Source organism: Liolophura sinensis, chromosome 13 (assembly GCF_032854445.1).
Source record: "Liolophura sinensis isolate JHLJ2023 chromosome 13, CUHK_Ljap_v2, whole genome shotgun sequence".
Lineage (NCBI taxonomy): Eukaryota > Metazoa > Mollusca > Polyplacophora > Chitonida > Chitonidae > Liolophura > Liolophura sinensis.
In genome coordinates, this window is record NC_088307.1 from 29,710,774 (window position 1) to 29,842,492 (window position 131,719).

The 131,719-nt window shown below is 42.1% G+C and overlaps 3 protein-coding genes across 7 annotated transcripts in view; all 3 read right to left on the reverse strand.

Moving 5' to 3' along the window:
• Positions 1-15,692: 15,692 nt before the first annotated feature.
• Positions 15,693-91,819, reverse strand: LOC135480294 (cadherin-23-like). Of its 5 annotated transcripts, none has more exons than XM_064760096.1 (26): positions 91,632-91,819; positions 79,325-79,372; positions 70,898-72,649; positions 67,945-68,076; positions 64,239-64,330; positions 60,950-61,498; positions 58,595-58,690; positions 57,851-57,964; positions 54,649-55,830; positions 53,073-53,225; positions 50,224-50,322; positions 49,693-49,864; positions 49,371-49,459; positions 45,988-46,122; positions 43,935-44,034; positions 43,529-43,646; positions 39,510-39,670; positions 38,885-39,030; positions 37,592-37,760; positions 36,088-36,152; positions 34,920-35,153; positions 26,227-26,424; positions 24,612-24,729; positions 23,635-23,716; positions 20,230-20,316; positions 15,693-17,498 (listed from the first exon to the last, which is right to left on the reverse strand). In XM_064760096.1, the coding sequence occupies exons 1-26, from the start codon at positions 91,678-91,680 to the stop codon at positions 17,192-17,194; spliced, it is 6,447 nt and encodes a 2,148-aa protein (XP_064616166.1). In that variant the 5' UTR covers positions 91,681-91,819; the 3' UTR covers positions 15,693-17,191. The 5 variants fall into 5 exon arrangements, with proteins under 5 accessions (XP_064616166.1, XP_064616165.1, XP_064616167.1 ...); XM_064760095.1 differs by having other exon boundaries at positions 58,571-58,690; XM_064760097.1 differs by lacking the exon at positions 91,632-91,819 and adding an exon at positions 89,724-90,142 and having other exon boundaries at positions 58,571-58,690.
• A 5,747-nt stretch (positions 91,820-97,566) lies between these two features.
• On the reverse strand, positions 97,567-105,207 carry LOC135481063 (mannan endo-1,4-beta-mannosidase-like). The gene is made up of 7 exons (XM_064760995.1): positions 105,171-105,207; positions 103,520-103,546; positions 101,382-101,573; positions 100,215-100,626; positions 99,551-99,704; positions 99,021-99,095; positions 97,567-97,904 (listed from the first exon to the last, which is right to left on the reverse strand). Exons 1-7 carry the CDS (start codon positions 105,196-105,198, stop codon positions 97,644-97,646), a joined length of 1,149 nt encoding a protein of 382 aa, XP_064617065.1. The 5' UTR covers positions 105,199-105,207; the 3' UTR covers positions 97,567-97,643.
• An 18,139-nt stretch (positions 105,208-123,346) lies between these two features.
• The window catches only part of LOC135480511 (6-phosphogluconolactonase-like), a 13,675-nt gene continuing 5,302 nt past the window's right edge, over positions 123,347-131,719 (reverse strand). The window contains 4 exon segments of the mRNA XM_064760358.1: positions 123,347-123,871; positions 125,346-125,486; positions 127,349-127,491; positions 128,684-128,887. Of these exon segments, the coding sequence (XP_064616428.1) occupies positions 123,752-123,871; positions 125,346-125,486; positions 127,349-127,491; positions 128,684-128,887 (608 nt within the window). The 3' untranslated portion in view covers positions 123,347-123,751.

The window sequence follows — 131,719 nt, forward strand, 5'->3', positions numbered from 1 at the left end:
CAGGCAGTTGTACGTCAGGAGGTGTGTTATGTACTCAGGCACTTGTTAGTCAGGAGGTGTGTCATGTACTCGGGTAGTTGTTAGTCAGCAGGCTTTGTCAGTTACGTGTACCTGAAGATTTGTAAGTCGGGAGGATTATAAGGACGTTGGTCACAATTCCGTTTTTATTGAGGTGTGCAACATCCTTACAGCTATAACGTGCTTTAAACATTTTTTCACATCGGGTGTTTTTTTTTTTTTGATGAATTCAAAGTGTTCTCAGATCGGATGTGTTTCTGATGACTTCAATTCTTTTTTTTTGGGGAGTGTTTGTGATGGATTCAAAGCCTTTTCACATCGGGTATATTTCTGATGAGTTTAACGCATTTTCTCATCGGGTGTGTTTCTGATGAGTTCAACGCATTCTCTCATCGGGCGTGTTTCTGATGAGTTTAACGCAATCTCTCATCGTGTGTGATTCTGACCAGTGCTAAACAGGCTTTTGTGGGGAGTGTTTGTGATGGATGATCTCAACGGGTATGTTTCGGATGAGTTCAAAGCATGTCCTCATCGACTGTGTTTCTAATAAGTGCAGCACATTCTCTCAATGATATGTTTCGGGAGAGTTCAAAGCACTCTTTCGTGGTTAAAATCTCATTGGATATGTATCTGATGGATGCAGAGCAGTATTTCATAAATTGTGTTTCTGATAAGTTCAATGTAATCTCTTATTGGGTGTGTTTCTGATGGGCACAAAGCACTCTCTAAACGGTTGTGTGTTTAATGAGTTTAAAGCACTCTGTCAACAGGTGTGTTTCAATTGAGGTAAAATCACTCTTGAGTTCCTGATGGGCTCAACGCACTCTCTCAACCGAAGTGTTTCTAATGGGTTCAAAGCAGTCTCTCACCGGGACTGTTTCTGGTTGGTTCAAAGCATTTTCTCACCGGGACTGTTTCTGGTCGGTTCAAAGCATTCTCTCACAGGGACTGTTTCTGGTTGGTTCAAAGCATTCGCTTATCGAGTGTGTTTTTGACAGGCACAAATCATTTTCTCATGGGGATTCTAATGGGTTCAAAGCATTCACTAAACTGGTGTGATTCTCATGGCTTCAATGCACTCTGCCAACGGGTTTGTTTCTGATGGCTTTAAAGCTTTCTCTCATCGGAAGTTTTTCTGATGGGTTCAACGCATCCTCTCTGTGTCGGTGCTTCTGATAAACTCAAAGCAATCTCTCATCAAGTATGCTTCTGATGAGTTTAAACCACTCTTTCACCCGGAGTGTTTCTAAGAATTTCACTGCATTCTCTTATCGGGTGTGTTGGGCAAAGCACATCCTCTCAACGGATGTGTTATAATCAACTGAAAAAATTTGCTAATCGGGTGTGTTTCTGACAGGTACAAAACTTGCTCTTATCAGGTGTGTTTCTGACAGGTACAAAGCATGCTATTATACGGTGTGTTTCTGACAAATACAAAGCATGCTCTTATACGGTGTGCTTCTGAGAGGCATTAAGCGTGCTCTTATCGGGTGTATTTGTGACAGGTACAAAGCATGCTCTTATCGGGTGTGTTTCTGACAGGCACAAAGCATGCTCTGATCAGGTGTGTTTCTAACAGGTACAAAGCATGCTCTGATCAGGTGTGTTTCTAACAGGTAGAAAGCATGCACTTATCAGGTGTGTTTTTGAAAGGTACAAAGCATGCTCTTATCCGGTGTGTTTCTGACAGGCACAAAGCGTGCTCTTATCAGGTGTGTTTCTGACAGGTACAAAGCATGCTCTTATCCGGTGTGTGTCTGACTGGTACAAAGCATGCTACTATCAGGTGTGTTTCTGACAGGTACAAAGCATGCTCTTATCGGGTGTGTTTCTGACTGGTACAAGGCATGCTCTTATCGAGTGTGTTTTTGACAGACACAAAGCATTTTCTCATGGGGATTCTCATGGGTTCAAAGCATTTACTAAACGGGTGTGATTCTCATGGCTTTAATGCACTCTTCCAACGGGTTTGTTTCTGATGGATTTAAAGCATTCCTATATTGGCAGTGTTTCTGACGGGTTTAAAGCATTCTCTCAACGGGTGTGTTTTTGATGAATTTAGCGCGTTCTATCCACGGGAGTTTTTTTGATGGGCTCAGCGCATTCTCTCATTGGATGTGATTCTCATGGTTGCAACGCATTCTCTCATCGGGTGTGTTTCTTTTGGGTACATAGCACTCTCTCAACGGTTATGTTTCTGATGGGTTCAACGCAACCTCAAAACGGGAGTGTGATGGGTACAAAACACTCCCTGAACAGGTGTGTTTGTGATGGGCACAAAGCACTTTCTGAACGGGGGTGTTTCAGATGGGTGTAAGGCACTATCTAATCTCTTTTCTACATTCTTGTCAGCAATCCCAAGGTGTTCCGATTTATGGCACGTGTGTCGCCTAAAGTCAGATTTCTTTATTGTCATGTCATAGCTGAGTAGGTCAGCCCCTCATAGCGTTGGAATTGTTGTCATTCATAAATACATCAAACAATTTGTGAGGAAGGCTAAGGTTGTTGGAGATCAACTGTGTTGGTTGTCATCATGGATGTGGCGTACAAGCTCCGATTAGTTTTTTGGGTAGAAGAAGTGGTAGAGCTAAAGCATACATGTTACACATTATGTATAAAACAGAGATAAACATATGTTCCACACAAGCACAAATACAACAAAGATGTATTACATGTGTGGTTCCATACAAGCACACACACAACAGCGATGTAATACATGTGTGGTTCCGTAAAAGCACACATACAGCAAAGATGTATTACATGTGTGGTTCCATACAAGCACACATAGAGCAAAGATTATTACATGCGTGGTTCCATACAAGCCCACATACAACAGCAATGTATTACATGTGTGGTTCCATACAAACACGCATACAGCAAAGATGTATTACAGTTGTGGTTCATTACAAGCATACATACAGCAAAGATGTATTACATGTGTGGTTCCATACAAGCACACATAGAGCAAAGATGTATTACATGTGTGGTTCCATACAAGCACACACAAAACAGCGAAGTATTACATGTGTGGTTCCATACAACCGCACTTTTGGCAAAGATGTAGTACATGTGTGGTTCCATACAAGCCCACACACAACAGCGATGTATTACTTGTGTGGTTTCATACAACCACACATGCCGCAAAGATGTATTACATTTTTGGTTCCATACAAACACACAAAAAACAGCGATGTAATACATGAGTGGTTCCATACATGCACACATACAGCAAAGATGTATTACATGTGTGGTTCCATACAAGCACACATACAGCAAAGATGTATTACATGTGTGGTTCCATACAAACACACACACAACAGCGATGTAATACATAAGTGGTTCCATACAAGCCCACACACAACAGCAATGTATTACATGTGTGGTTCCATACAAGCACGCATACAGCAAAGATGTATTACAGTTGTGGTTATTTACAAGCATACATACAGCAAAGATGTATTACATGTGTGGTTCCATACAAGCACACATAGAGCAAAGATGTATTACATGTGTGGTTCCATACAAGCACACACAAAACAGCGAAGTATTACATGTGTGGTTCCATACAACCGCACATATAGCAAAGATGTATTACATGTGTGGTTCCATACAAGCCCACACACAACAGCGATGTATTACTTGTGTGGTTTCATACAAGCACACATACCGCAAAGATGTATTACATGTGTGGTTCCATACAAACACACAAACAACAGCGATGTAATACATGAGTGGTTCCATAAAAGCACACATACAGCAGCGATGTATTACATGTGTGGTTCCATACAAGCACACATGCAGCAAAGATGTATTACATGTGTGGTTCCATACAAGCCCAAACACAACAGCGATGTATTACATGTGTGCTTCCATACAATTCCACACACAACAGCAAAGATGTATTACATGCGTGGTTCCATACAAGCCCACACACAACAGCGATGTATTACATGTGTGGTTTCTTACAAGCACACATACAGCAAAGATGTATTACATGTGTGGTTCCATACAAGAACACACAAAAGCGATGTATTACATGTGTGGTTCCATACAAGCACGCATACAGCAAAGAAGTATTACATGTGTAGTTCCTTACAACCACACATACAGCAAAGATGTATTACATGTGTGGTTCCATACAAGCCCACACACAATATCCATGTATTACATGTGTGGCTCAATACAAGCACACATACAGCAAATATGTATTACATGTGTGTTTCCATACAAGCCAACACACAACAGCCATGTATTACATGTATGCTTTTATACAACCTCACGCACAACAGCGATGTATTACATGTGTGCTTCAATAAAACCTCACGCACAACAGCGATGTATTACATGTGTGCTTCAATAAAACCTCACGCACAACAGCGATGTATTACATGTGTGCTTCCATACAACCTCACGCACAACAGCCATGTATTACATCTGTGGTTCCATACAACCCCACACACAACAGAGATGTATTACATGTGTGTTTATATACAAGCCCACACACAATAGAGATGTATTACATGTGTGGTTCCATACAACCCCACACACAAAGGCGATGTATTACATGTGTGGTTCCATACAAGCTCACACAAAACAGCCATGTAGTACATGTGTGGTTCCATGCAAGCCAACACACAAGAGCGATGAATTACATATGTGGTTCCATACAAGCCCAAACACAACAGGAATGTATTACATTAAAAGTTCCCTACAAGTCCACACACAACAGCAATGTAATACATGTGTGGTTCATTACAAGCACAAATACAGCAAAAATGTATTACATGTGTGGTTCCTTACAAGCACACATACAGCAAAGATGTATTACATGTGTGGTTCCATACAAGAACACACACAACAGCGATGTATTACATGTGTGGTTCCATACAAGTCCACACAAAAAAGCGATGTATTACATGTTTGGTTCCATACAAGCACACATACAGCAAAGATGTAATACATGTGTGGTTTCTTACAAAAAAACATACAGCAAAGATGTATTACATGTGTGGTTCCATACAAGCACACACAAAACTGCGATGTTTTACATGTGTGGTTCCATACAAGCACACTTACAGCAAAGATGTTTTACAGGTGTTGTTCCTTACAACCACATATACAGCAAAGATGTATTACATGTGTGGTTCCATACAAACCCACGCACAACATCGATGTATTACATGTGTGCTTCCATACAAGAACACATACAGCAAAGATGTATTACATGTGTGGTTCCATACAAGCACACATGCAGCAAAGATGTATTACATGTGTGGTTCCTTACAAGCACACATACAGCAAAGATGCATTAAATGTGTGTTTCCATACAAGCCCACACACAACAGCGATGCATTTCATAGGTTGTTCCATACAAGCACATATACAGCAAAGATGTATTACATGTGTGGTTCCATACAAGCACACATACAGCAAAGTTGTATCACATGTGTGGTTCCATACATGCACACATACAGCAAAGATGTATTACACAGGTGGTTCCATACAAGCCCACACACAACAGCGGTGAATTACATTTGTTGTTCCATACAAGCCCACACACAACAGCGATGTATTACATGTGGGATTCAATACAATCCCACGCAGAACAGTTATGTATTACGTGTGGTTCCATACAAGCCCACACACAACAGCGATGTATTACATGTGTGGTTCCATGCAAGCCCACGCAAAACAGCGATGTATTACTTGTGTGGTTCCATGGAAGCCCACACACAACAGCCATGTATTACATGTGTGCTTCCGTACAACCTCACGCACAACAGCAATGTATTACATGTGTGGCTCTAATCAATACCACGCACAACAGCCAGGTATTACATGTGTGGTTCCATACAAACCCACACACAACAGAGATGTATTACATGTGTGGTTCCATACAACCCCATGCACAACAGAGATGTATTACATCTGTGGTTATATACAAGCCCACACAAAACAGCGGTGCATTACATGTGTGGTTCCATACAAGCCCACGCACAACAGAGATGTATTACATGTGTGCTTCCATACAAGCACACACACAACAGCCATGTATTACATGTGTGCTTCCATGCAAGCACACACACAACAGCGATGTATTACATGTGTGCTTCCATACAAACTTATACACAACAGCGATGCATTACATGTGTGGTTCCATACAAGCCCACACACAACAGCGATGTATTACATGTGTGGTTCCATGCAAGCCCACACACAACATCGATATATTACATGTGTGGTTCCATACAAGCACACATACAGCAAAGATGCATTTCATGTGTGTTTCCATACAACCCCACACACAACAGCGATGTATTACATGTGTAGTTCCTTACAACCACACATACAGCAAAGATGTATTACATGTGTGGTTCCATACAAGCCCACACACAATATCCATGTATTACATGTGTGGCTCAATACAAGCACACATACAGCAAAGATGTATTACATGTGTGTTTCCATACAAGCCCACACACAACAGCCATGTTTTACATGTATGCTTTCATACAACCTCACGCACAACAGCGATGTATTACATGTGTGCTTCAATAAAACCTCACGCACAACAGCGATGTATTACATGTGTGCTTCAATAAAACCTCACGCACAACAGCGATGTATTACATGTGTGCTTCCATACAACCTCACGCACAACAGCGATGTATTACATCTGTGGTTCCATACAACCCCACACACAACAGAGATGTATTACATGTGTGTTTATATACAAGCCCACACACAATAGAGATGTATTACATGTGTGGTTCCATACAACCCCACACACAAAGGCGTTGTATTACATGTGTGGTTCCATAGAAGCCCACACAAAACAGCCATGTAGTACATGTGTGGTTCCATGCAAGCCAACACACAACAGCGATGAATTACATATGTGGTTCCATACAAGCCCAAACACAACAGGAATGTATTACATGAAAGGTTCCCTACAAGTCCACACACAACAGCTATGTATTACATGTGTGGTTCATTACAAGCACAAATACAGCAAAAATGTATTACATGTGGGGTTCCTTACAAGCACACATACAGCAAAGATGTATTGCATGTGTGGTTCCATACAAGAACACACTCAACAGCGATGTATTACATGTGTGGTTCCATACAAGTCCACACACAACAGCGATGTATTACATGTTTGGTTCCATACAAGCACACATACAGCAAAGATGTAATGCATGTGTGGTTTCTTACAAAAAAACATACAGCAAAGATGTATTACATGTGTGGTTCCATACAAGCACACTTACAGCAAAGATGTTTTACAGGTGTTGTTCCTTACAACCACATATACAGCAAAGATGTATTACATGTGTGGTTCCATACAAACCCACGCACAACATCGATGTATTACATGTGTGCTTCCATACAAGAACACATACAGCAAAGATGTATTACATGTGTGGTTCCATACAAGCACACATGCAGCAAAGATGTATTACATGTGTGGTTCCTTACAAGCACACATACAGCAAAGATGCATTACATGTGTGTTTCCATACAAGCCCACACACAACAGCGATGCATTTCATAGGTTGTTCCATACAAGCACATATACAGCAAAGATGTATTACATGTGTGGTTCCATACAAGCACACATACAGCAAAGTTGTATCACATGTGTGGTTCCATACAAGCACACATACAGCAAAGATGTATTACACAGGTGGTTCCATACAAGCCCACACACAACAGCGGTGAATTACATTTGTTGTTCCATACAAGCCCACACACAACAGCGATGTATTACATGTGGGATTCAGTACAATCCCACGCAGAACAGTTATGTATTACGTGTGGTTCCATACAAGCCCACACACAACAGCGATGTATTACATGTGTGGTTCCATGCAAGCCCACGCACAACAGCGATGTATTACTTGTGTGGTTCCATGGAAGCCCACACACAACAGCCATGTATTACATGTGTGCTTCCGTACAACCTCACGCACAACAGCGATGTATTACATGTGTGGCTCTAATCAACACCACGCACAACAGCCAGGTATTACATGTGTGGTTCCATACAAACCCACACACAGCAGAGATGTATTACATGTGTGGTTCCATACAACCCCATGCACAACAGAGATGTATTACACCTGTGGTTATATACAAGCCCACACAAAACAGCGGTGAATTACATGTGTGGTTCCATACAAGCCCACGCACAACAGAAATGTATTACATGTGTGCTTCCATACAAGCACACACACAACAGCCATGTATTACATGTGTGCTTCCATGCAAGCACACACACAACAGCGATGAATTACATGTGTGCTTCCATACAAACTCACACACAACAGCGATGCATTACATGTGTGGTTCCATACAAGCCCACACACAACAGCGATGTATTACATGTGTGGTTCCATGCAAGCCCACACACAACATCGATATATTACATGTGTGGTTCCATACAAGCACACATACAGCAAAGATGCATTTCATGTGTGTTTCCATACAACCCCACACACAACAGCGATGTATTACATGTGTGGTTCCATACAACCACACATACAGCAAAGTTGTATTATATGTGTGGTTCCATACAAGCAGACATACAGCAAAGAGGTATTACATGAGTGGTTCCATACATGCCCACACACAACAGCGATGTATTACATTTGTGGTTCCATACAATCCCACGCAGAACAGTTATGCATTACATGTGTATTTCCATACAAGCCCACACAAAACAGAGATGTATTACATGTGTGGTTCCATACAAACTCACACACAACAGAGATGTATTACATGTGTATTTCCAAACAAACTCACACACAACAGCGATGTATTACATGTGTGCTTCCATACAAGCCCACACACAACATCGATATATTACATGTGTGGTTCCATACAATCCCACACACAACAGCCATTTATTACATGTGTGCTTCCATACAACCTCACGCACAACAGCGATGTATTACATGTGTCCTTCCATACAACCTCACGCACAACAGCGATGAATTACATGTGTGCATCTATACAACCTCACACACAACAGTGATGTATTACATGTGTGGTTCCATACAAACCCACACACAACAGAGATGTATTACATGTGTGGTTCCATGCAAGCCCACACACAACATCGATATATTACATGTGTGGTTCCATACAAGCACACATACAGCAAAGATGCATTTCATGTGTGTTTCCATACAACCCCACACACAACAGTGATGTATTACATGTGTAGTTCCTTGCAACCACACATACAGCAAAGATGTATTACATGTGTGGTTCCATACAAGCCCACACACAATATCGATGTATTACATGTGTGGCTCAATACAAGCACACATACAGCAAAGATGTATTACATGTGTGTTTCCATACAAGCCCACACACAACAGCCATGTTTTACATGTATGCTTTCATACAACCTCACGCACAACAGCGATGTATTACATGTGTGCTTCAATAAAACCTAACGCACAACAGCGATGTATTACATGTGTGCTTCATAAAAACCTCACGCACAACAGCAATGTATTACATGTGTGCTTCCATACAACCTCACGCACAACAGCGATGTATTACATCTGTGGTTCCATACAAGCCCACACACAACAGAGATGTATTACATGTGTGTTTATATACAAGCCCACACACAACAGCGATGTATTACATGTGTGGTTCCATACAACCCCACACACAAAGGCGATGTATTACATGTGTGGTTCCATAGAAGCCCACACAAAACAGCCATGTAGTACATGTGTGGTTCCATGCAAGCCAACACACAACAGCGATGAATTACATATGTGGTTCCATACAAGCCCAAACACAACAGGAATGTATACATGAAAGGTTCCCTACAAGTCCACACACAACAGCGATGTATTACATGTGTGGTTCATTACAAGCACAAATACAGCAAAAATGTATTACATGTGGGGTTCCTTACAAGCACACATACAGCAAAGATGTATTACATGTGTGGTTCCATACAAGAACACACACAACAGCGATGTATTACATGTGTGGTTCCATACAAGTCCACACAAAAAAGCGATGTATTACATGTTTGGTTCCATACAAGCACACATACAGCAAAGATGTAATACATGTGTGGTTTCTTACAAAAAAACATACAGCAAAGATGTATTACATGTGTGGTTCCATACAAGCACACACAAAACTGCGATGTATTACATGTGTGGTTCCATACAAGCACACTTACAGCAAAGATGTTTTACAGGTGTTGTTCCTTACAACCACATATACAGCAAAGATGTATTACATGTGTGGTTCCATACAAACCCACGCACAACATCGATGTATTACATGTGTGCTTCCATACAAGAACACATACAGCAAAGATGTATTACATGTTTGGTTCCATACAAGCACACATGCAGCAAAGATGTATTACATGTGTGGTTCCTTAAAAGCACACATACAGCAAAGATGCGTTACATGTGTGTTTCCATACAAGCCCACACACAACAGCGATGCATTTCATAGGTTGTTCCATACAAGCACATATACAGCAAAGATGTATTACATGTGTGGTTCCATACAAGCACACATACAGCAAAGTTGTATCACATGTGTGGTTCCATACAAGCACACATACAGCAGAGATGTATTACACAGGTGGTTCCATACAAGCCCACACACAACAGCGGTGAATTACATTTGTTGTTCCATACAAGCCCACACACAACAGCGATGTATTACATGTGGGATTCAATACAATCCCACGCAGAACAGTTATGTATTACGTGTGGTTCCATACAAGCCCACACACAACAGCGATGTATTACATGTGTGGTTCCATGCAAGCCCACGCACAACAGCGATGTATTACTTGTGTGGTTCCATGGAAGCCCACACACAACAGCCATATATTACATGTGTGCTTCCGTACAACCTCACGCACAACAGCGATGTATTACATGTGTGGCTCTAATCAACACCACGCACAACAGCCAGGTATTACATGTGTGGTTCCATACAAACCCACACACAACAGAGATGTATTACATGTGTGGTTCCATACAACCCCATGCACAACAGAGATGTATTACATCTGTGGTTATATACAAGCCCACACAAAACAGCGGTGCATTACATGTGTGGTTCCATACAAGCCCACGCACAACAGAGATGTATTACATGTGTGCTTCCATACAAGCACACACACAACAGCCATGTATTACATGTGTGCTTCCATGCAAGCACACACACAACAGCGATGTATTACATTTGTGCTTCCATACAAACTCACACACAACAGCGATGTATTACATGTGTGGTTCCATACAAGCCCACACAAAACAGCGATGTATTACATGTGTGGTTCCATGCAAGCCCACACACAACATCGATATATTACATGTGTGGTTCCATACAAGCACACATACAGCAAAGATGCATTTCATGTGTGTTTCCATACAACCGCACACACAACAGCGATGTATTACATGTGTGGTTTCATACAACCACACATACAGCAAAGTTGTATTATATGTGTGGTTCCATACAAGCAGACATACAGCAAAGATGTATTACATGAGTGGTTCCATACATGCCCACACACAACAGCGATGTATTACATTTGTGGTTCCATACAATCCCACGCAGAACAGTTATGCATTACATGTGTATTTCCATACAAGCCCACACAAAACAGAGATGTATTACATGTGTGGTTCCATACAAACTCACACACAACAGAGATGTATTACATGTGTATTTCCAAACAAACTCACACACAACAGCGATGTATTACATGTGTGCTTCCATACAAGCCCACACACAACATCGATATATTACATGTGTGGTTCCATACAATCCCACACACAACAGCCATTTATTACATGTGTGCTTCCATACAACCTCACGCACAACAGCGATGTATTACATGTGTCCTTCCATACAACCTCACGCACAACAGCGATGAATTACATGTGTGCATCTATACAACCTCACACACAACAGTGATGTATTACATGTGTGGTTCCATACAAACCCACACACAACAGAGATGTATTACATGTGTGGTTCCATGCAAGCCCACACACAACATCGATATATTACATGTGTGGTTCCATACAAGCACACATACAGCAAAGATGCATTTCATGTGTGTTTCCATACATCCCCACACACAACAGCGATGTATTACATGTGTAGTTCCTTACAACCACACATACAGCAAAGATGTATTACATGTGTGGTTCCATACAAGCCCACACACAATATCGATGTATTACATGTGTGGCTCAATACAAGCACACATACAGCAAAGATGTATTACATGTGTGTTTCCATACAAGCCCACACACAACAGCCATGTTTTACATGTATGCTTTCATACAACCTCACGCACAACAGCGATGTATTACATGTGTGCTTCAATAAAACCTCACGCACAACAGCGATGTATTACATGTGTGCTTCATAAAAACCTCACGCACAACAGCAATGTATTACATGTGTGCTTCCATACAACCTCACGCACAACAGCGATGTATTACATCTGTGGTTCCATACAACCCCACACACAACAGAGATGTATTACATGTGTGTTTATATACAAGCCCACACACAACAGCGATGTATTACATGTGTGGTTCCATACAACCCCACACACAAAGGCGATGTATTACATGTGTGGTTCCATAGAAGCCCACACAAAACAGCCATGTAGTACATGTGTGGTTCCATGCAAGCCAACACACAACAGCGATGAATTACATATGTGGTTCCATACAAGCCCAAACACAACAGGAATGTATACATGAAAGGTTCCCTACAAGTCCACACACAACAGCGATGTATTACATGTGTGGTTCATTACAAGCACAAATACAGCAAAAATGTATTACATGTGGGGTTCCTTACAAGCACACATACAGCAAAGATGTATTACATGTGTGGTTCCATACAAGAACACACACAACAGCGATGTATTACATGTGTGGTTCCATACAAGTCCACACAAAAAAGCGATGTATTACATGTTTGGTTCCATACAAGCACACATACAGCAAAGATGTAATGCATGTGTGGTTTCTTACAAAAAAACATACAGCAAAGATGTATTACATGTGTGGTTCCATACAAGCACACACAAAACTGCGATGTATTACATGTGTGGTTCCATACAAGCACACTTACAGCAAAGATGTTTTACAGGTGTTGTTCCTTACAACCACATATACAGCAAAGATGTATTACATGTGTGGTTCCATACAAACCCACGCACAACATCGATGTATTACATGTGTGCTTCCATACAAGAACACATACAGCAAAGATGTATTACATGTTTGGTTCCATACAAGCACACATGCAGCAAAGATGTATTACATGTGTGGTTCCTTACAAGCACACATACAGCAAAGATGCATTACATGTGTGTTTCCATACAAGCCCACACACAACAGCGATGCATTTCATAGGTTGTTCCATACAAGCACATATACAGCAAAGATGTATTACATGTGTGGTTCCATACAAGCACACATACAGCAAAGTTGTATCACATGTGTGGTTCCATACAAGCACACATACAGCAAAGATGTATTACACAGGTGGTTCCATACAAGCCCACACACAACAGCGGTGAATTACATTTGTTGTTCCATACAAGCCCACACACAACAGCGATGTATTACATGTGGGATTCAATACAATCCCACGCAGAACAGTTATGTATTACGTGTGGTTCCATACAAGCCCACACACAACAGCGATGTATTACATGTGTGGTTCCATGCAAGCCCACGCACAACAGCGATGTATTACTTGTGTGGTTCCATGGAAGCCCACACACAACAGCCATATATTACATGTGTGCTTCCGTACAACCTCACGCACAACAGCGATGTATTACATGTGTGGCTCTAATCAACACCACGCACAACAGCCAGGTATTACATGTGTGGTTCCATACAAACCCACACACAACAGAGATGTATTACATGTGTGGTTCCATACAACCCCATGCACAACAGAGATGTATTACATCTGTGGTTATATACAAGCCCACACAAAACAGCGGTGCATTACATGTGTGGTTCCATACAAGCCCACGCACAACAGAGATGTATTACATGTGTGCTTCCATACAAGCACACACACAACAGCCATGTATTACATGTGTGCTTCCATGCAAGCACACACACAACAGCGATGTATTACATGTGTGCTTCCATACAAACTCACACACAACAGCGATGTATTACATGTGTGGTTCCATACAAGCCCACACAAAACAGCGATGTATTACATGTGTGGTTCCATGCAAGCCCACACACAACATCGATATATTACATGTGTGGTTCCATACAAGCACACATACAGCAAAGATGCATTTCATGTGTGTTTCCATACAACCGCACACACAACAGCGATGTATTACATGTGTGGTTTCATACAACCACACATACAGCAAAGTTGTATTATATGTGTGGTTCCATACAAGCAGACATACAGCAAAGATGTATTACATGAGTGGTTCCATACATGCCCACACACAACAGCGATGTATTACATTTGTGGTTCCATACAATCCCACGCAGAACAGTTATGCATTACATGTGTATTTCCATACAAGCCCACACAAAACAGAGATGTATTACATGTGTGGTTCCATACAAACTCACACACAACAGAGATGTATTACATGTGTGGTTCCAAACAAACTCACACACAACAGCGATGTATTACATGTGTGCTTCCATACAAGCCCACACACAACATCGATATATTACATGTGTGGTTCCATACAATCCCACACACAACAGCCATTTATTACATGTGTGCTTCCATACAACCTCACGCACAACAGCGATGTATTACATGTGTCCTTCCATACAACCTCACGGACAACAGCGTTGAATTACATGTGTGCATCTATACAACCTCACACACAACAGTGATGTATTACATGTGTGGTTCCATACAAACCCACACACAACGGAGATGTATTACATGTGTGGTGCCATATAACCCCACACACAACAGAGATGCATTACATGTGTGGTTATATACAAGCCCACACACAATAGAGATGTATTACATGTGTGGTTCCATAGAACCGCATACACAACAGCCATGTATTACATGTTTGGTTCCATACAAGCCCAGACACAACAGCGATGTATCACATGTGTGGTTCCATACAAGCACACGCAGAACAGCGATGTATTACATGTGTGGTTCCATACAAGCCCACACACAACAGCCATGTAATACATGTGTGGTTCCATGCAAGCCCATATACAACAGCGATGTATTACATGTGTGGTTCGATAAAAGCACACACACAACAGAGATGTATTACATCTAAATGTGTGGTTTTATACAAGACCACACACAACAGCGATGTATTACATGTGTGCTTCCATCCAAGCCCATACCCAACAGCGACGTAATACATGAGTGGTTCCATAGAAGCCCACACACAACAGCGATGTATTACATGTGTGGTTCCATACAAGCCCACACCCAACAGCGAAGTATTACATTTGTGGTTCCATACAAGACTTCACATTATGTATACAGCCATTGCTGGCAATGAAAGTACTAACGTAGACGTAACTGACACGGGATAATGGCATGAAAAGCAATTAGCATAGAATTGAGTACATACATTAGATGCCATAGATATACATCTAGTACTGAGACACCCATATTTACAAACAAACAAATAACATAAAGCAAAAGACATAAAGGAATGACAACAAACAGGAATGCATCCATACAAACGTTCAACAAGGAGACAGAACATAGCATAAATTCAGGCTTATCGTACTTTTATTTATCAGACAGGAATGCACCCATACAAACGTTCAACAAGGGGACAGAACATAGCATAAATTGAGGCTTATCCTACTTTTATTTATTAGACACCTTCGACAAAGTCTTCATTTCATTCCATTTGTCTTCAAAATATGTTACTCTGTTAAAGACTTTTAAACAGTTAAACGACTATATATATTGTTTTGCAAGCAGCATTACTGTTTCTCTATATCTGCTCCCTCTCCTCCCCCCCCCCCCCATTCTGTTATGATATTGACATTACTGTTTCTATACATTTGCTTCCCTCCCCTTCCTCATCCTGTTATGATACTGGCATTACTGTTTCTATACATTTGCTTCCCTCGCCCCCCCTCCCCTCCCCATTCTGTTATGATTAATGTTTGACCTTCCTATGTAATTGTCCCATTTGGCGCATGACTTTTCTACATGTATATTCCATTATTTAGGAAGGCTTAGAAACCACGGCAAGCTTTTCTTTGGTGCAGCAGAAGTTTAATGTACCGAGAAAGCTTCGGTTGATCTGGCAATAACTCCTGCTGTTGGGCAAGTCTGATTTTCCAGCAACGTAATCGTTTGTAGTCTAAAACCGTTCCGTATACTTTATATTTTTGCTCTATGTATGACAATGGGAGACAATCCCCATTTGTATCTGTTATATCCCTTATATATCTAATTTGGTGATCATACCAGTGTTTTGTAAAAGGTTAACACTTTGTTAAAAACGGATTATACCACAGAGATTCATTATACATGTATATTTCAATTGCATATTTGGGTTTAATTTTTGATTTCTGGAATACTACTTAATTAACTAATGAACATGTAACAGAATTAAACATGTTTTATTTTGTAATCCAAAATAGTATTAAAACAAAATCATTTATACTTCACGTGCATTTGATTTATAAGTGCTCATATAGGCATCTAACCCGCAATAAATTTTTACGATACTAATATTTTTATCAATATGAGTGTCCTGCAAGCATATAATGGAAAATTTCTTTTTTCCGAAAGTAATGTAATACGTCTCGCCTTTTCACTGTGTCCGCCAAACCCTGACAGTTCACTGAAACTGCTTTAACAGTACTTTCCACTTAAAAAAGAGTTATGCAGAGCGATTTTAAACATGCCCTGTTTTCCGAGTTCTGAGGTTCTCATGATCTTTTGATAGATTGTATTACAGTTGATGTGAAATTGGGGATACGATTAATGAGTTAACTTTATATTTGCTAAAATGTTTCCTAAGTACATTTTTTTTCAAGTCGATTTCACGCCTCTTTCGTTCTTGCTATGGACGGTGCCATCTTTTAGCAGACCCTTCTCTCTACCCACATAGTTTAACTGCTGTATCACAGCAACACTAGTCGCCATTCTTCAACGCCACCCTGTTACTGTACCCTGACGACGACAGAGGTGAAAAGTATTCACGCATGTCTCCACTGATTGAATTGAAGTTCTCCATCCGGGGAACTCCATGGCTTGCCTCTGGTTGGAAGAAATAGTCCCTATCACTCTCCTGGGATCGGTATCCTTCGTCAGAGCGCAAACCGTCCACGTACAACCTGTTGGTTTGGCCCGAGTCCCCTATTCTTGGAGTCAAGTAGCCGTCACGTGAAACCCGGGTAATCGGAAACCCGCTCTCTTCTACATCAGGCTGATTATAAGTTCTGAAAATACAGAAATTGTTTCATTTGTTAGGTAAAACAAATATACAACAGCCCGGTAAGGTAAACAGAGAAACAGGTCGTGTCCATATTGCAAAACATAAAATTATTAAACTAAAAACAAAGTTGCCTAAGTTATAAAACAAACATATTCTGTTAACCTTTCACAGCGCTTGCTTTTTTCAAACTAATCTTTAATTCTCATCTTTATTAGACTTCGGATCTCAAGTCTCAGGTCAAAAATAAATACAATCATCTGTTTGCATACACCGTATTTTGCTCACTGGCGTCAAACGCCGTAATTGCTGTTTAAATCCACACCATGCTGGCTTCCTCTCGATCCAGTTGTACCTGGAGGGTTTTCCAGTGGATGATCGTGGGTTTTCCCCAGGTTCCGGCTGCTTTCCTCCTACAATATTACTGGGCCTTCGTCGTATGAATAAAATATTCTCAACGTCGGAGTAACAAGGCCGATGGCTATTGTACCTACCTGCTGGGTATGTGACCTCACCAAGCAAAGAAACAGACATATACTGACTTTCACCAGTCAGCTCATGGATACATCAGAGACCCTATCCCACAATATATACAAACATGTTTCTTCCCACAGGTACTAAAAATCAGTCATTGTTAACGTCAGCACCTGTGTGCATCAGCGCCGGTACATGCCATAGACCCTATCCCACAATACACATAAACATAGGACATGTTCCTTCTCCCCCAGCAATAAAAGTCAGCTTCCGTGTACGTCAGCTCGGGTGTACTTCAGCACCCGTGTACCTCAGCACCCGTGTACGTCAGCGCCGGCATACACCATATACTCTATCCCGCAATATACACAAACAGGTGGCATGGTCCTTCCCATAGGCACTCAAAGTCAGCACCTATATACGTCATGACCCATAGATGTCATAGACCCTATCCCACAATATATACAAACATGTTCCTTCCCACAGGCACTAAAAGTCCCACAGCAAAAGTCAGCACCCGCACATGCCATAGACGCAATCCCACAATACACACACTCATGTAACGTGTTCCTGCCTACAGGCACTCATGATCAGCACCGGTGCACATGTACGTCAGCGCCCGTATACGACATATACCATATGTCACAATATTCAAAATCATGTCACACGTTCCTTCCCTCTTGCACTCAGGCAGCACCTGGATATATCATATACCTGTCCAACAAAATATACAATCATGTCACATATTCCTTCATTTTTGTATTCAGTCAAACCCGAATACGTCATATACTGTGTCCCACAATATATACAATCGCGTCACATATTCCTTCCCTCTTGCATTCAGTCAGCACCCCAATACATCCTTTACCTGTCCCACAATATATACAATCATGTCACATATTCCTTCCCTCTTGCACTCAGTCAGCACTCGAATACACCATATACCCTGTCCCACAGTGTATACATTCACGTTACATATTCCTTTCCTCAGCACCCGAATACATCATATACCATGCCTCTGAGTGTATGCAATCATGTCAGGTTTTCCTTCCCACAGACACTACAAATTCACACGTCATACACTCTATCCCACATATACGCCCACATGTACAAACAATGGTGTGAAACGCACTTTGCTTATCACAATATTTCTGAAATTCAAACATTACACTATACACACACATGTCGGAATGGAATTCCAAGCTGTGCTAGTCAATGCATGCAGCTAATCGAGCTCAGACTCCTAATATCTGTTTTGTGCGGTCACCCGCTATATCATAGGCCTACGTTTGCCATATTTACACTTCCTGCCGCAGTCTCTGTCACAAAGGTGTTAAGTTGTATATAAGAAATGAATGGGATCAAACATGGTGAGTGGACACCACCAATGGATTAAAGAGGTTCCAAGCCAGCATGATTGCTCTGGCTAAAACTTCCTCATCAATGAGATATTGTAAAGGGACATGTGTGTAGAGTACAGGCTAAGATACAGACCACGGCTCGATTGCATGAAGAGATCGTAGCTACAATCGATTGTACACCTCACAGTTGAGTTTACAACTGACTGTAAAAACAAGTTGCACCGCTAGTACATAGGAATTGTAAGGCGACTGTAGATTGTTGAAGTTACAATTGCGATAAGCTTAATTTGACGCGTAAATAAAGATGGCTTAAAGATATAAATTGCCGATGTACCGGTCAATAGCTTTCTTTACCTCTATTTTCAAAAGAGTTCTATCTCATAATGATGAAAAACAGCATGTGAAAAAATGCTCGTAACATCTTTTTGAGACAATTAAATTGCACATGCTTTCAACCCGAGTCGAAAGATGCTAACAAACAGTATACCTAACGTAAGTACTTATACGTAACGTTAATTTTTATTATTTTTTTTTTTGGCGGGGGGGGGGGGGCGATTGTAAAAAAATTGTAACAGGGTCAATTGTAATGTCTGATTTTAAGTTACAACTGTCATAGCTTAAAATCCCTTCGTGCAAGAGGGTGTCGGTTGCAAGCTATGGTTGCGATCGAGATCTTGGTGATTTATAATAAATTTACGATTACGATCCCTTTGTGCAAGCGGCTCAGAGCAGTTAAATAGCAGTTAAATGCTTTATCTCCCGAATTTCCGAGATATTGTCCTAGTGCATCTGATATCTTTAACTCTTTATATGTATAGTGGAGTATATAGTGCACGCAGATAAGACAATCTTTATGCCGCTCGACAAGTGATGGCGATGTTTCTCACACTATTGGCAACTTACTCATCACGGGGTTGGAAATGGGTCCGTTGTGCATCACGTAACTTCTCCAAGTTTCTCCGATCGGTACCTTCCGTGTACAGTTTATGCCTGAAACAATCATACAAAACGATTAGCTCTCTCCACGAATTTGTCATCCACAAATGTCCACAAGTGCTTACATCGTGAACACCCACGTTGCAAACATTGACTACGCTTATTTTTAACATAGTCGTAGCTTTTATAGCACAGTTACAAACAGGGTTTAGAGTGAGCTGGACAGTAACTGAAGTTGTTCTCCATCAAAACATATACTGAACTCCGCCCCATATCTTGCATGGCACTGTTTTCTTAATAACTATGACGTCATCCGAGGCAGTGAGTTCTTGGTGTCGAAACGAGGCTTATGGAGGTTTACATTATGAGCTAGAAAAAACCACATGTACTAAAACTGCGTTTTATATGCAATATTATGGAAGTCCAACACACCAAGAGCTTAAAGTTTGATGGTGAACGAGTCTAAATTTTCGGGCAGGCGGATATATACGATACGTTAACAGTTGGATTTTTTTTACCACATCAAGTAATTTTTGAAAAGAACTAACTTCAAAACAAATTCTTATTTACATTTCAGTTTCAGATTGATCAAGATTAAACTGTGATTTTATCATTAGGACAAATTCCCTGCCCTTCCCCTGATTTTCAACTCTCCTGGTTGTTCATTTAGGAAGGCACATCATCTCTCACTAATACATGAAGAATCATGATGCCTGAAAACTTGTAGGCCATTTTACATACCTGTATTAGTAACTAGGAATATACCGTCGTCTAAAAGTTATTAACCATTGTACACTTTATATTTGTTTTGACGGATTGAAAAAGGATGCAAATTGAACAAGGCAATCAAAACAAGAAGAGCTACAAATATTTCTAGGGGTTTCAGAGACCGTTTAAAGACAGAGATTATATATTATTTATATTATTATATTATTATATTATTTAGTTTCCATACATGGTAATGAAATCCTGAGGAAACTAAGCACTTCCAAAGTAGGGCTTCACAGATATGTTCAGCACTAAAAGGCGACTTAACCAACCCAGCAACAGGGAACGGCTACCTGTTGTTACTTGGTGACCAAATACCATGCTTTGTCCAAACAAAATGCCAGCTTACAGCAAAGAGCAACAGGCATGTCAAAAGTGGTGACCAAACAACATGCCTTGTCCAAACAAAATGTCAGCTTACAGCAAAGAGCAACGGACATGTCAAAGCTTCTGCCCAAATCACATGCCTTGTCCAAACAAATGTTAACTTACAGCAGACACCAACAGGCATGTCATATCTGGTGTCTAAATACCATGCCTTTGTCCAAACAAAATGTTAGCTTACAGCAAAGAGCAACGGGCCTGTCAAAGCTGGTGACAAAATCACATGCTTTGTCCAAACAAAATATCAATTCACGGCAGACACCAACAGGCATGTCATATCTGGTGAGTAAATACCATGCTTTGTCCAAACAAAATGTTAACTTACAGTAGACACCAACAGGCATGTCATATCTGGTGCCTAATTACCATGCTTTCTCCAAACAAAATGTTAACTTACAGCAAAGAGCAACGGGCATACTATACCCGATGACCAAATCACATGCTTTTTCCAAACAAAATCTCAGCTTACAGCAAGGAGCAACGGGCATGTCATATCTGGTGCCTACATACCGTGCTTTGCCCAAACAAAATGTTAACTTACAGTAGACACCAACAGGCATGTCATAGCTGGTGACCAAATCACACATTTTGTCCAAACAAAATGTTACCTTACAGTAGACACCAACAAGCATGTCATAGCTGGTGTCTAAATACCACGATTTGTCCAAACAAAATGTTAACTTACAGCAAAGATCAACGGGCATGTCATAGCTGGTGACTATGTTTCATGCTTTGTCCAAGCAAAATGTTAATTTACAGTAAAGAGCAATGGGCATGTCAAATCTGCTGCCTAAATACCATGCTTTGTCCAAACAAAATGTTAAGTTACAGTAGGCACCAACAGGCATGTCATAGCTGGTGACCAAATCACACGTTTTGTCCAAACAAAATGTAAACTTACAGCACACACCAACAGGCATGTCATATCTGGTGCCTAAATACCTTGGTTTGTCCAAACAAAATGTGAACTTAGAGCAAAGAGCAACGGGTCTGTCATAGCTGGTGACCAAATCACATGCTTTGTCCAAACAAAATGTAAACTTACAGCACACACCAACAGGCATGTCATATCTGGTGCCTAAATACCTTGTTTTGTCCAAACAAAATGTTAACTTACAGCAAAGAGCAACGGGTCTGTCATAGCTGGTGACCAAATCACATGCTTTGTCCAAACAAAATGTAAACTTACAGCACACACCAACAGGCATGTCATATCTGGTGCCTAAATACCTTGTTTTGTCCAAACAAAATGTTAACTTAGAGCAAAGAGCAACGGGCCTGTCATAGCTGGTGACCAAATCACATGCTTTGTCCAAACAAAATGTCAGCTTACAGCAAAGAGCAACGGACATGTCCTGGCTGGTGCCTAAATACTATGCTTTCTCCAAACAAAATGTTAGCTTACCGCAAAGACCAACGGGCATGTCAGCTAGTGACCAGATTACATGCTTTGTCCAAACAAAATGTTAACTTACAGAATGGGCAACGGGCATGTCATCGCTTGTGCCTAAATCAAATGATTTGTCCAAACAAAATGTCAACTTACAGCACACAGCAACAGGCATGTCATATCTGGTGAGTAAATACCTTGTTTTGTCCAAACAAAACGTTAACTTACAGCAAAGAGCAACGGGCCTGTCATAGCTGGTGACAAAATCACATGCAAACAAAATGTTACCTTACAGTAGACACCAACAAGCATGTCATAGCTGGTGTCTAAATACCATGATTTGTCCAAACAAAATGTTAACTTACAGCAAAGATCAACGGGCATGTCATAGCTGGTGACTATGTTTCATGCTTTGTCCAAGCAAAATGTTAATTTACAGTAAAGAGCAATGGGCATGTCATATCTGCTGCCTAAATACCATGCTTTGTCCAAAAAAAAATGTTAAGTTACAGTAGGCACCAACAGGCATGCCATAGCTGGTGACCAAATCACATGCTTTGTCCAAACAAAATGTAAACTTACAGCACACACCAACAGGGATGTCATATCTGGTGCCTAAATACCTTGGTTTGTCCAAACAAAATGTTAACTTAGAGCAACGACACACACGCTGGAGTCTACGTGACGAGGTGGAAAATAGTTACCCTAAAAGTTCAAATAACAGTAAAAGGAATAGTGAGGAAATGGGAAAATGAGTTATCAGATCTTACTTCTTTTCACAAGATACATAAGGTTGCAGTGTTTACAAAAAAACATCATGAATGTCTTACCGCTTGTACTGACGCACAAACAGAACGATGAGAAGTATCACCGCTAAGGCCAGCAGGGAACACAATGGTATAAGAATTATTTCTGAAAATACAGAAAAGCAGACAAAAAAAAATCAAATCATTTCACTAATAGTTTTCTTGTTTTCTTGACCAGTTGTTCATACTATAAGAGCACAGCCGCATACCACCATAGCTACCGCCTAATCAACATTAGACACCAGGAAGGATAATTTAGCCATAACAGTATAAACATTCCCGGTCATTGCCTTCTGGAGCATTCACCCGTGACCTACGTTGTCTTGCGACGTCTGGTATAGTACATGTTGATGACCAATAGTTGAAGGTTCCACGGTGGGATCTAAAGATGATGCACCTTTTTTAGAGCACATACGTGCGGTGATACGTTAGTCCACAATAATCGTTACTCATGAAGACAAGAAACTGTAACACATTTTTGAGAGCACATACGTACGGTGATGAGTCCACAATAATCGTTACTCATTAAGACCAGAAACTGTAACACATTTTTGAGAGTACATACGTATCGTGATGAGTCCACAATAATAGTTACTAATTTAGACCAGAAACTGTAACACATTTTTGAGAGCACATACGTTTGGTGATGAGTCCATAATAATCGTTACTCATTAAGACCAGAAACTGTAACACATTTGTGAGTGCACATACCTATGATAAGAAGTCCACACTGGTTCTCACACGTAAGGGGGAGACACTGACGGACATGTTAGTGCGCTTACCTATGGTACTGAGTCCACACTGGTCGTTACACGATAGAACCAAAAAGTGACCGACATTTGTAAGTGCACAAACCTACGGTACCCAGTTCTCACTGGTCGTCACACGTTAAGACCAAAAATGGACGGACATTTGTGAGTGGACATACCTATGGTACTGAGACCACATTGGTCGTCACACGTTACGATCAGAAACTAACCGACATTTGTGAGTGCACATACCTACGGTACTGAGTCCGCAACGGTCGCCGCAGCTGAGGCGTATGTTGACTGTTAGTAACTGGTCCTCAAATCCCGACTCCTCGATCACGTCGCCTTTGTTATAGGCATAAACGGTAACCTGTGTGGAATAATGGCTACAGACTCATTATCAAAAGAGCGGAGTGTGTTCGGGTTGATTGCTGCAGGACACCGGAGTGTGTTCTGGTTGATCGGTGGAGGACCAGGAGTGTGTTCGGGTTGATGCGTGGAGGACACCGGAGTGTGTTCCGGTTGATCGGTGGAGGACCAGGAGTGTGTTCGGGTTGATGGGTGGAGGACACCGGAGTGTGTTCCGGTTGATCAGTGGAGGAACGGGACTCTGTTCGGGTTGATGGGTGGAGGACACCGGAGTGTGTTTAGGTTGATTGGTTGCTTATTTATTTATTTTATTTAGTTGACTAGCGTTTTATGCCGTACTCAAGAATATTTCACTTATACGATGGCGGCCAGCATTATGGTGGGAGAAAACCGAGCAGAGCCCGAGGGAAACCCACGACTATCCCCAGGTTGCTGGAAGAGCTTCCCACGTACGACCAGAGAGGTTGAATGGTGAAGTAGATGTGTTGGGGCTGATTGGTGCATGACACCGGAGTGTGTTCGGATTGATTGGTGAAGGACACCGGAGTGTGTTCATGCTGATTGGTGCAGGGCACCGTAGTGTGTTTTGGGAGGTGGTGGAGGACACCGGACTTAGTTCAAGTTGATTGGTGTAGGACACTGGAGTGTGTTCTGGCTGATCGGTGCAGGACACTGAAGATTGTTCAGCTTGATCGGTGCAGGACACTGAGGATTGTTCAGCTTGATCGGTGCAGGACACTGAAGATTGTTCAGCTTGATCGGTGCAGGACACTGAAGATTGTTCAGCTTGATCGGTGCAGGACACTGAAGATTGTTCAGCTTGATCGGTGCAGGACACTGAAGATTGTTCAGCTTGATGGGTGCAGGGCACTGGAGTATGTTTGGGTTGATTCGTGAGGGACACCAATTTGTGCTCCCGTTGATCGGTGCAGGACACAGGAGTGCGTTCAGGTTAATTAGTGCATGACGCCGTAGTGTGTTCTGGATGATCGGTGGAGGACACCGGAGAGTGTTTGGGTTAATTGGTGGAGGACACCAGAGTGCGTTCAGGTTGATTTGTGCAGGACAACAGAGTTATTCGATTTGATCACCGATTTGAGTGCGTTGTTGCTTATTGATGCAGAACACCTGAGTGTGTTCGGGCTGACGGGTGTAGAGCACCGGAGTGTTCGGGCTGACGGGTGTAGAGCACCGGAGTCTCCATAGATTTTCCCGCTGTTATGAAGATTTTGTTTGTGTCTGTACATCTACAGACACAAGCAAACTCTCCATAACAGCGGGAAGAACCAAGCTTTACACGACTGAACTACTGGCGACACTCTGTGGATCTCATAAATCAGTCATGGCTTAATTTTGCAAGATATATACAGCTTTGACGACAGACGACCTCCTGATATGAAATCATTGGCCATTGCTTGTGGATTGTAAGAAGTTTTCTTTAGTCGACAAAAACCACAGGGCATCAACCCAGACTACGTTATTACAGAAATGAGATTACCTGCTGAAATTGGTAGTCCCTAGTTTGCTTGCAATCCTCACAATCGCGTAGAGCCACGATGGTTGGGCCATCTTCTCGCTTTTCAATTTTAAAATAGCTTGTCCTAGAAGTAATGGCGTAGAAAACCTCCCCAAAATCACCCTTGTCCTCATCAACGGCTGTCAGTGGAAGCGTCCTCCCTACGTCCTTCTCAAATGTCTGAGAACGGAGAGAAGCAAAAAGTGCTGCATCAATGAGCTACATTGCTACATCAGTGACCTACATTGTTACATCATTGACCTATATTGCTACATCATTGGCCTACATTGCTACACCAATGACGTACATTGCCACATCAGTGACCCATATTGTTACATCGGTGACATACATTGCTAATTCAATGACATACATTGCCACATTTTTATGACCAAATGAAATATACATTACATGTATAGTGCCATCTCACTAGAACGTGATACCGACCATTTGAGTCACAATAGCGTGATACCGACCATTTGTCACGATAGCGTGATACCGACCATTTTAGTCACAATAGCGTGATACTGACCATTTGAGTCACAATAACTCCATATCGACCGCCGTCTCAGCCACAATAACATCATACCGGCCATCTCAGTCACAATAACATCATACCGGCTATCTCAGTCACAATATTTATTTTCTTATTTGACTGGGGCTTTACGCCGTACTCAAAAATATCTCATTTATACCACGGCGGCCATCAGTATGGTGGGAGGAAACCGAGCAACCCACGAACGTCCGTAGGTTGCTGGAAGACATTCCGCACATACAGCCGGAGAAGAAGCTAGCATGAGCTGGACTTGAACTCACAGAGATCACATTGGTGAAAGGTTCCTTGGTCATTATGCTGCGCTAGCACGCTAACCAACTATGCCACGGAGGCTCCTAAATCAGAATAACGTCACACCGACCGTCTCCGTCACAATAACGTGGTACTGACTATCTCAGGCACAGTAACACCATACCGGCCATCTCAGTCACAATACCGTCACAGCGACCGTCTCAGTCACAATAACGTCATATTGACCATCTCAATCAAAAAGCGCCATACCTACTATCTTAGTCAGAGTGACCTCATACTCACCACTTCAACTACAACAACGTCATAGAGATCATCTGTCACAATAACGTCACACCGACCATCTCAGTCACATTAACGTCATTCTGACAATATCAGTCACAATAGCGTGATACTGATCATCTGTCACAATAACGTCAAACTGACTTAGTCACAATAACGTCATTCTGAAATTGTCAGTCACAGTAACGTCATAACGACCATCTTTGTTAGAATAACGTTATATTGACCATACCTCTCAATAACAATATCTGTTTGCATACAGGGGAGATACCCTTTTCCTTTCTATACATTTTGATACAATTTCGTAACAATGTATAACCTGAAGACCCTATCAGTGCTCAACGTACAATCACAGATTACAAACAGTTCATTTCCAGTCGGTAGCAGATGGCCTCCGAATTTAACAAAGAACTCTTTTCTGTTCAAAGAAAGATCTTAATCAAATCATTATTTATTTTAGTGGCGCTTATCCTATATCCCAGAAGGCTTTACAGGCAAAGTAGCCTTCAGGTTAAAGGATAGATGGTAAATGGCAGTGCATGGGCAACCAACTGTCGTCTTGGTGGATTTAGCTCGTCCAGAGAATCCTTGTGGTACGTGATAAACATCTTTATGGATTTAGCCCATCCAGTGACAGAACCTGGATAGCTCCTTGTGGTACGTGATAAACATCTTTGCAGACGTAGCCCATTCCACGTCAGAGTTTGGATAACCCCCGGTGGTAAGTTATTTAGTGGATTTCCCACATCCAATAAAACAGACAGGAGAACCACCTGTAGTACGTGATAAACATCTTAGTGGATTTAGCCCATCCAGTGACACAGGCTGGGGTACATGATAAACACCTTAGTGGATTTAGCCCATCCAGTGACACAGGCTGGGGTACATGATAAACACCTTAGTGGATTTAGCCCATCCAGTGACACAGGCTGGGGTACATGATAAACACCTTAGTGGATTTAGCCCATCCAGTGACACAGGCTGGGGTACATGATAAACACCTTAGTGGATTTAGCCCATCCAGTGACACAGGCTGGGGTACATGATAAACACCTTAGTGGATTTAGCCGATATAGTATAAGAAGCTGGAGAACCCCCTCTGATACGTAAAAAACATCTTCGTGGATTTACCCCGTCCAGTAACACAACCTGGGGAGCCACCTGTGGTATGTGATAAACATCTTGATGGACAGCCCATCCAGTAACACAGACAGGAGAACCCCTGTGGTATGTGATAAACATCTTGGTAGATTTAGCCCACCCTGTGACAGAGCCTGGAGAATCCTCTGTGGTATGTGACAAACATCTTAGTGGATTTAGCCCGTCCTTTGACACAGCCTAGAAAAACCCCAGTGATCTATGATAAACATCTTGGTGGATATAGCCTATCCGATAACAGAGCCTGGAGAATCCTCTGTGGTATGTGATTAACATTTTGGTGAATATAGCCCGTTTGACCGAGCCTAGAGAGCGCCGTGTGGTATGTGATAAACATCATGATCGATTTAGCCAATCCTTTGACATAGCCAAGAGAAACCCCAATGAAAGGTGACAAACATCTCGGTGGATATAGCCCGTTTTACGGAGCCTGGAGAGCGACGTGTGGTATGTGATAAACATCATGATCGATTTAGCCAATCCTTTGACATAGCCTAGAGAAACCCCAATGAAAGGTGACAAACATCTCGGTGGATATAGCCCGTTTTACGGAGCCTAGAGAACCACTGTGGTATGTGATGAACATCTCGGTGGATTTAGCCCATCCTGTGACTGAGTATGCAGAGTCCCCTGTGGAACGTGACAAACATCTCGGTGGATATAGCTGTCCAGTAACACAACCTGGAAAACCCTCTGATAAACATCTTAATTATTTTAGCCCATCATATGATAGAACCTGGGGAACTCCTGTGGTAACCGATAAACATCTGCCTGTATTTAACTCACCTACAGACGGAGCCCAGAGAACCCCATGTGGTACGTAGTAAACATCTTGATGGATTTTGCTCCATCCCGTGACAGAGCCTGGAGTACCAATTGTGCTACATGATAAACACCTTAGTGGATTTAGCCCATATAGTATAAGAAGGTGGAGAACCCCCTCTGATACAGAATGAACAACTTGATGGATTTAGCCCATCCAGTAACACAACCTGGAGAACCACTTGTGGTATGTAAAAATATCCTCGTGAATTTAGCCCATCCTGGAGAACCCTCTGTGTTATGTGATAAATATCTTGGTGGATTTAGCCCATTCTGTGACAAAGCCTAGAGAACCCTTTTGTACTATTTGACAAACATCTTGGTGGATATAGCCCGTCTGACAGAACTTAGAGAACTTCCTATGGTGTGTGATAAACATCTTGATACATTTAACCCGTGCTGTGACAGAGCCTGGAGAGCGTAGTGTGTTATGTAAAAAAATTCCTAATACATTTAGCCCGTCCAGTGACAGTACCTAGAGAATCCCTTGGGGAGCTTGATAAATATCTCGGTAGATTAAGTCCATACAGTGAAAGAAGCTGGCAAACCCCCTCTGATACGTGATTAACATCTTGGTGAATATAGCCCGTCCAGTAACACAATCTGCAGAACCACCTGTGGTATGTGATAAATATCTTGGTGGATTTAGCCCATTTTGTGACAGAGCCTACAGAACCCTCTGTAGTATGTGATAAATATAGCCCGTGTGACAGAACCTAGAGAACGCTGTGTGGTGTGTAATGAACATCTCTGTGAATTTAGACCGTCCTGCAACAGAACCTGGAAAACGCGGTGTGGTGTGTGATAAACATCCTAGTGAATTTAGCCCGTCCTGCAACAGAACCTGGAAAACGCGGTGTGGTGTGTGATAAACATCCTAGTGAATTTAGCCCGTCCTGCAACAGAACCTGGAAAACGCGGTGTGGTATGGGATAAACATCATGGTGGATTTATCCCCTCTTACAGAGCCTAGAGAACCTCCTATGGTATGTAAGAAATATCTTGGTGGACTTAGCTCATCCGGTGAAAGAGGCTGGAGAACCCCCTCTGATACGTAATAAACATCTTTGTGCATTTAGCCCATCCTATGACAAAGCCTACTGAACCCTTTGTATTATATGATAAATATCTTGGTGGATTAAGCCCATCCTGTCGCAGAGAATGGAGAAGCCCCTGTGGTATGTGATAAACATGTTGGAGGATTTAGCCCTTGAAACCTTATAATATATAATAAACATCTTCATGGATTTAACCCGTCTGACAGAGCCTGGAGAACTCCCTGTGGTACGTGATAAACATCTTGGTAGATTGAGCTCGTCCTGTGACAGAGCCTGGAGAAACCCCTGTGGTACGTGATAAACATCTTGGTAGATTGAGCTCGTCCTGTGACAGAGCCTGGAGAAACCCCTGTGGTAAGTGATAAACATCTTGGTAGATTGAGCTCGTCCTGTGACAGAGCCTGGAGAAACCCCTGTGGTACGTGATAAACATCTTGGTAGATTGAGCTCGTCCTGTGACAGAGCCTGGAGAAACCCCTGTGGTACGTGATAAACATCTTGGTAGATTGAGCTCGTCCTGTGACAGAGCCTGGAGAAACCCCTGTGGTACGTGATAAACATCTTGGTAGATTGAGCTCGTCCTGTGACAGAGCCTGGAGAAACCCCTGTGGTACGTGATAAACATCTTGGTAGATTGAGCTCGTCCTGTGACAGAGCCTGGAGAGCTCCCTGTGGTACGTGATAAACATCTTGGTAGATTGAGCTCGTCCTGTGACAGAGCCTGGAGAAACCCCCTGTGGTAAGTGATAAAACTTTTGGTGGATTTAACCCGTCCTGTGACAGAGCCTGGAGAACTCCCTGTGGTACGTGATAAACATCTTGGTAGATTGAGCTCGTCCTGTGACAGAGCCTAGAGAAACCCCCTGTGGTAAGTGATAAAACTTTTGGTGGATTTAGCCCATCCTGTGACAGAACCTGGAGAGCTCCCTGTGGTACGTGATAAACATCTTGGTAGATTGAGCTCGTCCTGTGACAGAGCCTGGAGAAACCCCCTGTGGTAAGTGATAAAACTTTTGGTGGATTTAGCCCATCCTGTGACAGAACCTGGAGAGCTCCCTGTGGTACGTGATAAACATCTTGGTAGATTGAGCTCGTCCTGTGACAGAGCCTGCAGAAACCCCCTGTGGTAAGTGATAAAACTTTTGGTGGATTTAACCCGTCCTGTGACAGAGCCTGGAGAACTCCCTGTGGTACGTGATAAACATCTTGGTAGATTGAGCTCGTCCTGTGACAGAGCCTGGAGAAACCCCCTGTGGTAAGTGATAAAACTTTTGGTGGATTTAGCCCGTCCTGTGACAGAGCCTGGAGAGCTCCCTGTGGTACGTGATAAACATCTTGGTAGATTGAGCTCGTCCTGTGACAGAGCCTGGAGAAACCCCCTGTGGTAAGTGATAAAACTTTTGGTGGATTTAGCCCATCCTGTGACAGAGCCTGGAGAACTCCCTGTGGTACGTGATAAACATCTTGGTAGATTGAGCTCGTCCTGTGACAGAGCCTGGAGAAACCCCCTGTGGTAAGTGATAAAACTTTTGGTGGATTTAGCCCATCCTGTGACAGAACCTGGAGAGCTCCCTGTGGTACGTGATAAACATCTTGGTAGATTGAGCTCGTCCTGTGACAGAGCCTGGAGAACTCCCTGTGGTACGTGATAAACATCTTGGTAGATTGAGCTCGTCCTGTGACAGAGCCTGGAGAAACCCCTGTGGTACGTGATAAACATCTTGGTAGATTGAGCTCGTCCTGTGACAGAGCCTGGAGAAACCCCCTGTGGTAAGTGATAAAACTTTTGGTGGATTTAGCCCATCCTGTGACAGAGCCTGGAGAGCTCCCTGTGGTACGTGATAAACATCTTGGTAGATTGAGCTCGTCCTGTGACAGAGCCTGGAGAAACCCCCTGTGGTAAGTGATAAAACTTTTGGTGGATTTAGCCCATCCTGTGACAGAGCCTGGAGAACTCCCTGTGGTACGTGATAAACATCTTGGTAGATTGAGCTCGTCCTGTGACAGAGCCTGGAGAAACCCCCTGTGGTAAGTGATAAAACTTTTGGTGGATTTAACCCGTCCTGTGACAGAGCCTGGAGAACTCCCTGTGGTACGTGATAAACATCTTGGTAGATTGAGCTCGTCCTGTGACAGAGCCTGGAGAAACCCCCTGTGGTAAGTGATAAAACTTTTGGTGGATTTAGCCCATCCTGTGACAGAACCTGGAGAGCTCCCTGTGGTACGTGATAAACATCTTGGTAGATTGAGCTCGTCCTGTGACAGAGCCTGGAGAAACCCCTGTGGTAAGTGATAAAACTTTTGGTGGATTTAGCCCATCCTGTGACAGAACCTGGAGAGCTCCCTGTGGTACGTGATAAACATCTTGGTAGATTGAGCTCGTCCTGTGACAGAGCCTGGAGAAACCCCCTGTGGTAAGTGATAAAACTTTTGGTGGATTTAGCCCATCCTGTGACAGAACCTGGAGAGCTCCCTGTGGTACGTGATAAACATCTTGGTAGATTGAGCTCGTCCTGTGACAGAGCCTGGAGAAACCCCTGTGGTAAGTGATAAAAGTTTTGGTGGATTTAGCCCATCCTGTGACAGAACCTGGAGAGCTCCCTGTGGAACATGATAAACGTATTCGTGTATTTACATGTAGGACATCGAATGACGGAGCCTTGAAAACCCCTGTGGTACTTGATAAACATCTTGGTGAATTCAGTTCATCCAGTAATAGAACCTGGAGAGTCCACTGTGATACGTGATAAACATTTTTGTGGAATTGTGTTGTCCAGAGACAGAGCCTGGAGAATTCCCTGTGGTATGTGCTAAACTTCTTGGTGGATTTAGCCTGTCTTTGGACAGAGACTACGGAAACACATGTGGTTTGTAAAAAACATCTTGGTGGATGTGGCCCGTCCTGTAACAGAGCCCCGGGAACCCCCTGTGGGATGTGATAATCATCTTGCTGGATTTAGTCCATCCAGTGACAAAGCCTGGAGCACTACCTGTGGTACGTGATTGACATCTTAGTGGATTAAGACCATCCAATGACAGAGCCTGGAGCATTATCTTGATACATTATAAATATCTTGGTGGATTTAGTCCGTCCTGTGACAGAGCCTGGAGAATCCTTGTGGTACTTGATAAACATCTTGGTGAACAGCCTATCCTATGGCAGAGCATAAAGAACCCCTGTGGAATGTAATGAACATCTTGGTGGATTTAGTCCGTCCTGTGACAGAGCCTGGAGAATCCTTGTGGTACTTGATAAACATCTTGGTGAACAGCCTATCCTATGGCAGAGCATAAAGAACCCCTGTGGAATGTAATGAACATCTTGGTGGATTTAGTCCGTCCTGTGACAGAGCCTGGAGAGTCCTTGTGGTACTTGATAAACATCTTGGTGAACAGCCTATCCTATGGCAGAGCATAAAGAACCCCTGTGGAATGTAATGAACATCTTGGTAGATTTAGTCCGTCCTGTGACAGAGCCTGGAGTATTTTCTGTAGTATATGATAAACTTCTAGGTGGATTTAGCCCGTCTTTTGACAGAAACTAGGGAAACCCCTGTGGTTTGCCATAAACATCTTGGTGGATTTAGCCCGTCCTGTGAAAGAGCCGGGAGAATTCTTGTGGTATGTGATAAACATGTTGGTGGATTTAGCCCGTCATGTGAAAGAGCTTGGAAAACATCTTGGCGGGATTAGCCCGTCATGTGACAGAGTGTGGATAACCCCTGTGGAACGTGGTAGGCAGCTTGGTGGATTTAGCATGTCCTGTGACAGAGTCTAGAGAACCCCTGTGGTGATAAATATCTTGGTAGATTTAGCCCGTCCGGCGACAGAGCCTGGAGATAACCCTGTTGTATGTGATAAACATCTTGCTGGATTGAGCCCATCCTATGACAGAGGAGTGGGAGGGGGACCACTGTGGTACGTGGTAACATCTTGGTGGATTTAGCCCATCCAGTGACAGAGGGTGGAGAACCCCCTGTGGTACGTGATAACATCTTGGATGGATTTAGCCGGTCCTGTGACAAAGCCTGGAGAACCCCCTGTGATACATGATGACATCTTGGATGGATTTATTCCATCCAGTGACAGAGCCTGGAGAACCACCTGTGGTACGTGATGAAATCTTGGATGGATTTAGCCCACCCAGTGACAGAGGAGTGGGGGGGACCCCCGGTGGTATGTGGTGAACATCTTGGTGGATTTAGTCCATCCAGTGACAGAGCCTGGAGAACCCCTGTGGTATGTGATAACATCTTGGATGGATTTAGCTCATCCAGTGACAGGAGGGGTGGAGCCCCCTGTGGTACGTGTTAAACATCTTGGTGGATTTAGCCCATCCAGTGACAGAGCCTGTTGTACGTCATAACATCTTGGATGGATTTAACCCGCCCTGTAACAAAACTACTCAGGACTGACACTGGAGGAAAGTTTGGATTGAAGTTGAATTTGAAGTTTTAAGTTAAATGTCAAAAATCATCATTGAAATAAACCCCAGTTTAGTTCATAGAAATGATGGAAGACATCAGTTGGCATGAAAGTCCAATGGGAAATACCTCCTTGAAGACTATGGTGACCTCTGTCTTGTTGAACACAGGTTTGTGATCGTTTGAATCGAGGATAATAATGCGGAGACAGATTCTCGCACTCCTCTGCGGGATACCGTGGTCAAAGACCTTAACAATCAGAGGTATCACCTCCGCCTCCTCCTGGCGGCAAAACCTAATGACTTCCGTCTGTCTGCGCCCACGTGAAGCTGGCGATCGGCTTTGATAAAAGTCTCTCGCGATCTGTAAGTACAATGACACCATCAAAACGATGCAAACAAAAACTAAAATAGGTAATAAGAACCTTTTATGGACACGTTGGACGTATTAGAACATTTTGACAGAAGTAAATATCCTTCAGTTACGTCCGATAAACGAGTGTGCAGAAGTAAATTTATTGTTGAAGTCTACAGCAGCCTTAAGTGATGAGGTCAGCACTAGTCTAAGGTCACGGAATCAGCAGAAGCCTGGCGTCATGAGGTTAACAGTAACCAAAGATCATGAGGTTAGCAGTTCTCTGAGGTTATGAGGTCAGCTGTTGTCTGATGCCATCAGGTCAGCAGTATTCTGAGGTCATCAGGTCAGTAGTAGTCTAAGGTCATGATGTAAAGATTATTGTGAGGTCACGTAAGCAGTATTTTGAGTTGGTGAGGTCAGTAGTAGTCTGAATGCATCAGGTCAGCAGTATTGTGAGGTCATGATGTCGGCAGTATTTTGAGTTGGTGAGGTCAGCAGTAGCCTGAACTCATCAGGTTAACAGCAGTCTGAAGTCATCAGGTCAGCGGTAGTCTGAAGTCATCAGATCGGCAGTGGTCTGAAGTTATCGGGTCAGCAGTAGTCAGCAGTATTGTAAGGTGGTGAGGTCAGCAATAATCTGAGCTCATGACTTCATGAAGTCCGCGAGTTCAGCAGTAGCATAACGCCAAAAAGTAAAAAAAGCTGATTGAAGTCATGAGGTCAGCAATAGCATGAGGTCAGTATACTGTCGATTTGTAAAGTGTATAGACCCTAATTTTGTATTGATAAAAAATCTACTTTCCACATTTTACAATTGAAATTGAAATAGAAAATCTAATTGGTCTCTAACTGACCAATAGCAAGATATTCTCAAACATCAGAAACCATCAATTTGGTTATTTTGGCTGTTTTTTAGAGAAGGTAAAGCTGTCATACATACCTGTTCACGGTCCAGTGGCTTCTTTACTCTGATCTCGCCATTCAACTCACCGATGTCAAAATATTCTGTGAAAATATATACATGAAAATTTACGATTCGGTACAATGGACTGCAGGAAAGACTGTTTTTCTTTGTAGGGAACCGCTGAAGGGACATAGTTTTATAATTCTTATCTTTTTTAGCTATCGAAAAAAGGAGAATAAAGACCTATTCTGCTAACGCGGGAGAAAATACTTTCCCCCGACTTGACCAACTAAATGCTGATATCTGAAATAATAGCTTCTCATTGTACAGTAAATAGAGGAAACTACTTTGCCCAGTGTTAGATGAATTAATTTCTTTATTCTCTTTTCTTCGACAACCAAAAAAGAAAAAGATAGTTTATTAACTTTTCTTTACGATGGAAACTATTACTTTCGACCGTGCTAGTGAACGAATCAGAAATGCCGTTATTTATATTGTAGCATGACGATTCGCTAAGTCGCAGGAAATTACTTTTCGCCGAGTAAGAAGGCTTATTCCCGTGTTAGTCAGCCAATCACATATGTCCTTTAAACACCGTTTGCCGCTACAAGTCTGTAATATCCGTGTATCGATTTCCTTTAACTTGGAAACTCGCCACCTGTTGGGTGTATGCCTCATGTAATCAAACTAAAGCTTCTGATCAACTCCCAAAATCTTGTTATTTATATTTATTCAGTAATGGCAACCCACTAATATTAAAAGTCGTTTTGAATATACTGCATGGGGGTGTATTTCCTTAATTATAACTTTTACCGCTCATTTTTCACAAGTCGAGCGTATCTACCTCCTTACTATATATGTACCTTCCCGTGTCATTTTATTTGTGTAAGACCTAAGTCAAAATGCATACAAGTAAGTTCATTTCTATTAGTAAAATCCATCTTACAAAGACGCATAGGCCTAACAACAATATAACAGTATAAGTTCAAGATAATGAATGCTGCTGTCGGTTCTAAAGCAAGCAGTGGAAAGTTCAGGAATAAGTTTGCTGACTCGGGGTAATTTCCCTTGACTTATTAAACAAATCGGTTTGCTGCATTCCAAATAACGGTATTTTTGATTGCATCACTAATCCGAGGGAAAGAAATGCTTTCCCCATGAAAAAGAAATCGCTAAAAAAATTCTCTCTTTTCTTAGACGGCGAAAAACTAAAACTATAATACTACGTCCCTTCCAGTGTTCCGTTTCTTTGTGAAATAATTGATTATATTTGTTTGTGATGTTTTATATCTCTTCTCGAGTCACGCTGTACATAGCTACACAAACGTTGCATAACGGTACTTTCCCAATTGTAATTTGGTACAAAGCTTTTTCATGTCAACACTGCCTGGAATTGCCTCCCTTTAATATTATGCAAATGTATAGAAAGCAATAATAAAATAAATAGTTCACAACAATGACCAAAGTGTGGTCAATTTCTTTCCCATCAAGTGATTTTAAGCAACTCTATTTGCCCAAATTTTAAAAGTGGATTTCTTACCACTATACGGAGACTCAGGCAGGTCGAACAGGAGATTGTTGTCTTCAGCATCGAAGGCTCTAACGGTAAATATTACCCCGGTCTGGACCTCTTCTCTCACTGAGATATTTGGGTAGAAGTCGATAAACTTCGGCGCAGTTGGGTTAAAGCTGGGAACAGTGAACAGCACCTGGGAAAATAAATTGTAAACAACGGTAGGTAACCTGTATTTGTACAGCGCTAAAATAGTAAGAAATGGATTACCTCAATTACTTCTGACAAGGGGTAGTAACAGACCTAAGCAACCACGGTTATTTCTTTCTCACGTATTTTAAAACTTTTTAAATTAATTTTTAATTTGTATTTCTTTTGAGACCATAGAATACGCTATATTAGTGAATACTGGAAACACGATGCCGTGCCATTTGCACCTGTACGTGCTATACTGACAACGGCAAGCAGGGATATGGTGAGGTCGGAAGCAAGATAGAGGAAAAAGACTCAAAGAGAATAACTGGTTAAAATTGATAAGATGGCGGCACTTCCGATTTCCTCGACGTGTTTGATTTCGCATACTTTGATGTATCCGTTATACATCATCACAGAAAAAAGAAATGTGAGGTTTCTAAGCTGCCGATGGGATAGTTACTCGTCAATATATACACAATGCATTTTATGTCTTCATTTGAACGTCGCTGCGTGTGTGTAGCTGTTAACGTGGTTTCCATAGTTCCAAGATTAAATATGTACTCTGCAATAAGAAGTGAAATGATTGCTGTTTTGAGATTATTGACAAACTAGTCCAGGCACCATTCTGTCAGTCAGAATACATTGCAGATTATAAACAGTAAAGTTTATAATGTAAGAAGACGTTGTCACACACTCGTAATATCGGTACTACTTTTCACACAGAAATAATGTGTCTTGAGTTAGCCGACATCACGTTCATGGTGTAATGTCAGGTTTTTTTTGAGTCTGCAGAACATATTTAAATTGCCACAACTTAAATAACGCGTGCATCTTCTTCATTCTACGCCTGGACCCTTCCGTCTGAGGTCTGCGCTGATGATGCGTCCGCACTTGAATCCGTATATTTTGGAGATGCCTGGATATGGTACAGAAATCCATAGCCCCGACATTTGTCGTACGATATTTTGTACATCACTAATACCGTACCATTGTCGACTATGTACGCGTACAACGTCTTCGTGAAACTGGGCCCTGCAGTGTGAATCCGTCAGAACTGGAAACAGCTTTGTGCGAAAGGTGGCAGTTGTCGCGACATTTAGGGCAGTAAAAATCATGTATTCTTACCAGAGCTCGCGAGACCCTGCGGTACTTGCCACCATCCGTAGCCGTGACAACAAGGCTTATGTTGGGGTAGTACACCAGCTCAAAAGGCTTGGCCAGAGTTATGTCCCCTGTACGGTTATTGATTGCGAAAAACGCCTCGCCACATCCTAAATCAAGGAGAATATTTTAGCACTTAGGTTTTATTTCATAACAGCATAATTGGTAACAAACTTGGCAACTAAAACTGCCCCGCTCCGCATTTCAACACATTGTAGAGATGATGGATTTACTTTAGTTCAGAAGTACCTCAATCAGTATTAATTCAGTATACGTGTCGAATATCCTACAAGATTAAAACTTAAGAGGATGGGATCTTATGTCTCATAAAATAACCAATTAATCACACAAACACAGTTTATGGGTTAGACTATTTACTTATTCCAGGAATTTTTGGACATAGAAACATATATGGATCTCTTTAGATGAAGCAGCCTTTATATGTCTTACCAGTCTGACATTTTGCAGTCAAATTTAGCAGCAAGTCAATACAATTTTGTATTAAAGAGTTATTATTACGTAATTTAAATTCAAAAGCTATACCATATGGAAAACCTTGATATTGCCCATTCTTCTGTCTTACACTGACCTTCTATGGCGTAAGTGACGTCACCTGCTGGTCCTTCGTCATCATCAGTGGCTGTGACAGTAATCATGACGTCACCCAATTTGGGGTTATTAGTAATCTCCTTGTAGTATTCGGTCTGGTCAAAAACCGGCATGTTGTCGTTATAGTCCTCCACCAGAACACTGAAACCCAGAAAGAAAAAATGTACGGAGAGTTTAAAGAAAGACAGTGTGATTATAAATGGCATGTGTTACTCATTACAACTTAAACACGGCGATGTGACACTGTATTCATATCTGATCACACATTACCGCTGAAACTCTGCGATTTGACACTTTATTCATATCTGATCACACATTACAACTGAAACATGGCGATGTGACACTCTATTCATATATGATCACGCATTACAACTGAAACATGGCGATGTGACACTCCATTCATATATGATCACGCATTACCGCTGAAACTCTGCGATTTGACACTTTATTCATATCTGATCACACATTACAACTGAAACATGGCGATGTGACACTCTATTCATATATGATCACGCATTACCACTGAAACTCTGCGATTTGATACTTAATTCATATCTGATCACACATTACAACTGAAACATGGCGATTTGACACTTTATTCATATCTGATCACACATTACAGCTGAAACATGGTGATGTGACACTCTATTCATATATGATCACGCATTACCGCTGAAACTCTGCGATTTGACACTTTATTCATAACTGATCACACATTACAACTGAAACATGGCGATGTGATACTCTATTCATATCTGATCACACATTACCGCTGAAACTCTGCGATTTGACACTTTATTCATATCTGATCACACATTACAGCTGAAACATGGCGATGTGACACTCCATTCATATCTGATCACACATTACCACTGAAACTCTGCCATTTGACACTTTATTCATATCTGATCACACATTACAGCTGAAACATGGCGATGTGACACTCTATTCATATCTGATCACACATTACCGCTGAAACTCTGCCATTTGGCACTTTATTCATATCTGATCACGCATTACAGCTGAAACATGGCGATGTGACACTCTATTCATATCTGATCACACATTACCGCTGAAACTCTGCGATTTGACACTTTATTCATATCTGATCACACATTACAGCTGAAACATGGTGATGTGACACTCTATTCATATATGATCACGCATTACCGCTGAAACTCTGCGATTTGACACTTTATTCATAACTGATCACACATTACAACTGAAACATGGCGATGTGACACTCTATTCATATCTGATCACACATTACCCCTGAAACTCTGCGATTTGACACTTTATTCATATCTGATCACACATTACAGCTGAAACATGGCGATTTGACACTCTATTCATATCTGATCACGCATTACCGCTGAAACTCTGCGATTTGACTTTTTATTCATAACTGATCACACATTACCGCTAAAACTCTGCGATGTGACACTGTATTCATATCTGATCACACATTACAACTGAGACACGAGGATCTGTCACAGTATTGATATATGATCACGCATTACCGCTAAAATACGGCGATTTGACACAGTGTTGATTTCTGATCACACATTACAACTCAAATACGGCGATTTGACACACATTACAAATGAAATACGGTGATTTGACACTGTGTTGATATCTGGTCACACAGTACCACCCAAACACGAGGATCTGTCACAGTATTGAAATCTGATCACCCATTACAGCTAAAACACAGCGTTTTAAAACTGTGTTGATATCCGGTAGCACACTACCACTGAGACACGAGGATCTGTCACAGTATTGATATTTGATCACACATCACTACTAAAACACAGCGTTTTAACAGTGTGTTTATCTCTGATCACACATTACAACTGAAACACGGCGATTTAACATTCTAATGATATTTCATTACATCTGAAACACGGCAATTTGGAGCTGTATTGAAATCTCTGATCACACATTACAACTGAAACACGGCGATTTGACACTGTATTGATATCTCATGACACATTAGTAAGGTAACGCGATTATTTCACACTGCATTGATATCGGATCACACATTACAATTGAAATACAGTGATTTGACACTGTGTTGATATCTGGCCACACATTACCACTCAAACACGAGGATCTGTCACAGTATTGATATCTGATCACACATTACCGCTAAAACACAGCGTTTTAACAGTGTGTTTATCTCTGATCACACATTACAACTGAAACACGGCGATTTAACATTCTAATGATATTTCATTACACATTACATCTGAAACACGAGGATTTCACACTGTATTTATTCCTGCTCACACATTACAACTGAAACACGAGGATTTCACACTGTATTTATACCTGTTCACACATTAACGCTGAAACACGGTGATTTAACACTGTTCTGATAACTCATATCTGTTCAAACAATACCGCTGAAACACGGCCATTAGAAACTGTACTGATAACTAATATCTGTTCCCACATTACCGCTGAAACACAGCGATTTGACACTGTACTGATATCTCATATCTGTTCAAAAATTACCGCTGAAACACGGCCATTTGACACTGTACTGATAACTGAAATCTGTTCACTTATTACCGCTGAAACACGGCGATTTGACACTGTTCTGATAACTGATATCTGTTTACACATTACCGCTGAAACACGGCCATTTGACACTGTACTGATAACTGAGATCTGTTCACTTATTACCGCTGAAACACGGACATTTGACACTGTTCTGATAACTGATATCTGTTTACACATTACTGCTGAAACACGGACATTTGACACTGTACTGATAACTGATATTTGTTTACACATTACCGCTGAAACACGGCCATTTGACACTGTACTGATAACTGATATTTGTTCACACATTACCGCTGAAACACGGACATTTGACACTGTACTGATAACTGATATTTGTTTACACATTACCGCTGAAACACGGCGATTTGACACTGTACTGATAACTGATATTTGTTCACACATTACCGCTGAAACACGGCCATTTGACACTGTACTGATAACTGATATTTGTTCACACATTACCGCTGAAGCACGGCGATGTGACACTGTTCTGATAACTGACATCTGTTCACACTTTACAGATGAAACACGGTGATTTGACACTGTTTTGATAACTGACATCTGTTCACACTTTACAGATGAAACACGGTGATTTGACACTGTACTGATAACTGACATCTGTTCACACTTTACAGATGAAACACGGCCATTTGACACTGTTCTGATAACTGACATCTGTTCACACTTTACAGATGAAACACGGCCATTTGACACTGTTCTGATAACTGACATCTGTTCACACATTACCGCTGAAGCACGGCGATGTGACACTGTTCTGATAACTGACATCTGTTCACACATTACCGCTGAAACACGGCCATTTGACACTGTACTGATAACTGACATCTGTTCACACATTACCGCTGAAACACGGATATTTGACACTGTACTGATAACTGACATCTGTTCACACATTACCGCTGAAGCACGGCCATTTGACACTGTACTGATAACTGACATCTGTTCACACTTTACAGATGAAACACGGCCATTTGACACTGTTCTGATAACTGACATCTGTTCACACTTTACAGATGAAACTCGGCCATTTGACACTGTTCTGATAACTGACATCTGTTCACACATTACCGCTAAAACACGGTGATTTGACACTGTACTGATAACTGACATCTGTTCACACATTACCGCTGAAGCACGGCCATTTGACACTGTACTGATAACTGACATCTGTTCACACATTACCGCTGAAACACGGACATTTGACACTGTTCTTATAACTGACATCTGTTCACACTTTACAGATGAAACACGGTGATTTGACACTGTATTCATGCTTTTTTACACATTACCGCTGAAACACGGCGATTTGTTAGGCTGGGTTCCGTCCCATTTGTTTGTGGAAATTCTGAGAGCATACACTGAAGCGCCTGGTACAGCTAAAACATCTCAATAAGATTTAGACTTACTTACCTTATGGTGGCAGATGCGGTTAACGCCAACTCGAACTGAAACGCCTGCACTATGATGACAAAGTCTCTGTCCATCTCGTAATCCAAAGTCTTGTTTACCATCACTTCTCCTGAAATTTCTGCAACCCATAGGGAAAAGGAAAAATGTATGGTCGATGCGTCCTTCACACGCAGGACGTTGCAGAAAAGACGGTTTAAGACTTACTTTATTGGTCCAATATCACAGAGCTTTTGCATTTTATCCTACGTGAAAAGTAATTTTTGCGCATAAAAACAATTCTAAAAAGTATATCAGAACAGTAATGAATCACAATAAATTGAAATAGTAATGTACTTATTCAAATAACGATCAATCAGTTAGTTTCAAAATCAAGATAAATTTGGTTATCTGATTAGTGGAATCTTACCATCTACAGAAAGGTACGCGTCCGCTGTTCTGCTGGAGAGCCTGTACGAAAATTGTCCGCTAGTCTTGCCGTCTCGCAACTCAGCCTTTACTGTCAGTACCTGCTCCCCAAGAACCAAAATGAGGGTCATACATGATTCAGTAAAGCAAATTTGGTAATGAATAATCTATTTTCTGGAAAACCTAACGACTTTAACTGAAAAAATACATTCTGTGTGTTTCATTCAAGGGACTTTTGTGTAGTTACGTGTACCCACTCTCATTGACAAGGGACGTTTGTGTAGTTACGTGTACCCACTCTCACTGACAAGGAACGTTTGTGTAGTTACGAGTACCCACTCTCGCTGACAAGGGACGTTTGTGTAGCTACGTGTACCCACTCTCACTAACAAGGGACGATTGTGTAGTTACGTGTACCCACTCTCACTAACAAGGGACGTTTGTGTAGTTACGTGTACCCACTCTCACTGACAAGGAACGTTTGTGTAGTTACGAGTGCCCACTCTCCCTGACAAGGGACGTTTGTGTAGTTACGTGTACCCACTCTCACCAACAAGGGACGTTTGTGTAGTTACGTGTACCCACTCTCACTGACAAGGAACGTTTGTGTAGTTACGAGTACCCACTCTCGCTGACAAGGGACGTTTGTGTAGTTACGTGTACCCATTCTCACTGACAAGGGACGTTTGTGTAGTTACGTGTACCCACTCTCACTGACAAGGAACGTTTGTGTAGTTACGAGTACCCACTCGCTAACAAGGAACGTTTGTGTAGTTACGTGTCCCACTCTTGCTGACAAGGAACGTGTATGTATTTACATGTATGGCATGGAATGATTTTTTTGTAGTTCCAAATAAGCAAGTCAGCGAATTAGCATTTGCGATGGTAATGCTCACTCCCACAGAGGCTTGATGGCCACATTGGACTTTAATGAAAGCTCTTTGAAGTGAAACTCCTCCACGACGAATCTACTAAAATTAACCTTTTCCAAAATTTGTATACTTTTGATTTTTCATTTTTATGCAATTTAATCTTTGGCAAAGACTTGGAAAGTTAGGCAAAAGTAGATTAATTTTAATAACCAGAATAAAGTGTTGTGTATTATAGTTTGATGTCAGGTTCAGGAATCTGCAATTATGTTTTTTTAGGCTTTAAGGTGTAGTTTTCATGGAAATAACAACAGAAACTGTTCAAAGGCCTCTATCTACATAAGATAGGGTTTTGTGCAAGACTGCCTGAATCTATATACGGCAGTTCAAGATGGGGGAAGGGAGTGAACCTTGCAACAATGTATTGTTTCTGCCATGTTTTTGGCTATGAGCATAGGATATGCTGGCCTTTGGTACTAGACCTATCGTAAAATACAAACATTAGTCAAATGCGTAGTATTAGTCAATAATTCCACAATAATTCCATTAACACACACTATGAATTATTTTTAAAATGTGTATAATTGTCAGTTCATCTGACCGGAAGTGACATCATCAAAATCGGAAATTCTTATATCTACTTTACAAATAATCCTACAGACGCTGGAGAAACAGCATTAGATTCCCCAAGACAAGAAGTGACCACTTGAACAATGACGTCATCAAAACCGAAGCCTTAGGATACCCTTCACAAATGACCCTAGGGACCTAAGAACAACATTCAATTTGCCAATACATAGATGCGTTATCTATTTTTGTCACCAAACTGCCGTCGATAAAAAAACATGTAGACGTTTTTCCCCAGCACGGTTAATTCGATTTACCAGATACACTACGTTACGACAAACTGAGTTTGCAAAATATTATATTTATATCTTGAAAACTGTAGAGTGAACAGATTACCAAATTTATCACGTGAATAAACTTGTTTGATTTTCAATATTACGTGTATGATACCTGAAGGAGTTTGACATACTGATCACAAATTGGGTTTTATTTCTTTTCTGTGCTTTATGACTTTGTCCCAAAGTGTGATCAGCGTGCGAAAAGGTGATATTTTCCAGTATTTGTAGGTTACTTAACAGCAAACTGTTTTAGTTGACTAACTCTGTTTCTAGTACTTACCACGGCTCCAACTGGTAGATCTTCTGACAAAGATAGCCTCTGGGGCAGATTGGAGAAGATGATCGAATTCACGCCCATTACCTCCACGTGCAGCCAGCATGTGCTGGAGAGTTGAGAGTCGTTGTCATCCACTAACTGATAACATACAGAAAATCTTATTACACAACAGTGAACGTACAGAAAACGTACGTAAAATACTGGAGAAAATAGAAAACTTCATTAAGGAACTAAAAACATATAGAAAGTCTTATTAAACAACGGATAACAAAACAGCAAACTAAGAACATGTAAAAACATTTCTAAGCAACTGAGATCATAAAGAAACCTTACTAAGAACGTAAAAATACAAAATATTGCAAAGCTACGGAGATCATACACAACACCTTACTAAGGAAGGGAAAACGTACAGAAAACATTTTTAAGTAAGCGGGACACACAGGAAATATTTTCTAAAAGCGGTATCACACAAGAGTGAAAATACACGTACATCTCATCAGCAAAATGAAAATATACATGAAAAAAAATAGTAAAGAAAACATGCCCCCAGATATCCTCATTCAACAACATAGACGCAGAAATCCTCATTGAAATACTGATAACATACATGCAGAAATCTTCATTCAACTACTTATAACATACATGCAGAAATCTTCATTCAACAGCTGATAACATACATGCAGAAATCATCATTCAACTCCTGATAACATTCACGCAGAAATATTCATTCAGCTTTTGATAACATACACGCAGAAATCCTCATTCAACAACTGATAACATACATGCAGACATCCTCATTCAACCCTTGATAACATACACGCTGCAATCCTCATTCAACAGCTGAGGAAATGCATGTAAAAATCCTCATTCAACTACTGATAACATACCCGCAGAAATCCTCATTCAACTACTGATAACATACACGCAGAAATATTCAACCAACTACTGATAACATACACGCAGAAATCCTCTTTCAACTACTGATAACATACACGCAGAAATCCTCATTCAACAGCTGATAACATACACGCAGAAATATTCATTCAACAGCTGATAACATACACGCAGAAATATTCATTCAACTACTGATAACATACACGCAGAAATCCTCTTTCAACTACTGATAACATGCACGCAGAAATATTCATTCAACAGCTGATAACATACAAGCAGAAATATTCATTCAACTACTGATAACATACAAACAGAAATCCTAATTCAACTACTGATAACATACATGCAGAAATCTTCATTCAACAGCTGATAACATACATGCAGAAATCTTCATTCAACAGCTGATAACATACATGCAGAAATCATCATTCAACTCCTGATAACATTCACGCAGAAATATTCATTCAGCTTTTGATAACATACACGCAGAAATCCTCATTCAACAACTGATAACATACATGCAGACATCCTCATTCAACCCTTGATAACATACACGCTGCAATCCTCATTCGACAGCTGAGGAAATGCATGTAAAAATCCTCATTTAACTACTGATAACATACACGCAGAAATCCTCATTCAACTACTGATAACATACACGCAAAAATATTCAACCAACTACTGATAACATACACGCAGAAATCCTCTTTCAACTACTGATAACATACACGCAGAAATCCTCATTCAACTACTGATAACATACACGCAGAAATTTTCATTCAACTACTGATAACATACACGCAGAAATCTTCATTCAACAGCTGATAACATACACGCAGAAATATTCATTCAACTACTGATAACATACACGTAGAAATCCTCTTTCAACTACTGATAACATGCACGCAGAAATATTCATTCAACAGCTGATAACATACAAGGAGAAATATTCATTCAACTACTGATAACATACACGCAGATATCCTCATTCAACTACTGATAACATACACGCAGAAATCCTCATTCAACTACTGATAACATACACGCAGAAATCCTCATTCAACTACTGATAACATACACACAGAAATCCTCATTCAACTACTGATAACATACACGCAGAAATCCTCATTCAACTACTGATAACATACCCGCAGAAATCCTCATTCAACTACTGATAACATACACGCAGAAATCCTCTTTCAACTACTTATAACATACACGCAGAAATATTCATTCAACAGCTGATAACATACACGCAGAAATATTCATTCAACTACTGATAACATACACGCAGAAATCCTCTTTCAACTACTGATAACATGCACGCAGAAATCCTTGCTCAACAGCTGAGAACACGCAGACCGAAATCTTCATTCAACTACCGCTAACATACACGCAGAAATCAGCAATCAACAACTGAGAACACGCATGCAAAAATCCTCATTCAACAACGGAGAACATGCATGTAGAAATCCTCATTCATCAGTCGAGAACATGCATCCAGAAAGCCCCACTGAGCAACTGAGAACATGCATCCAGAAAGCCCCACTGAGCAACTGAGAACATGCATCCAGAAAGCCCCACTGAGCAACTCAGATCATGCATGCAAAAATCCTCATTCAACAACTGAAAACACGCATACAGAAAGCCTCATGCATACTGATAACATACACGCAAAAATCAGCATTCAACAGCTTAGCACATACATGTAGAAATCCTTATTCAACAACTGAGAGCATGCATGCAGACATCTTCACATAACAACTGAGAATATGCAAGGAGAAACCCTCATTTCACAACTGAAAACATGCACAAAGAAATCCTTATTCAAAAATTGAAAACACGTTTACAGAAATCCTCATTCAAAAACTGAGAACATGCATGCAGTAATTCTCATTCAGCAGTTGGGAACACGCATGCAGAAATCCTCATGAAACAACTGAGAGCACGCAGGCACTAATCCTCATTCAACAACTGCGCCGTGAGTTCAAATCCAGCTCATGCTGGCTTCTTTCCCGGACATACGTGGGAAGGTCTACCAGCAACCTGCGGATGGTCATGGTTTTCCCCCGGGTTCTGTCCGGTTTCCTCCCACCATAATGCTGGCCACCGTGGTATAAGTTAAATATTCTCGAGTAAGGCGTAAAACACTAATCAAATAAAGAAAAAAATCATTCAACAATTAGGATCACACGTAGAAATCCTCATTCAACAACTGAGAACATGCGCAAGGATATCCTCATTCAACAACTGAGAACACGCAGGCAGAAGTCCTCATTCAACAACTGAGGACACGCGCGCAGAAATATTCATTCAACAACTGGACATATGCACAAAGAAATCCTCATTCGACAACTGAGAACATGCGTTGCTATGTGGTATGACGGGATATCTGTTTATAATTATTTGGCTACGTAAAAAAATCCAACAAAATATTTTATGAGATGAAATCAATAAACTTTACACTTCTACCACCTGTAGCCTACACTTACATCAATGTGAAATTCATACGTTGATAAATTTAACGTCCCTCTGTCTGCTATAAGTTGAATACTTTCCCGCGTAAATCGGAAAATTGATCCTGAAAAATAGATTACAACTGAATAGTCGTCTCGGGAAAGGTTGACAAGACAATGGTATTTTACCTAGTTAACCAGCAAAGAGTGTAATATTCTTCTTCCTTTAAAGAATCCACAGAGTCTGCCTGTAATCTGTCCATAGCCAGACAAGTATGTAATCACCAAATAACGCCTATCTGTACTTACCGTAGTCAGACAAGTGGGTGTTCACCAAATAACGCCTGTCTCTACTTACTGTAGTCAGACAAGCTCGCTGACCAGGTGTTGTATGGAGGCAGGTCTGCGTCAGATACACCGATGAGAGGACTGCGCTCTCCTCCAGTCTTGCCTCCAGGGATGATCAATTGGTAGTAAGGTCTGTCACATCGAGGAGGGTTGTCATTCTCGTCTAATATGTTAATTGTCACCTGACATTTATGAAAGAACAAATGGTAACTTTAAATATCTCTTTTGGCTGACTAACTGATAACAATTTTATAGCCTGTGGAACGGACTAGTCCTCTGCAAGAGGAAATGCATACCATAATCCATAGAGCAGCAGTGATCCCTGCACGCTTGAATGACAGTACCAGCTCTGCTTACTCAAGATCCCCAATATTGCTAGTACAGCTTGTACATGTAGATGGTACTACTGTTCCATAGATAACCAGATTTTCTTCGATTTTTGAAGAGCTCGTGCGCCCTGTTTGAACTGGGTGGCTACAAATGTTCATTTTCATTAATTAGAATAAAAAGTTAAAAAGTTTGGGAACTATGAGAAACTCACCAAACTTATATTACGGGACCCAGAGTAGTGGGAAGTCACCAGAGCAGCATACGTCGATTCATTTTCTCTATCCAGAGCCCTCCGCAGTACTAACAGACCCTTACACAAACAAATCAACAAACAATGAATAAGTAACAAAGGGTTAATTCTAACAGATCATTCCAGGCGTTTTGTCATGGTGTTGCCCATATTTAAAGTAACAATGGGTTAAAAAGCCTACAAACCAAGGGAGAATGGTTCTGATACAACGTGAGAATGGTTCCGACACAACGTGAAAATGGTTCTGACAGTGACAGTGGTTCAGATGTAACGTGAGGATGGTTATGACACAACGTGAGAATTGTTGTGACACAACGTGAGAATGGCTGTGACACAACCTGAGAATGGTTGTAGCACCACGTGAGAATGGACCTGGCTCAGAGTGAGAATGGTTCTGATACAACGTGAGAATGGTTCTGATACAACGTGAGAATGGTTCCGACACAACGTGAAAATGGTTCTGACAGTGACAGTGGTTCAGATGTAACGTGAGGATGGTTATGACACAACGAGAGAATGGTTCTGACACAACGTGAAAATGGTTCTGACAGAGAGAGGGGTTCAGACGTAACGTGAGGATGGTTATAACACAACGTGAGAATGGTGCAGACACAACGTGAGAGTGGTTCAGACATAACGTGAGAGTGCTTCAGACACAAAGTGAGAATGGTTCTGATACAACGTCAGAATGGTTCTCAAACAAATGACCTGTAATATAAATGTTTTTCTTGCGGCAATGAAATGATGTCAACCTCTAAAAAAACTACATGCATTGACAAATTGACAATAATGTGAATAGAATGCGGCTGTTTAGATTTCTTCTGGCTTCTTCTGACTTTGGTAGGAGCTTGAATGCAATTATCACTGGACTTGGCTCGACAAAAACATTGTTAATAAGAAACCTTGACAAAACGTGGCTATTTGTTATTCGTGCATCGCTGGAATACAGAGCAGAAACGACTTATCGGTTAATTCTTTCGAGGTGACTGCTTACAATAGTGCTATATGCGCTGGCGTCCGCAAGAAAAGACATGCCCCTTGTTCCCCGTGGACGTGATTAACGGTTGGCTATCCATTGGTCAGTTGATGGCTATCCATTGGTCAGTTGATGGCTATCCATTGGTCAGTTGATGGCTTTCCATTGGTAAGTTGATTTTAAAGGAACAGACGACTATAGTAAGTGCGGTGAGAAAAATTGTGCTACTCTTGAGTATATTTTTTCAGAGTCAAATCGTGTCCACAGTGTGGGTTATCCAAAAGAGTCAAACCTTGTCCACAGTGTGGATTACCCAAAAGACTCAAATCGTGTCCACAGTGTGGGTTATCCAAAAGACTCAAATCGTGTCCACAGTGTGGGTTATCCAAAAGAGTCAAACCTTGTCCACAGTGTGGATTACCCAAAAGACTCAAATCGTGTCCACAGTGTGGATTATCCAAAAGAGTCAAATCGTGTCCACAGTGTGGGTTATCCAAAAGAGTCAAACCTTGTCCAAAGTGTGGATTATCCAAAAGAGTCAAACCTTGTCCACAGTGTGGATTATCCAAAAGAGTCAAACCTTGTCCACAGTGTGGATTATCCAAAAGAGTCAAATCGTGTCCACAGTGTGGATTATCCAAAAGAGTCAAACCTTGTCCACAGTGTGGATTATCCAAAAGAGTCAAACCTTGTCCACAGTGTGGATTATCCAAAAGAGTCAAACCTTGTCCACAGTGTGGATTATCCAAAAGAGTCAAACCTTGTCCACAGTGTGGATTATCCAAAGAGTCAAACCTTGTCCATAGTGTGGATTATTCGATAAAACTTATCTAGTATTCAACAGCGCACGTTACTAAAAAGAACAAAGCCTTTGCTTTGTTGCAAATTAAGGAATTTTCTCCAAGATGGATCACGTGATGTTTTAGTAACAAAACAAATGATTTCTAAACAGAAGCCTCGGGCATAGCTCGCCGTCCTGCATTTTTCTGGGCAGCTCACTTTCCCTTTGCTGCTGACGCCCGTTGAATGAATTGACCTCTACAGGTCAACACATTTGCAGATTTAACTACATGTAGGTTATCCAGTCAAACTGCCCTTCAAAGATGCTAACTTCATGTGGGACTCAGTGCCAAATTAAATGTGCTAGCCTTGATGGTGAAAGTAAATTTTATCAGTTGTCATAGTTATCCACTCATCCACACAATCGCCTTATCTCAGCGTTCAGGCAGTGACTCGGACTATTGTTTCTCGGAGATTCTCTCCATCGGTACATGCACATGAAGTTATCTCCCTTTGTAAGCCATAGAAACCGTATCTATATAGTCGCGAAACACAGTTGGCAAGAAAATCACAAAACATGAATAAATGGCCTTTTTCATCTCCATGGTTATCACAGCTGCCCATATATCAACTCCATCGCCGTCTTCTCAGAAAGTCATGGCCGTACAACCATTAATTCACATTGCACAGCAAATTTGCCTTGACGAACAATATTTGCCTAACTTGACAAGGCGGCACAAGGAAAACACATACAATGAAGAAAATACAATTGTTGAAAAAGTGTTGCTGATCGCAGCGACTTGTGCCATTGGGAAGAGAGTAAATTTAGTACCGTAATGATTTTCAAGTCGCACTAGTACATGTACTACAGTTAGTCTCAAAAGTTATGTAAAAATAATTAATCAAGAATGTCCAAAATGTCTTTTCACAAAATGTCAGCGTCACAAAATATTAAGGTATGTTCCTTAACCTTTATGTGGGATAATTTATCGATGTATATATAAGGCCTTTATTTGGTTTTTTTTTAAATCCGCAGAAAACAAACTCATTTTACCTGATCTACTTGAAACACATGAGTGGGTCCATATATTTGCTGCACCACGACTTCTGTCTCTGTCATGTCAATAACTGCGCCTGCGGCAGTGCGTTCAGATATCGAGATATTCCGTTGGAACACAATTGGTGCAGGAATGTTTGAAAAATTAACCTGTATGGGAAAACAGTTAAATATAAACATAGCCTACTAATGACATATTAACTAGTACAATATACAAATATTTATGTATTTATTTGATTGATCTGATTTGGTGTTTTACCCCGTTCTCAAGAATATTTCAATTATACGACGGCGGCCAGCATTTTGGTGGGAAGAAACGGGCATAGCCCGAGGAAAACTACGACCATCCACAGGTTGGTGCCACATCATTATAATGGGAGGAAACCAGGTAAAGCCCGGAGGAAAAAACAATGCCATATTGCTTCTGGAAATATCCGACAATGAGACAAAAGAAAAACGCGAAGCATCGCCTGGTACGGCAATATCATATATTTATAATGACCAGCTAAACGCAGCAACATTTCAGACAAACTGTACAGTAGAATGAAGGACATGACCTTTACCTTAATGCCATGTGTTGTGGTTTCACGGTATTTCTAGGTTTGTTTTTCACTTGCTTCAGTGTAGTCACCTGTCTAACATTAGCATTCGACATTCTCCTGTTGTGTTATATATCGGGTCGCCAAAGAAAATGAGCCGTACTTTGACACTCAATATCTCCGAAACCCTCTGACGACAGTTTCTAAAACTTGACACACTCAAAACCACTATGTCCTTAGTGTACAGACCAAATTAAGATTTCTGTTCATGGGACCAAAATCAAAACAGAGTCAAAAACGCATGTTCCGGACATTTCAAAATGATGTTCTACCTTGTTTTACTTGAAAAGGTGATTAATTCCTTGTCCGCCGCAAACAAAACCATCTTGATTCCGCAAAACTTGTGCCTATCTGTCATAAGGGTTTCTCTGACACTAGAGATAGACAATTTTTCCAGACGACACTTGATTGACGCGTGTCACACAGGTGCAGCGCGCTCTACTCATGACACCTGACAGATGATGCAATGTGGGTCACCGGAACGTGCGTTTTTGAGGCTATGTTTTCATTTTTAACCTGTGTACAGACTACTCAATCTATGACCTTGAAAATTTGTCAGTATATTAACAAAATTATGCCATTTGAACAAAGGATAATGAGGCAATGCAGCATCATAGCACGGACCATTTTTATGCCCACCCGATATACTGAAACAATGCAATAAAACAGTTACATGTTCACTTGTATGAAGGGCTAATATGTAGCGAATCGACAACATTAGTGTTGTAAGTTGGGTGTGACCAATTGCCAACTAGCACACCGTCGTTGCTGCTCTATGTTTGTGCTTTAGCCTTTGGTATTGGCAACAATAAATCCCCTATTTATTTTAGGTTAACGTCCAGGCCAATCAAAGCAGTTCCAAAGTTTTCTCATGCTCATCGTTGAAGTTGGTTTACCAGCTTGTGTAGCAGACGTGTAGTAAAATAGAAAGTTTACTATATAGTGAAAGGTAGATATTATCTTCGAAGTCTTACCGTGACACTGCTGGTCGCTGTGTTAACCCCGTCAGTAGCCAACACGCTGAAACTAAGCGAATCCTTAAGCGAATCATTAAACTGGGAAACCGAAGTCTTATCGATCAATGTGATCAATCCAGTGTCCGAGTCAATGTTGAAAAGTCTGGCGTCGAGCTCTTGTCCCAAGGAATACTGAATAGGGGTTCCATCTGGATCAGTGGCCAGCACGTACAGCACGGGTGTGCCCCGTGGGTCCAATAATCCGAGAGTCACCTGGTAAGTATCCTCCGTGAACAAGGGCAATACGTCGTTGTTGTCCTCGATCTCGATTAATACTGTTGCACTGGCAAACGCGGAGTGATCAGGCGTCTGAGCTAGGACGTCGAAGAGGAAAAACCTCTGCTCAACGATCTCGTAGTCCACTGGAGAAGAAAATCTGATCTCTCCTGTCGTGGAATTTAGCACAAGTTTAGAAAAACTTCCGTACAGTTGTTGGCCCATAATGTATTCTATTTCCCCTATCCCCAGATTGATCGGGTCATTGGCAGCCACCGTCAACGCTTGGAGACTAAGCTCGCTAACTGTGGCGTTGTAGAACGCATGGGTGAAACTGAGCTTTGTAGCGTTCTGCGTCATGCCATCCATCACCACTACCGTGACATCCGCCACAGCTGATCTGGAGGGCAAGCCGTTGTCTTTGGCCATCACCTGGAAAGTGATGTTCTCCGGAAACTGTACGTCAAACGTCAGCCTTACCTCACCGGTGTTTTTCGTCAAAGACACCTTCCCATAAGACCCAGACAGAATGTAGTAAGAAATCTCAGCATTGGCAAAAGTATCTTTATCACTAGCTGACACGGTCAGCACGGGTAACGTTCTGGGGGAAGACAGGCTGGTTATAATGAAGTAAGAGGAATTGCTGAAAACCGGCGGATTGTCGTTAACATCTAATAGATGGATAGTGAGCTCTGCTGTGGTAGACATTGGAGGGATGCCGAGATCTCTGGCAGTCAGGTTCACGTGCAACGTTGACGTCATCTCGTAGTCCAATTCAATGGGCTGCAGCACATCGACTGTAAAGGCGTTAAAGCTGGTACTTCCGTCTACCTTACGCGGAAGAAGGACGTTTTGAAGAGCGTCGTCGATGCTCAATTCTACCAATGCGTTCTCCTCACTATCTTCGTCTGACACAGCCACGATCTATAACAGTACAGAGGATAAATTCCTAGTGATTAAGAATTACAGACAAAGGTCTATTCAGTACATAATCCCGCTGTCGCTTGTGTGAAGGCCTGTTCAATTTTTACCGCCTTGTCTTGGGTGTGACGACCTATTCAGTATACAACGTAAGGACATCTCGTGCGTTCGAAGGCCTATTCAGTATAAAAAGGTCTATCGCGTACGTGAAGGCATATACAGTGTAAAAACCTGTCTGGTCATATCTTAACGTCGGTGTGTCATTTACCGACCAACTACTTCTTATTTAGTTTGGTCTTCCACGACGCAGGGCCTTACGAGGAGTGTTTTGTCGAGGACTCGGTCCTCCATTATTGTATACATGATTACGCCCCCTTTGGCGTTTTAATGAAGTTACAGAAGTTACAGTCCAATGAAAAATCACAATAAAGTATTTCAGGCTGTTGCCAAATTCCTAATCCGATGCTATAGATTATAGCTGCTGTAAGGAAATGACATGAATAATTACGGTCCCTTAATCTATTGAACTACGGATACATGTATTTTTTTAAATATTTCAATTAAAGGTAAAGAATTCCAAGCGCTGGCTGGCGTACATCGCCCCGTTGGCGCGAAAATGGCCATTACAAATCACCCCCCACCCCTGACTCCCGAAGATTCAGTATGTGAGGGCCTACTGCGTGTATTAAGGCCTATTCAGTATATGATGGCTTTGGGGCCCCCGTGGCTCAGTCGGTTAGCGCGCTAGCACAGCGTAGTGACCCAGGAGTCTCTCACCAATGCGGTCGCTGTGGGTTCAAGTCCAGCTCATGCTGGCTTCCTCTCCGGCCGTACGTGGGAAGGTCTCCCAGCAACCTGCGGATGGTCATGGGTTTCCCCCGGGCTCTGCCCGGTTTCCTCCCACCATAATGCTGGCCGCCGTGGTATAAGTGAAATATTCTTGAGTACGGCGTAAAACACTGATCAAATAAATAAATAATATGATGGCTTACACCATGTGTGAAGGCCTATTCAGCACAAGGGCCTATCACGCGTGTGAAGACATATTCAGTAAATAGGGGCCTATTTCGTGTATGAAGGCCTATTAATTTATTTTACCACATCAACCCGTGTATTATTTGACCTTAATACTTTTCTCTTTATATCTCTGTACAGTGTATATCCCTTGATATAGATATGTATATTTTCTTTGTTATGTTTTCCAGCTTTACTAAGGGTGATTACATTCATATAACTCACTGGACGAGTCAGCTTAGTGACGTCATGCCTTTAGCAGTCTTCAACTGACCGGAAACGTCCACCAAATCTCACAATATCACCACTGTTCCTACTTCATTCACTAAACCAGCTCACGACCCAAGCTTCGAGAATGAAATCGTCTGTTTTTGTGATACGGGTAAATTTGGAAAAGATGACATTGATACCCGCCAATTTTAACGTAGTTATGGTGCACCATGGGACCAGATACCAGGCGTTGGTCCCTTCAGTCTTCTATACATAAGCCTGCAGACACCACCATATATTACATTCTGTCCGTCTCCTGTGTCCTTAGCATGACGTTATTAAGTCGTGCGTTTGGATTCCCTTTCCGCTGTTTCAGTGCTTTTATATTTTAAATGTGCTAGTAACAGCACATAATATTGAGAAGTTCTAGACCAGTGGCATCTAATATATTGCAGTTAACATCACCTTATTTCTTACTCAAAGCAGCTTAAGCCATGGTCCTAGGGAGCTTGCAGCCGGCTACTATTTAAACATTTACATGGACAGTTAGAATAAAATTGTAACGGATGTAAACTGTGCCCGGATATCACCGCTAGGCGTAAGGCGTATTTGACACCTCTCACGTTATCGTCACTGCCCTGGATGTGCTCGCTGTGCTGTAGCCTTATATGCATGTACTTAACATCTGTTTTTCACGATAAACTCATAGAGAAGAGAGTCAAATGCTAAGCACATAAACAATGACGTCATACCCGAAACCACTGAGAATGTTCGGCTTCAAAATAAATTGAGCACCTACCAGACCATGAAGAGTGTCAGAGGCTTCCGGCACGTGGCACGAGTAGGCAACGGGAGAGAACTCTGGTCTATTGTCATTTACATCCTCAATAATAACAACGACTTCTAAACCCATCTGAAAGTTCAAAAAGAAAGTGAATGTTTACTCATTTATAGCATAAAGTTCATAAAGTATGGGAACACTCAAGCCGTGTCATGTCGACTCCGTATCAGTGAGAATTACATGCAATAAAAAAACAAAGAGTTTTTCCGTAAGAAGTTAAAAAAAACATGTGCAAAATGTTCTTTAATAGTCTCTATATCTGACAGAATATCTTAGGAGTATAAAAACCAACCGCCGAACCCTTCGATAGTCCGCCGGTATTACTCGGATTTAACGGAATAGCTTCTCTTTACAGACTCTGCTTCGGGAGCGGTAGGTCCAGGGTCGATCCTCGGTCGAGTCACACCTAAGACTTTTAAAGAGGAAGTTGTAACTTCCTCGCTTGGCGTTCAATATGTTGGGGATAGTGCAACGACTGGTTGACCCGTATCAGTATAATGGCTCTGGCGGGGCGCCTTATTTGCCTTCGGTGAGGCGTCTCAATGAAGCAGCACTAGATAAAAGAGCGGTGGAAATCCGTCCTGCAACAAGAAGGCACACTGCATACATTCTAAGAACTCCTTCGTCGTCATATGACTGAAAAATTGTTAAGTACGACGTTAAACCCCAAGCACTCACTCTCTTTACAGAAGCTGACGATACCTTGGCCTCAACACATCCTATCGGGTCCACCTCCAGGATCAGAGCGTAGCTAGATCTACTCTCTCTGTCGAATGTAACCTTTGTGGTTATATTGCCCTGTACAGAATAATAAAAAAACGGTATTGATCAACGGCAAAACTAAGAGAATCCCACAGTACAACACATTGTACACACCACCGTACAACACACTGTACACACCACCGTATAACACACTGCACACACGACTAAATGTCATCATTGCAATTCGCAGGCATGTTGTCAAAGATTGTGAAAGACTTTCCAGGTCAATAATCACAAAATTTGTAGTATCTGCATGATAAGTATTTGCATGATAAGTATTTGCATGATGAGTATGTGCAAGTTGTGTGTAATATTTGTAGTACACATGAAGTAACAGTAAAGTTTCTTCAATATCTGTGATGCGTTAGAAGCAATGTCAAAGTGTCTGTAATATATGTGGAGCAGTAGAATCAATGACAAATTGTCAGTTATGTTTGTGGGGCTGTAGCAGCAATGCCAAAGTGTCTGTAATATACATGGAGCAGTAGCAAAAAATGACAAAGTGTCTTCAATATACGTGCAGCAGTAGCAGTCATGACAAAATATTTGTAATATCTATGGAGCAGTAGCAGGCATGATAAAGTGCTTGTAATATTTGTGGACCAGTAGCAGCAATGACAAAATGTCTGTAATATATGTGGTGCAGTAGCAGCAATGTGTCTGTAATATAGGTGGAGCAGTATCAAAAAATGACAAAGTGTCTGCGAATTTTTTGCAGCAATTGCGGGCATGACAAAGTGTTTGTAATATCTGTGGAGCAGTAGCAGAAATGACAAAGTGTCTGTGTTACGACCCAAGCTGCCTGTATTATCAAGAGATGGCTTGTTCGAAATACACGACAGTTTAGCCGCACAAAAAAAAAGTAACGAAAACCAGCAGATTTTATTTTACAACAATTTATTAGGGTTAACAAGAACAGATAATAAGACTTATACAAATACTAAAGTACTTAAGTTTAACAAGAAAGGATAGCAGTATCTATACAAATACTAAAGTACTTACATGTACAACGGTGTCAAGTCCAAACGGACGCATATATTCCACAATATATACCACACAGGCATAAATGCTCAGAGGCAAATTCACAAGAGGGAAAATCCACAGTATAACTGAGTGTATGACGAAATATACACAAAATTCCACAGACAGGGTCCGTGTACTAAGAAGCACTGTGTACACAAGAGCACGAATCAAATATACAAGCTCAGACTGAACAAGTGCTCGGTGGAGATAGGATATAACAAAGCCAGAGGCTATAAAGACACCAAAATTCAGCACAAAAGGACACAGCGAAAATATCCAAAACTCTCAATAACTCTCCTTCCTCCCCCTTTGACCTGCTTTCATAGGTCTTGCATAGCCTGTGGAATTGTCTAGAATAAGAAAATTCCTGAACACTTGATGTAAACAAACAGGCACCGAACTGAGCGTATTCTGGAACATCCTAAGGTAGAGGCAGACAGCAGGCCCTGAACTTAGTGTATGTAAACAGTGGCAAGCTAAATTTAGAAGCTGACGGCAGTTGTGCACATAACAGTCTGTAATATATGTGGTACCGTAGCAGTTATGACAAAGTGTCTGTAATATACGTGGAGCAGTAGCAAAAATGGCTAAGTGTCTGCAATATATTTGCAGCAATTGCAGGCCTGACAAAGTGTCTGTAATATCTGTGGAGCGGCAGCAGCAATGAAAAAGTGTCTATAATATATATGGTGCAGTAGCAGCAATGACAAAGCGTCTGGAATATATTTTTTGCAGTAGTAAGCACGACAAAGTGTAGTAATAGCAGTAGCAAGTATGACAAAGTGTACTATCTGTGGTGCAGTAGAAGCAATGGCGAAGTGACTGTTATATCTGTGGAGCACGGGTAGCAAGCACGGGTATCAAGCACGTGTTCAAATAGGACGGAGTTTTTTCACCCCGCTGCGGTGTTTCTGTTTTATTACTTCTGAACAATTGTGGTTGTACAAAGGTATGTGTTGTCAAAAATGCAAATAAACGTTCTGTCGATAAATATACGAGTTCACTAAACTGCCGTACAAATTACACGAAACTGTCGCCACAGAACGTGGCGTGCTGTCTAGACATAACGCTCCACCAAGCCACACTATACTGACACTGGACCAAACAGTCCAGTTTCCTAGCCTTAACATCTGTATCGCGAGTACCATTTTTAAAGTGTTTGGCATGAAACAACCCGGTCTCCCGACTTCGTGGCGGACGTTCTAACCATTATGGCACCTATGCGGTTTTCCGTTCACTTTTATAACAAAACTGTAAAAGTGGCATACTTACCGAGAATTGGTCGACTTTGAAAACGTCTTGTCTGGAATGTTGTGTGATGCACATCTGGGTGTCAGGTGTTTTACCCAGGACTTCATGGACATTAGCGACGAAAGTGTCTGGTGGCAAACTTTCGGCTATGTAAACCGTTATCTCCGTGTAGTTCACCAAGGTTTTCAAAGCACTCAAGACAGTTGCTAGCACAGTGGTTGATGTATTCTGGGTCCCATCGCTGGCGGATATTTGAAATGTAAAGCTGCGATCTGATTGGTGAGCAATGATCCCAGCATCCACGAGTTGGTCGTGGTACATTTTCCTCCGAATGCTTACCACGGCCAGTGGGCCAATTATAAGGTGATTGCGCACAGATGAAGGATGTAATTCATAAGTCAACTCTTCTGCGCATGTATCCCGGTCGTCCGCCGGGAAGCTTCCCACGACAGTGTCTTGCCCACTGCCTTCAATGATATCAAGGGAGTACTTCCGCTGTGGGAATTTTGGGGGCAGATTAGCGTCAACGGAAACCGTGACACTGTGCCATTCACCAGGACAACCGCAAAACTGAAACAGATTTAAAAATAAAGCTTTAACACTGCCTTACAGCTATAGAAACATGAAATCTGCGTCACTCTATGTGTTGGATATATCACGCAATATACTGACGAGGTAGGACACACATTTGCAATCTAAATTGAATGTTCATAGATGTTACAAATATCACACCAACTGACGAAATGAACTGTTCCTATATGCATCTCATTATACATTTATGCCTGCATTTATTCCCATTCACAACTGGGACGATAATCTATAATCTAACACAACACTTTATTAATTGAAATTTTATACAGCTTACATGAATGTCTTGTCAGAATGATGTGTGGATTTAGTCAAGATACAGATCAGGGTGGAGTGCCTGAGGCTTATAGACCTGAGTGTGGGACATCCAGTTAGCTCATGTATGTGCCTGAGGCCTATAGCCCTGAATGTGGAACACCCGCTGTCAGTCTGTCAGCACATGCGAGTGCCCGACGCCTATAGCCCTGAATGAGAGACACCCGTTGTCAGTTAAGCAGCTTAAGCGTGTGCCCGAGGCCATTAGCCCTGAGTGTAGGACATCCGCGGTCAGTCAGCCAGCTCATGCGTGTGCCCAAGGCCTATAGCCATGAATGTGGGACAGTCAGTCAGCTCGTGCATGTGCCTGAGGGCTATAACCCTGAATGAGAGACACCTGCGGTCAGTCAGTCAGCTCATGCATGTGCCCGAGGCCTATAGCTCTGAATGAGAGACACCCGCGGTCAGTTAGCTCATGTAGCCCTCAGTGTGGGACATCTGCTGTCAGTCAGCTAGAGTGCGTGCTTGAGGCCTACAGCCCTGAATGAGAGTTGGTCAGCTCGTGCATGTGCCTGAGTCCTAGATTCCTGAAGGCGGGACACCCGCGGTCAGTCAGTCATCTCACATATGTGCCTGAGATCTATAATCCTGAATGTGGGATACCCGCGGTCAGTAAGTCAGTCACCTCAGGTATGTCTGAGGCCTAGAGCCGTCAATGCGGGATATCCGGGCTCAGTCAGCTCAAGTATGTGTCTGAGGCCTAGATTCCTGAACGCGAGATACCCTCGGTCACTCAGTCAGCACACGCGTGTGCCTGAGGCCCAGAATCCTGAAGGCGGGATACTTGCGGTCAGTCAGTCAGCACATGCGTGTGCCTGAGACCTAAAATCCTGAAGGCGGGATACTTGCGGTCAGTCAGTCAGCACATGCGTGTGCCTGAGGCCTAGAATCCTGAAGGCGGGATACTTGCGGTCAGTCAGTCAGCGCATGCGTGTGCCTGAGGCCTAGAATCCTGAAGGCGGGATAACCCTGGTCAATCAGCCAGTTACTACATATATGTGCATAAGGCCTAGAGCCCTGAATGCGGGGCACCCGAGGTCAGTTAGTCAGCTGACGAAAGTGCCTGAGGCCAGCAGTCCTGAGAGCTGAACACCCACGGTCAGCTGGGCAGCTGATGTATGATTGGTCATGAGAACTAGAGCCGTGAATTAGGAACACCCGTGAGCAGTTAGTCAGCTCATGCATGATTGGTCATGGGACCTAGAGCCTTGAATGAGGGACACCCACTGGGCAGTTAGTGAGCTCATGCACGTGCCTGAGAATAAATCTGCTGCCCTCTTTAGACCAGACAAGCTAGTCCTGTAATCTTTATGGGGTGTAACGTCTGGTGTATGTTTTGCGCTGCTATACTGGAACAGTTCTACGTGTTGTCATGCCAGGCGTCTACAGCATGATGCTTTACCGAGTCAGTCCAATGATTGTCATATATAATGTCTACGGCATGACAGTTCAGTGAGTGTTGGTATTAGAGCTGTTCAGCTGGAAAACACCGTTGCGTTACTGCTTAGAGTGATTTTTGGGATTTGCCATTACCATATGCATTATCGCCGAAAAAAGGGATTTGATTGGGAATTTGGCATTCCTATATCCTATAACCGCGGAAACAGTCATTTGAATTGGGATTTGCCATTACCATATGCATTATCGCCGAAAAAAGGGATTTGATTGGGAATTTGACATTCCTCTATCCTATAACCGCGGAAACAGTCATTTGAATTGGGATTTGCCATTACCATATGCATTTCCGCGGAAACAATCATTTGAATTGGGATTTGCCATTACCATATACATTTCCGCGGAAACAATCATTTGATTTGGGATTTGTCATTACCATATGCATTTCCGCGGAAACAATCATTTGATTTGGGATTTGCCATTACCATATACATTACCGCGGAAACAATCATTTGATTTGGGATTTGCCATCACCATATACATTACCGCGGAAACAGTCATTTGAATTGGGATTTGCCATTACCATATGCATTTCCGCGGAAACAATCATTTGAATTGGGATTTGCCATTACCATATGCATTTCCGCGGAAACAATCATTTGATTTGTTATTTGCCATTACCATATACATTACCGCGGAAACAATTTTTGATTTGGGATTTGACATTACCATATACATTACCGCGGAAACAATCATTTGATTTGGGATTTGCCATTACCATATACATTACCGCGGAAACAATTTTTGATTTGGGATTTGACATTACCATATACATTACCGCGGAAACAATCATTTGATTTGGGATTTGCCATTACCATATGCCTTTCCGCGGAAACAATTATTTGATTTGGGATTTGTTCTTACCATATGCATTACCGCGGAAACAATCATTTGATTTGGGATTTGTCATTACGACATGAATTGTGCACAATCAAAGTAAACATCCACTCACAGATACATTGTAGTCATACTGTGTCGTCTGGTCTTGGTGGACATCAGTCTGAACATAAATTCGCCCACTCTGAGGATCTATTTCGATTGCACCTTTAACATAAAAACAAGCAAGGAGAATATATTCTCAAATTATTATTATTATTCTTACAATTTAGACATGCAATGTAATCTGCTATTACATATATGGATTTCAATGGAACACCCTCTGCAGCGAAGGCTCACTGGTTACACACTCACACAAAAGTTAAACTACCTGCGAGAACCCAGCTACTTGTACACTAATACACATAAACATACCCAGTATCTGTGAGTATTTAACTACTTGTACTCTAATTCATCAAAGTGCCACTGGTTCCAAACTCACACAAAACAGTTCAACTACCTGCAAGAACCCAGCTACTTGTACACTAATACACCAAAGTGCCACTGGTTATACTCACATAAACATACCCAGTATCTGTGAGTATTTAACTACTTGTACTCTAATTCATCAAAGTGCCACTGGTTCCAAACTCACACAAAACAGTTCAACTACCTGCAAGAACCCAGCTACTTGTACACTACTACACCAAAGAGCCACTGGTTACACAGTCATACAAGACAGTTAAACTATCAGCGAGAACCCAACTACTTGTGTGCACTAATACACCAAAGTACCACTGGTTACACTCACACAAAAACATCCACTGTCTGTGAGTACCCAGCTGCATTTACACTAATACACCAAAGTGCCACTGGTTATACACTCACACAAAACAGTTCCAATATCTGTGAGTACCCAACTATCTGTACACTACTACAGCAAAGTGCCACAGGTCACACACTCACACAAAACAGTTCCACTATCTGTGAGTACCCATCTACTTGTACAGTAATTACACCAAAGTGCCACTGGTTATACACTCACACAAAACAGTTCCAATATCTGTGAGTACCCAACTATCTGTACACTACTACAGCAAAGTGCCACAGGTCACACACTCACACAAAACAGTTCCACTATCTGTGAGTACCCAGCTACTTGTACAGTAATTACACCAAAGTGCCACTGGTTATACACTCGCACAAAACAGTTCCACTATCTGTGAGTACCCACCTACTTGTACAGTAATTACACCAAAGTGCCACTGGTTATACACTCGCACAAAACAGTTCCACTATCTGTGAGTGCCCACCTACTTGTACAATGTAACACCAAAGTGAAAATGGTTACACACTCACACAAAACAGTTCCACTATCTGTGAGTACCCACCTACTTGTACAATGTAACACCAAAGCGCCACTGGTTACACACTCACACAAAACAGTTCCACTATCTGTGAGTACCCACCTACTTGTACAGTAATTACACCAAAGTGCCACTGGTTACACACTCACACAAAACAGTTCCACTATCTGTGAGTACCCACCTACTTGTACAGTAATTACACCAAAGTGCCACTGGTTATACACTCGCACAAAACAGTTCCACTATCTGTGAGTGCCCACCTACTTGTGCAGTAATACACCAAAGTGCCACTGGTTAAACACTCACACAAAACAGTTCCACTATCTGTGAGAACCCACCTACTTGTACAGTAATACACCAAAGCGCCACTGGTTAAACACTCACACAAAACAGTTCCACTATCTGTGAGTACCCATCTACTTGTACAGTAATACACCAAAGCGCCACTGGTTACACACTCACACAAAACAGTTCCACTATCTGTGAGTACCCACCTACTTGTACAGTAATACACCAAAGTGCCACAGGTCACACACTCGCACAAAACAGTTCCACTATCTGTGAGAACCCACCTACTTGTACAGTAATACACCAAAGCGCCGCTGGTTATACACTCGCACAAAACAGTTCCACTATCTGTGAGTACCCACCTACTTGTGCAGTAATACACCAAAGCGCCACTGGTTAAACACTCACACAAAACAGTTCCACTATCTGTGAGTACCCACCTACTTGTACAGTAATACACCAAAGCGCCACTGGTTACATACTCGCACAAAACAGTTCCACTATCTGTGAGTACCCACCTACTTGTGCAGTAATACACCAAAGCGCCACTGGTTAAACACTCACACAAAACAGTTCCACTATCTGTGAGTACCCACCTACTTGTACAGTAATACACCAAAGCGCCACTGGTTACATACTCGCACAAAACAGTTCCACTATCTGTGAGTACCCACCTACTTGTGCAGTAATACACCAAAGCGCCACTGGTTAAACACTCACACAAAACAGTTCCACTATCTGTGAGTACCCACCTACTTGTACAGTAATTACACCAAAGTGCCACTGGTTATACACTCACACAAAACAGTTCCACTATCTGTGAGTACCCACCTACTTGTGCAGTAATACACCAAAGCGCCACTGGTTAAACACTCACACAAAACAGTTCCACTATCTGTGAGAACCCACCTACTTGTACAGTAATACACCAAAGCGCCACTGGTTAAACACTCACACAAAACAGTTCCACTATCTGTGAGTACCCACCTACTTGTACAGTAATACACCAAAGCGCCACTGGTTACACACTCGCACAAAACAGTTCCACTATCTGTGAGTACCCACCTACTTGTGCAGTAATACACCAAAGCGCCACTGGTTAAACACTCACACAAAACAGTTCCACTATCTGTGAGTACCCACCTACTTGTACAGCAATACACCAAAGCGCCACTGGTTAAACACTCGCACAAAACAGTTCCACTATCTGTGAGTACCCACCTACTTGTACAATGTAACACCAAAGTGCCACAGGTTGCACACTCACACAAAACAGTTCCACTATCTGTGAGTACCCAGCTACTTGTACACTGATGGACCACTGCCCCACTGGTTACGCCTGCGTACGAGTTATTCACTCCCTGTACACTGATGCCCCACAGCACCACTGGTTACTGGTTACACCTGCGTACGAGTTTTTCACTCCCTGTACACTGATGCCCCACAACACCACTGGTTACACCTGCGTACAAGTTTTTCACTGCCTGTACACTGATGCACCACTGCACCGCTGGTTACACCCTTGTACAAGTTTTTCACTGCTGTACACTGATGCACCACAACGCCACTGGTTACACCTGCGTACAAGTTTTTCACTGACTGTACACTGATGCACCACTGCATCACTGGTTACACCTGCGTACAAGTTTTTCACTGCTGTACACTGATGCCTCACAGCACCACTGGTTACTGGTTACACCTGCGTACGAGCTTTTTACTCCCTGTACACTGATGACCCACAACACCACTGGTTACACCTGCGTACATGTTTTTTACTGCCTGTACACTGATGCACCACAACGCCACTGGTTACACCCTTGTACAAGTTTTTCACTGCTGTACACTGATGCACCACAACGCCACTGGTTACACACTTGTACAAGTTTTTCACTGACTGTACACTGATCCACTACTGCATCACTGGTTACACCTGCGTACAAGTTTTTCACTGCTGTACACTGATGCACCACAACGCCACTGGTTACACCTGCGTACAAGTTTTTCACTGACTGTACACTGATGCACCACTGCATCACTGGTTACACCTGCGTACAAGGTTTTCACTGCTGCACACTGATGCACCACTGCCCCACTGGTGGTTATACCCTTGTACAAGATTTTCATTGCTTGTGCACTGATATACCCCAGCTTTTACACACAATTTTACTATCCCTAATCCTACCTTACCTTGTGATCCATTAACGATACAAACTTCCGACGGAAGTCGGGCAATAGTTGATCCTATAGGCACATCTTCAGGCACGCTGTACACAGAACTCATCTTAAGCCAGTCCTGAAGTAGAGAACAGCTTCCTTGAGCTATAAAGAAAACACAAGGAGAGAGAATTATTTTATTTGGCTGGAGACAACGTTTATAACATTTTATGTTACTTCTTTAATCTCAACATAAGTATTGTTTAATAAAACTCGTTTTTTATTTATATAGATATGTGTTGTTGGTTGCAACAGAAGAATCACAAGTGACCTAATTCGTTAAATGAAAGGGTGTGTGATATTCTTTCTTTGTTTAGAAGTAGAGATCACCGTATATTATATTATACCCAAAAAACAGTGAACGTTTTCGGGTTGTGTTTAAATCGCCGGGATTGATAACCGAGCTGTAACTGCAAACCAGTGTTTACCTTACGAATAGGCAAAGAGAGAGAGCTAACAAAGGAAGATGACTGTCGTGGAATAAACGCCCGTGATCGTTGGATATTAGCACGAGGTCGTTAGACATTGCCTCGTGAAAATAGGATATTACTTTGTGAGCGTGACGATGCATTCCTTTGGCGCGTAATCGTTGTGCATCACTTTTTGTAGAATATCATGTGACCGTTTCTGGACCGATGAAAACGGAGACAGACTTCGTGCCAACCGATGACAGACTTCGTGCCAACCTATTATACTGTCGGTAACGACAACCCAAAAAAAGTGTTTCGTTTGCAAACACATTTGTTACAGTTTGGAAGTGCTCTGGTGATTATTCATAAAAAATTTGTTTAGTTATAGAGACGTGTTTGTTTAGTAAACATTTCAGATGTTTATGTAGTAATGTGGTGAATACTTTCAGTCAACATACCTTCACCACCAGACAATTTCATCATCAGAGATAGTCAACGTCAGACATCTTCATCACCAGACATTTTCACCATCAGACATTTTCACCACCAAATATTTTTACTATCAGACATATTCACCGTCAGACATCATCACCACCAAACATTTTTACTATCAGACATATTCACCGTCAGACATCGTCATCACCAGACATATTAACCGTCAGACATCTTCATCACCAGACATTTTCACCATTAGACATCTTTACCACAAAAACAATTTTACTATCAGACATATTCACCGTCAGACATCTTCACCACCAGACACCATCACGACCAAACATTTCCACCATCAGACGTCATCGCCACCAGACATCTTCATCTCCAGACATCATCGCCACCAGACACCATCACGATTAAAGATCTTCATCACCATCGTCAACATCAAGCTTCTTCACCTGATATCTTACCATGATATCATCACAATCAGACGTAAAACACTACGTAATTGTGACCAATAGAACAGTTGCTTAGATCCTATTGTTACATTATAACTTTTCGTCAGTTAAAGTGTATGGAATTGGTAATTTCTATAAAAGATGTTGTTCATGCCTAATAGTTAATTGTAAATACATTTTTTGGAACTCTCCTGTTTGGAGGTGACTTTTGTAGTTGTTCCACACCTGATCAGACCCTGGGAACATGGAGAACTTGCTGGCAAGCATTCCCGTCCCCTCTACTTTAAATGTTGTGCTAATTTGCAAACTACCCCTGTGCAAGTTCATAAACATTGTTGTCTACTCCGGCCACAGTGTAAAATAGCCAAGAAAGTCTTATATTACCTGAACGGTCGGTGATTTTATTTATTTATTTATTTATTTATTTGACTGGTGTTTTGCGCCGTACTCAAGAATATTTCACTTATAAGACGGCGGCCAGCATTATGGTGGGAGGAAACCGGGCAGAGCCCGGCTGAAACCCGGTCGGTGATTTGAGCTGACACTTTACAGCAACTACATCAAATTGTTGCTTTACTGCAAAGAATTGATAAGGTGTTGTCAGCTAGTTTTAGTGTTCAACATAAAAATAAAGTAATCATAACAGTAAAATTAAGTTCCTTTTGAACAAAGCAGTAAGGCTAGGTATGTGATAAAGAGTTATTTGACTCACAGTCGTAATTATTACATGTATGCGAGTCACGTCAAGGTAAGCTATTCCGGGGAGACAACTCCCACAAGGTCATGTCCTGTTGTTTCAGTTTTATCTCCCTTTATGTTTATTTTGTTTTATTTGTTACAGCTTTTTACCATACATCACATCACACCACACCCTGTGCAACCATTACGGCTCATTATGTACCCTTGATACATGAGAATTAAGAAAGTGAACTTATTTTCCGTGTTTGGTGTGCGTCGATTATCTGTCTGCTATCACTCCCAAGTGAGAGACAGAACATAATTGTTAAATTCATGAATTTATAACCAGATAACATTGACAGAATATAGCTCCAAAATAATTTCGGAAGCTGCAAAGGACACGACGTCGATAGCTGCTGTGTTAACCGGATGGGCTAATCCGCCATACTGGTATGTTAACCGGATGGGCTAATCCGCCATACTGGTATGTTAACCGGGTGGCCTAATCCCCCATCCTAGTTTGGTGGCTCCTGTTTTCACCGGATGCCTAATCCTCTATACGCGTTAAGAGGCAGCTGTTTTAATCGGATGCGCTAATGATCCACAGGAATTTGATGCCTACTGTTTAAACTGGATGCACTAATTATAGCGTTCTCTAGACGCTAATCCTCCATACGTTCATTGGTATTTTATCCGAATGCGCTAATCCTCCATATCAGTTTTATGTCCACTGTTTTACCCGCGAGGGCTAATCCTAAATGCGTTCACTGTTAATTTAAAGAGATGCGACAGGCAAAACAAGTTCTTGTTCGTTAAAAGAGGTTGAAATGTATAGAATGTATAAGGTGTGTGCTGTTCAGTTTGATGCCAGCGTTGGTTCAGAAAAGGGTTTGTGTACATCTTGGCAAATTATTACAAAGAATATTAGAGCCCTAAGTAACTGACCTGTTACTGTCCAAGTGTTTGTCAAGGGAATGGCAGAAGTCGCCACTTTGCTGGGAAGGGTTTTATCCTGTGTTTTCGACATCGTTCCAGAGGTAGATGTAATTCGAAGTGCAGACGAAGCTGTTTTTATAGGAGAGGCTGTCTGTGACGGTGGATCTGTTGCTACTGCAGTTGCTGGTGTTATTTGTGTTGAGATTCTTCTTCCCCACAATGATGATGTTATTTCGTTCACTGATGTTGTCGAGGTTAGTGCAGTAGTACTTGTTGCGGTGATGTCGCTGGATTTTGAGTCAGTTTGCTTTGGGACGGCGGTGAGCTGAGTGGTTAACTTTGTGACAGTCTGTGTTGTGGTGACGGTGGCAGGCTGAGTGCTGGAATGTGGAACAGTCTGTGTTGTGGTGACGGTGGCAGGCTGGATGGTGGAATGTGGTACAGTCTGTGTTGTGGTGACGGTGGCAGGCTGAGTGTTCGAATATGGGACAGTCTGTATTGTGGTGACGGCGACGGGGTGTGTGAACTGTGAGGCAGTGTGTGTTGTGGTGAAGTTGGCGGGCTGGGTGGTGGATTGTGGGACAGACTTTGTTGTAGTGGTGGTGCCAGGCTGGTTGGTGGATTGTGGGACAGTCTGTGTTGTGCTAAGGCCTACGGACTGAGTTGTGCATTGGGAGACAATCTGTGTTGTGGTGACGACGGCAGGGTGGGTGGTGGAATGTGGGAAAATCTCTGTTGCGGTGACTGCGATGGGCTCGTTGGTGTAATCTGGGACGGCCTGTGTTGTAGTTATCGTGGCGGGCAGGGTGGTGGATTGTGAGACAGTCTGTCTTGTAGAGGCGGTGGCGGGCTGGATGGTGGAATGTTGGACAGTCTGTGTTGTGGTGGCGCCTGCGGGCTGGGTTGTGGAATGTGGGACGATCTCTGGTGTGGTGACAGTGGTGGGCTGTGTGGTGGATTGTGAGACAGTCTGTGTTGTGGTGACGGTGGTGGGCTCGTTGGGATATTGTGGGACAAACTTTGTTGTAGTGATGGTGGCGGGCTGGTTGGTGGATTGTGGGACAGCCTGTGTTGTAGCGGCGGTGGCGGGCTTGGTGGTGGAATGAAGGACAGTCTGTTCTGTGGTGACGGCTGTGGGCTGGGTTGTTGAATGTGGGATAATCTCTGTTGTGGTGACGGTGGTGAGCTTATTGGTGGATTGTGGGACAGACTTTGTTGTAGAGGCGGTGGCGGGATGGGTTGTGGATTGTGGGACAGTCTGTGTTGTGGTGACGGTTGTGGGCTCGTTGGAGGAATATGGGACAGTCTGTGTTGTGGTGGTCGTTGGGACCTTCGTGGTGGATTGTGGGACAGTCTGTGTTGTGGTTACAGCTGCGGGCTTGGTGGTGGAAAGTGGGACAATTTGTGTTGTTGGGACTGTTGTGAGCTCTTTGGTGGAATATGGGACAGTCTTTGTTGTGGTGACGGCGGCGGGCTGGGTGGTGTTTTGTGCGACAGTCTGTGTTCTGGTGGCGGTGGTGGGCTGGGTGATGGACTTTGAGAGAGTCTGTGTTGTGGTGACGGCGGCGGGCTGGGTAGTTGAATGTGGGACATTCTGTGTTGTGGTGAAGGCGGTGGGCTTTGTGGGCTGTGATGCAGACAGTGTTGTGATGACCGCGGAGGGCTGGGTGGTATACTGTGAGAAAGTTTGTGGAGGAATGATTGTGGTGGACTGGATGGTGTACTGTGGAGTAGTCGATGGCACAACTGTTGAACCAGGCACTGCAGAGCAAATAAAATTGCCTTATTATTTATAGTTAAGCCACGCACTTTTGTGTTATTCCCTTTGAAGGTGATTAAGTTTGTCTATATTTTGGGCCGAGTGAGTACACAGTATATTGCTCGGAATATCTGATTAACATTCGATAAGGTCAAAATGACCACAAATCTTTTTTCGTTCTTAAAAGAATCATGCCAAGACAACATGTTTTAACAGATTAACCGGCATCAGAAACTCGTCATAATTTTACGTTTAGTGATTTATTGCATTGATTAACCCTTCTGTGTTTGTAAACAATACTTTATTAACAATTATCAAGGTGACCAAATTTACACATAGAGTAATTTCTTGTTTTTTCCTAAGCAAAAGCTGTGAGTTTGCTGATTAGTACATGTACCTCTTCATTTAGTTTGAGTCATAATGTCGCCTGCTAAAGTTTGGAAATAATATTAGTACATATATAGGAGTTAAAGATTGTGTGGAACTAAGTCTATATAAACGTTAACCTAAATATACGTTTACGGAAATGAATGTAAGCGTTTACGGAAAATTAGGTAAGTCTTCCGGAAAGTCTTCCAAATGTATGTAAATGTTTAACAAATTGTAGGTAAGTGTTTACCCAAGTGTATGTAAGTGTTTACCCAAATGTATGTAAGTTCTTACCAAAATGTATGTAAGTGTTTACTCAAATGTTTGTAGTGTGAAGTACTTACTTTTCGCATGGAACTAATTTTCGTGGATCTTGAGGTCAATAATTTACCGCGAAAATTAATTCCAGCGAAAAAAATATCCAATATTGGTTCATATACTACAGTTAGTAGTAATAATGCAGTGAAATCTTTGCCAGGGTGACGGGAGTTGCGCTAAGACGGTCCCACGGTCCAACTAAATTTTTTTAACAGAAGTGAAGGAAAATTATGGTTTAAGTATATACAAACTCTGGTACTAAGGCTTGGTGGGAATAAAACAAAGTGGGAGCTCATTCGATCAATCTTCGTTTTGCCCGTAAAGTGAAAAAACAGTAGATACCAGCACGTGCTGGCTTCTAATGAAGGTCGCTCTGATACACCCTATCCCATTGGCTGTGTCTCTCCTGTGGTCCATTGAGTGAGCTTCTAACAAACTGTAAAGTGTGTACAACAACACAAGGGCCGTTTGACAGTTACCGCAATGTTTGCGGTGTCTGACCTGCTACAGAGGACGGTTAAAACTGAAAACAATGCAAAACGTACCGGGTTGCTTGATGAAGAATGAGTGACTGGCGCTGATAATGCTTAAAACATATGTTTTAGGTAGGGTTGCTCAAAGGGTGACAGGTGACTTTGCAAGGTGTATAGAAGTGCTCATCAATGATTCCAAAAGAAGTGACACCTGTTTGAGTACTTCACGGTAGGTGCGAAAGTCATCTTCTCACGTAGTGATAATCCATCCCCCATTGTTTTAATCTCTGATCCAGATCACGAGGATTAGCGACACCGCAGGAAACAAAGGAGGATTTTAAATTTTAAGATTTGTTTTTCAGTATTCTCTTAAATACGCAAAAATTAATTCCCGCAAACATAATTTTGGAGAAAATCCTAGAAAATAAATTCCAGCGAAAAAGTACTTTACAGTAAGTGTTTACCCAAATATGCGTAAGTGTTTACCCAGATGTATGTAAGTGCCTACCCAAATATATGTAAGCGTTTACGCGAATGTGTGTAAGGGCTTACCCACATGTATGTAAGGGCTTACCCAAATTTATGTGAGAGCTTACCCAAGCTCTGGAGTGCATTTTTACGAAATATTGTTGTATTCTGATGCCTAAAAACACTATACTAAAACTCAAAGATGAGCGTGTGGAGTTATAGAAGAAAATTCTGCAGTTCGAACATTCATTTTGTGAGCAAATGGAGGAGGCAGGACTGGTGGAAGTTCGGTTACTATTGATATTATTCTTGTCATTCATGATGTGATTCCTATCATCGTATCGAGATAATGTGACATCCACAAAAGCTCCGATAACGTTAATCCCGCTAATGTCATTCCCGTTGATGTCAGTTCCACCAACACCAGTACCGCTAGAACGGTTCCGCCAACACCAGTACCGCTAAACCGGTTCCTCTAACGCCAGCAACACTGACATCAGTTGAGATAGCGCCAGTCACGTTGATGCCAGTTCCGTTGACGACAGTTCCGCTAACACAAGTTCCACAAGCTACTGTCTTGTCGACTACAGAATCCTGTAGCAGGTAAATAGCATAAACGACATGATGAACGAGTTCCCTGCCGTTAACACCGAACACTGGCGATAAAGTCGACAAAACACCGACGTAGGCTGTTGAGAACATACACCAAATATGTGTAAACACGATTAGAGACCAAAACGATGCGTCCAGCATTTTACCAGAACTATGTGTCCAGCAGTTCATTAAGCCGTGAATATCACATGATTATATCATATCTATGCTTCCATTAATCTATTAAGACGTGATTATCACATGATTATATCATAACTATGCATCCAACAGTCTAGTAAGCAGGGATTATCCCCGTTATTCCCGCTAATGTAATTCCCGTTGATGTCAGTTCTACCAACACCAGTACCCCTAGAACAGTTCCACCAACACCAGTACCGCTAAACCAGTTTTCGGACATAACTATATCATAACTATGCGGCCAACAGTCCAATAATCCGTGATTATCACATGATTATATCAGAACTATAAGTCCAATAAGCGGGGATTATCGCATAACTGTATCAGAACCATGAGTCCAGTAGTCCATTAAACCGTGATTGTCACATGCCTCGAAGAATGTTCATGACATCTTGTTAACGCAGCTGTTTTAGCAACTAAAAGCCATTTGGTGGGGGAGGAAATGCGCCTATCTTTCATCGTGTGTGTATATCAAAGAATCAGTGGCGATTCCTGAAGTATTATACGTTATCTGATGTTATCGTTGTTATGTTATGATGGTCACAAGTACAAATAAATAAACAAAACGTCATAATACTTTGGACTTCATCTAATATTTTGATTTGTCTTCGTGTAACAGCCACGCTGTACAAAACAGAGTAGCAAAAGCGAAGAGGATTATTCACGCGTGGTGTCTTCGTATTCATTTGATTCTTGTTCAATGTCATACTCAGGATTTTTGACTGCTAAGATGGCGATGAGTTTTATGGCTGGAGGAGGCCTGAGAACCTGAAAACAAGTTGTCTTCAACAAGCGACATCTGGTGTATTAACCAATCCCTGTCGCCCAAGGCTGGGACCAAACCTATGGCTCTTGCCGAAGTGGCTTCAAGGCAAGCGGCTTAACCACTCGATTAACTACTCGGTTAAGTTGTAGTAGAAATCAAATGAGATGAAGTCTTTGGTTAGATTTAATCTTTGGCTAGATTGGAACTTTGGCTAGATTTAGACTTTGGTTAGATTTAGACAGGTGATCTTGACCACATAAAAGTATATTTTGAATATTCAGTACAGTGTAACCTACTTTATTTATTTACTTATTGGTGTTTTACGCTGTACTCAAGCATATTTCACTTATTTCAGGTATATGTCCTATTTCAGTAATATGTTCAATAATACGTACCTAGCACTTTCTAGATGTTTTCCTCTTAATTAAATTAAGATCTGCTATCAATGCTGGCTGTGATACATCTAGTGTGCCTAAAGACACACATATAAAACATAAAAAGGACACCTGTGTGATGGCGAAATCAACCATTAAGCCTTGTGGGTTAGAATGTGGGAGAATGTGTTACGTAACAATTGTGCCAATTGTTACATTATATTTGCGTTATGGTGCATGTATTCTTGTCCTATATTAACCTTGTGAGATGTTATTCTTGTGCTATATTGTACATGTGTTACATTATTCTTATGTAATGTATTATAGTTGTATTATATTATACTTGTGCTATGGTATACTTGTGGTATATTACACTTGTGTTATTTTATACTTGTGCTATGTCATACCTGTGCTGTGTTATACTTCTATTACATTACACATATGGTATGTTATACTTGTGTTATATCATACTTGTATTATATATTTTTTTTTATTTGATTGGTGTTTTACGCCGTGCTCAAGAATATTTCACTTATACGACGGCGGCCAGCATTATAGTGGGGAGAAACCGGGCAGAGCCCGGGGGAATCCAAGGACTACCTGCAGGTTGCTAACAGACCTTCCCACGTACGTGTATTACATTATACTTATGCTATGTTATACCTGTGTTATATTACATTTGTGTTATTTTATACCTGTGCTATGTTATACTTGTGTTATATTATATACTATCCAAAAAAAGAAACGCATAACCCGGTTTTTTGCGGAGGTGATGCAGTCTTTTCAATTATGCATAACTAAATAAGAATTGCTATTCTGCAAATATTTTTTTACACAGATTAAGGAAGGGTCCATATCTAGACAACAAGGCCATCAACTTGAGGTAAGACACTCACAATGAGTCTCCCACTTGAGTGGAATGTCAGTATCTGTTGTGACCACCACGGGCACGAATAACAGTTCTGACACGCCTTGTCATGGACTAGATGAGACGCAGGATAGAGGCCTGGGGAATGTTCTGCGACTCCTCCTGCAAACATGCAACTTGCTCTTGAAGCGTTTGGGGTTGAGGTTGACGTTGGCGTAGACGTCGATCAAGTTCATCCCACAGATGCTCAATTGGGTTAAGATCCGGGGAACGGGATGGCCAGGGTAGCACATTTACATTGTTTTCGGCGAGGAAGTCCCTTGTGACACGTGCCGTGTGCGGTCTGGCGTTGTCCTGCTAGAACAACTCCCGCTGAACGTCAATGACAGGTAAGAGGTGTGGCTGCGGGATGGTGTCTCGGTAGCGTACGGCCGTAAGATTTCCCTGAACGTGGACAAGATTTGTACGACCAGTATACGATATTGCTGCCCACATCATCACACTCCCTCCACCAAATCTGTCCACTTGGCGTACGCAGTTAGGGGCATAACGTTCGTGAGCACGTCTGTAAACCCGGTTTCTACCATCACGTCTCTGCAATAGGAATCTGGACTCATCACTGAACCAAATGCGTCGCCAGTTGCGTAGATTCCATGCAGTAACGTTGTTACACCATCGGAGGCGATTGGCGCGATGGTGAGGACGCAGCACGATCCCAACATAGGGCCTCCTGGCTCTCAGTCCATGTTCCCTCAGCCTGTTCCGCACTGTCTGACCTGATATCCTCCTCAGTCCCGGTATGCTGGCTGCTGTGCTTTCAGCTGTAGCACAACGGTCACGCAAATGGAGGACCCTTATGTAGCGATCTTGGGCTGCTGTAGTGACACGTGGTCGACCTGAACGCCGACGGTCATTTGTTGTCCCAGTATTGTTGTAGCGGGCAGCAAGCCGTGAAATCGTGCTCTGGCTGACGTGTAGACGCCTAGAAATGGACGATTGGGACTCTCCAGCTTGAAGTCTTCCAATGGCAATATTTCTTGTGACAGTGTCAAGACGTGGCATGTTGAATCAGCTTGAAAACACCACTTGAAAGACGCCGATTTCCGGCCCGAAGTTGCGGTTTTATAGTCACACACTGTATGCTTTCCATGCGTAAGTTCGGCGTGTAAGACTGCACGTGATGCAGTGTGGTGCTGTATTTTTTACTTCTTCCAAAAACGGCCTCCAAACTCAACATTTTCAACCAAGAAATGTTTTGAGGAATAAAATGTGTGCTAACTGTGACTATTAACAATATTAAAACACATTTTGCTCATGAAATGAAGACGAAATGTATTTATTTCATTTTAAAATAAAACAAAACACCTATGCGTTTCTTTTTTTGGATAGTATACATGTATTATATTATACTTATGTTACACTTGTGATATATTACACTTATGCTATATTATACCTAGGGTATGTCATATGTGTGTTATACTAGTGCTATGTTATACTTTTGAGGGACCTCTTTAGCTCAATTGGTTAGCGTGCTAGCGAAGCGTAACGACACAGGAGCCTTTCACCAATGCGTTCTCTGTGAGTTCAAGTTCAGCTCATGCTGGCTTCCTCTCCGGCTGTACGTGGGAAGGTCAGCCAGCAACCTGTGTATTGTCGTGGATTTCCCCTTGGCTCTGCCCGGTTTCCTCCCACCATAATTCTGGCCGCCGTCGTATAAGTGAAATATTCTTGACTACGGCACAAAAACACCAATCAAATACACCAATAAATAAATAAATAAATAAATATTATACTTGTGTTATATTATAATTGTGCTATGCTATACTTATGTTATATTATTTATTTATTTGATGCTATTCGGCAGTACTCAAGAATATTTCACTTTACACGACGACGGCCAGCATTATGGTGGGAGAAAACCGGGCACAGTCCGGGGGAAACCCACTGCCCAGCAGGCTTCTGCAGGCCTTCCCACGTACGACCGGAGGGGTAGCCAGCATGAGCAGGATTTGAGCTCACAGCGACCGCATTGGTGAGAGACTCCTGGGTTGTTACACCGCGCTAGTGCGCAACTGAGCCACGGAGGCCCCAGTGTTATATTATACGTGTGTTATATTATACTTGTGCTATGTTATACTTGTGTTATATTATACTAGTGTTATATTATACTAGTGTTATATCGAGCGTATGTTATATTGTGCTATCATGGTAGCAGAGGTGTCAGTACCGTCAGCACTGATATATAAACTTACCTGTGGTGGTTTGAGAGGAGCTAGAAATCATGAGAACGATCACTGCATCTGAAAAATAGAGCAAGATACAGAGGTCATTTGTCCACACTGATTAAGTTGTTTACAAATATGAGCATTTTTAAGGTTAAACAAATGGATAATTCAGTATATTGGAGACAATTATTATTTTGGTAGACAGTTCTATATCAAACTGTACGTAAACATCTACGTCAATAAATACTAGTAGATGTCCTGGATGTTGCCTTACTTAGTGTTGCTCGCAATTTTAGTTTCTAGTGTAAGAGGAACGTATATTATCAAAGCAACCGAACCAAATGCTGAAGACGAGAAGACCCAAATGTTTAATCCAGCGATCGTCCAAGCAGCTCATGTTTGGAGACACACACCCACGCTGAAGATACATACGCGCAAATTCACTGGCCCAAGACTATAAATAAGTACGTCTGAATTAATAAAATGTTGTGTTTATCTAGTGAAATCCACAAGTTCCAAAATCCAAGAAAACCGCCTGTCTAAATGTCAATTAAAGACGAGAAACATGTATGTTTGGGCAAAATAAATTCCTTCCCATTGACCATTTGCCAACTACCGGACTGTCGTCGCTTCCCAGGGTTTGCTCGCTATGCTGTCAGGCTGTCGTCACAGCCCAGGTGTTGTTCGCTATGCTGTCAAGCTGTCGTCACTGCCCGGGTTTTGCTCGCTATGCTGTCAAGCCGTCGTCGCTGCCCAGGTTTTGCTCGCTTTGCTGTCAGGCCGTCGTTGCTGCTCAGGTTTGGTTCGCTATGCCGTAAGGCGGTCGTCGCTGCCTAGGCTTTGCTGGCTAATTGGTTAGCGTGCTAGCCCAGGGTAAACACCCAGGAGTCTCTCACCAATGCGGTCGCTGTGAGTTCACTCAGCTCATGCTGGCTTCCTCTCCGATCGTATGTGGAAAGGTCTGCCACCAACCTGCGGATTGTCGTGGGTTTCCCACGGGCTCTGCCCGGTTTCCTTCTACCATAATGCTGGCCGCCGTCGTATAAGTGAAATATTCTTGAGTACGGCGTAAAACACCAATCAAATAAATGAATAAATAAATAAATATTGTGTTCCTGCATAAGCTAGTTTTGTGCTTACAGACTAAGTATCCCTGAGGACGTAAATATAAGCGTCATGTCCGACATTCGTATACCATTCGTAGTCCTTAAAGGGTGTTCCAAGTCGAACGGACCATTACGTCTTTCCCGTTAATATGGGGAACCTTAACTCATGTCCCTCGCTTTGTATTGCTTTAATGTTATTGTTTGTCCTGTATGTTGATAACAAAGTATTTTGAGCAATTCCAGACATGTCCAGTGACGTCTAATAAATGAAAATTAACATCACTGCATCTTTTCTGCGTAAGCCATGGTGCTAGGAAGAGTAGAATCAGCTGCTATTTAAGCACTTACGTGAACAATTGGAATAAAGCTCTAACTGAGGTGAGTTAACAACTGGCTCTGGTTTTACAATCTATGCTGTAAGTCTATCCTGTAAGTCTTTACATCTATGCTTAAGACAACAAAACTAAACACGTGGGCGCGGTTGTGATATGTCTTTCAATCTGTATACAACAGGCAAGATTTGTTTCAAAACTAGTCTCTAAACAGAAGAATTTGCGTTACACCAGAATTACAGACAAATGAACAATACTCCAAGGATGAACAACAGACTTTGTAATTTCCACTAGAGTTAGGAAGAAATGGACAATACACCAAAGATGAACATTAGACTTTATAACCGCCTCTAGAATTACGGAGAAATGGACAATACACCAAAGATGAACACTAGGCTTCATAACTTCCACTAGGATTGCTGAGAAATTCACAAGGATAAGGATAAGACTTCATAACCGCCTCTAGAATTACGGAGAAATGGACAATACACCAAAGATGAACACTAGGCTTCATAACTTCAACTAGGTTTGCAGAGAAATTGACAAGGATGAGCATTAGACTTCATAACCGCCTCTAGAATTACGGAGAAATGGACAATACACCAAAGATGAACACTAGGCTTCATAGCTTTCACTAGGTTTACAGAGAAATGGACAATATGCTCAAGGCGAACATTAGACTTTATAACCACCTCTAAACTTACGGAGAAATGGACAATATACCAAAGATGAACACTAGACTTCATAACTTCAACTAGGTTTACAGAGAAATGAACAATATGCCAAAGACGAACATTAGACTTTATAACCGCCTCTAGAATTACGGAGAAATGGACAATATACCAAACATGAACACTAGACTTCATAACTTCCACTAGGTTTACAGAGAAATGGACAATATGCCTAAGGCGAACATTGGACTTTATAACCGCCTCTAGAATTACGGAGAAATGGACAATACACCAAAAATGGACGCCAAGCTTCATAACTTTCACTTAAATTTTAGACAGAAAGATAGTATGCCAAGGATGAACAGACTTCATAGCTTCCACTAGAATTACGTAGAAAGGAGCAATATGCCAAATATGAACAATGTACTTCATAAATCCGACTAGAATTACATGGACAATGGACAATACGCCAAGGATGAGCATAACTTCCACTAAAATGACAGAGAAATGGAAAATATGCCAAGGACGAACAATATACTGATCAATAAACTTCATAACCTCCACTAAAATAACAGAAAAATGGACAATGTTCCCGGGATTAACGAGAGACCATAACTTCCACTAGACTTCCATTTCTAAAGAGAAATGGACAATACACCAAAGATTGTATTGTATTTTATTTATTCACCATGCGTATAATTAGAAAACATGTTTACAGAAAATAAAGCATGGCGGGAATCAAGCCACAAAGGGCTTGATCTATCCCGAGGAAGTAGAAGTATGTAAGATGGCGCTGACTGTAGGTGAATTATAAGTAAATAATACCAGAGTAAACGTTTTACATATTTAGGAAAAACACAAGGCATTGTCATGTGCCAAAAGAAATGTTGTCGTGCATGGCTATGAGAAATTTATATGTTTGAAAGTAAGTCAGAATTGTTTCATCTGATTGTTTTCGAAACATTTTACGACAGTTTAGGGGTATTTTATAGGGGTGATATATATATTTATGACCGATTAATAAAGAAGACTGAAGGATGGAGAATTTTGCCGCTAGAATATTCAGCGCTCTGTTCTATTCAGAGTGGGTCTGTGTGGTCGAGTCGATTAGATAGGGTTACTAAACGCATTGCGCGTCTTTGTAACAGACTCAAGGGTCTGAGATGAGAGGGATAAGTGTTACCTCCTAAAACATAGTTCAGAAAAGGGGAAATTAAGGAGTTGTAAAGTATTAGTAGAGTTGGTTTGTTTATAAAGTGTTTAATATGGTTAATTATGCCAATGTTGCGAGATACTTTTTTGCATATGTAGCTGATATGGGATGTCTAGGAATGTTTGCTGTTAAACGATATACCCAAAAATTTTAATTCGGAAACATAATCTACAACTGACCCTAGCATAGAAAGTCGAGGAATGTCCTTAGAAGAAGAGGATACTGGTCCGATGACCAAACATTTGGTTTTGTTAATGATTAACGATAGTCTGTTTGAAGTCATCCAGATCCCTGTGTGACTCCGCAGTCAACTTGGGCAAAAGAGGAATCTATAGAGTCATATTGGACACACTGAGTCCGCCCAGCTAAATAACCTGACAGCCATAGGAGTGGTTTGGCCTGAACGCCGTAATGCTTAAGTTTAGTCAGGAGTATCTTGTGATTCCCGGTATCAAATGCTTGAAATAAATCTAAGAAAGTAACAAGACTAGTTTTGTTCTTTTCTCGAGCAGATACACGAAAATCGTGTAAAGAACACTTTGCATGCTTGGTGGAATGATGGGCACGAAAACCATTTTGATTATGCGATATGATAATATTTTCTTCGAGATATTTTGTAATATTGATTGCTGTAGATTTTTCAAATATTTTACTCATGGGTGGGAGGATAGCTATCGGTCGATAATTTTCGAGTAGGTTGGGTTCTCCTGACTTATTAATGGGTGAAATTTTAGCAATCTTTAATGAGTCTGGGATGTGACCACTTTCGAAAGATAAGTTAGTGATGTGAGCTTACGGAGTAGAAATATACTCGAAAACTAGTTTGAGATCGGACATATTGATACCGTCAGTTCCTGATGCAGAAGATTGTAAGATTTCAGTTGTTTAAGAAATGGCTGCATGTGAGACGGGAGAGAAATTGAACGTATTTGAGATTGACTGGCCAAGGTATTGAGAAAAGTCGCATGTAGCATGCGGTATTTTTGACTCAAAGTTTAGATGCCATGGCAGAAAAATAATTATTGAAATTGTCGGCTATATCTTCTTCGTTAGACGCATCACAATTATTTATAGTATAAATACTATATTTATATTAAGTTTATGGAAGAGAGAGCGATTTACCTCTGACAAGTATTTTATTGAGAACTTTCTGAGTGGCCTTTATGTCATTATTGCACTGTACTTATTTTCGAAATATGTTTTGCGATAGAATTTAATCATAATATTCAGCTTATTTCTGTATTTCCTATAATTATTTTCGAGCACTTAGGGAGGGAAACTTAAGTTGCTCGCTGTACAGTTTTTTTTTCGTTAATTGATGTAAGGAGAGATGACGTTATCCATGGTTTGCGTATTCTTTGACAGGGAGTGGCGACAGTCCGCTCAGGGAAAACCTCATCATAAACTTTTTCAAACCTTTGTACAAAAATTTCAAGAGGCTTGTTAACGGTTGTTTTTGTTATGACTTCGTCCCAGTTAAGGTTTTTAATCATTTCCTTGAACTGACCTATCTGAGCAGGTGACTTTGGTCGGTAGGTAAAACTCTAGGGCGGTCTTGCAGAAATAGGTGTTTAAAAGTATTGAACACAGGTAAACGATCAGAGATATCAGTCAAGAGGATACCTGGAGTGATGTCAGAATCGTGAAAGTTTAGGAAAATATTGTCGATCAGGGTTGCAGATCTCGTTGTCACTCTAGTCGGCTTAGTTGTTAGAGGGGAAAAATAATTACATTTCATGGTTTCCAAGAATTCATTGGAGGCGACATGTTTATTAGTGTGAAAAAGATCGATATTAAAATCGCCCATTATTATACATTTTTTGGTGGGCGGAATGTTTCTGAGCGTTAAACTAAGACGCTCGTTAAATATTGATAACGGACAAGACAACACCTCCTCCTTCTTATTTTGACGTGACTCTGAGAACATTGTATAACCGGGGATTTCATACAGGATTCATTTGATTCTGTTAGCCAACATTCCGTGAACCCCAACACAGTGAAGTTAAAATTAAGATTCTACAGAAATGCAAGTGTCATCAAAGTCTTGCCTCATGCTACGTGGGTTAAAGTGAGAGACAGAGAATAGACCTTTGCTGTCATAAAATGTTGAGATAAACTGAGTTTGCGTAAAATAACTAGACTGACGATGGGATAATTTATTCCATTGTGATATTTCGTAATGATTGTCGTCTGTAGATGATTTACAGCGTTCATTTTCATTGAGGTCGATGGGGTTAAAGCACATGTTGTCGATGAAATCAAGGTTGACATCACGTGAGAACAGAGGATGGCTATTGGAGGAAAATTCGGGAAGAGATTCATTGTGGAAAGGAAGGATGGAAAGTTAGTTTGGTAGTGGAGCAGGATCGGTATTTATGATATTATCCATTATGGGTACAAGACAGATGAACACTAGACTCCATTACTTTCTCTAGAATTACGAAGAAATTGAAATGCCAAGGTTGAACAGTAGACTTCTGACCTTGCACGAGAATTGCAGACAAATGTAAAATACACCAGAGGTGAACAATAAACTTCAGAGCTTCCTCAAGAATTGCTGACAAATGTACAATACACCAGAGGTGAACAATAAACTTCAGAGCTTCCTCAAGAATTGCTGACAAATGTACAATACACCATAGATGAACAATAAACTATAGAGCTTCCTCAAGAGTTGCTGACAAATGTATAATACACCAGAGGTGAACAATAAACTTCAGCGCTTCCTCAAGAATTGCTGACAAATGTACAATACACCATAGATGAACAATAAACTATAGAGCTTCCTCAAGAATTGCTGACAAATGTACAATACACCAGAGCTGAACACTTCAGTGATTCCACAAACATTAGAGCAAATTAAACAATACACCAGGGGTAAACAATAGTCCGTAACTATTACAGACAGTTACACAATGCACTTTGATTGAACAATAAATTTCAAAGCTTCCACAATACACCCAGAGAGAACAACAAAATTCTAATCTTCCTCAATACCACGGGGTGAACAATAAATTTCAAAGTTTCCACATTACCCGGGTTGAACCACAAATTTCAAAGCTTCCACTAAAATTACAGACAAATGGACAATACACAAAGTACAGAAAATAAACTTTAGAGCTTTCCCTAGAATTACAAACAAACGGTCTGCTTATCCCAGATGAAAAGCGCAAATGGTCAGCAGAGTATTCCAGTTCTTCCATGAACGTCTATCTACATGCGAACATATGTATTGTGCTGCAGGTGTTAGCGTTTCTTTCTTTATGATGTCCTTTGAGTGTCGTTCTAACCAGTCGCTTAAATGTCTGATTACTTTTTATCGATCTTACGTCACGCGCTTTGGGATGTACAGTACCTGGCTGATTCTACCTGGTTTCGTCCACAGATAAACCTCTCTCTGGCTCCACAGGCAAAAAACTTTTGAGCACGTTACGTGAAAAAAAAATTCAGAATACCTAAATGATAGGGTTTGAAATCCGGTGTGAGGGTTTGACGTACCGGTATGAGGGTTTGACGTACTGGTATGAGGGTTTGGCGTACCGGTATGAAGGTTTAACGTACCGGTATGAGGGGTTTGACGCACCGGTATGAAGGTTTGATGTACCGGTATGAAGGTTTAACGTACCGGTATAAAGGTTTGACGTACCGGTATGAAGATTTGACATACTGGTGTGAGGGTTTGACGTACCGGTATGAGGGTTTGACGTACCGGTATAAGGGTTTGACGTACCGGTATGAAGGTTTAACGTACAGGTATGAGGGTTTGACGTACATGTATGAAGGTTTGACGCACCGGTATGAAGGTTTGACGTACCGGTATGAAGGTTTAACGTACCGGTATGAGGGTTTGACGTACCGGTATAAGGGTTTGACGTACCGGTATGAAGATTTGACATACTGGTGTGAGGGTTTGACGTACCGGTATGAGGGTTTGACGTACCGGTATAAGGGTTTGACGTACCGGTATGAGGGTTTAACGTACCGGCATAAGTGTTTGACGTACCGGTATGAGGGTTTGACGTACCGGTATAAGGGTTTTGCCGTACCGGTATAAGGGTTTGGCGTACCGGTATGAGGGTTTGACGTACCGGTATAAGGGTTTGACGTACCGGTATGAGGGTTTGACGTACCGGTATGAGGGTTTGACGTTCCGGTATGAGGGTTTGACGTACCGGTATAAGGGTTTTGCGTACCGGTATGAGGGTTTGACGTACCGGTATAAGGGTTTGACGTACCGGTATGAGGGTTTGACGTACCGGTATGAGGGTTTGACGTACCGGTATGAGGGTTTGACGTACCGGTATAAGGGTTTGACGTACCGGTATAAGTGTTTGACGTACCGGTATGAGGGTTTTGACGTACCGGTATGAGGGTTTGACGTACCGGTATGAGGGTTTGACGTACCGGTATAAGGGTTTGACGTACCGGTATGAGGGTTTGACGTACCGGTATAAGGGTTTGACGTACCGGTATGAGGGTTTGACGTACCGGTATAAGGGTTTGGCGTACCGGTATGAGGGTTTGACGTACCGGTATAAGGGTTTGACGTACCGGTATGAGGGTTTAACGTACCGGCATAAGTGTTTGACGTACCGGTATGAGGGTTTGACGTACCGGTATAAGGGTTTGACGTACCGGTATAAGTGTTTGGCGTACCGGTATGAGGGTTTAACGTACCGGCATAAGTGTTTGACGTACCGGTATGAGGGTTTTGACGTACCGGTATGAGGGTTTGACGTACCGGTATGAGGGTTTGACGTACCGGTATAAGGGTTTGACGTACCGGTATGAGGGTTTGACGTACCGGTATGAGGGTTTGACGTACCGCTATAAGGGTTTGGCGTACCGGTATGAGGGTTTGACGTACCGGTATAAGGGTTTGACGTACCGGTATGAGGGTTTGACGTACCGGTATGAGGGTTTGACGTACCGGTATAAGGGTTTTGCGTACCGGTATGAGGGTTTGACGTACCGGTATAAGGGTTTGACGTACCGGTATAAGGGTTTGACGTACCGGTATAAGGGTTTGACGTACCGGTATGAGGGTTTGACGTACCGGTATGAGGGTTTTGACGTACCGGTATGAGGGTTTGACGTACCGGTATGAGGGTTTGACATACCGGTATGAGGGTTTTGACGTACCGGTATAAGGGTTTGGTGTACCGGTATGAAGGTTTGCCTCAGTATATTGCGCCATTGAGTTACCGAAGGCAAGTAAGCTGCCCCACCCTAGCCATTATACTGACATGTGTCAACCAGTCGTTGCACTATCCCCTTCATGCTGGACGCCAAACGAGGAAGTTACAACTTCCTCTTTTAAAGTCTTTGGTTTGATTCGACCCAGGAAAGTCCTAGATCTACCGGTCCCGAAGCGGACGCTCTACCCACTATGCAATCCGGGCAAGTATATTGCGCCATCGTAGGCCTACTTTTCAACAAACAGAAACGTGGAATAAATGTGACTTACAGTGAATAAGGTGTTTAGACGCTATCACGCGCGACGAGATATCACGAGATCCCGCAGGTTATTCTTGATCAACCGAAATATAATATTTCAGCAAAGAAAAGTGTTCCCTACTTCCTAGTAGGCTATTTGTCTCTGTGTAAGTGCTCTATGAGGAACTGCGTGCTAGTGTAGATGTACCGCCCTATTTGTGTTTGTATTTCATTCAACATTGTTTGGTCCTATCTGTTAGAACTCCCAGTGACAACATGAACTCCTTTCACTAATCAGCTACCTATTGACATGATCTGGACCTGTGGCATTACCAGGACGGTGTTTTGTGATCCGTCAAAAGCCACCTGTCTACCATCGTCTCGAATGAACGAGGACAGGCTCTGTGGATCAGGAGTGGCCAATAGCTGTTAATTTGTCTTCAACAGAGCTATGGTAGTATGGCTGTGACGGAATTCCAGGCAGGTTTCTGATTCCGCCCCAGTCAACCGTCACAATAACCTGCCGTCAACTGACAGCTAATGTATGTGGTAGGGGTTGGGTGGTGATATCCGGGAGGAGTGGGGGGGGGGGGGGGGGGTTGGGAAGACTATTCCCAAGATGTCAGTGTTACATGCATCGAAGACCTGTATTTTTCTCCATAAAATAAACTTACATATTTACTTGTTTACACAAATGGGGCGGGAAACTCTTTTCAAATAGCGGATCTTAATCAAGATTCGATTTGTGGTAAGAGTATGTACAATTCAGCAAAATGGAAAGAACTGTCAGTCAATGTAGTCGGAAAGTATAAATTGTAAGAAAGAGAGTGTTCGTATTTTGATGCGATATTTCACATTTAACAGGTCGATTCAACAAATCTCACCGTCTGAATGCGAGGTCTAGACCAATCAGGTCGCATGTTTTTGTTGATGGACTGCAAATCTAGACCAATCAGGTGGCTAGTTCACCCTGAGGAACTACCATCTCTAGACCAGTCAAGTGGCTAATTCTCCCTGAGGGATACAAGCTCTAGATCAATGAGGTCGAATGTTCTCTTTGAGGGAGTAAAAGCTGTAGAACAATCAGGCTGCTTGTTCTCCCCGTGGGATTATAATCTCTAGGCTAATTAGATCTCTTGATTTCGTTGAGGGACTAAAAACTCAAGAGCAATCAGTTCGCAACTTCTATATTGTCATTAAAACACTTTCTTCATTATTTAAATGAAATCTGAGCATCTTTTGGAGGAAGCGAAGACTAAACAGAAACAATACATCTGACATAGTGGCGCGATTGGTGTGGCAAGAAGAAATATTCAGCTTGGAAAGGTTCTAAATGTGATCTGCTTCGGCGTTGTGTATTCCGGGGAAAGTACGCCTGCATGACATGTCCTTACCAAAACTATGATTATCGGATACAGTTACATTATATATGTAAAGAAAACACCTGGTAGTGTCAGTTAAAGGTCGCCTTTAAAAGCGTTATGGCCAAGGTAGGGCACTATAGTTATGATGAGGGCATATCTTGTTCATACATACTACATAGACCGACAGTACTTTCTTGTACAACTACTTGCTTGCTCTCAGTGAAGTCTTTATCTTATCAACATACCATGAATAACATCACTGAAGTGTAACACATTTTCCTTTTACGATTACTTGTGTGTTTACCTGTAGTGTTACTGCGCGTCGTCTCTTCAAAGGGCTAGATCTTCCCGGAGACCATGCTTTAACCAGGATGCCGGGTTGCCCTCTTTGATGAGAAAACCAGCTTTCTTCCATGGAACACGACTGGTGGTATGTTAAAAGCACTATTCCTTTTGATCACGTTATGAACAAGCGGAAAATGTTGGGATAAACTTTTTTCTCGATTTTCCTCCCAGTGCTGAGGACAGAGTGATGTTTGAAGTTTTCACTGGTTTCATTCGTACTAAGTGTCGGTGTGGGAACCAGCTACGTTTACTTGGATTTTGTCCCAGCTATCTCCATCTAAATCCATTCTTTAAAAATCTATATAAGTAACGCCATACATGCTGATGAAGAGAGCTATTGTGATGTAGGCCTAAATCAAGATGAACATATTTAAAACCAGCCAAAATCACTCAAATGTCAGGTAAAAGTCGAAAACCAATTCCTATGTTTAAAATATATAATCGAGACATATAATAATAGGTATATAATCTAAGAAAGTGAATGGAGATATGTAATCTAGAAAAGTGTGCAGAAATAAAACAAACACCTGGAAAAGTGCGTATAGAAATGTGTTAGAATTAAAATATATTCGGGGTGGTCCATGACTGAGGTGGTTAGTGTACCAGAGCGGCTCAATGACACAGAAGTCTCTCGTCAATACGGTAGCTATGAGTCCAAGTTCAGATCATGCTGGCTTCTTCTCTGGCCGTACGTGGAAAGGTGATGCTCGTGAGTTTGCCCCGGTCTCTGTCCGGTTTCTTCCCACCATAATGCTGTCCGCCGTCGTATAAATAAAATATTCTTGAGTACGGCGTAAGACACCACTCAAATACAATATGGGTGAAATAACTCAGATATGGAGGCGGGTTTGCAGAGTGTTTGCCGAACATGGGTAAAGCAGTCAACAAGGATATGATTGATGCCGTATTGGCGTCACCGGACATACGCTCTTGACTCGACCAATGCCTCTAACGAGTATAAAATGGTGTATTAAACGAGAATGCCGGATACGATACCACGTTATCACTTCTTGATCTCGCTACACATGACACACCATGAGTTTAAGGAATATGACAAAGGGCTACAAATTACGAATAACTCCTTAAAATACATAAATAACATACATGTATAAATATATAAGCAAGTCTTTCTATCTGAGGTACACATTACATATGGTGCATATTACACGCGGTGCACATCACGTATGGTATGCATTGCACGTGTTATACATTGCGGATGACTAACAATACACATGGTAGACATTACGGATGATTAACAATACACATGGTAGACATTAAACATTTGACATATTAAACGTGGTACACATTGCACATGGTACACATTACACATGGTACACATTACGGATGACTCACATTACACATGGTAGATATATCACACTGGACATATTACACATGTTACATGTTACACATTACACATGGTACGCATTACACATGGTACACGTTACACATGGTACACATTACACATGGTACACATTTTGTATGGTAAACATTATGCATTGTACACGCATTTTATTATGTATTTTGTATTTTATAATGGCTATGGACCTAGCTAAGCTAATGACAAATATAAAACTACAGAATCTATAACTAGTGGTAGTTTGAGTGGTGGAAAGCATTGGAAACCCGGCAGGACATGCATATAAAGGGTATATGCTCAGAATAAGATGGTTTAACATTTTAGAAAAGTTTATGAGATTGTGGACAATTTGGACCAGACGTAAAGTACGCAGAGGCACAGGACTGGAGTGTTAGGCATATAATCCAATATTTAATATTAAACGGCCTTAAAAGTTATAAATGTATATAATAGGCAAAAATCTAACAGACACCTTCTACTGAAATGGGGAAAAATAATAAAAAAACTTACATATGGTGAGCCAGCTGTTATTTTTGTTTGAAAAGGCGGTGAAAGTCATGGCGGCTCGTGAGCTTTCCACATCTATCCCTCAGCAATTTGCGCGAAATATGATCAGGAAAAAATAATCACTTCCCTATAGTGGGTCTACAACTAATCATTCTTTCTAACACATATTGCAGCCTCGCTTTAAAACTTTCCTTATGCGCACTGAAGCGCAGCAGACATACTTCGGGATTCATCTTACATGTGCTGTATGAATAATACTCAACTCTTTATATCCATGTTGTTTGGGCCCGCTGTAGGGATTCCCTAAATAAGGTGTGGCGTGCCCTAGTTTTGACAAGAAACGAGTTTTGTACATTGTATATGTATAAGTGGGGGTTGTAATGGCGTACTCCACACCGTCCAACTCAATGACATACCCGATCATTCACCTGCTCAGTTTTCTTATACCTTACATAGTAATGATCAATAATATAGGCATGATCAATAATCCTCTTATTTAAGCAGCTATCGTTATTTCCAAGTCAATATTTATTTAATTATTTATTTATTTATTTACTTATTTAATAATTTATTTATTTGATTGATGTTTTACGCCGTACTCAAGAATATTTCATTTATCTGAGGGCGGCCAGCACTAAGGTGAGAGGAAACCAGGCAGAGCCTGGGGGAAACCCATGACCATCCACAGGTTGCTGGAAGACGTCCCCACCTAAGGCCGGAGAGGAAGCCAACATGATCTGGACCCGAACCCACAGCGACCGCACTGGTGAGTTATTATTTATTTATTTATTTGTTTGATTGGTGTTTTACGCCGTACTCAAGAATACCGCACTGGTGAGAGGCTCATGGAGCATTCAATTCTGTACAAGCGGTCATTAAAGTAAATCTGCAGAAGTTGTTTGTTAACTAGATCTGTAAACCAAATCCAAGTCGTTTCAAAAAGAGTAGTGAATAACTCCGAGCTAGAGATCTTTGGGCACAGAAAGTGCAAAACAAGTTGAATTTATTTCATGATACGCATTTTCTCGGTAGCATAACTCGTATAATCGTGACATATGGATGATATCTCAGTATTTTAAACATACTGGTTATGCAATCACAACAGTGTGTATGTTAGACTAAACTGGAAAGTGATCAAACTGGCTATGCATAAGCACTCGCTTACCCGACTCATCTGCGCGTGTTTGTGACGAAGCTCATATAGGCAATTGCTTAAACAGTCTTAACTCATCCAAGACTATACATAAAATTTGTACTGATGCTCCTGTTTTATGAATGTGAATATAATACAGACGAAAACAGATATATCTATAGTGTTCTGTTTATCAATTCACATGACGTCACGTGCCTTCAGTCTCTTTCAGAACCATTCTGAGATAAAATTAGTCCTATGAGTGCGTGTCTTCATTTTTCGGTTTACTGGAGCATAAACTCAGAAACTGGAACAATCGGACTGTGTCTTACGAACGTAAATTCGGGAAAATTAAATTATTTGTGGATATACGACGTAACTGTTTGTGCATCGTAACGATAAGCTATAATTGCTTTGTTTTGAGACTTTTCTGTCTACTGAGATAGGTTTCGTCTGCTAGCAGTTCGATACGAGTCATTCTCAGTGCAATGATTCATGTAATTTTCTGTTAGGATGCAGATTGCGCAGTGTTTTTACCCTGTTTGATCTATTGGGGAACAGTAGAGGGTCTTCAGCCAAACTAAAACCGAACTTTTTGTCATGCAATGGAGGCCGCGTGCTGGTTTGAAAGGAGGACCTGGGGTTAACTAGGAACTAAATTCTCTGGGAGTGAGGCGGTATATCCGGTTTACATTTATTTACAGACTGTATATCGTTTCATACAATATTTATTCTTATTGTTCATTATAGCTGAAATGTTAGATACTTACTAATGGTGAAGAACATTTCGCTTTTAATCAAGTCACTCTGTGCACCGCACAGCATTCAGAACACTGTCCATGTCGTTTTGCACTCGGGCCTAATTACTTGAGCCAATGAAACCGTACCAAACAAATTATACTGCACGAAGTCTCACATTTCCCATGAACGATGGCCTTATGTGCCAGTCTGTGAATTTAGTTAGACGAAAATAATATTATATTAGGCTACGGTATGATGCTATCGGAGTTTTTGTAACGTGGTTTGACAACGCCGCTATGGTCGCTAGGGTAATACTACATTGCTAGAAAATTATATCGTGTGTAAGGGTAGATAAATCATTTTAAAGGACTCACAAATTGTACAATATCCTCATCAAAAAGATGACAACAAATCATATAACGTGTCAGGAAGTGGGATTGAACTGGGCTTAAACGGCGCAGTCATTTTTTTCTTATATGCATTGTAAATCCAAATACCATTAACTGTTGTAGCCAAAACATGTATTTCATAACTGTTGTGATACCCTACACAAGTATTTCATAACTGTTGTTATAGCCTAAACATGTGTTTCATAACAATTGTAACAGTGTATACATGTATTACATAAATGTTGTTAAGGCCTACGAATGTTTTTCATACCTGCTGTTATGGCCTACACATGTATTTCATAACTGCTGATAGCCTAGACATCTATTTCATAACTGTCGTGATGGCCTACACATATATTTCATAACTGTTTTCATAGCCTACATATGTATTTTATTAATGTTGTTATGGCCTACACATGTATTTTATAACTGCTGTGATGGCCTACACATGTATTTCATAACTGTTGTGATGGCCTACACATGTATTTCATAACTGTTGTGTTGGCCTGCACATGTATTTCATAACTGCTGTGATGGCCTACATCTGTATTTCATAACTGTTGTGATAGTCTACAAATGTATTTCATACCTGTTGTTATAGCCTACACATGTATTCTATAACCGTTCTTAAAGCCTAAACATGCATTTCATAACTGTTGTGATAGACTACACTTATAGGCCATAACAACGGCTCTGAAATACATGTATAGGCTATCACAAGAGTTTTGAAACACATGTACAGGCTATTACAACAGTTATGAAACACATGTATAGGCCATCACAACAGTTATGAAAAACATGTACAGGCTATTACAACAGTTATGAAATACATGTGTAGGTCATCACAACAGGTAAGAAATACATTTGTAGGCCATGTGCAGACACATGTATTTCATAACTGTTGTGATAGCCTACACATGCATTTTATAAGTGTTGTCATGGCCTGTACAAGTATTTCATAACTGTTTTGATAGCCTACACATGTATTTTATAACCGTTCTTAAAGCCTACACATGTATTTCATAACTGTTGTGATGGCCTACACATGTATTTCATAACTGTTGTGATGGCCTACATCTGTATTTCATAACTGCTGTGATCGCCTACACATGTATTTCATAACTGTTGTGATCGCCTACACATGTAGTTCATAACTGTTGTGATCGCTTACACATGTATTTTATAACTGTTGTGATTGCCTACACATGTGTTTCATAACTGTTGTTAGGGCCTACACATGTATTTCATAACTGTTGTGATGGCCTACACATGTATTCCATAACTGTTGTAATGGCCTACACATGTATTTCATAACTGCTGATAGCCTAGACATCTATTTCATAACTGTTGTAATGGCCTACACATGTATTTCATAACTGCTGTTATGGCCTACACATGTATTTCATAATTGCTGCTATGGCCTATACATGTATTTCATAACTGCTGTGATCGCCTACACATGTATTTCATAACTGTTGTGATGGCCTACATCTGTATTTCATAACTGTTGTGATAGTCTACAAATGTATTTCATACCTGTTGTTATAGCCTACACATGTATTTTATAACCGTTCTTAAAGCCTACACATGCATTTCATAACTGTTGTGATGGCCTACACATGTATTTCATAACTGTTGTAATGGTCTACACATGTATTTCATAACTGTTGTGATGGCCTACACATGTATTTCATAACTGTTGTGATGGCCTACACATGTATTTTATAACTGTTGTGATGGTCTACACATGTAGTTCATAACTGTTGTGATGGCCTACACATGTATTTTATAACTGTTGTAATGGTCTACACATGTATTTCATAACTGTTGTAATGGTCTACACATGTATTTCATAACTGTTGTGATGGCCTACACATGTATTTCATAACTGTTGTGATGGCCTACACATGTATTTTATAACTGTTGTTAGGGCCTACACATGTATTTCATAACTGTTGTGATGGCCTACACATGTATTTCATAACTGTTGTGATTGCCTACACATGTGTTTCATAACTGTTGTAATGGCCTACACATGTATTTTATAACTGTTGTGATGGCCTACACATGTATTTCATAACTGCTGTGATCGCCTACACATGTATTTCATAACTGTTGTGATGGCCTACATCTGTATTTCATAACTGTTGTGATAGTCTACAAATGTATTTCATACCTGTTGTTATAGCCTACACATGTATTTTATAACCGTTCTTAAAAGCCTACACATGCATTTCATAACTGTTGTGATAGACTACACTTATAGGCCATAACAACGGCTCTGAAATACATGTATAGGCTATCACAACAGTTATGAAAAACATGTACAGGCTATTACAACAGTTATGAAATACATGTGTAGGTCATCACAACAGGTAAGAAATACATTTGTAGGCCATGTGCAGACACATGTATTTCATAACTGTTGTGATAGCCTACACATGCATTTTATAAGTGTTGTCATGGCCTGTACAAGTATTTCATAACTGTTTTGATAGCCTACACATGTATTTTATAACCGTTCTTAAAGCCTACACATGTATTTCATAACTGTTGTGATGGCCTACACATGTATTTCATAACTGCTGTGATCGCCTACACATGCATTTCATAACTGTTGTGATGGCCTACACATATATTTCATAACTCTTTTCATAGCCTACATATGTCAGCATTACTATTTCCGTACTGTACGATTCTTTTGTGACATTTTCCTCGATTCTGCATTGTAGGATGCTGATGGGACAGAGCGCTCTTCACGCAGACTTATTTACCAATGGCCTTTCAGATGACCAGTCATGTCATAAATGTAATTACAAATGTGAAAATTCTCATCATTTTCTTATTGAATGTCCCGCATATGCCGCTCAAAGGAAGCACATGTTCGACAGGTTTACTAAAACGATTTCTCCAAATGCTCACTTATCTATTTTCCTTCCGTATTGCTCAAAACATATCTCAAATATTTTACTTTTTGGATCAAATGACCTATCTCTTGAAGACAATAAAACCATATTCTGTTCTGTGCACAAATTCATTCAAGATACTCGAAGATTTATCCATCGTACTCACCAAGTGGTTCAAACAAGCTCCTTTTAAGGTACAAAGTGCTAAGACTGAAACCCATTCCTAAATCTGTTATATAATCGGTACTTAATGAAGTATATGAGTGTGTGCAGTATTGGATGCCTATGTGTATTGTAAATATTGTAAATATTTTATTCTTCACTATCAAGTTTTGATTATATAAATGCATGATGTATATAAGTTTGAGGAGACCCCCTAGTGACCCATGGGTTGTGGGATATCCTCAGTAAATAAATAAAGAATTAAATTAAATTAAATTAAATATGTATTTTATTAATGTTGTTATGGCCTACACATGTATTTTATAACTGCTGTGATGGCCTACACATGTATTTCATAACTGTTGTGATGGCCTACACATGTATTTCATAACTGTTGTGATGGCCTACACATGTATTTCATAACTGTCGTGATGGCCTACACATATATTTTATAACTGTTGTGATAGCCTACACATATTTTTTATTACTGTTGTTATGGCCTACACATGCATTTCATAACTGTTGTTATGACCTGTGTATGTTTTTACTACTGTTAGACAGGCATCAATCAATGAGTCAATAAAATGATCCAAGGTAAGTGAAGGGTATTCCACAACTTATTTAGACCAAACGTTTCTGGACCATTAACAAGTCACCAGTAACATGTACGCGGACTAATGTTTATTTAAACATGCAGATTGAGCTTGACAAGGCCGCCTTTCGATTGGTCGTTATAGTTCCGCACTGACCGGATGCCGTCCTCCTGGGTGATGAGATCGTCCGAGCACGACCCCTTGGGGCCCCGGGCATGCCAGCTCCAGGCCCCCGACCAGCCGTGGTTGTAGGCGTACTGATACTGTTGATTAATCGTCATGCCGCCACCGCAGTATTCACTGAATTCGGCTATCACTATTGGCTTATCCAGCTTGTAGTCGTCGGCATTTTTCTAAAAAGAAAGAACATTAAAATGATTGTCTCTTTTGGAGCCCTCGTCGAAGGGGTCGTTATATTGGATCAGGTAAGTGAAAAAATCGCCGAATTAGGACATCAAATAGTTTTAAGTTTACTGAAACTGCGAATTTTAGTTAACAATTACGACTTTCATTGAACGCATTGGTAAATAACATTCTGTTAATGAATGATAATTAATGTGCTGCTTCACCTTTACTGCAGATATAGTGGTGTAGATATTGTGGTGCAGATATAGTGCCGCTTCACCGAAGCTGCAGATATAGTGGTGCAGATAACGCAGGTGCAAGAAATCTCATAAATCTTTCGAACAATGACAAAAACTAAGATGAAATCAAAGAGTAGAATTAGTCTCGCTTTTAAATATCCAACATATCCACGATCTTTCAAGATAGCCTCGCAAAAACAGTTTAACCATTTGGATGCCTTCTTCACTATCAACAAACATGAACAACATGAACGAACATAAAAGAGAGTATAAATTGCAAGTGTGATTAGTTTATATTTAATGTTTTTGACAAATCATGAGTAATTGCTTCGCTTGTGTCGTTAGGGGCCTGCTATAGAGTAGCACTGTTAGGTGTAGCAACAAGCAGCTCGTCTGTTTCGGAACCTAACCATCTTTTTCCTGTCTTCATTCCTTAAACAGAATGACAGCTGATAGTACATTGGTGACGTCATTGAAGCGCAACTGACTTATATAACTATACATGTAGGTCTTATGTTGCAGACTTGGGGCCACTAGAGCAAATCTAGATGCCCTGCCCTCACCTTTTGTGGGGTCATGGTGACAATAAATGTTGACGCTGTCTAAGGTTTGTTGAGGAGCACTTGTCCACCAATACGGTGTACAGATCTGTACGTCACGCGTGGGAAAGTCTGTCAGTAACTTGCCAAAGGTCGATGAGTCACTTCGTGCACTCCGAAATCCTCCTGTCGTATCTGCTGGCCGCAAACGTACATGTATAAGTGAAAAATTCTTTAAAATGGCGTTAAGCACTAATGAAATAAAAACACTTCAGGAACTTACCACTGTGGCTGATTGGTATGAATTTAACTGGTTCTGTATCTGGTACTGCGTGTGTGTTCTTACCAAGAAAGGGGCGTGTCCTTGATAGTGACTACTGGAACTGGCATAAGTATGCACCGTGTAGAAATCCAGATGTCCCTGAGAAATGGGTAGAAAATATCCATTATGCTGCCAAGTATAAATATGGGTAAAAAGATTATTTGGTTATATTTTTTTGATTGACGTTTTACGCCGTACTCAAGAATATTTCACTTATACGAGGGCGGATAACATTATGGTCGGACGAAACCAGGCAGCGCCAGGGGGAAACCCACAACCATGCGCAGGTTGCTGTCAGACCTTCCCACTTCCCGGCCGGAGAGGAAGCCAGCATGAGCTAGACTTTTTTGTTTCACTTGATTTTATATATGAATTCTATTGTAAGCCGTTCTGATTACTTTTATTAAGTTTGTTTTTAAATTGCAATCGCTTTCCTCTGCTGAAGTGCTTTCAATCCTTGTGATTAAGCATTCCTGAAGTTCATGAATTAGCTTTTATTAAATACAGTAAAATCTGAAATGAGTTCCATCTCGGCACATTGTGGGTGCAGTCACCTGGTTTCGTGCGCCAGCCAGCTTGAGGCAGTGGTCTGTGTAGAAATTCTTGGCGTAGAACTGATCGGTAATGAACCATTGGTTAATCACACCCACAGTCACAAGACTTTTCGGGTCTTCCCGGTGGATGGCGTCCGCTTGCCAGTTCACAAACCTGCACGAGGGAACGATGGTAGAGACGGTGTGGAGGGATGGCAGTAAGTGGTAAGAAGCCGATGATATAATAGTGGTAAGAAGCACGGGTTAGTGATAATAGGTTTGAGATATTGGTAAGGATCGTGGTATAGTGGTAATATTCATCATATAGTAGATATACACAAGCGTGAGATACTGGTAACGAACAAATTGCAGTGGTCACGACCGCCATGTGTCTTAGCGCTTTTAATACATAATACATTTGATTGGCACATCCGAATTTTTCCATTTGCATAAATTTTTTGCCACCTAGAGCAGGTAAGTACCTTGATGGATAACGGTGCCAGTTAATAAATTACGATCCGGCTAGACAACTTTAGTGTAGCCATCTGTATCAAGGTACAGAGTGGAATAAAACGTAACGATACAAGTAATATGCGGCTTGATTTGATGAAGATGAAAGCTCCCTGTCGGTAAATGAAATGTTCCTTTTGAAAACTGATAAAAAACAATCACCAACTGGTCTCACTTTTGGATTTGTTGCATGGTGTATAGGTGAGCTTTTCCGCCTCCAGCGAAGCTCTTCGTGTCAAAGCAGCGCTCTGAGTTGTACAAGTACGGGATCATTACGTTATTAGGCTCGTTGATTATGTCCCAGCCTCCTAGGGCGGGCTCGCTCTTCACCCCGCGAACGATGGGGATGAGGGCTTTGTTGATGTACGTGTCTAGCTTAGCCTCCGTCTTGATCAGCCCCTCCAGCTTGTCTGTCTGGTGGGTAGCGCCGTTCCACAGACAGAAGAACACGAGGATGTTGTACCTGTAGGCGGCCTGTAGGTACTGCTTCATGTCGCTGATCAGTGTACCGTCACGGTCTGGCGCTGTGACGAAACCGTGGCTGTCAAACTGCGGAGTGTTCTCACCCTCGATGTGCAACCAGATTCCTGGAGCCATAAGTGATAAATGAGCAGACTGAGAAGTCAGTCAAACCCTGTATCTGAAGTAAGATCCGATACAAAAGTCGGTTGAAGATTATGACGATTTTCCTTTAGAATAGGAATGTCGATTTTATGATAATGTTTCTTTTAGAACAGGAATGCCGAGTTTAAGATTATCAGGTTTCTTTATTAAGGTTTCTCTTGACATAGAAGATTAGGACAGTCCTTTTTCACACTACTCACCCCAGTGTTAGCTTGGCCTGTTTTGGAACGCACCTTATTACCCGATTGACTCGCAGACTGTGTCTACAGGAGCATTGTGTTTCTTAATCTAACAGAAATGATGACTTAACGTGGTTGATGTCATCTATCAGAACGATCACACCGACGTTCAGGTAGTACATCTACTAGGCCTATACATAGGTGATTAAACCCATGGATAAGTCTACCTCTATCATTGTTATGTGTTGAAAAAGGGCGTCCACCGAGTACGCCGGGTTGGCGGGAGAGATGGTGTGGCAACGGCGTTGTAATCTCAGGGTGTACAAGATCCAAGACTGGTATTACCAAGGTCACGATAACTGCTAGGTGTTGTCTGACATAGCAATTGTATATTTTGACTGGGGGTGTCGTATAGAGTATTTAGCGAGGCTTTCGAATATGTGTCTTTGTTTCTTTGATGTTTCATATTACCTCAATAATGCTGAGAGATGTTACCCGAGAAAGCAACTGTTGTAGGAGATAATGAGACGATCACATACGCACGGAATTGCCTCCAGCGTCATGAATAGCCTTCAGGTATCGTTCCAAATCCGCCTTGTTTTTGGCGTAAAGATGGTTGCCGAAATCTCTGGCGTAGTCATTCCAAGCTTGATTCATACCCGCCAAGAAGATTGTCTGACCATTGTGCTTGAACTTCTTTGTGGTTTTGTCCACTGTCAGAAAGTGAGCTCCTGTGGAAAGAGTACGATAAAGAGGTAACGGAAGCACCAATGGGTAGTCAATTAAATTAGAGGCAGTATTCTTATAGAAAAAATAAGGCGAAGAGGTAACAAAAAGCAAGAATGACGGTGAATTAAAGTAGCATCTGTGCTCCTGTAGAAACAATAAGATGAAGAAGTACGAAAGCACCAATGGCGGGTAATAAATCTAGAGTCCGTAGTAATCGTCGTAGCGTGTTTCGTAACCATAACCTAGCTTACCGCCGTAGTGTGGTACACGAATGTAATATAGTTACAGGATGCGATGTGACCATTGGAGATTACAGTCTCCGCCGCTCTAAGATTATATTCTGTAATGATCACGTGACAAGTATACACATGAACCATCCAGACGGCTGCGTGAACGTTCGGGACAGAACTAGAGCAGAACACAAGGAATGTTTACGTTATACGTGGTCTGTATTCCAGTCATGGGGCGACGTTATAACGATGTCTTATAAAATAGTACCTGAAGAACTTGTTACGGTTATGGTCAAAGAACTCCTGCCGGCAGTTGTCACAAATGTACACCATTATACACGTGTATTTAAATGGATGGATTAGTTGTAAGGCGATGTTTCTGAATACCTCAGCGGATGGACCATTCATCCATATACACATCTTCACGATACAAGAAAACCTGCCTGGGGTACAGTCAGCTTAACAAAGCATGGATGAGCTAGTAAAAAGCAAACATTGATGGGCCAGTTAAACCAAGTATGGAGGAGTCAGTTAAAACAAGCATGGAGGAGTCAGCTAAACCAAGCATGGAGGAGTCAGCTAAACCAAACATGGAGTAGTCAGTTAAACCAAGCATGGATTAGTCAGTTAAACTAAGTATGGAAGAGTCACCTAAACCAAGCATGGAGGAGTCAGCTAAACCAAGCATGGAGGAGTTAGCTAAACCAAGCATGGATGTCACTTAAACCAAGCATGGATGAGTCAGTTAAACCAAGCACAGAGGAGTCAGTTAAACCGAGCATGGATGAGTCATTTAAACCAAGCACAGAGGAGTCAGTTAAACCGAGCATGGATGAGTCATTTAAACCAAGCATAGATGGAAGTTTGAGACTTAGGAACAGGTGACACCAAATCGACCAAGTAAACCAATTATTCCTGAATTCTGCAAATATCATTTGAGAAATTTATTCATTTCGTTACAGAAATTTCGATACACTAAATAACATTGATAACGAGCAATGATAAATGTTTGGATCGTACTGATGTGTACCTCCAATCATCGAAGAAGGGGTTTGTCTGGTACATGACAAAAGTTGGTGGCATCAAACACCAATAAAAAAAAACATCAGAAAACATGTTATTTTTGCTGTGTGGATAGTTGTTATTTTAAAGACATGGCATTTTTGCTGTGTGGACAGTTGCTATCATAAAGACATGTTTTTTTTTGCTGTGTGGGCAGTTGGTATCATAAAGACATGGAATATTTACTATGTGGATAGTTGCTATCATAAAGACATGGTATTTTTGCTGTGTGGACAGTTGCTATTATAAAGACATGGTATTTTTGCGGTGTGGATAGTTGCTATCATAAAGACATGGAATATTTACTATGTGGATAGTTGCTATCATAAAGACATGGTATTTTTGCTGTGTGGACATTTGCTATCATAAAGACATGGAATATTTACTATGTGGATAGTTGCTATCATAAAGACATGGTATTTTTGCTGTGTGGACAGTTGCTATTATAAAGACATGGAATATTTACTATGTGGATAGTTGCTATCATAAAGACATGGTCTTTTTGCTGTGTGGACAGTTGCTATCATAAAGACATGGTATTTTTGCGGTGTGGATAGTTGCTATCATAAAGACATGGTATTTTTGCGGTGTGGACAGTTGCTATCATAAAGACATAGTATTTTTGCTGTGTGGACAGTTGGTATTATTAAGCTTACCGTTATTTATTCCCAGAAGAGCAGTCACTGCAAAACATGGGGAGAAGCATTGAATTATCTGCACATACATTTTGATTATTTATTTATTTGATTGATGTTTTACGCCGTAGTTAATTTTGACATTGTAAATTATCTTTACTTGGACAACAATATACCGTTTTACAGGCAGTATAATTCTTTTGTAAGTAAATATGGACAGAGCGTCCAGATTCTCTGGCGCTCTGCTTCATGATTGTTTCTAATACCGCGGAAAACGGGTCTGAGGGCTTTATATTCATCGTGTTGAGTTAGATCGCCACGTTGGATATATGAACAGCTGTAATCAAAGCGCAACTTTCAAGCATTAAGACTGGGCTAAAACCGATGGAAAATCACAGCCATCCGCAGGTTTTCTTATACATGCTATATCTTGTATGTGTGAATCATTGTCAAACAACCTATTGCAATCAAGGCCTCTCTCCAGCTGTAGTGTCTGACTGGTTCTCAAATAGCCTCTTACAATATAGGCCGCGTGTTCACTTCCAGTTCCCGCTGCGGCTTTACCTCAAACAGTTTTAAAAATAGCCGGGAAAGGTACAACAGCGTCATACGGGAACTGATCTGCATTTTCCGGGTAATATATTTATTTGATTCGTGTTTTAAGAATATTTCACTTATACGAAAACTGTCAGCATTATGGTGGGTGGAAACTGGGCCGTGCCCGTGGGAAGCCCATGGCCAAGATTTCCGCTTAACAATGCAAGCCTATATAAATGAAGTATTCTGGTTAGAGGCCTAGAACACCAATAACACAAGTAAACACTACATATATAATACAATAAAGTACGAGTCTTTTAGCACTCCAAATCTCAATGTATGAAACAAAACAGGGCTACTTCTTCCGGAGAAACTTTGCTGATCACAGAGCTAATTTATACCCAAGAGAAACTCTTTAAAATACACACACAGCCTTCGCTACCAGGGTTTGGTAACAACAAATTACAAAATGATATCATACAATTTCTATTGTTGCGAATTAAAAATAGGCGCTATAGGTCTACACGTAAATTATACGTGTCATTGTAGCGCGTTCACACACTGGGGGATTCTAAATTACGTAAATAGATTACCTATATTCTTGATTTTGAATTCAATTTGTAGGGATATGACCTGCATATTTCATACTTAATCACCGATATGTAGGTTTCTCTTACATATTACCAGATTTAGACCTCTATATATCATTTCTTAGATATGTTCTTTTGGAAATGGGTCTTGAAACTATCTACTTGAAATACGCCATCATGGCCGACGAATGGCACACATGACATCATGGCGTCATGATTCTAATACACATATTAACGTACAAACAGAGACAGAAAAAATATCAGGTTGATTAGTTTGATTACATGGGGTTTAACGTCTGAACTCCCGTGAATTGTAGAAAGGTTTACGGGAACAGGAATTTTGTTAGAGCCTGAAGGAAATTATACCATATAACCATGGAAAAAGTTTACAGACTCCCTGACTTACAGTCGCAGACAAAACCATGCAATGTAATCCTAATTCGACCAGATCAATGCGCCAGCGCTAAAATAAATCCATTGATAAACCTTACCACACACCACGACAACGATATGTGAACAAATGGCGTGTACTAAAAATAACTTACAGAAGACCAAGAGTAATGCCTGCCACATGGCGCCTGAATGGACACTCCAACTGAAAATGGCAGGTGAATTCAAGATAACATTAGTTTCTGGTTAAGGTCAAGGACACGGCAACAGGTGTGTCGGCGAGCATTTCTGACATGTTGATTAGAAAGATACCATGGGAGTGACGACAAACCTGTGAGAAAGGAGGCCATGGGTCCGTTGACAGGTGGTATAAGCTGTTTTACATATCTGTCACACAGCACAAGGCCGCAGTTTGGCTGTTTTGATGTTTCTTCTGCATTCTTTTTAGTTATCTCAAGTAAATTACAATAATGAATGGTAAAGCATATATTCTAAACCACATTTTTATTTACTTATTTTTTATTTTATTAGTGTTTTTCGACGTACTCAAGAATACCCCATTCATACAATGGCGACCCGCATTATGGTGGCAGGAATCCGGGCAGAGCCGCAAGAAACCCACGAACATCTGCAGGTTGATACCAAACCTTCCCACGTAAATCCTACGGCCGGAGAGGAAGCCATCTCTCCCAGATTAAATAGGCCGTATAAACAAGTAGAGGAAAATTCGTTTTTAACATTTGAACACAGGAATACTGGTTCGGAAAGAAGATGTATAAGTTTTAGCATACTGTTATCGATAAGGATAGTTTGTTGAGGCAGCCAAATGCAACATAAAGTATCATTTGACTTCCTCTACTTCTCAAGTATTAACACAATTGTTATTATCTTAATAATACTAATACTACTAGTACTAATAAGTACTAATAAGTATTGGTATTAATAATAATAATAATATTAATAAACTATTAATACTACTACTATTGTTATTATTAATATTAATAACACTAATAATAGTATTAATTATAATAATAATAATAATATTATTACTATTAGTGTCTATTCATTTGTCTTCCTGAATGGTCGTTAGGAATTTATCCTAAAATCTTTTATGTGTATTTACACGTACCTTATCTCAGGTTGATAAAACTTTTAAGGCACCCGATCACCTCATTATAGCTGTAACTTTGTGTGATTGGGATTGGTGTTTACGCCATATACTCCTGATATTTAAGAGAATCGTTTCCAAACCACCAAACATAGTTGGTGAATCAGAGCGAAATAAAAACGGGAGATTGAAAGAGTAAGAGCAAAGGATGGAGCACCCGGCTTGCTTAAAAATCTGAAGGGTAAATAACACAGTCTTTCATTTTTGTAACGTACTGGTGAAATAACGCAGGAGAGAGTAGTTTTCTCACAACATTAGGGTGAAATAACACGGTAGAGAGAAGAGTAATACTCTAATAGCGTGCCTTCACACAAACACGACAATAAGGGTGGAACTACGCAGAATAGTGCACTATCCTAACAGTGTTTCTCCACACAGGCGAGACGATAACGGCGAAATAACACGGGACAAAGCTGCATTCGGATAGCGCTCCCTTAGACAAATATGAGAATAAGGATGATTCAACACAGGAGAGAGTAATATTCGGACAGGGTTCTTCCCACAAACAGAAAAATTACTGTGAAATAATACAGGAGAGAGTAATATTCGGAAAGGGTTCCTTCACACAAACATGACAATTAGTGTGAAATAACACAGGAGATAGTAATATTCGGACAGGATTCTTTCCACAACATGATAATTAGTGTGAAATAACATAGGACAAAGTAATATTCGGACAGGATTCCTTCACACAAACGTGATAATTAATGTAAAATAACACAGGAGATAGCAATATTCGGACAGGATTCCTTCACACAAACATGATAATTAGTGTGAAATAACACAGGAAAAAAGTAATATTGGGACAGGATTCCTTCACACAAACATGATAATTAATGTGAAATAACACAGGAGATAGCAATATCCGGACAGGATTCTTCCCACAAACATGATAATTAATGTGAAATAACACAGGAGATAGCAATATTCGGACAGGATTCCTTCACACAAACATGATAATTAGTGTGAAATAACACAGGAGATAGCAATATTCGGACAGGATTCCTTCACACAAACATGATAATTAATGTGAAATAACACAGGAGAGAGCAATATTCGGAAAGGATTCCTTCTCACAAACATGATAATTAATGTGAAATAACACAGGAGAGAGTAATATTCGGACAGGATTCCTTCACACAAACATGATAATTAATGTGAAATAACACAGGAGAGAGTAATATTCGGACAGGTTTCCTTCACACAAACATGATAATTAATGTGAAATAACACAGGAGAGAGCAATATTCGGACAGGATTCCTTCACACAAACATGATAATTAGTGTGAAATAACACAGGAGATAGCAATATTCGGAAAGGATTCCTTCACACAAACATGATAATTAATGTAAAATAACACAGGAGAGAGCAATATTCGGAAAGGATTCCTTCTCACAAACATGATAATTAATGTGAAATAACACAGGAGAGAGTAATATTCGGAAAGGATTCCTTCACACAAACATGATAATTAGTGTGAAATAACACAGGACAAAGTAATATTGGGACAGGATTCCTTCACACAAACGTGATAACTAATGTGAAATAACACAGGAGATAGCAATATTGGGACAGGATTCCTTCACACAAACATGACAATTAGTGTGAAATAACACAGGAGATAGCAAATATTTGGACAGGATTCCTTCCCACAAACATGATAATTAGTGTGAAATAACATAGGACAAAGTAATATTCGGACAGGATTCCTTCATACAAACATGATAATTAATGTGAAATAACACAGGAGATAGCAATATTTGGACAGTATTCCTTCACACAAACATGATAATTAATGTGAAATAACACAGGACAAAGTAATATTTGGACAGGATTCCTTCATACAAACATGACAATTAGTGTGAAATAACACAGGGACAAAGTAATATTCAGACGGGGTTCCTTCTCACAAACGTGACAATAAGCGTGAAATAACACATCAGAGAGTAGTATTCCCTGTTCCTTCACACACACAAGGCAGGTGAGGAATGGAAGGAACATAAATCAATGTTTGTGACTTTACGTCGTACTCAACATTTTTTTAATCAAATGACGATGAAGAACCATTAGTTGTGTGTGTATATATAATGTATCTTCTTGTTGCAGGAAGCTTCCATGCTACCAAAGTTCTGCCGCCAATGAAGTATTTTTGCCGAAGACACCCAATCCAGTAACAGTAAACTGACACCGGGCCAACCAGTCATGTTTCTGTGCTCTAACCTCTCAGTGCTGAGCGCCAAGCGTGGTAGCAACAAGTATCATTTTTAAAGGTTTTGGTATGACCCCACCCGGCTTTGATCCGTTAGGCCACTTGAGGCGGTCTAGGTGAGGAATGGAAAAGAGGACAGGAGGATTCCAGTTGGCATTCCAAACGTAAGCTGTGTTGCCGTGTAATGCCCTGACGAACCCCCGCTTACAGTACATTCAATGCAACAAGCAACGCTAAAGGATAACAGTAAACTGCATGGTAAATCAATAAATATTTTTGCAATAAATGTAAATTTCCCAACATTACATCGTGTATGCCCATGGAGATAGCACTTAAAAACATATAACCGTCTCTGAACATTTCCCTTTCTCACGGAAACAACAATGTTCATAAATGTTTACCTACAGCAGATTTCTTAATTACTACTGGAATTGTAAACTATTTTAAACAAACAGATTTATATGATGATATGTGTACCCTTCGACCTCTCCAGTATGATTAAACTCATGACTTGTAGCCTAAACAAACTTGATTTACCTATTTATTTATTTATTTCATTGGTGTTTTACGCCGTTCTACGTCGGACATTTCACTTATACGACGGCGGCCAGCATTATGGTGGGTGGAAACCGAGCAGAGCTGGGGGGGAAATCCACGCCAATTCGCAAGTTTCTGGAAGGCCTTCCCACGTACGACCGGAGAGGGTCCCAATGATGCTAACCCCCTCGGTCCACAGGAGGGGTGATGGGCATTGGGAGTTACGGTGTCCGTACATACACGGCATTGGGGTTGCTGGGCATTGGGAATTACGGCGTCCGTACATACAAGACATGGGGGTTTGATGGGCACTGAGAATTACGACGTCCGTACATGCAAGACATGGGGGTTTGATGGGCACTCAGCGACTTTGATGGGCACTAAGCGGTTTGAGGTGTACTGAGTTTCAAAGCGCGACTGAAATACCTTGTTTAATTGTTATTTGACATGGAACTCATTCAGGGACAACGAATTTGAACTTTGATATGGAATTCATGCCTGGAATATCCACTGTCTGCTCGGCATCATTGAAAACTGATGACCGCTTCTCTCTTGTGTGTTACCAGCTTTATTTCCTATTTGTATAATTTCTTACATACCATTGTCCTTGGGAGCTAGTGTTAAACGTTGTTGTGGAAATGGATCTTGCGATTATCGACTTGGAACTCCGTTTACGGACTATGAATGGCATACAAATGTCGGACATGACCCTTATCTCCGTACATAAAAGACATGTGTGTTGCTGGGCATTGTGAATCACGGCGTCCATACATACAAGACATGGGGTTTGATGGACACTTTAAATTACGGCGTCCGTATATACAAGACATGGGGTTTGATGGGCACTGGGAATTACGGCGTCCGTGCATAGTACTACATGTTCTGGGTTCTGGCGCGGCAGCATCTCGCGGCAGCATCTCGCTGCTTCATTTCTCGGTACTTCTCGACTTCACCGGACAACCATCCGGCTGACAGCCCAGAGGGCTACATCTTCAAAGTCGCCCTGGAGTACCCAGCTAACCTACATAACGCGCACAACTCCTACCCGCTAGCTCCAGAGCGTATGGTGGTTCTGAAGGAGTGGATGTCAGGATACCAACACAGTCTATTTGGCGTTGGGGGAGGGGGGGCGCCAACCGAGGTTGAGAAGCTGGTGCCCAACCTCCGCAACAAGGAACGCCATGTGTTCCACTACCGCAACCTACAGATGTACCTGTCTCTTGGAATGCGGCTGACAAATGCCGCTTCGATCAGAGCCCTTGGATAGAGTCCTACATCCTAATGAATACAGAGCTCCAGAAAACGGCAACCAGTGACTTCGAGAAGGACTTGTACAAGTTGATGTACAACTCGATCTTCCGGAAGAAGATCCTCTGCAAGCGTGTGGATGTTAAACTGGTACGCTCTGGAAAAGAACACAAGCTCCGACGCCTCATAGGCAGCCCGGCCTTCACACGGGCAAGCATATTCGACAATGTCCTCGAAGCGCTTCAGGTGCACAAGGGCCGCCTAGTCTTAAACCGCTCTGTCTCTAACGGCATGAGCATTCTGGATCTCTCCAGCAGCTGATGTACGATTTCTACTAAAACCAGATGAAAGCCCAGTACGGAGGGCGCTGCCAGCTCCTCTACACAGTCGGACAGTCTGCACCTCGAGATCAAGAATGAGAATGTTTACAAGGACATAGCTGGGCATGCGAACCTCTACGACACGTCGGACTACCCCTAAAAAACCCACTATACAGCGTGGCAAACATGAATTACGAATGCGCTAGGCGGCCGATTGCTGAGTGCATTGGTCTGCGCCCTAAGATGTACTCCATCCTGGAGGCTGGCGGGGCGAACATCAAAAAGGCAAAGGGCGCAAAAAACCACCTTCAAGAAGCACATACGTCATGAAAAGTACAAGGAGTCCCAGTTTGACAAGAAGACCTTCCATCACGGCATGGACGTGCTGCGGTCCGAGCAGCACCACATCTACGTTCAGCACTTGAAAAAGGTCTTGCCGTCTCCCTTAGACAGTCAGCGCTGGATTGCTGAAGATGGGGTTCAAACCTTGGCTTACGGCCATAGAAATGCACAGACATGAATGGATTCCTTCACTGAGGAGTTCTTAGCGCCATAGAATCCCATCTGGTGGCAGCTGTGTGTCGTGAGGCACTAGGAGCAACTTCTCACGGACGACGCCTCGTGGCGGCTCACCCAGCAGGTAGTAGAGCACAAGCTCATCCGGTTTGGTGACCGAGCGCCCAAGCCGATAAACTCCTAGAAACCAGAACGGGTCTGTCGCGCGACGGTGACCTTTCTTCCAGCTCACCTGACTGCTATAGGTAGCAAACACTAACCTCAGAAGGGATCTTTCACTCATCTTGCCCAACAGGACTGCCTGGAACAGTGGTGGAGGGCTTTAGTGTCATTGTTATTGCCTTGATGGCATCCTTGGGTTTCTTGCCAGTTAACCCTGTAACTTCATTGTTGAGAGCAGACACCACAGCAGGCAGCCGGGCCAACCACTCTGTTCACTGCTGACCGGGAGAGAGGTGCATGGCCGAAGAGCCGTTTAACCAGAGTGCGGTTGAAACGCTCCACAATGCCTCGGCGCACATCCACCCACCCACGTCTGATCGACACGCCGTGTTTTGCCAGCGCCTGACTTGTGGCGCCCATGAATTCACACACCGGGTCAACCTGGAACAGTTTGGGCCATCTCAATGGGCCTCCCTTGAAATTGCGTGCCAGTGCATAAGCGACCTCTTTGGCCTCATTCGACCTCCTTACAACGAGAACCCACGTCGACAAGGGTAAGAGCGTATTTGTAGAGCTTCCGTCTTAGACCCGGCTGATCATGAGGCAGAAACAGAAAATCGGCCTAATGGACTTCATTCGGCACCGAAACATCGAATTTGGGCCTCGGTATCTGCTTGGGAGGGGGCAAGTATATCTGCCAGATGGCCTGTTTCTTGAGCCAATCGCGAGCTGTGCCGTCAGAGGCTTAAACTGCGGCTGCTAGCTTCGGTATGGCTGCAATGCCTTTCCAGAAGGCCATGGTATTCGAAATAATCCAGCAAGTTGATCAGTCTGATCAGTCTGGAACAGGCTTCATCGACCGGTTCTGGCAGCTGCCCGGTCGTCTCTCGGAGGTTGGTCGAGCCCGCCAGCACCCTCGCTGTATGCCTCATCCTTGCCCTTTCATTACCAAAGAATGGAGTAAAGCCTTTTACGTCTGACCTCGCAAAACACTACCATAGCTTCAATTTGATGTAGCTGAGGCAACCCAAGGGGAAAAAGACAAGCCTTTCTACTCAGGTTGCGCCCCAGAGGGGCCCTGGGGGTCCAGCGCGATACTTGGCGAGTTTAGTGGCTATCCCATACTTACTTGGCGAGTTTAGTGGCTATCCCATACTTACTTGGCGAGTTTAGTGGCTATCCCATGCTTACTTGGCGAGTTTAGTGGCTATCCCATACTTACTTGGCGAGTTTAGTGGCTATCCCATACTTACTTGGCGAGTCTAGTGGCTATCCCATACTTACTTGGCGAGTCTAGTGGCTATCCCATACCTAACGAGGCCGGTCACACACATTACCAGGACAATGAAGGTAATCTCACCGTGTTTCTGGTCTTCAGACGGAGCACAGAAATCGGCGAGTTGAGGCTCCGGCCCCACCGGATCAACACGTTTGACTGTCACCCTAGCGTACTCGTCGATTGCAAGGTCGAAATGCCGGGAAGTTTGGACGGCATGGCCCTGCCGCCGGAGCTCTTCGTTGATCCAGTCTAAGCGCTCCGTTCTTTTTCGGGCCCATGCTGCCTGGGAGGTTTGGAGCTGTTCTACTGCCTTGTCGTTGCGCTTCCGCTCCTTGTCCACACCGGCAGCCCTTACCATCGAGAAGAGGTAGTTCGACCCTGAAAAGGCAAACACGTTAACCAGCGCGCCGCCCGCCACCAGCCACCACAGTGACGGATGCTATTCTTACTTCATGATATCTGCTGGAATGAGCCCCTGTTTAATTAACGTGTCCTTGGTCGCCATGGCGAGGGCTACGTCCACGACCACCATCCCGATGTCCCGGGGGAAGAAGTCTAGCTTGGGAGGGGCGCCTCCAACGACCATCTTTCCCGGCCTCGCGTGCCCCACGGCTAAGACGGAGACGACGGCGCTGTGAAACAGCGCGTTTACGAGCATCTTCCCATCGGTAGCTGGAGTTGTCATGTTGTTATCATCACAAACAACTTACTTCATATAATGCGGGGTGCAGTTGATGACATGGTGGGTGGCCCGACCGTATGTCTGTCGAGTCTGCCGGGTCAATGGCTGCAGGAGGCCGAGGCTTAAGAGCCTCACCGGGTTTGTTGCGCATGAAGAATAGCACTTCAAGACCCGCGACACCAACCAAGGCCCAGTAGAGCTTTTGACAATCGTCGGCTTCTGCCCCCGCAGGAACCCGGGGCACGCGGGGCCGGCTAGGGGGTGAGGGTGGTCATCCGGAGTTGCCACAGAGTCGTGGGCGGGGCCTTGTGCGTGTTGCAGAGAATCTTTCGCTTCCCAAAGTTCATCCAAGATTTTGGCCGCATTGGCCTTTCCCGCTGCAGCACCAGGCCTTCCAGTGGCAACTCTCTTGGGATCTTTAGCACGTTTGTCACTGCTCACCGCTCTCCACTGGCTGCATCCCCGCATTCCCCGGCTCTTCTGTAGAACTCATTTTCGTCCGGTGAACCTGTGTTTAAAAGAACAATGCCTAGCAGTAGTTAGCGCCATGGTTAACGGGGCTAAGTACATGCCATAACTGCTATACAGCTGGCGCGCAAAACTGCCAAGCGCGTGTGCAACAAATGAGTCCGCCTCTAGCTCTTCCACTAACTTCGGTCGATTCTCGGTGTGATAGAAATCTGCTTGCCGCCATTGAATACATCTGCAATGCAGCCTCCCCGAGAGTGTTACATGTCCATCATTTGATACATCCGCCACTTTTATTTCCTCACTGACTGGTAAATGTTATTTTGTTAATTCCTACGTTAACTTAAGTTGTATTGCGTCCAATTGTATTTACTTCGTAACATGCAAGAAGTGTGGTCAGCAGTATGTTGGGAAGACCACCCAGAAACTACATTTACGGGTGAACGGGCACCGTAGGTCCGTGCGCAAGAAACAATTGCTAATAGGCAAGCATTTCTCTGCCTCCGACCATGACTGGGACAATTTCAGCAGTCACATCATAAAATCGGTTTATCCATCCACAAATGAGACTGATGTCGAATTTGAACGTAAAATCCGTGACCGTGAGCTTTTCTGGATGCTAGAGATTGGTTCAGTCTTCCCATATGGGTTGAATAATAACGTTATGGGAATCGGCAATGTAACATCTAGCCAACCACATGACTCCATCGTAACAAATTTATTCAAACACCATAAACGTAGACCTCGCAGTCATGGTAGGAGGAAGTTCAACAGAAACATGATTCAGAAACACGTTACAGTTAGCTATTTAGCAGGATTGTCGTATGACACCAACAGCATGCATGCTCTACGCACAGTATTATATGCACTGCCATTAAACTTGCTAAAGCAGATCGTTCAAGACGTATCCAATAACATACACAATTTTAATGTTCCACCTCACCCTGTACGTCTGTGCAAAGACATATCGTATTTTCGATTGTTTCGCCCTGTAACTACAATTGAAACTCAACACGATCGACTCTTTCTGAAGATAAAGTATTTAGACAGTGGCCTTGATTTAATTAACCTACCACGCATCTTTAATGAACCTGATGTTCGTAGTGTTGTGCCTAATTATTTTAATATCCAAGAGCCACCTTGCATTAAAAGCCTATCGATCCAAAATTTTCAATTATTCCCAGGCCATCAAGGAGTTCGATTTGGCGACGTATACTTCTGGCGGCTATAACTGTGATTGTGAATCCTCAGTTTTTACCTACGACAAATGTAAATATGTCCTGACTGGTGACCTTAATATTATTAAGAATCATGATCTAAGAAATCTCTTTGTGAGGGGTCCTAAGTATAGAGAAAAGAGTAATGTCAACATTCGATCAAACAAAAAAATATCATCTCGGCACTTGAGGAGTATATTAAAAAATGGTCGAAACGGGAGAAAGTGGATTCTTCGGCACTTAACGATTGGCTTGAGATTGTCAAAAAGAAAGTTAGTTTAACTATACACCGTCTAGACATTGATGCTCTACCTAAAGTTAAATAGGTTCTGAAGGATCCCTCTGTGCAAGAAACACTCGCTGACCTTCATAGTAAATTTGTCATCACTGTAGCAGACAAGGCTCCTAATAATTTCATCTTTATTTGCCAGAATTATTATTATCAAATTCTTGTTCAAGAGCTATGTGCATCTACAACGACATCCACGTATTCTGCTACTACATGTACTCTGGAGGAACTATTTAACAAACACAAAACCTTTCTTAAAGAAAGGCGCATAAATATACCTACCCGTCACACCGAAATATCCCAACTTTACTGCATTCATAAAATGCATAAATCCCCATACAAGGCTCGATTTATTGCAGGTTCAAGAAGCTGTACCATCAAACTCTTGCCAACCCTACTTACGACAGCGTTACAAGAAGTAAAGTCATTTTGGAATAAGTATTGTTGTGCCATAACAAAAAATTCAGGTGTCAACTGCATGTGGATTCTTGACAACTCCAAACGTCTTACAGAAGAACTCGATGCTCATATGCATATACCGTACAAAGACGTATCCACATGGGATTTCTCTACTCTCTATACTACGATTCCTCACAAAGATCTTATTGAAAGAATATCGTCGTTAATTGTCTCGGTATTTACTAAAACTGGTCACCGTTACATTAACGTCAGAAGCAATAAGGCTTTCTTTAGTTCTACTCTTTATAACGGTTACCACTCATGGGATGTTACATTATTTATTGAATTACTTGAATTTCTCATTAATAACATCTATGTGAAATTCGGAGATACGATTTACCAACAGTGCATAGGTATTCCAATGGGTACCAATTGTGCGCCTCTTTTGGCAGACCTGTACCTGTTTTCATATGAATACGACTATATGCAGAAATTACTTAACAGTAATATCTTTAAAGTTCGATCCTTTTCATTTACCAAGCGGTATATTGATGATCTACTGGCGTTAAATAATCCCATATTACTGAAGCGGTGAAGGAAATCCATCCGCCTTCTCGCCATATCTCGCCTTGTAGCATTTGTCAGATCTTGCGTTAATTGTGATGACTTTACTCTGCGTCACAAGTTGCTAGTTCAAAAACTAGTTTCTCTCAAATTTTACAATGAATATAACACTCTCGTTGGCAGATATGGGCAGAGCGCTCAGAATCTCTGGCGATCTGCATTGTGATCAACCACATAGACGGCGCTGTTATCCCTGTGTACATATCTATCACGTACATGGTATTTAACAACATAAATGGCGCTGGTTGCCCAGTGTAACCGTCTATCTTGTATGTCATGTGTAACATCATAGATGGCGCCTCTTGTAGCATGAGATCTTTACATATTAACGGGAAAGACGTAATCGTCCGTTACTTTTGAATCATAATCTGATCGGTTAGGGTCTGTAACGCTCGTCATTTTCAAACTGTATCTAATACCGCTTAAGCTGGGGCTAAGGGCCGTAAAGGTAGCCATGCTAATTAAATCAGCATGATGCCTTTATGAACAGTTGCAATGAGAGCGCGAATGAGATACTTGTTTAGCTGTTATTTGACATGGAACACATTCACGGACTACGAATTTGAACTTTGATATGGAATTCATGCCTGGAATATTCATTGTCTGCTCGGCATCATTGAAAACTGATGACCGCTTCTCTCTTGTGTGTTACCGGCTTTATTTCTTATTTGTATAATTTTTTACATACCTTTGTCTTTGGGAGTTAGTGTTAAACGTTGTTGTGGAAATGGATCTTGCGATTATCGACTTGGAACGCCCTTTGCGGACTACGAATGGTATAGGAATGTCGGACTTGACGCTTATATTTAGTCACTTGGGCGCCCAGACCGGATTCATTCCGGGAGAACAGCCTTTCGATATCTTCGTCGCTCATGGAGTTGATTTCGTCGACTGCCACGTCTTTCCCCAAATACCGCTTGGCCTTCCCACCTGCCACAAGTGTGGCCAGCCTATCCCTATGCTGTGCTATCGCCGGCGGCGGCAGTGCCCTATCGTATGACTGGCCTCCAGACCCATCAGTTTTGGGCACGTTTTGTGTCACGGGCGGAGGCCCAGCGCGGGGATGATGTACGTCCCCTTCGCCAAGCAGCTCAGGTCGTCACAGTCCATTCTATTCTTTCGAAACGCGCGGAGAAGATGTATGATACTTGTTGCGTATATATCCTCAACCAGGCGCCTTAGTCTAATATAGTCGTACGTGAGTTCAATAAAAAAACAGGGACTGTACCGCGATTGCTGCAAGCAGCAGTAGCTGTGTGGTAGCACACATGCTAGCATACCTGGTATGCAACTGGATGATCAATCTTCAACACCAGCTTAGCGTGCCGCTTCTGTGCGAGCAGCTGTCGAACCACCCTTCTCTCCTCCCGCGTCGGGATGACATCGTTCTCTCGTAAACATTCTTCAAACGAGTCCCTATCTTTACACGCTTTGGTTTGCGTGCCGGCCGGAGAAAGCTAGGGAAGTGAGCATATCCTTTTTCTGGGTCAACGCCTTCAAGGCGCTACATTGATCGATGATGTACAGTGTGGGTTCCCCCTGGAAAACCTTGTGCAGGGCTCTCAGATAGTCGTAAAAACACCCATGTGTGTTAAAAACCAGCCCCCGCTGGTATGATCTTTTATACTGGAGCGTGGGGTATAGGATAACAATGTGGGAGAACGCCCCGCGGAAGGGACCTTTTCCACGGCGATCCGGCTGTTTCAGTCTCAAGCAGCATCAAGACGCCATTCAGCGATTTAGCTGGCACATTAAGGTTTATGCTCCAGAGTGTTCCCGATTTGTCCTTCACCAGTCTGCGGTGCCGGAGAACGCGATTATATAGTATGACGAGCCTCCCAAACTGGTTGGGGATCTGTTTAGCCAACTCCGGTTCGATGACCATATCGAACTTGACACTAATGTTTTCGAGAGTGTAGCTGGCGGCGGCATCATCTATCGCCTTTATAACCCGGTTGTAGTTGTTGAACGTCAGTTCGTATTCCAGCCGGTCGTTAAAAGCTCTCTGATAGAATGGCATATGGCTCTCCAGAAGATAGATATCCGGTGGGATGTAGACGCGGTTTCTCTCACGATGGTCTTCAGCATCATCATCCTTCTCGTCTTCCGCTTCGACGCGGAGTTTGAGCATGTTGACAGTACCTATGCCTTGGAAATCCGCATTCTGCCGTTCGTTTTTGGCCAGTCACAGATCACCATAGCATTAGAATACATCGAAGAACCTCGATGGGCATCACTTCATCCCGCTGATTTCAATCGTGGTCCTATTGACCACAGTGGCGTTGGCGGAGGAGGGGCTCACCCCTGCCTTGGGGCGGGATTACACAAAATTTGAGACTGATTCGGGGAGGGGAACCGGCCTCGTGGTCTATGCAAACCTAAACATCGTCAATAGATGGGCTGGTAAGCCTTTGGCACTCTCCACAATCGCTGGCTAGCGTGGTGGGATTAAAGCTGATGATCTTGGCTTTGTCAACTGGACGCGCACTAAAGGGCGGTCATCCTTGCCACAGTCCCACACACAACGATGGATGAACTGGGTGCCGCAGCCGCAAGGCTGAAGGATTTGGGCCAGGCAGCAAAACATGCCCCTGACGCTGTCCAGAAAATGAAAACAAGCCTGACAGACAGCGACATTGATCTGGCCGTTGAAACGATGCTCGACGTACCGATCAAACTTCGAGAAATACGTGGGCTGGACAAGGCGCTGCAGACTATCCGGGGAGAACTCACGAATAACTCGCCAAGCTATCAAGGCTCCACGAAGACATAGCTAGGAGAAAACGGAAAATGGGGGAGGCCAAGGCTGAATTCTCCCGCCGCCGCGTCGCTGAACGGTTACGTGATCTCCAGGATCAGAGGGCTACCCGCCTCGAGGCACACTCTTCGACGCGCGAAGTTTTGCGGTCCCAAATCATCCGCATCAGGGAAACCCTAGATCGCATCATGCACGAAGATCGTACACTCTTCTGGGAGCAAGGGATCACGATCGTCTCTATCCTCACGGTACTTGGCGTGGTGGTCTCAACGCTGGAATGGGTCCCCACCAGGTCCTAAGCCACCCACAGGGGTGGAATCAAGAATGGGTTAAACAGCACTTACAATCACTTGGGGTGCGTTCTTGGCATGTGGCCGGGGAAGCAGCTGCAGCGCTGCGTGGGATTATTGGCAGTGTTGTGTCCTGGTTGCTGAATCTCCTCGGAATGACAGCTGGGTGGTTGGCCGAGAATCTCTGGGCTCTGGTCATCGCAGTAGGTAACCCATTGCTCGTGGCAGCTCGTGGCTGGTTAGTGTAGGGGCCATAACAGCAGTAAGCCACGAGAGCCGGCGACCACGAGAGCTGTCTTCTCCACAGTGGTCCTGTTCATTTGGAACAAGCAGAAATAAGTCGCCTGGCGGACCTGGTGCTGGCACGGTGTTGGGTGCCGGCCAACAAGGACAACAAAGTAGGTGGCACTTCTTCGTTCACACCCTCGTTGGCGCCTAGCTTCTGATCCTCCGTGGTTATGACGATTTTGTTATTGTAGTTTGCTATCTACCCGATCTGCAGGAGCCTGTCGCTGGGCGCCATGTACAGGCCTATGCCGAACACAAAGTCGACGGCACTACCAGCATACTGTAACACATCCTGGTAACGTTTGATGGCAGATGGTAAGTAGACCGGAGAAGCAATGGCATCTTCGATGTTGGCAAGAAATTGAATCTGCACGTGGAACGCCGTCTCTGTTCCAAGGATCCGCGCTGGTGTTTGCGCTTGAGCGCCTAATACAGCCCAGACGTATGTCCGGATGGAATCGTTGAGGCGCTTATTAAAAGCCTTGGGATTTCTCCACAATGAACGATGCCCAGATGTCCACACTGTCCTGTTCGATGTAGTCTACGTGCAGAACGCGGTATTTTCTAGGGAATGATATCCTGCTGGAAGGCTCCTTCCCCAACAAGGTGGTAACCGATCCTGGTCAAGTAATAGTAAGCTAGCCCGAAACCGTGATTTCTCTCATCTCCGTAAGGGTTGTCGAACGCCTCCCAAGCCTTGTCTTGGGGTATGGGGGCTTTCAGCTATTCCAAGATCCGCCGGACCTGGTTGTAGGTGTGGAATGTGAATAAGGCCTTTATTCGAGGGAACAGCAAAGCTCAGCTGGTTCTGCCAGAACTGCATTGGGTTGTAGTTCCAAGCTTGGGCTATGAAGTTGCTGGTTACCTTTGGTAAGCGGTACTTCTCAAGCACATGTGTGAACTGATAAAATATAGTACGTGCTGCATAGCTGTTCATTCATACAAGCTTGTACATCTACCCCAAACGTTGGGAGCCGTTCTAGCTTCTGGCCATGGAACGTGAACTAGTAAGTCTGTCTGCTATTGATTGTGTAAGCTGGAGCGTGTTTCTCTAGGGAAGTTTATGTAAGTGAAAGAGATGCTGCGGCAGAAGCCCAATTACTACTGGGGGAGGGGGCGAGGTGGTGCTGCGCCAGAACCTTCAGAACATGTACTACTGTACATAAGGCTTGCTGGACTTTGGGAATTGAGGACTATATCTTGTAAATATGCTTTATAACCCGCATTTGAATACAAATCTACAGCCTACATTTAGTCCTTCCTAAAAAAAAATTAGCCTATATAACACTTTTATCTTATGATAGAATTCCCCTTACCGTAAATTAATTTGTCTGAAATCAAAGAAATAGCCCGAGATCCCAAATGGTAATGTATTACTGGTAGAGGGAACCCTAGTCCGAGATCTCTAATGGTGATGTATTACTGATAGAGGGAGCCATAAACCGGGATCTCTAATGTATTACTGATAAAGGAAATCGTAGTCAGAAGATCCCTAATGCTAATGCATTACTGACAGAGCGAACCATAGTCCGAGATCTCTCATGTTGATGTATTACTGATAGAGGACCACAGTCCGAGATCTCTAATGCTAATGTTTTACTGACAGAGGAAACCATAGTCCGAGATCCCTAATGATAATGTATTACTCAGAGCGAACCATAGTCCGAGATCTCCCATGGTGATGTATTACTGATAGAGGACCACAGTTCGAGATCTCTAATGCAAATGTATTACTGACAGAGGAAACCATAGTCCGAGATCCCTAATGATAATGTATTACACAAAGCGAACCATAGTCCGAGATCTCCCATGGTAATGGTTCCCTAATAGACAGAACCATGGTCCGAGATCCCTAATGGCAATGTATTACTGATGGAGGGAACCATAGTGCAAGACCTCTAATGGTGATATATAACTGATAGAGGGAACCATAGTCCGAGATCTCTTATGTTAATGCATTACCGACTGCGGGAACCATAAAACGAGATAACAAATGGTAATGAACCATTTTAATCTGCCTCTACTGTTCCCTATTAAAGCAGTGACGCTGACTTCCTCAATTTATGGCACCAATGTAACACCAAGAAATACCTAATTATATTACACATACAGATATTCTCCATACAATATCTAACATTGCTTACTTTACATAGTCTGCATGAGCCAGATGAGAGTTTCTGTTGCCCATGTAGAACACACCCGACAAGCTGCTCCATTTATCTCCGCCTTCAGAATAAGCAGCGTAATGCCCTGAACCCAAATATTGCGGAACGGATATTACGACACTTTACCGAAAGTGAAAAAAGACAACAAAACAATGAGAACCCGAAATATTTTGTTTGCCTGAACTTGTAGAGAGAAGTTTTATATTTAGTTCGCTTTGCTCAAGTTGAATGGCGTATAATCGTAAAATGCATGTCGTTCACCTTTTGCCGGAAATATGCCATTTGGATGAAATCTCATTTTGATCTGTAGAATGAGAACTATAAACACCAGTATGATGGGTCCTGTACCAAATTGCACTCTAAAGATTTGTGATTGATGTAAACTAAATTCTACCTTCGTGGTTTCCATCATTCACAAATGATTCTAAGAATCTTCATAATGGAAACTGTGTACCTTGTATATGAAAACGATATGAAGACCTCTCACATTCACCTAACAAGACATATTCCCTACAGTAGGCATTGTCCTCATTAAACAAACTTTAACAGTGTATTTTTCTGTCGGCTGGTGCCAGTGGACTGTTGACAACAGATCAAAAGGTACAATACAATACCTAAGCCATCTGGAAGTAAAGTACTTTTTTTCACCGTCATTAACTTCACTACATATACCGCCAAGCATTCTCTATTTATACCAGTTCTTTCTTGCCATTTGTTTTTCTCTTTTTTCATAATCGTGGACACCTTCCACGGTCCGGGCTAAAAGACATGGTAACTTGCTAACAGCTTTTATTCACAAATAGCTTTCTTTGTGGCTAAAAAGCTTAGACTTGGCTACATGGAACAGCTAGTTCAGGGTGTGACAAGTACCTGATTTTTTGGTCACAGTTAGTCTCTACTCTCTACTGAATTCATCATAGTTTGTGTGATTCCAACCTCATCAGTTCATAGCTCCATGATGTGCATGAAATACACTGTTACAATGCAACTGTAATTACTCCATGCTGTCGCTGTGAGTTCAACTCCAGCTCATACTGACTTCCTCTCCAACGCTAAGTAGGAAGGTCTGTCAACAACCTGCAGATCGTCGTGGGTTTTGCCCGGGCTCTGCCCGGTTGCTACCCCCGATAATGCTCAAGGCCGTCCTATAGTGAGTGAGTGCTTGGGGTTTAACGTCGTACTCAACAATTTTTCAGTCATATGACGACGAAGGAATCATTAGGGTGCATGTACGTGTAATGTACCTCCTTGTTGCAGGACGGATTTCCACCGCTCTTTTATTTAGTGCTACTTCACTGAGACCGAAGACAAGTAAGTTGCTGGCAAGTAAGCCGCATGTACGTGTAATGTGCCTCCTTGTTGCAGGACGGATTTCCACCGCTCTTTTATTTAGTGCTGCTTCACTGAGACCGAAGGCAAGTAAGTTGCTGGCAAGTAAGCCGCCCCGCCCGAGCCATTATACTGATATGGGTCAACCCTGATACGGGTCAACCAGTCGTTGCACTATCCCCTTCATGCTGAACGCCAAGCGAGGAAGTTACAACATAGGTGTGACTCGATCAAGGATTGATCCTGGATCTACCGGTCCCGAAGCGGACGCTCTACCAACTGTGCTATCCGGGCCGGTAAGACCGTCCTATAAGTGAAATATTCTTGAGTATGGGGTAAAACACCAATCACATAAATAAATAATTACTCCAAACCAAGAAAGTGGTGAGCTAACATTCGCCATTTTCAGACTACATCACATCCTGCTGTATAGTATTATACATGCCGATGTACACGTAAATGTATACTACCTTCACTTGGAGAAGTTCTGTTGGTTAGCAAGTCAGGTTTCTGTGAGTTTGCGTGCATTTGTCTGTGTATAAATTTAGTTCTAATCACTAAGCCATGCAGTGCTCATTTCTAACAGCGACCTTGTGCTCATTTCTACCAGACTGTACACACATCAGCATTTTGTGTAACTCATCAATATCTAATAACGGGAATGTTGATGGCCTTCAAACAACCACCATGATGAGATAAAATCTCTTGTGTTATGTAAATTCAGCCATGGTTAACAAACATTTTAATGAGGATGAAGAAATGTATCCAGTTGTTGTTCAACAGCCAATCATAGTGCTGCTTTCAAAAGTTTTGCGGCTGGAGCATCCAGGAACCACACAAGATCCCCATTGGTTGGTCGGACTCTGGCGGCAGGAAGTGGCTCTGCTTCCTTTTCCTCTAAAACTCGCTGCAAAAATAATGAGGAAAATCATGCATGCGTTCAGACTTTCTTCCCATCAGGTTTGCAATAACACAGGACACTTTATGCTGCATCTGCAATATGAAAATTGTATCACAGCGACATCATACTGATGAATCAGGTTTTGACGAAGGATATGTGTGAAATGCCTCTCATGCATGTACAAAATCCACAAAAAGAGAAGAGCAATTCGTATTTAAGAATCACTTGTTATACACCATAAATAAACTGAGTATGTGGCTCAGCTGGTTAGCGCGCTAGCGCAGCTTAATGACCTATGAGCCGCTCAACAATGCGGTCACTGTGAGTTCAAGTCCAGCTCATGCTGGCCTCCTCTCCGGCCGCAAGTGGGAAGGTCTGGCAGCAGCCTGCAGGTGGTCGTTGGTTTCCCCGGTTTCCCCGAACCATAATGCTGGCCGCCGTTGTATCAGTGAAATATTCTTGAGTACGGCGTAAAACACCAATCAAATTAATAAATAAAATCAAAATATGTGTATGTACCTATCAAGTCTCAGCACAATACAGACAAGGGCAGCGTCCTAACTTAAAATACCTGTATATACCTATCACGTTTTGGTACACTCCATAAGGCAGTGTCCTAACTCAGAACACCTGTATGTACCTATCACGTCTAGGTATATTCCACAGGGCAGTGTCCTAAGTAAGAACACCTGTGTGTTGCTATCACGTCTTGGTACACTACATAGAACAGTGTCCTAACTCAGAACACCTGTATGTAGCTATCACGTCTAGGTATATTCCACAAGGCAGTGTCCTAAGTAAGAACACCTGTATGTGCCTATCAAGTCTTGGTACACTACATAGGGCAGTGTCCTAACTCAGAATACCTGTATGTACCTATCACGTCTTAGTACACTAAATAGAACAGTGTCCTAACTCAGAACACCTGTATGTAGCTATCACGTCTAGGTATATTCAACAGGGCAGTGTCCTAAGTAAGAACACCTGTATGTGCCTATCAAGTCTTGGTACACTACATAGGGCAGTGTCCTAACTCAGAACACCTGTATGTACCTGTCACGTCTTAGTACACTAAATAGAACAGTGTCCTAACTCAGAACACCTGTATGTAGCTATCACGTCTAGGTATATTCAACAGGGCAGTGTCCTAAGTAAGAACACCTGTATGTGCCTATCAAGTCTTGGTACACTACATAGGGCAGTGTCCTAACTCAGAACACCTGTATGTACCTGTCACGTCTTAGTACACTAAATAGAACAGTGTCCTAACTCAGAACACCTGTATGCACCTATCATGTATTGGTATACTACACAAGGCAGTGTCCTAACTCAGGATACCTGTGTGTAGCTATCACGTCTTGGTATATTACACAGGGCAATGTCCTAACTCAGAATACCCCTATGTACTTGTGTGCGCATAACAACCGTAAAATGTCATTTTAATTTGGAAATTTAACATAAAATGACATGTTGACGTTACCTTTAGAATTTCTGCCTTACTTGCCCCACAGGACACAAACACTGCACAGGCTGCATTGTTGAGGACTGGGTAGGTCAAGGTCACTCGGCCTGGTGGAGGTTTGGGCGAGTCGCTGATAGCAGCTGCAATCATATCAGTCACCTGTATCAATCAATAATAATACAGAAATGATCTTTCACTTAATTCCAACCTGCTGTATTCCCTCATTCTTAAATTAGTTCCACTACTGTTAGGATGTAGCAATGAGCCCTTAAATGACTCAGTTCTCAAGCCTGAACCACTAAGGCTAGGATTATAGGAGAGGGCCCTTCAATGACTCAGTTCTCATGCCTGAACCACTAAGGCTAGGGTTATAGCAGAAGGCCTTTCAATGACTTAGATCTCAAGCCTGAACCACTAAGGCTAGGGTTATAGCAGAAGGCCCTTCAATGACTCAGTTATCAAGCCTAAACCACTAAGGCTAGGGTTATAGGAGAGGGCCCTTCAATGACTCAGTTCTCATGCCTGAACCACTAAGGCAAGGGTTATAGCAGAAGGCCTTTCAATGACTTAGATCTCAAGTCTGAACCACTAAGGCAAGGGTTATAGCAGAAGGCCTTTCAATGACTTAGATCACCCACTCAGGCTAGGGTTATAGCAGAAGGCCTTTCAATGACTTAGATCTCAAGCCTGAACCACTAAGGCTAGGGTTATAGCAGAAGGCCTTTCAATGACTTAGATCTCAAGTCTGAACCACTAAGGCTAGGGTTATAGCAGAAGGCCTTTCAATGACTTAAATCTCAAGCCTGAACCACTCAGGCTAGGGTTATAGCAGAAGGCCCTTCAATGACTTAGATCTCAAGCCTGAACCACTCAGGCTAGGGTTATAGTATAAGGCCCTTCAATGACTCAGTTATCAAGCCTGAACCACCAAGGCTAGGGTTATGGGAGAGGGCCCTTCAATGACTCAGTTCTCATGCCTGAACCACTAAGGCTAGGGTTATAGCAGAAGGCCTTTCAATGACTTAGATCTCAAGCCTGAACCACTAAGGCTAGGGTTATAGCAGAAGGCCTTTCAATGACTCAGTCCTCAAGCCTAAACCACTAAGGCTAGGGTTATAGCAGAAGGCCTTTCAATGACTTAGATCTCAAGCCTGAACCACTAAGGCTAGGGTTATAGCAGAAGGCCTTTCAATGACTCAGTCCTCAAGCCTAAACCACTAAGGCTAGGAATATACCAGAGGGCCCTTCAATGACTTAGTTCTCAAGCATGGGCAAATCAGATAAGGATTACAGCATGGAAGGATGTATGCCTATGTGGTCTTTCCCTACACAACCCCACACTACTGTGTAACAGTCTGTAACCTGGAAACAAGGAGCATGTGTGCCCATCTGATTGCTCCCTTGATAACCCCATACTCACCTGTAACAGTCTGTGACCTCGAAACAAGTAGCATGTGTGAGGTGTCTGGTTGCTCCCTTGATAACCCTATACTCACCTGTAACTGTTTGTGACCTGGAAACAAACAGCATGTGTGTCCATCTGATCGCTCCCTTGATAACCCCATACTCACCTGTAACAGGTTGTGACCTGGAAACAAGGAGCATGTGTGCCCATCTGATCGCTCCCTTGATAACCCCATACTCACCTGTAACAGTTTATGAGCTGGAAACAAGGAGCATGTGTGCCCATCTGATCGCTCCCTTGATAACCCCATACTCACCTGTAACAGGTTGTGACCTGGAAACAAACAGCATGTGTGCCCATCTGATCGCTCCCTTGATAACCCCATACTCACCTGTAACAGGTTGTGACCTGGAAACAAGGAGCATGTGGGCCCATCTGATTGTTTTCTTGATAACCCTATACTCACCTGTAACTGTTTGTGACCTGGAAATAAACAGCTTGTGTGCCCATCTGATCGCTCCCTTGACAACCCCATACTCACCTGTAACAGTCTGTGACCTGGAAACAAGGAGCATGTGTGTCCATCTGATCGCTCTCTTGATAACCCCATACTCACCTGTAACAGGCTGTGACCTGGAAACAAGGAGCATGTGTGCCCATCTGGTCCCATGCCTAACACGAGAACATCGAAGCGGGGGAGATCAGGCTCCGGGAAAACCTCACGAAGTTTTTTCCTGTAATCTACTGCGGCTTCTTCCACTGTAACACAGAGAAGACAACACACATAGACTGATGTGTTCAGCTGTCCTGCATTCATTCTCACCATGGATTCACTGCAACACACAGAAGACAACACACATAGACTGATGTGTTCAGTTATGCTGCATTCATTCTCACCCTGGATTCACTGTAATGCAGAGAAGACAACACATATAGACAGATGTGTTCAGCTGTGCTGCATTCATTCTCCCTCTGGATTCACTGTAACACACAGAAGACAACACACATAGACTGATGTGTTCAGCTGTGCTGCATTCATTCTCACCCTGGATTCACTATAACACACAGAAGACAACACACATACACTGATGTGTTCAGCTGTCCTGCATTCATTCTCATCCTGGATTCACTGTAACACAGAGGAGACAACACATATAGACTGATGTGTTCAGCTGTCCTGCACTCAGTATCACCCTGGATTCACTGTAACCCAGAGAAGACAACACACATAGACTGATGTGTTCAGCTGTGCTGCATTCATTCTCACTCTGGATTCACTGTAACCCAGAAAAGACAACACACATAGACTGATGTGTTCAGCTGTGCTGCACTCATTCTCACCCTGGATTCACTGTAACACAGAGAGGACAGCACACATAGACTGATGTGTTCAGCTGTCCTGCACTCAGTATCACCCTGGATTCACTGTAACCCAGAGAAGACAACACACATAGACTGATGTGTTCAGCTGTGCTGCATTCATTCTCCGCCTGGGTTCACTGTAACACAGAGAGGACAACACACATAGACAGATGTGTTCAGCTGTGCTGCATTCATTCTCACCCTGGATTCACTGTAACCCAGAAAAGACAACACACATAGACTGATGTGTTCAGCTGTGCTGCACTCATTCTCACCCTGGATTCACTGTAACACAGAGAGGACAGCACACATAGACTGATGTGTTCAGCTGTCCTGCACTCAGTATCACCCTGGATTCACTGTAACCCAGAGAAGACAACACACATAGACTGATGTGTTCAGCTGTCCTGCACTCAGTATCACCCTGGATTCACTGCATTTGTAAACATATTGGTATTTTTTGTCTGTTCATGTAGCCAATGTCATTTTAACACACTGGAAATTAAAACCATAATTTTATACACACCAATGTGTGGAATCTGTAAATATCAAAATAATTTTAAATCTGATCGGAGTGGTCCTCGATTACCTGATACATTCCAGTCAATTGGATAGACTTGGTCTTTCTTCAGGCTTGGAACCCTGGACAGCAAATTGTCCACGTAGATTTGGTATGTACACTCAGGGTCTGTTGGAGGAACGTGTCGCTCATCACAGAAAAACACTCTCCACTTTGACCAATCTGTTTCTAACTTTGGCAGACCATTACAGAGAAATTTGGACACACTGCCACCTGTAAACAGAGGAAACAAGATGAAACAGCAATTCATGTTTTATATAAGCAAGACCTGAAATTATACCCTATAACCAAGATTTATTTGACTAATGTTTTACGCTGTAGTCAACAATACCTTACTTGTATGACAGCAGCCAGTATTATAGTGGGTGAAAACTGGGGAGAGTGGGGGGGGAACCAACAACCATCCACACTTTGCTGGCAGGCAGACCTTCTCGTACAGCCCGTAAGGAATCCAGCTATTGAACTCACAGCAACCACATTGGCGGTTCCAGGTCAATAAGGAATATCTAGATTTTTTGACAGCTCGACACACTTTTCATCTTAACACTAAAACAAACTTTATTGACTGAGAATTAAATAAAATTGCACAAAATTAAGGTGTATTGATTATTCCTGGCAACATGAGACTACATTATGGGTGCCAGAACCATTGAGGAGTTTAGCTGAGTCCTGATCTCTGGTAACATGAGACTACATTATGGGTACCAGAACCATTGAGGAGTTTAGCTGAGTCCTGATCTCTGGTAACATGAGACTACATTATGGGTGCCAGAACCATTGAGGAGTTTAGCTGAGTGCTGATCTCTGGTAACATGGGAATACATTATGGGTGCCAGAACCATTGAGGAGTTTAGCTGAGCGCTGATCTCTGATCACATGAGACTACATTATGGGTGCCAGAACCACAGAGGAGTTTAGCTGAGTCCTGATCTCTGGTAACATGAGACTACATTATGGGTACCAGAACCATTGAGGAGTTTAGCTGACTGCTGATCTCTGATCACATAAGACTACATTATGGGTGCCAGAACCATTGAGGAGTTTAGCTGACTGCTGATCTCTGATCACATGAGACTACATTATGGGTGCCAGAACCACAGAGGAGTTTAGCGGAGTCCTGATCTCTGGTAACATGAGACTACATTATGGGTACCAGAACCATTGAGGAGTTTAGCTGAGTGCTGATCTCTGGTAACATGGGAATACATTATGGGTGCCAGAACCATTGAGGAGCTTAGCTGACTGCTGATCTCTGATCACATGAGACTACATTATGGGTGCCAGAACCACAGAGGAGTTTAGCTGAGTCCTGATCTGTGGTAACATGAGACTACATTATGGGTGCCAGAACCATTGAGGAGTTTAGCTGAGTCCTGATCTCTGGTAACATGAGACTACATTATGGGTACCAGAACCATTGAGGAGTTTAGCTGAGTCCTGATCTCTGGTAACATGAGACTACATTATGGGTGCCAGAACCATTGAGGAGTTTAGCTGAGTGCTGATCTCTGGTAACATGGGAATACATTATGGGTGCCAGAACCATTGAGGAGTTTAGCTGAGCGCTGATCTCTGATCACATGAGACTACATTATGGGTGCCAGAACCACAGAGGAGTTCAGCTGAGTCCTGATCTCTGGTAACATGAGACTACATTATGGGTACCAGAACCATTGAGGAGTTTAGCTGACTGCTGATCTCTGATCACATGAGACTACATTATGGGTGCCAGAACCACAGAGGAGTTTAGCTGAGTCCTGATCTCTGGTAACATGAGACTACATTATGGGTGCCAGAACCATTGAGGAGTTTAGCGGAGTCCTGATCTGTTGTGCCATGAGTTTACATTATGGATACCAGAAGCGTTAAGTTTACCTGTGTCCTGATCTGTGGTAACATGAGAACACATTATGGGTGCCAGAACCATTGAGGAGCTTAGCTGAGTGCTGATGTCTGATCACATGAGACTACATTATGGGTGCCAGAACCATTGAGGAGTTTAGCTGAGTGCTGATCTCTGGTAACATGAGAATACATTATGGGTGCCAGAACCACAGAGGAGCTTAGCGGAGTCCTGATCTGTGGTAACATGGGAATACATTATGGGTGCCAGAACCATTGAGGAGTTTAGCTGAGCGCTGATCTCTGATCACATGAGACTACATTATGGGTGCCAGAACCACAGAGGAGTTTAGCTGAGTCCTGATCTCTGGTAACATGAGACTACATTATGGGTACCAGAACCATTGAGGAGTTTAGCTGACTGCTGATCTCTGATCACATGAGACTACATTATGGGTGCCAGAACCACAGAGGAGTTTAGCTGAGTCCTGATCTCTGGTAACATGAGACTACATTATGGGTGCCAGAACCATTGAGGAGTTTAGCGGAGTCCTGATCTGTTGTGCCATGAGTTTACATTATGGATACCAGAAGCGTTAAGTTTACCTGTGTCCTGATCTGTGGTAACATGAGAACACATTATGGGTGCCAGAACCATTGAGGAGCTTAGCTGAGTGCTGATGTCTGATCACATGAGACTACATTATGGGTGCCAGAACCATTGAGGAGTTTAGCTGAGTGCTGATCTCTGGTAACATGAGAATACATTATGGGTGCCAGAACCACAGAGGAGCTTAGCGGAGTCCTGATCTGTGGTAACATGAGACTACATTATGGGTGCCAGAACCATTGAGGAGTTTAGCTGAGCGCTGATCTGTGGTAACATGAGACTACATTATGGGTGCCAGAACCATTGAGGAGTTTAGCTGAGTCCTGATCTGTGGTAACATGAGACTACATTATGGGTGCCAGAACCATTGAGGAGTTTAGCTGAGTCCTGATCTCTGGTAACATGAGACTACATTATGAGTACCAGAACCATTGAGGAGTTTAGCTGAGTGCTGATGTCTGATCACATGACACTACATTATGGGTGCCAGAACCATTGAGGAGTTTAGCTGAGTGCTGATCTGTGGTAACATGAGACTACATTATGGGTGCCAGAACCATTGAGGAGTTTAGCTGAGTCCTGATCTGTGGTAA

Excerpts from the sequence above, each read along its gene's own strand:
- LOC135480294 (XM_064760095.1), bottom strand. The coding sequence starts at position 91,680 with ATGACTTTCACCGCCTTTTCAAACAAAAATAACAGCTGGCTCACCATA. Across the intron at positions 61,499-64,238 it reads AGTATGACTACAATGTATCT|TTTTGCGGTTGTCCTGGTGA; the intron begins GTGAGTGGATGT and ends AATCTGTTTCAG. Across the intron at positions 37,761-38,884 it reads GCAGGGTCTCGCGAGCTCTG|GTGCTGTTCACTGTTCCCAG; the intron begins GTAAGAATACAT and ends TTATTTTCCCAG.
- LOC135481063 (XM_064760995.1), bottom strand. The coding sequence starts at position 105,198 with ATGTGGCAGGCATTACTCTTGGTCTTCT. Across the intron at positions 100,627-101,381 it reads CGCTGGAGGCAATTCCGTGC|GAATCTGGTTGCACATCGAG; the intron begins GTATGTGATCGT and ends TTATGGCTCCAG. Across the intron at positions 97,905-99,020 it reads AAGGACACGCCCCTTTCTTG|AAAAATGCCGACGACTACAA; the intron begins GTAAGAACACAC and ends CTTTCTTTTTAG.